The 144,179-nt window shown below is 38.4% G+C and overlaps 2 protein-coding genes, 1 long non-coding RNA gene and 1 pseudogene across 3 annotated transcripts in view; 1 reads left to right on the top strand and 3 right to left on the bottom strand.

Moving 5' to 3' along the window:
* Positions 1–27,745: 27,745 nt before the first annotated feature.
* On the bottom strand, positions 27,746–39,897 carry 9530052C20Rik (RIKEN cDNA 9530052C20 gene). The gene is made up of 2 exons (NR_152127.1): positions 39,406–39,897; positions 27,746–30,350 (listed from the first exon to the last, which is right to left on the bottom strand). It is a non-coding gene; the product is annotated as an RIKEN cDNA 9530052C20 gene (long non-coding RNA).
* A 490-nt stretch (positions 39,898–40,387) lies between these two features.
* Pkn2 (protein kinase N2) lies at positions 40,388–131,490 on the top strand. The gene is made up of 22 exons (NM_178654.4): positions 40,388–40,781; positions 68,678–68,978; positions 83,030–83,184; positions 91,778–91,895; positions 93,063–93,208; positions 93,298–93,511; positions 100,688–100,873; positions 101,746–101,855; positions 110,335–110,478; positions 110,790–110,865; positions 111,527–111,701; positions 111,905–112,031; positions 112,438–112,568; positions 112,675–112,750; positions 112,828–112,919; positions 118,662–118,838; positions 121,290–121,352; positions 122,511–122,587; positions 123,347–123,489; positions 127,897–128,004; positions 128,209–128,289; positions 128,378–131,490. The coding sequence occupies exons 1-22, from the start codon at positions 40,734–40,736 to the stop codon at positions 128,579–128,581; spliced, it is 2,952 nt and encodes a 983-aa protein (NP_848769.2). The 5' UTR covers positions 40,388–40,733; the 3' UTR covers positions 128,582–131,490.
* On the bottom strand, positions 127,198–127,290 carry Gm25965 (annotated as a pseudogene).
* A 7,295-nt stretch (positions 131,491–138,785) lies between the features above and the next one.
* The window catches only part of Gtf2b (general transcription factor IIB), an 18,360-nt gene continuing 12,966 nt past the window's right edge, over positions 138,786–144,179 (bottom strand). The window contains exons 3-7 of the mRNA NM_145546.1: positions 144,068–144,179; positions 142,554–142,700; positions 142,293–142,422; positions 140,771–141,052; positions 138,786–139,196 (exon numbers count right to left, since the gene is read on the bottom strand). The exon at positions 144,068–144,179 is cut by the window's right edge and continues 22 nt beyond it. Of these exons, the coding sequence (NP_663521.1) occupies positions 139,063–139,196; positions 140,771–141,052; positions 142,293–142,422; positions 142,554–142,700; positions 144,068–144,179 (805 nt within the window). The 3' untranslated portion in view covers positions 138,786–139,062. The remainder of the gene's footprint in view (positions 139,197–140,770; positions 141,053–142,292; positions 142,423–142,553; positions 142,701–144,067) is intronic.

Raw genomic sequence — 144,179 nt, 5'->3', positions numbered from 1 at the left:
TTAATTACATATTTTCCAGATTTTTTTCAGGATATTTCAGGTTTTGAGTATGTTTTTCTATTACCCTTGTTGAGATATAATTTTGCCCAATGTTTTTCCTAATTTCCAATCCATAAAATAAGGTTACCTTAATGGTAGAGCCCTGAGAGAACAGGCTGGCTGTGAGCAACTGAGTGTCTGCATAGAATGCACATTTGTCCTGCTGGGTAAGATCATAGGCTCCAAGACCCCAAGGGCCATTAGGGTTCCTAATATGAGAGAGCATCCTGGTGTCTACCAGTGGAAGTCTGGCATAGGAAACGTTCACTCGGGTGGTCTCAGCTAAGGAGCAGACATCATAAAAGCAGCAGAGCTGGTGTTCCACTCCACCAGCGTTAGAGTTCTGGACACATGTGTGCCCATGGCATATATGAGCTGGTTCTCGTAACCAAGAGTATCATGTAGACACTACTGCATGTTGCACATGAGAAAAGCAAAAGCTGTGATCATCTGGTCCTGCCTAGGAGCTAACATTGATGCTCTATCAGCTGGCACTACTGACGTCAGCATCCTGAGCTAAGAATTCATGCCGCCTCTCCTTAAAAGAATGAAAAAGAATGAGAAGGTTTTATTGGCTCTCGACAAACTTTTGCAGGGGGGCCCAACCTGTAGATGACATGAAGCCGAAAACAGTGATGAGGGTAGCCATCCACAAAATAGTCTACTTACTTAAAACCTTTATGAGATTTTTCCACTGAGTTTTCTCGCAACTCAAGTGGACGTTTCTTGAGCATCAACTTAATAGATGATAATTCCATGTCACACTCATGAGAGGAAGATGTAAACAGTTCAGTCTGAAAATGGTACGCAGGGAGCAGAGCTGGGACAAGCCTGGGTTCGGGTTTTTATGATACTTGAAGCTAATCAAATTTAGGGGTGTCATTTAAGAAAAATCAAATATTTGTGTACAAGGAATAAGATATCACAACAAATTATAAGCACTCAGGAGGCTGAGATGGGAGGATTGCTTAAGTTCAAAGCAAGCCTGGGCTGTACATAGCTGCATATCAAAATCAATTATAGTGACATACTATTTTACCATCCTGACATATTAGTCCTGCATTTTAGGACCGCAGTTAAATATGGAAAGTATAAAGTCTCTATAAAAACTAGGACATTTCCAGTTTTCTTTGACAGGAAGTAAAATAAAATATTTTCTCTTCCTTCCTCTTTTCCTTCCTTCCTTCAGTCCTTTTTAAAATGTATTCTGTGTGCATTCCTGTGTGCTTACAACTGCCTCTTGTGTGTGCTCATTGAAGTCAACATTTATATGTTCCTTTAGTACTTTCCACCTTTGTTTTTGAGAGTGAGTCTCTCAGAGAACCTGAAGCCCACTGTTTCCACTAGACTGGCTGACCAGACAACCCCAGGGATCCCCCTGTCTCTGCCATCCCTGCTCAGTACTGGAGTTACAGACACTGTGCCATGCTCAGCTTTGATGTAGGACTGGGGAATCCAAACTCATGTCCTTGTGCTTAAACAGCAACCACTGCAGTGAATTCAATTCAGTTGGTGAACAGCAATTCACCCAGTGAATCATCTCCCCAGACTCAAGCACTGTGAATCCACAGTATAACTGAAGCTGTGGAAGAAGCCCAGATAGATAAAGAGGGGGCCCAGAAATTCACCCCAAAATTACTTCATAACACCTCTCGTGAGTAGACAATTTCCAGTGCAGGTTGGGGAGCCAGGAGCAAGCTCATAAAGGGTAATTCTGTAAGGGTGATAAGGCAATCACCTACAGAGAATACTCCTGTAAGTGCCCAGTGGAGAGTGGACACCACCACCAGACTCAGAGAATTGAGCAACAGAGCACCAGTAGTGATTCGGAGCCTTTAGCTGTCTGTACCTGCAAAATAAAGGAGGAACTGCGTGAATCCGGATGCTTCCAGGAAGTAGTGAGAAAGGCCAGAGCTATGGTACTACCCACAGGGCAAGCCTGCTCTCAGATACAGCAGGCCAGAACGTCCTAACAGGCAGCTTTCAAACACCATTATCCCATGCAGAAAAAAACCCAGAACCCGTGTTGCCAATTTCGATGTTTGAGTGTCCCACCTGATCACATACAGTATGTCAGCTTTGGAATCAAAGTGACTTAAAATAGAATGTTGGCTCCTAGATTCAAAATGTCTTGGTTCTTGTGAATCTTATTTCCTCAAAACCCTAAAACTACACCCAATCCCTTTCACCTCCAGTTACCTCAGAAACAGATTTTAGGCAATATAACCCTTTGTTCATAAATAATCGAGAGTGTATCTCTGAAAGAGAAAGCTTTTAAGCCAGATGTGATGGTGCACATCTCTAACCACAGCCACTGGGATACTCATCAAATCCTGAGTTCAAGGTCATCCTGAACTATATCATGAAATTCTAACTAAATAACAAACCGTGACAAAACTAAAACAAAAATGACCTCCAAACTAAACAACAAAGGCCTTAAAAAAGCACTCATGACCATACTATCACGACCACACTCTTGAAGTGGATACTCTATGAATTTTAACAAATAGCTAGTCAGATACTCCTTTTATTGGTACCAATAACTAAAAAGCAGACAAACAAAAAGAAATCCAGATCCCCAAAAGGTAACAGAGAAAAGGCTGTGTCTGTCTGTCGGTCTCACACAGGCTGTGAACACAAGGCAGCAGATGGGGTTCGACCCTCTATACCTTGATTTTCTTTCTTTTTACAAAACGGCTGACTTGGTTCTCTTTTCATCATTGCTCATGTAGAGTAATTTATTTATGTTTTCTTAACTGTGCTGTCTCAGTGTGGAACTGGAATAATGACCAATACTACACTCTAACAATTGAACACTCTAACAATGCACAAGGTTATTATGAATATCAAAAGTGGTTAAATATTGCATGCACCCACGTGATGTGGAACCATCACTCAAGAATGTCACCTCTCTTTCTTGTTCAAATCACAAACTAATTTGGAGCCATGTTACTATTTTTAATAGTGTATAATCCAGGCTCTAATTTTTCTCCCTCGTGTCTTTCCAACAATCTGGCAGAGAGCATAGTTTAGGTTGAATGTAATCCAAGGCCCAGAGAGATTTATTATCTTGCCCAGAGTGCACAGCTGTTAAATGGCAGAGGCAGAGTTTGCATGGCGAGCTCCTGACTCCCCCTGTTCCTCTGAACCTGTGACATCAAATAAAAGTTTAAGTTGTGCTTTCAATGTTATGTTCAGGGAAAGGTTGATATATAACAGCCTCAAGAAAAAACTGTCAGCCGGAATAGCTACTTTCTACAATTTTTTGAACTAAGAGAGAAAAAAAAAAGAACTACTCGAAAAAACTTATTTTTGATTGTGCAGTGTACTTGGAGCTTCAGCTTCTCTGTCTCTTAAAAGGAGTAAAATGGTGGTAATACATGTTCTACAGTTAACCACAACAAAGCTCGTGTCCAGTTCCATACATAAAATTTAGATTTTAACAGTCAAAAATATTAGTACAGGCACACACACGCACACACACACACACACACACACACACACACGAAGAAGAAGCAGGAAGATTGCAGCAAGTACAAGGCCAGCCTGGGCTATGTAGACATTTCTAGTCTACGTGGAACTACAAAGTGAGACCCTATCAAAGCAGAAGAAGAAAAAATGGAAGACTGGGAGGGAGAGGAGGGGAGGTTGGAAGGAGGAAAGAAGGAAGGGGGGACAGAGGAGGGAAAGAGAAGGGGAAGGAGAAGAGGCTGGGCATGATAGGTCTTTAAAAGGAGCTATAGCAGGCTGATATCTGTGGTTTCAAGGCCAGTCTAGTCTACATAGAAATTGAGATATAGACTAGCCAAAGTTTTGATAATGAAACTCCATCTTAAAATAAAAATGAAAAGCACCCAATATTTATTGGCTTTAAATGAACAATCGCGTGTAAGATCACAATAGTTACACATTAGTGAACGAACATTTTTAATTTTCTCATAAATAAGACTAGGACCCACCCACCCACACCCATACCTACAAGAAACCCTGCTGCATGGCCAAATGCTCAGGGCAGAGTGTTCCTTTTGTAACTGATGTGATCTGAGTGTTTCAAAAGTCAGAAGTCACAAAGTGACTGTGGCTAGCAGCAGGTCCTCCCCTGGCACACAGCTCTGGCTGCCAGAGTTATTGATTAGCTCACACACTTTAACACCTTCTGGATGACTGCTAAGCCTCTCCAACAAAGCCATGGAAAGAGTTTCTCATTTGCATGGTTCTACCTTTCTTCTCAAGATGGTTTTCTTCAGGGGCTGGAGTTTGCAGTTTGCTTGTATGTGGGTGAAAAGTCCTCCCTTAGATTTTCTTTCAGATACCTGGTGGAGCAAAAGTAAATGATCTGAGCCTGGTGTGTAGTACTCCCTGGGACGACTTCGATGAGAAGATTAAAGTGGCATTCTCAAACCTGTCTGACCATGGGTAACTATTAACTGGCAAGCAGGAGAGGAGAGGAATTTCCCATGACCTCAGACTATCATAGAAACAGCAGCGAGGAGCAAGGAGGAGTGCTGCCTAGAGCCCTGACAGGAATGACTCCAAACAACAACAAAAGTTATCAAGAGGGAGCTATGGGAGGGATTGCAGCAACTCAGGCTGATGTCAGCTGGAGACTCTGAGGTCAACAAGAACAACTGGAGGCCAGGGAGGAGCCAGGAAGGAGCTCGGAGGGTTTTCTGGTCCAGAAACATTGAGAAGTAGGGTATAAAGACCATGAGGAGGGCTTCCCTATTTGTTTGTGTTAAAGACCCCGACCACAGCATCTTTGAAGTCTAAAAGCTACCACTTTAAGAGAAACATGGAGGATTCAAACCTAGGCAAAACAAGAATCATAAAGATGAAGATGGTGGTTTTGTTCTGTTTTGAAAAATGTCAGACGATGAAATTACAGAAGGGATGGTAATGGAGAAGTAGCCAACGGTACACAGGCCATCAGTCACAAAACAAGATGAATCCGACTTAACCTGTGCTGTGAAATTCTGCCACTGGCAGACATCAGGTTTATTAATCATTAAAATGAGTTGGCTGTGAGGATGTCCAATTTCCTGTTCTGAAAGTAGAATTTATTACTATTGGAATATGCTTCCAGGTTTTTATGAATATTGACAACACGCATCTCAGGTTATTTTTATTTTTTTATTTATTTTTATTTATCTGTGTGTGTGAGTTCTGCATGAGTGTATGCCACATGTGTTTTTCCAATGAAGGTTAGATTAGCACATCAGAACCCATGGTGCTGGAGTCACAGGTGCTAAGGGCCAAAACTCAGGTCCTCTGGGAGAGATATAAGCACCCTTAGCTACTGAGTCATCTCTCTAACCACTCAGATGGTTTAAGATGTTAGAGACTAAGTTATTCACAGCAGAGAAAATTAAGGAATGCACCTTACTCCAAAATGCAATGCACAGGACTTTGAGGTAGAGCCGAGGACTAGCCAGGCAAGATTAGAATGCTACCTTTCCGCGGTACACAATGCAAGAGGGATCCGCTATGTTTATAACTGGGAACTATCCACTGTGTTTATAATCATGTCTATGTGCTTATGGTGTCTTTTAAAGGGCAGGAACAATCTGGAAAGAAAGCCGAACTGTGTTGAATCAAAAACGAAGTTGTCTCTTAAAGAGCTCATGAAATGGGCACGAAGAAGCCCAACAGCTGAGAAAAGAGCCTCCAGAGTTTTCACACTGACGCTCACATAGAGGAGTAAGTTCACATAAAGACGTTTGAAATCAAGGTACGTTTATTTAAGATTAGCAAAGCAGATTAGCAGGGGGGAAAGGCACCAACAACGGATTAAGAGATCTAGAGAGGTGGCTCAGAGGTTAAAGCACTCTCTTAACCACGTCCAGAGGACCAAGCCAGCATTCACATAAGGTAGTTCACAACCACCTATCAGTCCAGCTCCAGGGGATACAGCAAGCACGTTCACGTGCTCACGGGAGCGTGCCTTAAAGAAAACGGATGGGGAGCTGGAGCACCAGCCCAGAGGTTAACAGTATGTGCTGCTCTTGCAAAGGGTTCTAACTTGGTTCCCATATTGGATGGCTTACATTGCCTGGAACTCCGGCTCCAGGGAATCTGACCCCTCTCATATTCATATTCACAAATATATATATACATATATATATATATATATATATATATATATATATATATATATATATTCCCATATACTTGCACACACATAAACATATACCTTAAAAAATTCATTCTAAAGAAAGAAAAAAGAATGATCTGGCTGTGGTGCTCTATGGCTGAGTGTTCCCAGAACTCAGGAGACAGAGACAGGAGGATCTCTGTGAGTTCAAGACTAGGGTGAACTACATAGTGAGCTCCTGGACAGCCAGGTAAAGAGACACTTCTCAAAAAATCAAAAAGAAGGAAAGGAGGAGGAGGAATGAGAGAGAGAGAGAGAGAGAGAGAGAGAGAATAGGACCAACAGTATCAAGGCATTTAAAACTTTATACTTTTTTTATAGTAAAACCAGAAAATAGCCCTTGGAACTTAAAAAGTTAAAATTCTGTGTCAAGGGAAGGAATTGTAATTTGACAGGTACTGAGGGCTGTTTGTGGAGCAGAACAATCTAATTTGCCTATTAGAAATATGCTTCCTTCCAGGATGGGATAGTTTGGATCATGCCTGCAGCCGTAAGGTCCTTAGACATAACTTTACCCAAGGCCAGAGCGTACCCTAGATGCCAGACATAGAGTTGTAAGATTTCATGTTTTTCCAGCTAGGTTTTGATCTTGCTTTCATTTGACTCTATTTTCTTTGCTTTTGGAGTAGGTTTGCTTGGATGTGTCTTGGATGTATGTAACTTCCTTTTAAGTTTTTGGGTGCTCATAACTAATAGTTTGCCTTGAGTATCAGAAGAGAATTTGGACTTGTTTTTTGTTTGTTTGTTCACTTTGTTTTTTTGTTTGTTTGTTTGTTTATTCGTTTGTTTTGAGCAATATTGGAACAGTTGAGACTTTCGATATGCTTAGGGAAAGACTTAATTCTTTTTGCATGGTAAGGCCAACAGGAAACCTTAGGTGCCTGAGATGGAATGCAGTGGTTTAGATTGGGAATGTTAGTCACAGCTTTTTGCATTAAAGACTCACTTTCATTCTTACCTTGGCCATATTGAAAGGTAGTAGAACCTTTGAGAGACAGGACATGTAGGGCATTATAACACTGGGGACATGTTCTTGGAGAGGACAATTGTTAGTCTCTTTTGGCTTGTAGCCAACAGGAAGTAAGCTCTTTCATATGTTCCCATTATGAGCCATTGTTTTTCCACAGGCCTAAAGAAATGAGGAGAAGCAAACACAGCCCTAAATGTTGGGGTAGTATGAACCCAAACAAGGCTTTCCTCTTTTGAACTTGATTGACAATAATAGAAAGACAAATATCACGAAGTGGCAGTGAGAGACAGGTCAACCTTTTACAAGATTGTATTAGTTAGTTTTTGTCAATTTGACACAAACTAGAATCTACTTCAGAAAGCGAACCTCAATTGAGGACTTGCTTCTAAGAGATTCGCTTGTGGGAATGTCTGTGAGACTTTTTCTTGACCAATGGTTGATGTGGGAGGACCCAGTCCATTCTGAGCAGTAGTACTCATGGGCAGGTAGTCCTAAGGTGCATTTAAAAATCTGGACAAGGGCTGGAGAGATGGCTCAGCAGTTAAGAGCACTGACTGCTCTTCCAGAGGTCCTGAATTCAATCCCCAGCAACCACATGGTGGCTCTCAACCATCTGTAATGGGATCTAATACCCTCTTCTGGTGTGTCTGAAGACAGCTACCATGTACTCACATAAATATAATAAATAAATAAATCTAAAAATAAAATAAAATAGAAATCTGAGTAACCAAGAAAAGCAAATCAGTGAGCAGGGGTTGCTCTAAACCAGGTTCCGATAGAAATCATGAAGGCCAACTGGTAATTATGGTATCCAGTGATTTTTTTTTAATTCAGAGGTTTAATCGAAGCTTACACATTCCACTATGGGGCTGACTGCCTGAGAGTGTCACCAGTGCTTAAACTTCTGTGTCTAAGGACACTCGATACGCTTACTAGGATGAAGAGACATGGCCCACTCCTGACGAGTCTGATTCAATGGATTGCCAGAGTGTTCAGGAATATGCATGTTTAGAAAGCAACTACAACCTGGCTGTGGTGGGTGTGTGATTGTGAGCCCAGTGCTAGGGAGGCTAGGGGGAGTTTTAAAGCCAGCAATCCAGACTTCACAGTAAAGTCCTGGTTCAAAAAGGAGATAGAGGAGAGAAAAGAAGAGAAGAGAAGAGAAGAGAAGAGAAGAGAGGAGAGGAGAGGAGAGGAGAGGAGAGGAGAGGAGAGGAGAGGAGAGGAGAGGAGAGGAGAGGAGAGGAGAGGAGAGGAGAGGAGAGGAGAGGAAAAAGAGAGAGGGGGGAAGGAGGGGAGGGAAGGGGAGGGGAGGGGGAGGGGAGGGGAGGGGAGGGGAGGGGAGGGGAGGGGAGGGGAGGGGAGGGGGAGGGGGAGGGGAGGGAAGGGAAGGGAAGGGAAGGGAAGGGAAGGGAAGGGAAGGGAAGGGAAGGGAAGGGAAGGGAAGGGAAGGGAAGAGAAGAGAAGAGAAGAGAAGAGAAGAGAAGAGAAGAGAAGAGAAGAGAAGAGAAGAGAAGAGAAGAGAAGAGAAAAGAAGCAACTCCAGATGCTTGTTATACACAATGGAGTCCATAAAGTTCTTTCTTGTGTGTGTGTGTGTGTGTGTGTGTGTGTGTGTGTGTGTGTGTCTGTTACCCACAGAGGTTAGAAGAGGGCATTGGATCCCCTGGAGCTGGAGTTTAAAGTGGTTCTAAGCTGATTAGAGCTCAGGTCCTCTGAAGAGCAGCAAGTGTTCTTATCTGCTAGGCCATCTCTCTGCCTCCAAGTTGTGTGGCATTCTTTTAGAAAACCTAATTCAAAGGAAGGACTAAAATAGAGTTAGAATGTTTCATTGTGAATCTTGCTGCCTCGATGACCATGTCAAACTTCTCCCAGAATAGTTTCTTTTAGTTTAAAATTTAAACCTAGAAATTATTTCTCCAGAATAGTTTGTAATATATTTGTCCCTAGGTTTAATAGGAAAAAACAAGAACAATGAAAGCTAGAGATAGAAGCATCAGTGGGAAACAACTGGGTACAAACTTTGAAAGTTATCAATTTTAAAATTTAGTCATTATGCATTTTAGAGACAATCCTAAATTGACCATCAGAAATCCTACACTGTATAACATTGGCATTGACATTGGACAAAGCCTTGTCCTTTCTGTACTGTTGATTAAACCCAACGCCTTTAATAAGTGAGCATTGCACCACTGACCTACACTGCCAGCCCTTCTAATGCTCTGACATCTCTAGGCTTCTGGTTTTCCATTTTTCTCAAGACAGGATTATGGTAAGAAAATCCCTAGAGTTTAGATAAGATTAATATGTGACCTCTTCATTTGTGTTGAGACAAGAGATGTCTAGCCATTTTACCCACCCGAAATGGCAATTTCCTGTGGTTCAACATCTCTAGAGTTAGGGATAGCCCATTAGCAATACTTGATCTATGAACATTCTTTCAGTTGGCTTCCTTCATTTTTTTTTCTCCTAGCTAAAGTCTCTCCATGGCCACAAGCAGACCCACCTGTGCATACTTCAAAGCTCTGTGGCTTCAAAGGTCAATTTCTTTTTTCTACCTCTAAGTTTAAAAGCATTATTGGCTAGAACGGCCTTACTATTCTTCCACAGTGACTAATGGGATAGAATTCTGTGTGTGTCCGTTCCTGAATTTAGTTTCTCTAAAGAGGCTTGGTATGCAGGACATGGTATTGAATGACTTTAATTCCAGCACTTGAGGAGGCACAGGCAGGCAGATTTCTGTGAGTCTGAGGCCAGCCTGGTCTACATAGTGAGACTCTTTCTCAAAATAATTAAATAAAATTTTTTAAAAGCATTTCATTCTGGGTATGATAGTGCATGTTTTTATTCTAGCACTCTGGGGGTTATTGCTGGAGGCCAGTCTGAGATAGAGAGTAGTATAGCCCTGTCTCAAACAAAAGAAAGAATGGTGGAGCTGGAAGGACAAACCTATAGCAAACTGATGGCTAACCCCACTGTGTGTATACTGCTGCATCTGCAATGATTTAAAATATATTCCACTACAGAGGGTGGGGGATGGCTTGGTGGATAAAGTGCTTGCCATGTGCAAGATTTGAATCAGACACTTCAGGACCTACATAGAAATTGAATTCATAGCATGAGCACCCATGATCCCCACACACCCCAATAGAGAAAGAGGAGGGACAAACAGAAGAATTCAGAGAAGCTCACCAGCCAGTTAATCTGGCCTAGACCACAGAAAGATGAGAGCCTGACTCAAATAAGGTAGACTATAAAGACTGATACTTAAGGTTGACATGTTGCCATCTGACCTCCATGTGGCCACTGTGGCACCCATATATCACATTCATTTATGGGAGTCACACACACATACACACATACACACACACAGACATGTCAAACATAAACGCACATACACACTTCATTATTGAGTTGAGACACTATCATTAGACTGAATTAAGCCACAAGGAAGATTTGGATTCAAAATGTTTGTGACATAGAAGCCATTTTCCCTTTTTTGAATCTATTTTTTTTTCATCTGATAAATGTATTATAACATCAAAGGGCTATTATGGGATTATATGAAACTGTGTCTAAAACTACTTTGAAAGTTGTAAAGATTCATAACTTAAGAGAGCTTTCACTCAGTGAGCACAGAGTCCCCGCTGTGGGTTGTGAACTCTCCTAGGTGCTAGCGATGCAGACATGACTACAATGGGATATTTTTTGCCCTCATATCTTACAGGTCCTTGTTAAAATCCAGTACATAAATAGGCCCAGTACATCTTAACTTGCTAAATCTTTAAAATAGATCAAGTAGTTGAGAATCGTGTCAGAGGTTATATCAGTTTAAGAAACATGGGGATAGACTATTATCTTATAGAGATGATAGTCAAAATTTGAGTGTAAAATGAGTCACTTGAAGAAAATCTTCCATTTTGCCACTATCATTTCATGGCATTGTTTTTTTATTCTCTTTACCTTTTAAACAAATCATTTCCTCTTCAGACAGGTAACAGTGGTGGCCTGTCTGGCATCTTTCTTTAAATGCGGTCCTGTGGCTTCTGAAGAGAATGCTTCTCATCTCTCTTTGCACAGATAAACTGGGGTGTGGTGGTTTTTACCACCTCCCTGCCTCCCCTGCAATCGCATCTCTTTTTTCCCTAAAAGTCGGTTTTGAACTTTAATCATGTCAGTTTTTAGCTTTATCTTTCCTTGGTAGAATTCTCTTCTGTTATCCTCTATGTTATCTCTATGTTATCCTTCTCAGGGCTCTGCTTTGAGAAGGAGGTGATAAAGCTGAGACCTAGGAAATTATTTTATGATTTTTTTATTTAGCCATTATACCTGAAACTATCCACCTTCATTTGTGTTAGTCTATCTCATTTCTCTGATGATGATTTGAATTTCTTTTTTTAAAATTTTTTATTAGGTATTTTCCTCATTTACATTTCCAGTGCTATCCCAAAATTCCCCCATACCCACCCCCCCACTCCCCTACCCACCCACTCCCCCTTTTTGGCACTGGCATTCCGATGTACTGGGGCATATAAAGTTTGCAAGTCCAATGGGCCTCTCTTTCCAGTGATGGCCGACTAGGCCATCTTTTGATACATATGCAGCTAGAGACAAGAGCTCCGGGGTACTGGTTAGTTCATATTGTTGTTCCACCTATAGGGTTGCAGTTCCCTTTAGCTCCTTGGGTACTTTCTCTAGCTCCTCCATTGGGGGCCCTGTGATCCATCCAATAGCTGACTGTGAGCATCCACTTTTGTGTTTGCTAGGCCCCGGCATAGTCTCACAAGAGACAGCTATATCAGGGTCCTTTCAGCAAAATCTTGCTAGTGTGTACAATGGTGTCAGCATTTGGAAGCTGATTATGGGATGGATCCCTGGATATGGCAATCACTAGATGGTCCATCCTTTCATCACAGCTCCAAATTTTGTCTCTGTAACACCTTCCATGGGTGTTTTGTTCCCATTTCTAAGAAGGGGCAAAGTGTCCACACTTTGGTCTTCGTTCTTCTTCAGTTTCATGCGTTTAGCAAATTGTATCTTATATCTTGGGTATCCTAATTTTATGGGCTAATATCCACTTATCAGTGAGTACATATTGTGTGAGTTCCTTTGTGATTGGGTTACCTCACTCAGGATGATGCCCTCCAGGTCCATCCATTTGATTGGAATTTCAAAAATCCATTCTTTTTAATAGCTGAGTAGTACTGCATTGTGTAAATGTACCACATTTTCTGTATCCATTCCTCTGTTGAGGGGCATCTGGGTTCTTTCCAGCTTCTGGCTATTATAAATAAGGCTGCTATAAACATAGTGGAGCATGTGTCCTTCTTACCAGTTGGGACATCTTCTGGATATATGCCCAGGAGAGGTATTGCGGGATCCTCCGGTAGTACTATGTCCAATTTTCTGAGGAACCGCCAGACTGATTTCCAGAGTGGTTGTACAAGCTTGCAATCCCACCAACAATGGAGGAGTGTTCCTCTTTCTCCACATCCTTGCCAACATCTACTGTCACCTGAATTTTTGATCTTAGACATTTTGACTGGTGTGAGGTGGAATCTCAGGGTTGTTTTGATTTGCATTTCCCTGATGATTAAGGATGTTGAACATATTTTTCAGGTGCTTCTCTGCCATTCGGTATTCCTCAGGTGAGAATTCTTTGTTCAGCTCTGAGCCCCGCTTTTTAATGGGGTTATTTGATTTTCTGGAGTCCACCTTCTTGAGTTCTTTATATATATTGGATATTAGTCCCCTGTCCGATTTGGGATAGGTAAAGATCCTTCCCCAATCTGTCGGTGGTCTTTTTGTCTTATTGACAGTGTCTTTTGCCTTGCAGAAGCTTTGCAATTTTATGAGGTCCCATTTATCGATTCTCAATCTTACAGCACAAGCCATTGCTGTTCTATTCAGGAATTTTTCACCTGTACCCGTATCTTCGAGACTTTTCCCTACTTTCTCCTCTATAAGTTTCAGTGTCTCTGGTTTTATGTGGAGTTCCTTAATCCACTTACATTTGACCTTAGTACAAGGAGATAGAAATGGATCAATTCGCATTCTTCTACATGATAACCTCCAGTTGTGCCAGCACCATTTATTGAAAATGCTGTCTTTTTTCCACTGATGGTTTTAGCTCCCTTGTCAAAGATCAAGTGACCATAGGTGTGTGGGTTCATCTCTGGGTCTTCAATTCTGTACCATTGGTCTACTTGTCTATCACTATAGCAGTACCATGCAGTTTTTATCACAAAACAGCTTTATGTCAGGCATAGTGATTCCAGCAGAGGTTCTTTTATCCTTGAGAAGAGTTTTTGCTATCCTTGGTTTTTTGTTATTCCAGATGAACCTGCCGATTGCTCTTTCTAATTCATTGAAGAATTGAGTTGGAATTTTGATGGGGATTGCATTGAATCTGTAGATTGCTTTTGGCAAGATAGCCATTTTTACTATATTGATCCTGCCAATCCATGAGCATGGGAGATCTCTCCATCTTCTGAGATCTTCTTTAATTTCTTTCTTCAGAGACTTGAAGTTCTTATCATACGGATCTTTAACTTCCTTAGTTAGAGTCTCGTCAAGGTATTTTATATTATTTGTGACTACTGAGAAGGGTGTTATTTCCCTAATTTCTTTCTCAGCCTGTTTATCCTTTGTGTAGAGAAAAGCCATTGACTTGTTTGAGTTAATTTTATATCCAGCTACTTCACTGAAGCTGTTTATCAGGCTTAGGAGTTCTCTGGTGGAATTTTTAGGGTCACTTATATATACTATCATATCATCTGCAAAAAGTGATATTTTGACTTCTTCCTTTCCGATTTGTATCCCCTTGATCTCCTTTTGTTGTCTAATTGCTCTGGCTAGGACTTCAAGTACAATGTTGAATAGGTAGGGAGAGAGTGGACAGCCTTGTCTAGTCCTTGATTTTAGTGGGACTGCTTCCAGCTTCTCACCATTTACTTTGATGTTGGCTACTGGTTTGCTGTAGATTGCTTTTATCATGTTTAGGTATGGGCCTTGAATTCCTGATCTTTCCAAGACTTTTATCATGAAAGGGTGTTGGATTTTGTCAAATGCTTTCTCAGCATTGAACGAGATGATCATGTGGTTTTTGTCTTTGAGTTTGTTTATATATTAGATTACATTGATGGATTTCCGTATATTAAACCATCCCTGCATCCCTAGGATGAAACCTACTTGGTCAGGATGGATGATTGTTTTGATGTGTTCTTGGATTCGGGTAGCGAGAACTTTATTGAGGATTTTTGCATCGATATTCATAAGGGACATTGGTCTGAAGTTCTTTATTTTTGTTGGGTCTCTTTGTGGTTTAGGTATCAGAGTAATTGTGGCTTCATAGAATGAATTGGGTAGAGTAGCTTCTGTTTCTATTTTGTGGAATAGTTTGTGAAGAACTGGAATTAGATCTTCTTTGAAGGTCTGATAGAACTCTGCACTAAACCCATCTGGGCTTTTTTTGGTTGGGAGACTATTAATGACTGCTTCTATTTCTTTAGGAGATATAGGACTGTTTAGATCATTAACCTGATCTTGATTTAACTTTGGTACCTGGTATCTGTCTAGAAACTTGTCCATTTCATACAGGTTCTCCAGTTTTGTTGAGTATAGCCTTTTGTAGAAGGATCTGATGGTGTTTTGGATTTCTTCAGGATCTGTTGTTATGTCTCCCTTTTCAGTTCTGATTTTGTTAATTAGGATGCTTTCCCTGTGCCCTCTAGTGAGTCTGGCTAAGGGTTTATCTATCTTGTTGATTTTCTCAAAGAACCAGCTCCTCATTTGGTTGATTCTTTGAATAGTTCTTCTTGTTTCCACTTGGTTGATTTGGCCCCTGAGTTTGATTATTTCCTGCCATCTACTCCTCTTGGGTGAATTTGCTTCCTTTTGATCTAGAGCTTTTAGATGTGTTGTCAAGCTGCTAATGTGTGCTCTCTCTAGTTTCTTTTGGGACGCACTCAGAGCTATGAGTTTTCTTCTTAGAAATGCTTTCATTGTGTCCCATAAGTTTGGGTATGTTGTGGCTTCATTTTCATTAAACTCCAAAAAGTCCTTAATTTCTTTCTTTATTCTTTCCTTGACCAAGGTATCATTGAGAAGAGTGTTGTTCAGTTTCCATGTGAATGTTGGCTTTCTATTATTTATTTTGTTATTGAAGATCAGCCTTAGTCCATGGTCATCTGATAGGATGCATGGGACAATTTCAATATTTTTGTATATGTTGGGGCTTGTTTTGTGACTAATTATGTGGTCAGTTTTGGAGAAAGTACCATGAGGTGCTGAGAAGAAGGTATATTCTTTTGTTTTAGGATAAAATGTTCTGTAGATATCTGTCAGATCCATGTTTCATAACTTCTGTTAGTTTCACTGTGTCCCTGTTTAGTTTCTGTTTCCACCATCTGTCCATTGGTGGAAGTGGTGTGTTGAAGTCTCCCACTATTATTGTGTGAGGTGCAATGTGTGCTTTGAGCTTTACTAAACTTTCTTTTAATGAATGTGGCTGCCCTTGTATTTGGAGCATAGATATTCAGAATTGATACTTCCTCTGGAGGATTTTACCTTTGATGAGTATGAAGTGCCCCTCTTTGTCTTTTTTGATGACTTTGGATTGGAAGTCGATTTTATTAGATATTAGAATGGCTACTTAAGCTTGTTTCTTCATACCATTTGCTTGGAAAATTGTTTTCCAGCCTTTCATTCTGAGGTAGTGTCTATCTTTTTCTCTGAGATGAATTTCCTGTAAGCAGCAAAATGTTGGGTCTTGTTTGTGTAGCCAGTTTGTTAGTCTATGTCTTTTTATTGGTGAGTTGAGTCCATTGATATTAAGAGATATTAAGGAAAAGTAATTGTGGCTTCCTGTTATTTTTGTTGTTAAAGTTGGCATTCTGTTCTTGTGGCTGTCTTCTTTTAGGTTTGTTGAGGGATTACCTTTTTGCTTTTTCTAGGGCGTGATTTCCATCCTTGTATTGGTTTTTTTTTCTGTTATTATCCTTTAAAGGGCTGGATTCGTGGAAAGATAATGTGTGAATTTGGTTTTGTCGTGGAATACTTTGGTTTCTCCATCTATGGTAATTGAGAGTTTGACTGGATATAGTAGCCTGGGCTGGAATTTGTTTTCTCTTAGTTTCTGTATAACATCTGTCCAGGCTCTTCTGGCTTTCAGTCTCTGGTGAAAAATCTGGTGTAATTTTGATAGGTTTGCCTTTATATGTTACTTGACCTTTTTCCCTTACTGCTTTTAGTATTCTATCTTTATTTAGTGCATTTGTTGTACTGATTATTATGTGTCGGGAGGAATTTCTTTTCTGGTCCAGTCTATTTGGACTTCTGTAGGCTTCTTGTATGTTCATGGGCATCTCTTTCTTTAGATTTGGGAAGTTTCCTTCTATAATTTTGTTGAAGATATTTGCAGGTCCTTTGAGTTGAAATTCTTCATTCTCATCCACTCCTATTATCCGTAGGTTTGGTCTTCTCATTGTGTCCTGGATTTCCTGGATGTTTTGAGTTAGGATCTTTTTGCATTTTCCATTTTCTTTGATTGTTGTGCCGATGTTCTCTATGGAATCTTCTGCACTTGAGATTCTCTCTTCCATCTCTAGTATTCTGTTGTTGATGCTTGCATCTATGGTTCCATATTTCTTTCCTAGGTTTTCTATCTCCAGCATTGCCTCACTTTGGGTTTTCTTTATTGTGTCTACTTCCCTTTTTAGGTCTTAGATGGTTTTATTCAACTCCATCACCTGTTTGGTTGTGTTTTCCTGCAATTCTTTAAGGGATTTTTGTGCTACCTCTTTAAGGTCTTCTACCTGTTTAGCAGTGTTCTCCTGTATTTCTTTAAGTGAGTTATTTAAGTCCTTCTTGATGTCCTCTACCATCATCATTAGATATGCTTTTAAATCCGGGTCTAGCTTTTCAGGTGTGTTGGGGTCCCTGGACTGGGCGAAGTGGGAGTGCTGGGTTCTGATGATGGTGAGTGGTCTTGGTTTCTGTTAGTAAGATTCTTACGTTTACTTTTCTCCATCTTGTAATCTCTGGAGTTTGTTGTTATAGTTGTCTCTATTTAGAGATTGTTCCTCTGGTGATTTTGTTACCCTCTATCAGCAGACCTGGGAGACTAGCTCTCTCCTCTGAGTTTCAGTGGTCAGAGCAGTCTCTGCAGGCAAGCTCTCCTCTTACAGGGAAGGTGCACAGTTTTCTGGCATTTGGACCTCCTCCTGGCTGAAGATGAAGGCCCAAAACAGGACCTTTCCCAGAAGGTGTGTTGCTTTGGCCTGTCCCAGAAGCTCTTGTTTCAGTAGTCCACACTCTCATCTGTGCAGACTACTTTCTGTGGAGTCCCGGAACCAAGATGGCTCCTGCGGATCCTGAGGCAAAAGCCTCCAGGGCCAGGCGGACTCTTGTCCCCTGCCCGGGAAGGTGGGCGGATGTCTGGAGCCTGAAAAAGGTGCTGCCTCAGAAACTCTGTGGCTCTCGCCTGTCCCGGAAGCTGTTAGCTTCTGTAGTCCACACTCTCAACTGTGCAGACTACTTTCTGTGGAGTCCCCGAACCAAGATCGATGATTTGAATTTCTACAAAGCATCTTGAACCACATTTTCAAATAAATCTTGCAGATTTAAAGATGATTAAACAGTAAACTACAATAGACTTCTTGAGAAATACCTGTCGAAAGTATTTGCTTGCCTATAGAACATATTTACATGGCAATTAAATATATTTGTAGCCCGAACTGAGCATATTGCATTAAGTTTCTGCCTACGCCAGAACTATGCAAACTTCCCAAACCTAGAGCTGCTTAGTGCTCATGATCTCCACTACTGTGATGGTGCCTGTCATCTGCCATTTACAGTCCTATCCTAGCTTCCCAACACACTTCTCTTGAAATTCATTGACAGGTTTTATGTGTTCATTTCTTTCCTCAACAAATACTTGATGAAGGCTGATTCTATGCCAAGCGATGTCCTTTATCCCTGTGTCACCCCCTATTATTAGATAGGTGAGAAAGAAAGATAGAGGAGAGAGATCTATGAATCTAAGTTCTTTCTTTTCATTTCTTCTTGAGCATGACTATTAACAAACTACAACCAATCTCCCCGAATGGCCCACAGTCACCCTCCCAACTTCTCCAAGGCCTAGCATTTATATACCCTCTGAAAGGTTTCCAGAATTCTAAACATTACACAATCACAGAAACCATCTGCAGCTGGCAAAATCATGCCTCTGCTAGAGCATGAGACAAATCATAGACAGCTGCTTTGGACCGTCCAAAGCAGCCCCACATCTCCACACCTAGGATTAAAATGAAAGAACATTCTTATATGATTTCTGTTATTTTTAAAGAAGCCAAAATTCCAGAATTGTCAATAGAAAAGGGGAAGTTAATAATATTGGTTCAGAAATGACCATATAATTGTTTCAGAGTAGGTAAAAGACTCCTAGAGAAAGTTTTTTGGGTGTTGTTGTTGTTTGAGACAGTTTCTCTGTGTAGCCCTAGCTGTCTAGGAACTTACTCTGTAGACCACACTGGCCTTGAACTCAGAAATCTGCCTGCCTCTGCCTCCCAAGTGCTGGGATCAAAGGTGTGTGCCACCACTGCCTGGCGAGAAAGTTTTTAAAAGGAGGTGTTATTATTTGTCCCACTTAAAGCTCATAAGTTAAAGGCTTGATCGCCAATCTGTGGTACTTATGGGAGATGGTGACACCTGAAGAGGTGGGACCCTAAAGTGGGCGTCTGTAAGTCCATGGGGTTCTGTGTGTGAAGAAGGTTTGGGAAACCTAGTTCCTGTTCTCCCTCTCTTGATCCCTGGTCATGAGGAGAGTGGGTCTCTCTCTCTCTCTCTCTCTCTCTCTCTCTCTCTCTCTCTCTCTCTCTCTCTCCCTCCCTCCCTCTCTCCCTTCTCTCTCGAAGAGAGTGGTGGACTTGCTGCTCTCACCATGATATATTGTTTTCATCACAGGTCTCATCATAAGCTCATGTGATCATGAACTACATCTTTCAAAACTGTGAGCCAAGGTCAGTTCTTTTAATGAATCCACCACCTTTCGTGCTTCCTGAGGATCACACGTAGAGCCACATACCTCATGCAAGTAGCACAACCCCTCTGCCAACTCATTTCCTCATATCCTGTGCCTTATTTTTAGCCTTAGAAAATCTGACTCGGGTAAGATGAAATCTCAAAGTAATTTCAGTTGCCATTTTCCTGGTGGCTAAGGATGCTGAACATTTAAAAAATTATTTCTTCCACTATACCTACAAGGACACTTGATCTACTCTGTTCATGAAACTGGCTACCTACATGCCCCTCAATTGAAAAATGGATGAAGAGAATGTGGTACATCTACACAATGGAATACTATTCAGCTATTAGAAACAAGGACATCATGAAATTTACAGGCAAATAAATTGAGCTAGAAAATGTCTTCCTGAGACAACCCAGACCAGAAAGGCACATACAATACGGGCTCACTTAAAAGTGGACATTAGCCATAATGTGCAGGATAACCATTCTACAACCCACAGACTCAAAGAAATAAGTAATAAGGAGGGTTCAAGGGAGGATGTGTGACTCTCACTCAGAAGGAAAAACAGTCAATGGAGGTGGATGGAGAGAGGGAACTGGGTGGGAGAGGGGATGAGGAAAGGAATGAAAATAGTCATCAAGTATGGTGAGGGATCCTGGAGAGGGCTGGGAGAGAGAATGGAAATTGGTGGGGCCATCTCTGGGACTAGCTGGAGACCTGGGATGGGGAAGGCTATGGGGAGTCTATGGGGGTGGCCCCAGCAGGGGATACAGAGACTGACTGAAGGTCCCTCCTGTAGGCCGGGACCAGGCAGAACTTCCAGCGGAGGGAAGGTGACATCAAATCATCCACAAAACCTTCAATCCAAAATTTGTCCTGCTTACAAAGATGTGCAGGGATAAAGACAGAGCAGAGATTGAGGGAAAGGCCAACCAATGAGACCCATCCCATGTGAGATAGCCAACCCCTGACACTATTAATAATAATCTGCTATGCCTGCAGACAGGAACCTAGCAGAGCTGTCTCCTGAGAGGCTGCAGATGGAAACTGATCCAAAGGCCCATAGCCAAACATCAAGTGGTACTCAGAAGTCTTGGGGATGAGTGGGGGACGGACTTGAGTGAGCCAGAGGGGTCAAGGACACCACAAGAAGACCTACAGAGTCAACTCTCCTAAGTAGGGGGAGTAATGAGGGATGGGGGATTTGTAAGGGCAGGCCTGGGAGGAGAGTAGGAAGGTGGGGTTGCAATAGGGATGCAAAGTGAATGAATGAATAAATAAATAAATAAAGAAAGAAAGAAAGAAAGAAAATAAAAATTACCCAGTCATTTGTATTTCTTACCACAGACCTTGAATAAATAAATAAGTAAAGTATGTAAGTTAAAAAAAAAATTCCCAGCCATTTCTATTTCTTACCGTAGACCTTGCTCACAGGTCCAGGTCTTTGTCTCTCAGATACTCTTGGATTAAATGCATATGTACATGCCCCAATTTAATTGGGTTGTCTTCTTAGTGTTCAGGTTGGTTGTTGTTTTAGCTCTTTTTATATTCTAACTATTAGGCTCGGTCAAATGTATAGATGGTAAAGACTTTTTTCTTTTCCATCTAGCAGTCTGTCCTTAAAGTAGAAGTCTTTTAAATGCTAGTGTTATTTGCGGTACAGAAGCTTGCTAACTTCATGAGGTCGCACTCGTCAATTGTTGCCTTTAGTAACTGTGTAACTTGGGTCCTGTTACAAAAGTCCTTTCCTGTCCTATGAGTTGAAGTATGTCTCCTGCTTTCACTTCTAATGTCTTACGTTGAGGTCCTTGATCCGTTTGAAGTAGAATTTTGTACAGATAAAAAACGCAGATCAGTCTTTATTCTACTATATGTGTTTTCATTCAGCTTGGCTAGCACCATTTGCAGGAGATGCTGTCTTTTCTCCAGTGCATATTTTTGGCTTGCCAAAAACAGATGGCTGTAAGAGTGTGGCTTCTTATATATGATACCTCAAGTCTATTACATGGATCAATGTGATTCTACTCAAGAACGTGCTGGCTTTATCACCACACCTCTGCGGTATAACTTGAAATCAGGGAATGATGGTACCTCCCAGTAGTGTTTTTATTGTTCAGGACAGCCTTGGCTATCTTGAATCATTGTGTTTCCATACAAACTTTAAATAAATATTTTTTCTGTGAAAAATGAGTTAGAATTTCGATGAGGATTGCATTGAAGCTGTAGAGTTTTTTGGTAGGATGGGCATTTTCATAATATTGATCCTACCTATTCATGATTACAGGCTGTCTTTTCATCTTCTAGTGTCTTCTTCAATTTCTTTCTTCAGTATCTTAAAAGGTTCTTTTGTGGGCTGGAGAAATGGCTCAGTGGTAATAGCACAGACTGCTCTTCCGAAGGTCCTGAGTTCAAATCCCACCAACCACATGGTGGCTCACAACCATCTGTACAGCTGCACTGTACTCATAGACATAAAATAAATAAATACATCTTTTAAAAAAGGTTCTTTTGTTTGTTTTGGTTTTTGTACAAGTCTTTCACTTCTTTAAATTCGTTATGGATATTTCTTCGGCCATTTTTAATGAAATTGTTTTTCTGGTTTCTTGGTATGTTTGTTCTTGGTATAGATGGGAAGGCTTCTGATTTTTTTTTAAACATTAAGTTTATATTTTACAGAATACAAAATATATAGGCATATTCTGGTGTAGTCTTTATGGTCTTTGCATAAATCATGCCATTTTCAAATGAGAGCATTTGGACTTCTTCCCTTCCTGTTTGTGTTTCCTTCATCTCTGTCTCTTTCTCTAGATAAGACTATAAGCACCGTGTTAAACAGAAATGGAGAGTAAATATTCTTGTCTTGTTCCTGACTCAGCAGAAATGCTGAGTTCTTCTCTACTTAGCATGCTGGCGGTGGACTTGCTTTATATTGCTTTTATTATGTTGGATATGTTGCCTACATCCCCAGCTTCTCAGGGACTTTGCCTGGAAGGATAAGGACTAGGATGCTGGATTAGGAGATAGACTCCATATCCCTCCTTGCAGACTGAGCTGCATCTCAGACTCACCCTTGCTGCAATCACTCCCCTTCTCCAGGCCGAACCCCTCTGCTCCAGGCCTGGGTCTCTTTGTCCCCCAACCCCTGAGTTGTCTACAGTGGGTACCTTGCTCCTTTGACTCAAGTGGGTGCACCATCCAGAGAGTTTCCAGCAGGCATACAGGTTGAGAAGTTATTGACAATGGGCAGCTGCTGGCAGAGGGAGAACAGTTAGTTGTCTTTGGGGTTGTAGCCCCTGCAAGGCTCCAGTAGGTGGATCCGTGCACATCCATGCACACACTAGCATCACTAAGTATACTCAGTGGGCTTAAAAAGGAGAGCCATGAAGTTGGGAGAGAAGCATAGAGGGAGTAGGTAAGGCAGGAGTGGAGAGGAAGTAGGATTTCATCAAAACATGCTGTGCATGCATGAGATCTCAAACAACTAAAAACATATGTAGGCGAGAAAGAAACAAAAAAGTCAGCTATATGCAGATAATACAGGATTGAGAGACTGCAGCAAGAAGGCATATGGAAAGCAAAATGACAAAGGGAACCCTCTTATTGTTAGCAATTATAGTACTCTACAGTACATATTCTCAAGGACAGAGACCGGCAGAATGTAGGAAAGGGATAGACCGTGTTTGGCTGTCTACGGGATTCATTTTGTATCAAAGGACACAAACTATGAAAAAGGAAAGTGAGGAACCAAATATGGCCCGTGCAAATTGTAACCACAGGAGAAGAGGTGGCTGCACACCGAGGCAGAGGCAGAGGGGAGTTGAAATTGATGTTGGGAAGCTGCATATCTGCAGCCATCTAAACCTGGAAGGAAGCAGCCTCTTTATCAAAGGAGCGCAGTTACATTTATGAGATGAAAAACAAAGAAACTGAGAACCGCGCCAGAGCCGCGGGGGTTTTGCTCATCTTTGAATGGGTGGCTCACCTCCAAGAGCAGTGAAATCGCTTGCATGCCTGAGCCAGGGCCTCAAGGTTGTGCTTCCTGCTTCCGGACTCTTAGTAGCAAATGGCTGGAGGACACAGCAGACATCAGGGACAAACTGCATTTGAGCTGGGAAAGTGACAGCTGAACCGTCTTATAGACAGGCTGGAGAGATGACTCAGCAGCTCCCAGAGCTGGCTGCTCTTCCAGAGGGCTCAGGCTTGGTTCCCAGCACCCACTGGCTGTATACAGCCATCTGCAACTCCAGCCCCACAGTATCTGACACCCTTTTCTGACCTGTGCAGGTACTGCATGCACACAGTACACAGACACGGGCAGCAAAACACCCATACACATAAAATGAAAGGTTTCTAGGAAGTCTCATAGGAGAATGATAGACTGAGTCTCAGCAAGAGTCAACTGAATGGATTCCATAAACTCTCCTATTAGACCAGGGGATACCAGACTCATTGATCTTTTTCAGTATGCCCAGACAGCATCAATGGTTTCATTAAAAAATTCCTAATTGATTTGAGATATTTTGTAGTAGTAAAAGTGATAGGGCTTCGTTTATTTATTTTAAATTTTATCTGCATCTATTCTACACTACACAGAATTTATCCCTGTGCAAAATGTTTAGTTTCTTCAGTTTCTTCTGGGATACTGGTTTTTTTTTTTTTTTTTTCTTTTCCTTTTCTCTGCAACCTCCTCTTCTGGCTTCGGGTCAATTTGTTCTTTTTCAGTGAAGATCACCTCAGTGTGACAGGGGACTTCATGTATGGACTAATCTAGCCATGAGCTTTGTTTTAAGTTCATGGGTGCATCGTAGTGACTTTGTTCACTGGCTATGGTTAATGGCAGAGAATCTACATTTAAACCCTTAACTTCAGGATTACTCTCTGCATTTTTAAGCATGTGTAGCAAACATGCAGCATTCTTTTTGGGTCCAGCCCCACCATTTGGCCTGGGTGCACCTACAGACTTCTCGACTCCACTGCCAGAAAGGCACACGTGGCTTCTTTAAAGTCACATCCTTCAGACACTTAGAAGGCTTTCTGGAAAGCCTTTTTTTTTTTTTTTCTTAAAATTAACACAAAGATTTGAACCTCTTGATTTACATGATTTGAAAGGGGTTTCTGGGTCAATGGAGTACAGGTCGCCTCCGGCACTTCTGGGAAGAGGGCAGAAGTAATAGGGTTCTAAAAGAAAGCACAAGAGCACAAAAGTGACAGTTGTTTGTATTGGCAATACATTTTTCTTTTTTAAATTAGTGTATAAGTGTACAAAATAACAGATTTTATTAGGCATTTTCTAGCATACGTCAGGTACCTCAACCGTGTTCACCGTTCATCATCCTCTTGGCCCGCTGAGCACTGGTACTCAAACCTCCCTCTTCTCAAACACTCCCTTCCACGTATGTGTGTTCAGTTTGTTTTCGTCTTCTAGTTGAGATTCCACACAAGAGAGAAGATGTGCTATTTATTTGTCTGTGTCTGGCTTGTTTTGCTTAACAGGATGCCCTCCAGTTCTATCCATTTTCCTGAAAAGACACAATACCGTCCTCCTTTATGTGTGTGCACATATTTCTTAATCCATTTCCCTATCAAGACTCACCTGCCTGGTTCCATAATTTGGCTATTATGTATAGTGCCACAGTAAACATGTGTTTTCTACCACTATTATACGCTGCCGTAGAGTACTTTGGAAGTTCACCCAGGAATGTTATGGTTATTGGGTCATTTGGTATTAAGTACAACTATTTTTGGTTTTTTTTTTTTTGTTGTTTTTTTTTTGAGCAACCTCTATTCCAATTGTCCATAGTGACTACACAGTTTGCATTGTTACCTTGAGTGTAAAAGGTCAATCTTTTCCCTGTAACCTCACCAGAATTTGTTCTTTTCTTGGTGCAGCCATTCTGGCTGAGGTAAGATGGAAACTCAAATCTTGGATAAGGATGTTGAGTGCTTGTTCAAATACTGATTTTTATTTATATTTCTTTTTTGAGAACTGTGCCTATTTGATTTATTAATCCGATTGCTGATTGGATAATTTGGGAGATTTGGTGTTTGGGGTTCTTCAAATATTCTAGATATTAATTTTTTGTTTCAGGTGTGTTTGGCAAAGATTTTTCTCATTCTGCAAGAGAGTCTTCATTTGGCCAATTATGTCCTTTACTATACAGAAGTTTTTAGTTTGTCATTATTCTGCCAACATGTGCTCTATTTCCTGACTTACTGAAGTCCTGTTCACAGAGCCACAACCTATGCCGAGTACGTGAAGCATTTCCTCCACTTCCCAGTAGTTGGCTCAAAGTTTCAGGTCTTGCATTAACCCGGAACCATTTTGAATCTACTGTAGCACAGGATGAGATGTGTGGGCTTGGATTTAGTATTCTACATGCAAATATTTTTTAATACTTGTTTTTATTTTACCTGCATTGGTGTTTCGCCTGCATGTATTTGTGTGTGATGGTGTTAGGTCTTGGAGTTACAGACACTTGTGAGCTGCCATGTTGGTGCTGGAAATTGAACCCAAATCTCCTGGAAGAGTAGTAAGTGCTCTTAACCACTGAACCATCTTTTCAGCTCCACAAACATTTTTTCATTTTTTTTTCATTTTTATTCTATTTTATGTGCACTGTGTTTTGCCTGCATGTATATGTGTGAGGATATCAGATGCCCTGGAACTGAAGTTACAGACAGTTGTGAGCTGCCATGTGGTTGCTGGGAATTGAACACCAGTCCTCTGAAAGAGCAGCCAGCACTCTTAACCACTGAGCCATCTTAACCACTGAGCCATCTCTCCAGATGCAACACCGCCCCCCCCCACAACATTTTTTAAAGCAGTATTTATTATAGAGGTTGTCTTTTCTCCAGCATAACACCTTTGCCACTTTTGTCAAAATTCAGAGAGCTCTACCTGGGAGCTCCTTTCTGAGCACGGCATTCTGTTCTGTTCATCTACTTGTCTGTTTTCTGTGCCAGGAGCACACTGTTGCATTACTATAGCTTTGTTGTATAATTGGAAACTGGCATTGTTAGACTCCTTACACTGCCTTTTCTGTTTAAGATTGCCTTGGCACTTTCGGGACTTTTTGTGCTTCCATAAAGATTTCTAAGTGCCTTTTCTCTAGTTGTGTGACAAAAATGTCATTGATATTTGGGGTGGTTTGAATATGCTTGGGCCAAGAGGTGCTACTATTTGGAGGTGTGGCCTTGTTGGAGGAAGTATGTCACTGTGGGGGTGGGTTTTGAGACCTTCTCCTAGCTGCCTGGATACCACAAATGCTGCCTTTACCCTGCATGTCTTCAATGAATTTCAGGTAATCTCTAATGATGCTGAATAGAGAACATGGAGAAGAGGTAAGGGCAGAAGGAAGACACAACCGTATACTGAGGAATACATCTTGCCACTTACATTAGAAACTGCTAGTTTGTCCACAACCCGTCGCCACCAGAGACCACATCAGTTTCACAGCAAATGCAGCAGGAAAAAAAATATTGAGAAAGCCCTGTCTAGCACACTTCAAATCTCTCCCAGGAATGTCTTATCTTTCATCTATTAACACAGCCTTAGGCCAAGGATGTTCTTTATGAACTGCGTGTGGATACGATATCAAGTCTTTAACACTTTGAATGAGCTTTGGTTTTCATAGGTCTTTATAGCTACTGGATTCATTTACCTTTCAAAGAAAAACAAGCTGACTGCATGCATCATGATAGTCAGGGAATTTAAATTCTTTTGGCACTAAAGTGATCGGGAAGGCAAAAATTGAGATCAACTTTTGGCAAGGTACCTAGGGCAAGTGAAACATGTCCTAATGAAAAACGATTCATTCCGAGACGTTAGACTACACCATGAATCAGTAGGAGAAAGAAAAACAGTGGGAGGTTAATGGGTTTAGAAATATGATTCAAAAGTGAAAAATAGAAGTTATGTAAAAACCTTAATAGGCTATAAGAAATCATTCAATTTATTATTCTATTACTATGGTCACATCATATCCAACCCAGGAGTTAAAATTGAGAATTTAACTAATTGGTGCTGTTTAAGCAAATATAACTGCATTTTAACATTTTGTAATTGTATGTAAATGGCATCTACGGCGTTTTAACATATTACAGACTATGTAAATGTAAATAACATCTTTACCAACAACCGTCTTAAAATGCATATTTTTATCATCATGATAGACGTTTTTAACATCTGTCCCCTTTTATTATTAAATATAGTGAAATTTAAAGTTGAGCATGATTTGATATCAGAGATCATAAGATAGTTTATTACCATAATGATTTTATTAACTCTTCAGTATTAGATACCGTGTTTTTTGTAGATCAAGTCAAGATGACATGAATGTTTAAGTAAATAGTCACTTCAAATACAGACTTTTTGTTAGCATGGGGAAATGATGAAAGGTAAGAAAGTAAGCTATATTTCTGAAGAATTTATAGTAAGACCAATATAACACAGAACAAAACCAAGAGCATGTCAAATTCTGTGTGAAATCCTTTAAAATATCCCTACTGCCAATGGAATAGTGTCTACAATACTACAGATTTAGTAAAAACTCAATTTGTCAGATTGATCATTTTTATTCTTTGTTTAAAAATAGCTCTTAGTTTTCCATTCTTAGCACATAAAAAATAGGAAGTGTCTTTAGCAAGTGAACTCAGAAGGAAAATCTTGAATCTCTTCTCTACAGCTCCAATTTCAAGTCAAGCGACTAGGTGTTCACATGGCTTGCAGCTAAGTCAAAGTTGTCTAAACTGCTTTGGAGGTCTTTAGCAGATTGTTTTCAGCACAGTCTAAAACACGGCCCGAGATCCATCTTGCTGGGATCTCATAAGCCTCCTTCTAGTGAAGAAGGACAGTGCTTGAACCCTCTGCATCGGTCTCTGAAGAAGACTTGGGGAGGATTTCCTATGAGGGGTAGCACAGCCACACAGCTGAGTCTGGATTTAAAACTGCTTGCATATGTGTGTAGTTAGATACCTTAAAAATAAGCAGCTTATAGTTAAACTGTTAAAGCAATACACAGATCATGTGAATTATCAGTATATAAAAATAAATATGCAAATGACTATAATACACTTTTCCAAAATAGCATCTTTAATGGGGCACCTTTCATAAAAATCTTTATAAAGCAATGTACTTTAGCTTGTTTTATATTTTAGAAGTGCTTATAACTAGTGGTTCTTATTTTTAAATAGAAAAATGTCTTTCTAGCCACACCTGAATTCATGATATATGTGCACACAAATAATGGGTACTTATAACCCCGCTTACTGTAAATTAAAAATATCAATTAAACAAGTTTTTGTAAGCATGTGATACTTATCAGCAGTCTCTGATATTGAATGCTCTGGGATACAATATGATGGTATTTATTTTTTTCACACAAAAAGCTGTAAGTCTATACAGAAACTCAACACTCAATACAATTGGCTTCTATAACTTAAAGCACCTGCACTAAAATATAGTATTCAGCAAATATCATAAAACGAGTGATTAAACTATAAACGTTCATTCTTAATTGGGTAGATAATTTAAATATTTTAGAAAATTCTATCCAGGGCACGTTTGAGAAGTGGGAGTATTTAAATATACAACTAAGGCTGTACTCCCTAAAGATTAATTGCACCCGATGTCCTTCACTCCCTTTAAAAATCAAATAAGAAAACCTTTGTATTACGCTGAAACCTGATGTGGTTTGGGGACTTGGTCAGGGTAGAGGAAGGATTGTCTCTTTCCTTGATGTCTATAGCCTCAAGCTGGAGGATTTAAACAACCCAGAGCCAGAGACGATGAGAACCGAGATATATTAATGACAGGGTTAACAGCTTGGCTCAGCTATCACGACTGACCACAGCATCAGTACATGGTCCCACCTTGGGGCTTCGTGTTCTTACAGAATGGTCTCTGGGTTCTAAGATGGTGCCAGCTAAGAGAACATGTTCCAAGTACTTAGAACACTTTTGAACTGCCACACTCAGTTTATTCTAGGTCCTAGCGGATCCTGTAGCTATTGATTTGGACTTACAAAGCTTGAAAAGTTGAACGCTTTGCTGATACCAAAATTCACGGAATATATAGTGGGTACTCTTAACTCTCCATGAAAACCTTGACTACTTGAGGAGGAGCTGTGGATAGGCCCATGACATTCGCTCAGAGACATTCCTCAGCTCCATCTGTAACTAGATATGATCAAGTGACTACCTTCTTACAATGAAATGTGACTGGGAATGTCTATTTTTGAGTCTTAGCCTCAAGACATAGAACATTATTACTCTCATGATTTTCTTCTCAGAAAGTAGGTCATGGAATTCCCTGTCCTGCTTTCAAATACGCAACTGCAAAGAATGCTGTAATGACTAGTGGAACAACAAGGAAGAGAAGACTAAAGTCCCTTACTGGCCTTCCAGGTCAGAGTCAGCCTGACCACTCCCACTGTTCTGTGCAGTCCAATGCACAAGCATTTCATTACAACAAAATTCTTTTAAATGGGTTATTTATGAAGAAAAGCACTTAATTAAACAAACAAAAAAATGAAGCTCACAGTTCTCAAGGCTTGAAGTTCAAATCACTTCACCTCTGTAATGAGGGTCACTCCTTGGCTGCACTGCTTCATGGTGGATAGTGATGGCAGCAAAGGGTGTCAGAGTAAGTGGTCACATGTGATACCAGTCTTGGTTGTCAGTTTAACCACAACTGGATTCACAAAACCCCAAGTAGCTGAGTACACCTGTGAAGTATTCTTAATTAAATCATTTGCAGTGGGAAGACCCACTGTAAATCCAAATCTTCTGAGGTAATGTGGCAGTTTGGATGAAAATGGCCCTGCTGGGTTATATATTTGCATGCTTAGTATCAAGTTGGTGAAGTGTGCCTCTGTTGGAGGTGTGTTGTTGTGGTTGGGCTTGGAGGTTTCAAAAGTCTACTCCAGGCTCATTGTCTCTTGATCTGCCTGTGAATCCGGATATAGGTTTCACCCACTTCTCCAGCACAGTACCTTCATGCTGCAATACACCCAGCCATGATGAAACTATAAGCAAGTCCTCCATTAAATGCTTTCCGTTCTAAGAGTTGCCTTGATTGTGATGTCCCTTCCCAGCACTAGAGCAGTGACTACGACAGATGGGAAGATTAATCTTAAATCTTGGTCACACCTTCTAGTGGCAGCCTAAAGAAAGGAAAAGAAGAGCCAACTTCAAAATTCCAATGTACACTGAAGGACAGCTGAGGCATCTAGCCTCCAGATGGAATAATTATTGGATTCTTGGATTCTCTGTTGGTAGACAGCCATTGTTGGACTAGCTAGGCCACAGCCTGTAAGAAGCCAATCTAATAATCTTCATATATATCACATATGTGAATAATATGTGTTATATATGTGCATTCATACACACATTAGTTCTGTTTCTCTAGAGCATATATAATACATATGTGAAGCTTGGAAGCAAAGGATGGTGAGTAGGGTTAGCCTTGTTTCTTCCAAAGCAGCCTCAAGCGAGAACGACCACAGGCTTACGTAAGGATTGCCTTTACTCTCAGGAAGTATCTCCATGACAGTAGGCGGATTCTTGAAAGGTTCCACAGCCGTTCCCAGCAATGCCATTTGAGGCAGGCTGCAAACACAGGGAGCGCTGAGAGGACATAGACACATCCAAAGTGCACTTGGAGGGAGGAGAGGAGGACATCCCTGTGTTCTCTCAGGCAGTGTTTGGGAGTCTGTTACCACAGTTTCATTATACACATAGGAGCCTGGTGCTGAGGAACCAACTGGAGGAAGTAAGTGTCCCAAGGGGTTCTTGGTCCTCAGCACTCTGGGTGTTGTGCATGGTGAGAAGTTTTTGCACCTATTCATCTGCACAGCCATTTCCAGTTGCTGTTTGCTCTAAAGTAAGCACTGGTATAATGGGCATGTTTTACATAGGCATTCTCCTGCTCATGTTCCCTTTTCATTCTGACAAAGACAACTCAAAATTTTCATGTATTAACAACTTCTCATGGGAAAAACCCATGGCACTTGCTCTGGTTTGAATATGGTATGGCCCCACTTAAGACTCATGTCGAAATTTGGTTCCTACTATATAACAGATGATTTGGACATTAAAAGAATGACTTCTGGGTGCGGTGACACATACCAATAACCCTAACTCCACTTTGGAGACTGAAGCAGGAAGATTGAGTTTAAAGCCAGAATGGGCTACGTAATAAGACCCTATCTCAATAAATTAATACCTGAATAGGGAGCAGAAGGGACTAGTGCCTTTCTCATGAGACTATAACCTAGTTAATTCTCATGGAACTGGATCAGATAGCCCTACAGCAGGCTATCCTAACTGAGGGTGTGCTGGATAGCTTTATGTCAACCTGACAGCACACTAAAGTCACCTGAGAGGAGGGAACCTCAATTTAAAAAATACTTAAGTCTTAGTTGGGGTTTCTATTGCCGCAACAAAAACACCACGACCAAAAAGCAAGTTGGGAATGAGTTTAGTAAACTTACACTTCTACATTGCTTCTACAAAGGCAGTCAGGACAGGAACTCAGGCAGAGAAGGAAGCTCCAGGCAGGAGCCGATGCAGAGGCCATGGGGAAGTGCTGCTTACTGGCTTGCTTCATAGGCTTGCTCAGCCTGCTTTCTTATGGAACTCAGAACCAACAGTCCAGGGATGGCACCACCCACAATGGGCTGAGCTCTCCACCTCTAATCACTAATTAAGAACATGCCTTACAGCTGTACCTTAGGGAGTAATTTTTCTCACTTGAGGCATCTTCCTCTCTGATGACTATAGCTTATGTCCAGTTGAGATAAAACCATCCAATAGAACTTCCATTTGGATTGAACTATAAGCCAGCATGTAGGGCATTCTCTTAAGTAGTGATTAATGGGGTAAGGCCCAGTCCATTGTGGGTGGTGGCATGCTTAGGCTGGTGGTTTTGAGTTCTCTAAGCAGGCTGAGCAAACCATAAGCCCAGTAAGCAACCATAAGCCCATAAGCCCTCATGGCCTCTGCATTAGATGCTGCCTCCAGATTCCTGCCTTGTTTGGGAGCCTGTCCTGACTTCCCTCAATGATGGACTACAATGTGGAAATGTAAGCTGAATAAACTCTCCTCCCCAACCTGCTCTTTGGTCACAATGCTTCATAGCAATAATAGAAACCCTAAGGCAGAGGGTGTCCCTTTTATGTTTTGTCTTTTTTATATAGGAATGTTTGACTTTCTGCTTTCTTCTTTGAGGTAAAGCAGCATGAGGTCTTCATTAGGTCCAGCCACTTGGATGTGGACTTTGCAATCTCCAGAACCTTAAGATACAAGATCTGCCTCTACTTTATACCTTACCCAGTCTCAATCGTTTCCTTATAGCAACAGAAAATGATTAAGACAGGGTAGAAAGTCAGAAGCTCTGAACGCATGGAGATCTCATTCACACAGGATATTGCAAGTCCGGTCATCAGAGGCAGCCCTACAGGTTAGCTAGTCTCCAACTGTGGTTTGGGGGACTGCAAAAGATACGCAAGTTCCAACCCACTTTTATAACAGTATTAAAACGGCAATTATCTTTTTCACCCTTAATGACATCTTTTAGGAGATGAGAGAGGGCATAAGACCATTATTTTAAAGGTTAGATGTAAGCCTGTATAGTTTTGTGTTTTCATACTGCATTAGGGGACTCAGTGGTTAAGAGCACTGACTGTTTTTCCAGAGGTCCTGAGTTTAATTCCCAGCAACTACATGGTGGCTCACAACCATCTGTAATGGGATCCCCAATGCCCTCTTCTGGTGTGTGAGAAGATAGCAACAGTGTATTCATATATAGAAAAAAAATAAATCTAGAAAAACAAACAAAAAACCACCCTTCCTTAGTTTTGACTTCAGAAGATGTAACTCATCAGGTCTTTGATAATATCTTAAGAATACAAGACATCCTCAATGTTTATATTATTTCCAGGTGCTAAAACAAAACACAGAATAGATGGCTTACCAAGATAGAAATTTTAGTTTCTCACAGTTCTGATGTCAGGAAGTCCCAGAGCATTCTGCCCTCAGGGTTGTGTTTCAATGAGGGCTGTTTTCCAGGTGAAGACTCCAGGATTCTTAGTGTACCCACACTGTACACAAGAACACAGGAGTTCTCTGGAGTCTCTTCTACGAGGACACTAATCTCATCCATGAAGTGTTAATGATATGAAATTTCTCCCATGGACTGACACGTTTGCATTGTTTATGGAGGTAGAACATTATGCATATGTAAGACACAGGGCAGTAAGTCTATGGCCACTAGTGGTTGCTACCCATTTCCAAGGCAATCTTACCTCATGCCAGAAGTCCCCAACGTCATGGACAAAGCCACAGCTGCTATAAAATCATGAGCTTGAAACGATCTTTCCTCCCTGTTTCTTGTCAGGTATTTGGTCAGTGTCGACAAAAATAATCTAGCCTTTCTTCTTACGGCCTAAGCACTGGCCAACCCACCTCCTGACATCACATCTGATGTTAGGATTCCAGGATATTAAAGTTAGGGTGGATTTTCAGTCCCCAAGACTGAGGAGGATTATATTAAACACTTTACATATAAATTATGGCTTCCAGTCGTGTGCTTTTATGGACTCCTGAGGGAGCCAGTAGGTCTCTGCATATGACCAATGACTTGGTAGTGTAGGTTTTTTTGTGCCGTTTCTTGGGCTCTTTTCCTTCTTTTTGTTTATTTTGTCAATTTGCAGTATGTTAGATAGTCTTATCTTTTATTTTATCATTACTCTCTAGAAGCATGTTTATTTTCTAATGACAGCAAGGGGTAGATCTGGATGAGAAGGAAGGTGGAGAGGAACTGGGGAGAGTCGGGGTAGGGGGAATCATAATCAGGATGTTATTACATGGTAAAAACAAAAAAAAAATTAAATAAGATTTTCAATAAAAGAAAAAATAAACTGTAAAAACCAAACTTTAATTTCCCAATTGTGGTTTAAATGCTTTTTCACTACTTTAGACTTCAGTGAGCATGTATCAAAGAAGGATGTGGAATTTTCTGATGGAGAACTTTTTATATACTTGGAAGCAATTTCCCAGTAATTTTATTTGGGATAACCACCGAGGCATCAGGATCTGAGAACGATCAAAGTCCAACAGGAAAAGGAAAGAGATTCACTTGTTTCTGCAGGGTAGGAACAGAGAGGTGGACTCAGCGTGGAAGTGAAAGGCATCAGAGAGTACAGCGTGACATTTGTACAAAGTCAGTGAGCTCTGGAGATGCTGGAGAAGCGGGTTGATGACTGGCCACGGATTGAGTTCCTGGTCCACAACAATGTCGGCACTATCAAGAAATACAGGCAATGTGGAAGCTGTGGAAATGTATGTGGCAAAGAAGAGTAGCAAGCATGTGAAGAGAGCCTGCCAGAGACCGATGAAGACTAGAGTGGAAGAAAGAGGCTCCAAACTTTAGAAGCTCTGACACTGAACACCCAAGGCAAGGATATTTCGTTCTCTGGCTAGTGAGTTCCTGGCTAACACTGTTATACATTCAGAAATATAGAGAAAAACAGTTATTTACTAGTTGTAAAAGACTATATTGGGCTATATAAAACATGCATGCCTTTCTAGTGATTAAAGCCTAAGAGAAGAGCTATATTATATGCACTGTAAGTGCCTATAAAGTGTGAAAACAAAGTACTGTGGCAAGGCTCCATCGGGCATAAGATGTAATTATTATTTATAATCTGTCCATGTGCTTGGGTTGGGATCTTTTGGGAACAAGTACCAGCCAGTGAAGGAGTCTTCAGAAGCCAAAGCTGCAGCAGATAAACTGTGCTGGTGTGCTTCTATGCTCGTGCAGCAGATAAACTGTGCTGGTGTGCTTCTATGCTTGTGCCCTCCAGTCAGAACTGTGCTCACTCTTTCACTGGTGGTTATGCCCTTGACAATCCAGTTAGGTCAGTATGGGAAAACACACACACACACACACACACACACACACACACACACACACACACACACACACACACACACACACGTAAACACATACATATGCACGCATGCTCACATTTAAACATCAAGGAACTCTCAAAGAACCCCCCAAATAAGCATCACAATAGGACTTCCTGGAAGACACAAGCAGCAAGCTTTGTGCTTCACCTCCCTTCTGGACAACACAGATTCTCATCTCTGCTTCCACTTCCACGTCATTTTATGCTATTTTTTGTTGTTGCTTGAGGCAAGGTCTCACTATGTAGTGCTGTCTGGCTTGAACTCCCAGTGCTCTGCCTGTAGTGTGCTGGGATTTTTAAAGGCATGTACCACTAAGCCAGGCCTTCTTACCTATCAATAAAATGGGTGTTTTTAAAAGCATTTTCACTGCCATGACACTATAAAATACAACTTTGGAGGTGGAAAACTGAATGGACCTAATTTTCTTCCTCAAACTTAATTCTCTTGCCTCCAACCTATTGTTTTCCTCACTGTGTTCCAGCGTGTCTATTAAAATGGGAAATTCCTGCCGCTGCTAGGATAAGCCTTAATGTGGCGTGGAATCCATTTGTTACTCACCTGCATTCAGCTCCTTGGTTGAGGTGTTCCACTATGTTTGAGGCTTATGTACCCTGACCCTTGCTAGTCAGCATACAAAAGTTTGGCTGCTCTGTTGGTCTGGGTTCAAACTGAAGATGACAAGGAACAGAGCCACGAGGGCATACAGCAGGAGACAACCTTAAGATAGCACAGCTTGTTCTGCCGGAGGTGCATAGTCTTTGAGCTCGCATACTGCCCCATCTCTTTGTTGTAGCTGGTTCTCCTTTCAGTAGTTAGAAACTTGGTTCTATTCTCTCTCCTTGGAGTTGGCTTTAACATTTCTTCTTTTGCCCACATTTATCCTACCTGCAGTGCTAAGAATCCAGAAAAGGATTGCTTGACCTTTGTGTAAAGTAACCTGAGCAAAAAGGCGCTGTGGCACAGGACTGTAACCCTAGAACTCAGGAGGCTGAGGCAAGACGACTGCAAGTTCAAGGCCAGCTTGGCAATTTAGCAAGATTGTCTCCAGTTAAAAGTTAAAGGGGGGCTGGAAGTGCACCTCAGTGGTACAGCACTTGCCTAATACTGGCAAGGCCCTGGGCCAACTAGGAACCACAAAAAGCAAAATAAAATAAGCCTGAATTTAACTTGTCATTACTATGTCTATTTCACAAAACAGCAAGTTCCATGAAGACAGAGCTTGGCTATGCTTTAGAACCACAGGGTAGAAAATGACACCCAGCCCTAGTACTTTCTCTCTAGTCTTGCATCTTCAAATTCCCATGCAGACTCAACTGTAAACGGATCTCAGTACTCCAGTTTACTGGAATATCTAAATTAAGCTCAGCCATCATGGCTTTAGAGATGTCTTCTGGGGGGGCAGGGGGGAGAAAATTTCCAGTGTAGTGAGTCCAATGAGGGCTGGACTGATAATTCTCAAACCTATCTGCCATAATCACCACAGCTGAGTTAACTCTTCTTTGCCCTGGACCTCATGCTTTCTCTCAGTTATCCGCAGAGGGTGTACAAAAGAATGATTTTGGTAAGGCCGATCTTAAGGAAGGAAAGGGGATGACAAGATATTCTTTTAAAATTTTCTTGTGTATTTGTGTGTACACACAATTGTGTAGGGGCACACACTCATGTGTGAAGGAAAGAGGTTAAAGGTTAATCTTTCTTCAGCTGCCAGGGTTTCTCACTCACCTGAAACTCAGCAAACTTGACAAAGCTTGGCTGGCCAACGAGCCCCAGAGATCTGCCTGTTTCCTCAGGCACCCCCAACCCAGCATTCCCATTATAAGTGTGCACCACTGTGCCTGGCTTTTTCACCTGGGATCTGGGGGATACAGGTTTCTCATGCCTGCAGAGCAAACACCCTCATGACTGTGCTATCTCCCTGACTGGCCAGGGACTCATTTTGTCTTCCTGAGATTTACTGTCATTACCATTTACTCTCTGGACACTGGACAGACAGTTCATCTGAATAGCTGTCTGTTTCAACAGGACTGAAAAAGCACAATGTTAATTCTACTACAATTTCCCTAAAAGAACTTTCCTAAAAAGTTCTGAAAGGGCATCAAAAAGAGGAAGACAGAGGCAATTGAAACTGTGTGTGTTTATCTCTATTTAAAGATCTTTAAAATATCTTTGAAAAATTTAAAAGATTCTGTATAATGAGTGACACAAACTAGGTATTTTAATGACGAAGAGAAATTTAAATTACCTTGTGTTTTTGTTCTTGTTAAATATAAACTAGACTACAATAAAGTGAACTGTACTTAGGCTTTTCTAAGAACACTTATAAGCAGGGCTGAAACACACCTGAACACAACACTTCTGGATCAAAGTGATAAGCATTTCCATTACAACTTTTTAAGCATGCACCCCTCTGATAAGTGTGATTCACTTTTGACTATCTTCCCCCATCCCCACCTACACACACACACACACACACACACACACACACAGAGAGACACAGAGAGAGAGAGACAGACAGACAGACAGAGACAGACAGAGAGAGAGAATGAATGAATGAGACTGACTGTGAGCTGAGTGGTAGCTTTTAGCCTAAGCTAATTTGCTTTCCAACTATGATCCTGCAGGTCTTCTGTCTTCCCTTTGGGTTGTACTAGTTTCCCCAACACAACTAATTTCAGAAAAATGTCCTATACTATTAAAGACCTGTGCACTTGTTTACACTTGCAGATGATTTGTAACATTAAACTTTTATACTGGTTTTAACACTAGGACTATGAAAGATTGAAGTCTTTTCCTATGGTACCTGTCTGAGGGTCATAAGGCTCTTTGAATTCAGTTTATGAAGATTCTATTTTAAAGCACAGTGCAGATTAAAACCAGCCCAGGCGGCAAATGGAATGCCAGTTCTAAGACTTAGTTCTTTTCCTACATCACTTAGTACAAGTACTATTTCCTTCCCAATTAGCTAAACTGGGGTTTATTATTTTGTACTTACTGTGAGAGCTAGGCTACATGTTTGTCTCCTAGGTTCAAAATTCCATGCTGCTGAAATGTGAACATTTTCTCTTTAGACCTTAATTTGTTTTTCTAAAGAACACTCGTTTTTCTCTTTATATCTAAATTTGTTTTTCTAAAGAAATCTTATTGTGTTTCTATTTGTCTAGCATCTATGTAACCCTTGCTGGTCTGGAACTCATTATGTAGAGCAGGCTGGCCACAAGCTCACAGACTTCTGCCAGCTGCTGCCTCCCAATTGCTGGGATTCAAGGAGTGTACCATCACACCTGGCATTGCACAAATACTTCTTAATAGTTAGCCACTTGTTATGTATATATGAAGTTTCTCATCTCTTTCCTGGAGAAAAGTAAATTATAAAAAAAGAAAAAGAAAAACATATCAATAGGAATCTAGTGACCCACTTTAAATGGTAAGTTTTGTTGTGTATACTTTACAGTAAAAATCATACTACCACTTTGTACCTACCATTTAAAATTGTAATAGTGTTTTTGGACACAACACTGCTTCCTCAAGAGGACTCCCCACTTACTTGTTATAGACTCTTTCTTAAGACTACTCATAACTCCAGGGCCTAACTCTCTCTGTTAGTTACTAGGGAAGGTAATCATATAACTTGGCTTCTCCCAATGTTGTTAGTTCCTTGTTGCTTCCTTGATTAATAAGCCTCCATTTTAATAGCAGGAGTTAAAAATGTTACTCACACTATAGTAAGTATGAAGACAAAGTAATGTGTCTCAGATTTACAGCTCTGCCATTCTTGAAGCAACGGTTAATTACAAGCCAATTCCAGCTCTAGCAAAGTATTTCACACTCTGCAGTATGATGAAACTGGATGCGTGTTTACAAATATTTCACTTAAGCTATAAGCAGTTTCTAGAGTGAAACAGTATTCCTAAGACGACACTTGGCGAAGTAACAGTGTTCATCCATTAAACGCATTCTAAAGTTGATTATGTAACTTAATAATTAAGGCACTTGTTGCTTTTATCATTTTCAGCCCAGGCAATTCATTAAACATATAAATAGTAAAACTTTTGAAGTACAGAACGGAAAAGTTTTGCCAGTATATTGTGAGCCGGAGTCACAGAACTCTAGATTTTCAATGATTTCTGACTTCAATGATTTCTGAGACTCTTGGAGAAAAATCTGCAGGAGCCTGCATCAATGTCCCATGAAAGGTAAAGTGCTTCTCAGACTTGTAGCTACCCACCTGAAACCTGCCATACTCACCTAAATAGCCATCACCACTTTGTCCACATTGCTTTGAACCAGCTATATTAGATGCACTTAATCTTCAGAACCCCAAGGGAAGCGTTTACCGAGAGTGTCCACTCATTGATTAGACAAAAAAAGTATCTGTTGATACTTGTGATACATAAGTGTTACTTGTAGAAGTCCATTTTCCCACAAGTTACACTATGTTACTAAGTAGACTGTGCTACTAAGTAGCTAATTCCGATAGGCTGCTAAGTAGCTAGTTAAGGCTCACTACTAAGTAGACTCTGCAACTAAGTAGTTAGTTCTCATTTATACCTCCCCAAGTAAAGTCGGCTTTGGCTCCTTCCCGACGCTGATTCTGCCTCATCTCTTTCCATTAAACTTACGTTGAAAAAAAAAAAATCAACAAATGAGCTAAGTCAGCTTTGAGCTCAGTAGTTTTCTAGTCCCAACCACAGAGTTCAGGGTAGCGCTCGAGGAAAAGGCAGCCCGTGGGGACTGCTCGGAGCAGAGGCTGGCGCCCTGACCACGCCCACTTCTCCCAAGGGCCTCTTCCGCCCGGGTTTGGCTCGCGGTGCACCTTACTGGTGGCGACGTCGCGCGAGCCAAAGGCGAGAGGTGGACACGCTTCGGCAGGTGGGGGAGGGAGGAAGCGACAGCTCGGGGTGGGCGGGCGGGAGGGCGCGGCTCCCCAGCAGGGAGGGCCGAAGCGAGGCTCAATCTGCGGCCGGCCGGAGGCCAGACCTAGCGTTCGCGCAGAGCCGTTAAGCGCAGCCGCGGTGGGTGTGGTCTGCTCGCTCGACTTCCCGCCTCCCGGCGACGCGAGCCCGGGGCCTTTCGCCTCCCTGTCATCCGGGCCCGCCCAGAGTCCGCCCCGCCCCGCGCGCCTGGCCCTGGGGTCCCCGCCAACCCTCCTTGGCTTCCCAGAGCCCGCCCAGCAGGGGGCGGGGCCCCGCGGCAGTCACGTGCGCCGGCAGCCGCCAAGCGCGGCCGCTTTTGCGACGCGGTGACAGCCAAATGGTGCGACAGGAGGAGCTGCCGCCGCGGCCGCTGCGCCCCGCACCGAGAGCTCCGAGTCGGCTCCCGGCGTCGCCCTGAGGGAGCGGCTGAGGGAACAGAGTCCGGCGGGCGGCGGCGGGCGGCGAGGGGAGCCGCGCCGCGAGGGCCCTCGCTCCCCGCCGCTCTCCATGAGCCGCGCCTGCAAGCCGGGCCGCGCCTCCATGACTCCCTAGCTGCCGCTTTCTCTCCGGTCCTCGCCCCCCGCCCGGCTCTCCCGTCCCGCCTTCTCCCTCGGCCGCGCCGCTGGGCGCCTTCAGGTGCGGAGGCCCGAGCGGAGCGCCATGGCGTCCAACCCCGACCGGGGGGAGATCCTCCTCACCGAGCTGCAGGTAAGGGCCGCGGCCCTGCGGGAGCGCCGCCCGGGGAACCCGGGAGGGGAAGGCGGCCGCGGGGTCGGGGTCGGGGACGCTGCGCGGCGCGGCGCGCCCCTGGCCCGCTAGGTGTGGAAACTCGCGGGGTGTCAGGCCGGAGCCGCCTCTCCGCCCCGGGACCCGGTCTCCCGCGCGCGCTCTCGGAGGCCACCGGGCGGCGGGACCCCGTCCCCGCGGGCGGGGCCGCTTACTCGCTCGGGTCCCCTCCGGGTGTCACCGCCCCGCCCTCCCCCCAGCCCCGCTCCCTAACTCCTTTGAATGACTCCCAGGCTGTGGGCGGTTCCCTCCCTTTCCCCTCCGACCGCACAAAGAGCGCCCCCCGAACTTGAGCCCCCGAGGGCTCGCTCCGAAGTGATGGCCTTGCGCTGCCAGCCGCCTTCAGGTGACCGCGAGCCCGTAGCGTGATCTGCGGGCCGCGTCTCTCTCCCAACTTTTCCTTTTGAACTCCGTGAGAGAGAGAGAGGTGGTCCCTCGGATGGCTCTCCCTGCTCACATCCGGAAGTTCAAATATTGATGCTTCCCCCCCCCCCCCACCGCCCCAGACTTTCATTTTCCCTCCGGTTTGGACACAAGAGAGAGAGAGAGAGAGAGAGAGAGAGAGAGAGAGCGCTACAGAAGTTGTTTACAAACCAGAGAACTGTTCATTAAGTGAAAACGTTAGGCAGCACATGTCCGCAGAAGATAACAAAATAGATGGCGTAATTAGTGTAGTCGGTGTCGAAGCAATATTATTCTTTCCTATTCCCAGCTAAATAAAGTAAGCCACGATTTTTGTTTTGAGATCTCTATGGAGTAGGAGACTTTAAGTTTATCCTGTTGGTTACTTTTTCATTACTTTGGAGTATTCAAGAGATGTTTACATCTGGATTAAAATTTTGTCTCTAAACTGGGTTTGTTTTGTTTTAATGTATTGATATTTTGGCTACTCAAAGATTAGAGGTGAGAACGGAGACACTTGCATTTCTTTTGAATGCATTAGAGGGTTGATTTTTTTTTTTTAATTACTAGTTGCTTCAATGTTTAAATTTCTTTTTGAAATGCATTTCTTTCTAAAGCTCATTATAAGCCTGGTATATTCAGGCAATCAGATGTAAGTTTAAACACATTGCTATGATATTTGCAATATCTTAAAAATTACAGACTTCAGCAGGGTACACTAGTGCACTACTGCACTTGTGGAATCCTTTGGAAAAGTAAAGTTGAATTTCCTGTCACTTGAAAATGCCACTATATAACCTTTTAACTACAGTTAGCTTTTAGTGAGCAGCTCTTCACAACACTCATTTGCTAACTGAATAGATCCTTTTTAAAAAATGTACATGCTTCTAAAAGTAAGCATGTACTTTTGGTCTTAAATTTTTTTTGAAATAGCATATAATGCCTTATTTTGAAATATGAAAAGCACACGTTGATTTTGATGAGAAAATGCCATTAAAATGGCAGCATTTTTTCCTTTTTTTTTTTTTTTTTAATCAATGGTGTTAGAATTATAAAGTGTATGGCATCCTTATATTTTCTGGGGGTTGGCATAAATGGCACTTATTTTGGCATTGTAACGGAAAGCATTTTATTGTTATATTTAGGACCTTTTTATTAGTAAGGTCAATTTTAGCAGTAATGAGCAGTTAAAGAATGATAAAAGCCTTTAAATATGACAATTTAAAAAGTGGAATCAAAGGAACACCCAATGCAGTTATGTTTTATAAAAAGTATAGCTTCCTCTAAAAACTAGTTTTACCAAGTGGTACTTTAATAATAACTTTTACATTGTCATTATCTATCAAGGACATTTTTCTTTGTTTATTGTATTCTCAGTTCTAATAAAAGTTATTGCATTTAAAGTTTATTATGTTTACTAAAATATTTATATTGTTTCCTATCATCACTTAAGATACATGGCCATAAATTTACACCTCTTAATAAATCTACACTTATTTCGTCTAGTCATGAAAATGTACGTTGACTTGCTATTTGCCAAAAGTTTACTCAAAGAGTCATTTTTTTAAATCTTCTAAATTGTTTGAATTTATTTAGATGGAAAATTAGCTCTTAATGATTTTCTGGCAAACACACTGTTTAGTAGGTAACCAGTTGTAAGATGTGTTTAGTGGCTGAACACTGTTACTTCACCATCTCTTGTCTTAATATTGTTTCCCTCTAGATACTGATTACAATGTCAATGACATATTTATTTATTTATTCAGTTTCATTTTTTAATCTTACTGCAGAATTTGAAATACTTTGCTAGAACTAGAATTGACTTGTTAATAACCTTTGCTTCTAGAAAGGCAACTTTGTAAATCTGAAACACATTATTTTGTTTTCATCCTTACTATAATGTGTCTGTGAGTATCATTTTTAACTCTCACTGATAAGGTGGAGGCTTATTAAACAAGAAAGCATTAATAGGGTGCACATTAACTTTGTTAGCCAGAGACTTGAAGCCTTAAGGAAGAATATTTGTTATAATAAAAACAAAAACAGGCTGTTAAAAATTTAAACAGTTTCTAGCTTGTATATAATAATATTCCTACTTTTTAAAATTTGAATCTTAGCAGGAAACTTATTTTTGTGAGACAAACAACAACAAAAAAAACCCTAAATTTTATTTCTAAGAAAACTGGGATTAATGAAAAGTATCAAGAATCTCCAGACGACTATATTACTTCAAGAAAACACAGAACCAAATATTGAGTAGAAGAAACTATTTAAAATAATTTTGTTGATACTGTTGATTCATCTCCTTTATCCGAGTTCCTAAAGTGTTTGTTTGGGTAAAGGAAGTTTACTCAAGAGAAAAGTTATGGTAGGTAGTTACCTTACATTACAGATGTCCATGTCCTTTGAATACCTGCAGGACTTTGAATATCTGCAGGACCTAAACATGACAGGGTGATTTTTACTTTCTAGAATAGCACAATCACATTTGTACTGGTAGAGAGTTTTATGAAAGTGCAAATAGCAGTATTTGCTACATACCAGACATTGCTCTTAGGTATCTTTTATACCTATTTGACATTCACAAAGATCTAGTAGGGTAAGATATGTTGCTTTTATTTTATGAATTAGGAAACTAAGCTCAAGAGAATTAAGTTGTCAGGCGTGGTGGCACATGTCATTAGTTCCAGCACTCAGAGGGAGAAGCATAGAGAGTGCTCTGAGTTCAAGGCCTGCTTGGTCTATATAGTTAGTTTCAGGATAGCCAGAGCTAAATAGTGAGATGCTGCCTCAAAAACAAAAAACAGGAAAACAATCAACAAACAAGAATGTTAAGTAAATTAACATTGGGTTGCTTTCTCAAGTGACTTCATAGTTTAAATTTTAAGTTTGTTTACAACCTAGTTCAATGTTGACATTAGAAGATGCTCGGAATATTAATAGGAAGGTTTCATTTGTTACCTTATAATGAGGACTGTCTTGATCATTTTATGAGAAATTTATTATAGTTATTGTCATACTCAATTACAGTTAACCTTTGTATCCTCAGGCTCTTCATTCATAGATTCAGCCAAATGCCACTGCCTACCAAGTGATGGGATCTCTGAGTTTAAGGTCAACATGGTCTATATAAAATTACAGGAAAGCCAGAGCTACATAGGAACTATTAGTCTCAAAGGGGTGTGAAGGAGTGGGGGAGGTAGTGGTGTATGTGTATCTGTGTGAGTCTTTGTGGAAAAATGGAGAGATGGCTCGCTGGTTAGGAGGACTGGCTGCTCTTCCAAGGGACCCAGGTTGAATTCCCAGCATCTACATGGCAGCTTACAGATACATCTAACGCCACCTCTAGGATTTTGACGCTCTCAGATATACATGCAGACAAAAACACCAATGCACATAAAGTTAAAATCAAAATAAATAAGTCATTTTTTAAAAGAATCAACTACTTCTGTACTGAGCATGCAGAAACCTTATTTTCTTGTCATTCCCCAAACAATAATAGCATTTGCATTTTACAAAAGGATGTGTATAGGTGATATTACAAATATAATTTTCCTTGAAGTGAATAGGGAATTTATTCTCTGCCACTTCTAAATCTCAGAATTCTTAGTGCTTAAATTTTGTATGTGAAATGGTATAATATCTGTTTATAACCTACAGTCTTCCCTTTTGCCTTCAGTTACCTGTAGATTGTTTGTAGTACCCAATATACATTTGCTAAACTACTGCATTATAAAGATGAACTGATACACAAGAATTATATAGAATTGATAGTAAACTATATCCATTTAAAAGATTTGCAACACCTACTTTATTTGCCTAATTAGTTAAAGGTTTACTGCCTGGGCACATAGGTATTTTAATTTATTGGAAAGTAATTATGATAGACTTTGGAATTTACTTTTTGTTCTAGAAGATTTGCCGCCTACATGCTAATGTGTGCTAAGTAGCATGTATTTTTATACATTAGCCTTTTTGTTTTTTCCTGCCCTCTAGTTACAAAAGGTTTGATTATTTTGGCTGTTTCAGAGTTTTCATTGAATAAATTACATGTAATTCATTTCTTTTATTAAACCTCAGGCATACACACTACTGAAGCACTAAGTGCCATACTAAGTACCACCACTTTGCCTCCTCCAATATCTATGCATTGTTTTCCTCTGTCCTGTCCATGATCCCCGACTTCACCTCCTATTAGACCCAGATAGTCATCACTGAGAATAATGTGGGTTAGTCTCTTACTTGGGCATATATAGATTGTATAATCCTAAAAGATGTGTCCTTTACCTTAGTTTTTATATAATTGTGTTGAATATAATCTTGGGTTTCCACCTATATTAGATAAATGTATTCATATTATTATTGTATATTACTGTAGTTGTTCAGTATAACTGCTATATATTTAGTTGAGTGGATATCTTCCATTGTTGAATATTTGCATATTTAACTCTTGTTAATATTTATTTTTTTGTTTCCATACTTGTGAGTGAAGATATTATGAACTGTCTGTACGTGCTCCCCATGTATGTTTATGAAAGACTAAAAGTGTATGTAGAGGCTCAGTTGCTGCTTTAGAGGGTAGGTGTGAAGGCTTTTGGCATTAAGAGGTGATGTTGAACTCCCAGTGGGGTTATATGAATTTATACTCATGCTAACAAATACATGTGACTAAAGGTCTTTCTCAATATTTGATATTGTTATTTTTAACTTTTACAAGTCAGAAGGCCATAATACATTGTCTCGATGATGTTTCTGATTCTCATGCTATAGATTATTTCCCTTGTAAAACTTACCTTTATTATTTTTAATCATGTGTAGGTGTGTGTGTGTTTGATGTGGGTATGTGCATTTGAATGTGCCCACAGAGACCAGAAAGAAGCATTTGGATCCCCTGGAGTTGGAGTTACAGATGGTTGTCAGCCTTCTGACGTGGATGTTAGGAACCAAACTCATACCTACCCTCTGGAAGAGCAGCAAGTGTTCTTAACCACTGAGCCATCTCTCCAGCACCCTTAGAAGATTTCTTTTTGTTTTGTAGACTTTTCTATTTTTCCTTCAGTTGAATTCCTTTTCTTTTCTTTCCCATCTTTCTTTCTTTCTTTCTTTCTTTCTTTCTTTCTTTCTTTCTTTCTTCCTTTCTTTCTTTGATTTGTAAGAGTTATTTGTTGTCTTTATGCTAAATAGCTATATATTGTAAATATCTTCTCAGTTTTTAAATTGTAACCTTTAGTTTAGGGGATTGTTTAGGAGGAACAGTTTTATCATTTTGGCAAATATTAAGAATCATTATGATCAACAAGCTTGTTATTATCTGTTGCAGATTTGGCATAAGAAGAGTAACAGTATAGTTTATGTCTGTGGATTTGTTAACTTTCCAAGTGAAAAGCCAGCCCTAACCAGTTGTATAAAATATTATACATGTCACACATGCTAGACACTTAAATGTTAGTTGACTTAGAGTAAACGTAGAAATAAATAAAATTATTTATGTGAGTAGTTTATCAACTCATTTCCCCATTCCATTTCTCTTACTTAATACTGTTATTTGTTGTCCTTAATACTTAATTCTTATGTTTAGTGGACAGTATACCTGAAGTATATAATTTTGAGTCAGTTATTCACATACTCACATAACTTAACAGTTTACTTCTGAGTTGGTCAGATTTAATATTGAATAAAACAAAAAATATGTTATTCATTATCACAATTTACTAATATTTGCAAACCTAGAATCCTAACTGCAATTTTTCTGATTGTTGTGGTGTCCTTTGATGGTAAAAATTATTAATTTTTAACAAAGTTAAATTTGTCCAATTTTCCTTTATTATAATTCTAAGAAATTCCTTCTTAAACCCAGTTCTTGGGTTTAAAAGACACTTACCGTGTTCTCTAGTAAGAAGTTATTTCTGAGACAGTCTCCCTAAGGAGCCTAGACTAGTGCATAAGAATTATGTCTGAAATTATCCTTACTTGTAGCTTACTTGCTGCTTGTAATAGTAGTTTGTGTTTTGTCATTTTATTCCCTAAAAACTTGTCTATTGAATTCCACAATATTCTCCATTTATAGCTTAAGCTTTACATTTTCCTTAAGTCTAACCTATTCTTTGTAATAAAGAAATGCCTTATCTTGTCATTGTCTCTATTGAGTGATGTGTGGTAAGCCACATTGCAAACCTACTCAACTTTTTCTCTTTAATCTCTGAGATTTTAATCCTTCTCTCCCTGTACTCCATCCCTACCACATCTTAACGAGAAATTGTTTTGCCTTACTGTTCTTTTTCATTCTCTATAGCCTTCACAAGTCTATGGCTAACTGGTGTGTGTGTGTGTGTGTGTGTGTGTGTGTGTGTGTGTGTGTGAGAGAGAGAGAGAGAGAGAGAGAGAGAGAGAGAGACAGACAGAGAGAGAATATATGAGCCATCAGGTCCTTTGAGTACTAAACAGGAAACTGAACACCTTCCTTCCCTACCCCTCTTCTTCTTTTTCTTGAGTCCATGTTCTTTTATCTTTTTAACCTTACAACTCAAATGTCCATTAAGCCATAGCTAACTGACCAGTTTATATTGTACACTGGTTTCCAATGCTTTGACTGAGAAAATCTGATTGGCTTTATTCACCTTCGTCCATTCAACTATGGTGCTTGGGGAATGGAATTATTTTAGAGATGGCAATTATTTTCTGAGAAGGGTGTATAAGCTAGAAAAAATTACATGTGTTTAAATTCAATAACTTTCTTTCGTTTATAGAACTAAGTGGATATTCCGTTTTCTGGCTCTTGTAAATCTTTTTAGACCTTTCTCTCTGTCTGTCTTAAGCTAGGATATATTAAGCTAGGACTATTGGCAGATGTGTGAATCAAGTTTTTTTTGTACTTTTGTGTCTGCTTATGATGCTTCTAATTTTGAGAATACTAATGTCTGTCTTCCTGAATAGTATTTGCTAAATTGGGCGATCTTCTAACTCTAATACAAAACAATTATATTTATGTAGAATCAAAAAGTTTATTCTTCCCACTTTCCCTCTCCCATTTTGTCTTTCTTTGACTGGGTCTTATTATGGAGTCCAGGTTCATGTACTTACCTCAACTACCCGAGTACTGAGATTACAGGAACGCATGACCATACTTTTATAAATTAGTAAATTTAGTGAATTAGCAATTTAGCTTTTGTAACCATTTGCAATTTGTAATTGCTTTTAGTCTTCTTACCAATCCACCATATTTCTCTAAAATTTTAAAATCTACTCTCCTTTTGACTATGCTAGAAATCTAGTCCTTTTTTATTAGTTACTATCTTAGCCTCTAACGTTGACTCTTGTACTAACAACTGTTTTGAAATCGTTTACTTCTTCACTACTGTCTTGATATTTTACTTTCATCCCTTTATTTTTTCAGCTGCTCATAAGGTACCTGATAGATGCAATTCTCCCCTCATCAAGTGTAAATTTTAAGATAGTTTCATTTTTCAGGGCATGATGGCACATTCTCTAATTAGAGGTATAGCCAAGGGTATTGGAATTTGAGGATCAGCTCAGGCTACATAGTGAGACTGTCTGTTACATGCTGGCCTAGTATCTAGATAATAGATCATACTTCATAGATTAACTTTATTCCCCCCTCTTTCTTTTGTCTTATAGAGGGAGAGGATAGTGAAAATAGCTATCTTAACATGGAGGTGGTTCCATGGCGGTCTTAACTTAAAATAACAGCAAGCTGAGTTTGTGTGCATGAATGTTTGAAATCTTACATTATGTAATGAATTTCTAGGATGGAGCATTTATTGAAAAATTTAACATGCTGACTTTATTTGTGCATTGCAAATACTGAACTGTACCACCACTTGCAGACTCCATGGATCTGCTTAAATAAACTCATAGCCTGCCTTTTTGATTTCCTAGAGACTTTGAGATATTTTATCAATTTGAAGTAAAATTGTATATAGCTACAAAGTACAAAAGGTTCTGTACATTTTTGTACTACAGAAAAAGGTTTGTGGCAGTATTCTAAATTACTAAATAATATGAACTCTGTAACTGGATATATTTGTTCTTTGTTGTATAAATTATACTAAGTGCCCAGTTTTTTTCTTGTTTCGCATAATTGAATTTCCATTTTGTTTCTACATAAACCCTATCTTTGTACTTCAACATCAAGAGAGAATGTTCATTTTACTATAAATTTTTGTTGTAGTTTGAGTTTTTACTGTGTTAAAACCTCATAGAAACTGTGCACAAAATTTCTATACTTAGGGTTGGTTTGCCCTTTTGAAATATTGTCTTATAGGGGCTGGAGAGATGGCTCAGCAGTTTAAAGAGCATTTGTTGTTACTACCCACATAATGGCTCATAATTCCAGTTTCAAGGTATCCATCACCTTCTTGTGATCTTCATGGTCACCAGATATGCAATTGGTGTACATACACACACATACACAAGCAAAATACTCATAAATAAATCTCTAGAGTAAACTAAACAAAGAATTGTCTTATATCTGACGGAGGATCTTAAATATTACATATCAAGCATGCGCTTTGCTTTATCAAGTTGCTATAAAGACAGATTCATTAAGGCTGGCACAGTAGTAGGTCTTTGTTTTATTATGTTAATTATACTAGAGTTATTATAAATAACCACTGAGATTGGTTATAAAGTTTATCTTATACAAAATGAAGAGAAAAAGGTGGAAAATATTAATAGTAATATGTTGTATTTATAATGACATATTTGAAGAATGTTTTTGAATTACAAAGTACTTAATGTGCATTTTTACACATGATCATTGTAGTTTTTTGGTGTCAGGTCTTTGTTTTGTGTGCCTTATGTTGGAATTCACTATGAAGCTCAGGTGGGTCTTGAACGTGTATCTGTCCTCTTGCCTCAGTCTTAAGTGTTTTGGTTTCAAGAGTGAGCCACTAGGTGCTCTCTTAAACTGCCCTTTGTTAGTGTTAAGAGTTAATTAGGCCCAATCTGCAGGGTTGTATATATCCAGTCAAGGTCACCTTTAACCTCAATCTCTATCTTCTGGCTCCTCTCTCTCATTACGGTTTTCTATATAATTCTATTATTGTCTACCACATTGTAGAGTTTTTATTTTTTGTTTTTAGTCAATCTGTAAAACCCCAGAATTTTCAAGGATATATATTTTTAGAGTTTTTTTTTTTTAATACCCAAGACATTTAAAAATTTCAAAGGTATTAAAACGATTGTGAAAAATTATCTTTTGTCAGGAGAAATGAAAATACATCTGTAAATTTGCCACCTAGTCTTTGTTAGTTACTACTAACATTAAAATTATCTTTATTTAGAGTTTATATAAAACTTAAAAATCATTTGAAGAAGCTATTACAAATGAAATTGGAAGATGTTTTCTATATTTATAAATTAAATTGTGTGCATTAAAAGAGGCTAGACCTGTTACAAAATATACACATTTGCAAAACAGTTTATTTTGCTCATGATTCTGGTAGCTGTTGCTTTGTACAGGACAATTCCAGTGTCCTAACAGGTGATCCACCAGGCTATGTCACAGATCAGTTGTATTGGTAAAGGGGACCTGGGAGCCTACAGAAGGGGGAACATATTTGGAGTGGACTACTTTTCTAACAACTATCATCTCATTAGTCAAAGGACACAGAAGACCCACTCTCCTGTAGGCCACCCCAACACTACCACTAGGCCTAGGTTTCTAGCACAAGAACCTTTGGAAGACAGGTCAAACTATAGCAGGGACAAATATCTTTCAGTGATAAACTGTTTTAAATTAAAAAATGATATTTTAAAACCAAAGAGTAATAAATTCATTTTCACTTGGTATCTTACAAGCTTTCCTAAACTATTTAAAAAATAATCTTGAGAATTTTATTTGAATGTGCAATGAAATATCATATCCACCCTCCATTTTCCCTACCAGCATCCCAAATATCTCCCAATTTACTCCTCTCCCAATTTGTAAGCCATTGTCTGTCTGTCTGTCTTTCTTTCTTTCTTTCTTTCTTTCTTTCTTTCTTTCTTTCCTTTCTTGGTAGTATCTTAACACTTGGTGATTCTAGCATTTCAGAATTAAATACAGAATAATAAGGAAAAGGGTGTTCTATGTTATTTTCTAGTCTATGATAATTTTATCCTGGAAGATGCAGTCTTTTTCCTGATGGTGTTATTTCCATCCTTACCCTCAACTTTTCCTCCCTTCTATCATCTTTAAACCTGAGAGCCATGCTTTTGTTGTACCTTTCCACTAAGAGTGTCTATTAAGGAAGGAAAACTATTGTATGCAATTTTATTTTTGTTTTTTGTTATCCTTGTTCATGTGACATGCTAAAAGTCAGCTCTATTGCTATTGCTTAAAAACCAACAAAGCAAAAAATAACCAAGCAGTAGGAACTCCTCTGAAATTCAGCTTTGATTTTTTTCCTACACTTGGACTCTTGAAAAACCCCACTATTCTGTCCCCTGAGCCTGGCACTTGCTGATGTGTAACCTGCTATATCATTAGACTTGTGTAACTGTGTGTTTGTATTTCTTTGAATATATCTGCATTTCTATCCATGAAAAGCACGTCATTTCCTTTAGTGACTTTAGATTTTTGTTACATATTCTGTCAGAAGTATTTTGTCACATTAGGAACCCAGGTGAGCCCCTGAGTGGGTAATGACTAAATGTGAAGGCTTGAGACATCAATGTGTACTGCTGAAGATTTTATAGATGCTGAATATAAACATCTTTAAATTGGTGCAATAATATACCTTTTAAACAATTAATGTGGCTTTTAGGAACTTTATACTTTATAAACATTTGAATTTTTAAAAAGCTTTTGTGTTGTGCTTTTAATCCCAGCACCCTGGAGGCAGAGGTAGGCAACTTGGTGAGTCTGTGGCCAACTTGGTCCATGTGAGGAGTTCCAGGCCAACCAGGGATGCAGTGTGAGACTGTTTCTTAAAAAACCAAACACCAGAAAACCCACTGTATATATTTGTACAAAGACACATATATTTATCCAATATGGTTCTCTTTCAAAACTAATTTACTTTTTATCTTTATACTTTAGTAACTTTTTTGTTAACTAGGACACTAACATAGCCTAGGGCTGCAGGATCAAAATTATCAATATAACTGTTTTCCACCTGTACATCTTGTCTTCAAGGGAGATAACACGTAGAGTTTTTTATCTCATATTCTGAGTGTCTGTGACCTGTCTGAGGCTGTTTGGCAGCTAACTTTTTATTTTTATTGTTAGGATATAACTAATGTGTAGCTATTAACATTTAAATGAGTGGAATTTAATAAAAGTGCTCAATAGCCACATTTGGCCAGTGGCTATTATATTGGATCGAATCAGTTTTGCTTATTGTACAATATTTTATCATAGAAATTTTATAGACTTGTTCTAGAAAAAAATTAATTGATTTATGTCAATTTAGATTGGACAAAAAGTCCCTTATAGATTATATTTCTGCTTACCCTTGAATTACTCAGTTTTAAATGCTTTCCTAAGCCAGGTGGTAGTACCACACACCTTTAATTCCAGTACTCAGGAGAAGAGACAGGCTGATCTATTTGAGTTTAAGGCCAGCCGGTCTACAGAGCTAGTCTCTTGACAGCCAGTGCTACACTGAAACCCTGTTAGAAAACAAAATAAACAAAACACAACAAACAAAATATGCTTTTCTAGCCGAGTCCTTATGTTTTATTTACAGTCCAGCTGAGAAGTGTCAATGTTAACAGTTAGTTTATTGTTTTGTTATTTTGGTGTCTCAAGATGGGATTTCTCTGTGTAGCCCTAGGTGTCCTGGAACTCACTCTATAGAGTCCAGGGTGACCTTGAACTCAGAGATCTGCCTGCCTCTGCCTCCTGAGCACTGGGACAAAAAAGGCATGCAAAGCTACCACCTTGCTGAGTATTATATAAATGCTAATGTAATACTTTCAGATGAGAAGTAAATTATAGATATATTTGAGGTTAGTATATTAAGATATAAACGCATGGATTTTTTGTTTCGAAAAATAGTATGGATAGTATAGAAAAATAGTATGAATCTGAAATCATTTTGTAGCCATTTTCTTGGTTAAGGGAATAGGTGCTAGATTCTTTGAGGAATACAGGAGTCATCTTAGGTATGGAAAACATGAGGTAATTAGTAATCATTTGTTTAATCTCCCACATTCCTCTCTTAAAACAAATTGTCTTAGAAAATGTGTATTTTGAGTATTTTTGCTGCCACAGAGATTAAAGTGAAGCATTTCTAGTAACAGTCTCAAATGAGGGAAGTGGAACAGGCATATTTGTATCAGCAGGAGTCTCTGAAATCATGGATTCGTTTGGTTTTTACTAATACTAGTTTGTTGACTTGTAAAATTATTTTTAGAAGATTTTTTAATTTGCTGGCTATAATTTTTTAATGCTTTTAAAAAGTCTTATTTCGGGGCTGGAGAGATGGCTCAATGTTTAAGAGATGCCAAGTGGTTGGTTCTTGCAGAGGACCTGGGTTTGGTTCCCAGCACCAACATGGTGGTTCACAACCATTTGTAACTCCACTTTTAGGGGATCCAAAGGCACCAGCCAGCAATGTGCTGTGCAGACATAGATGCAGGCAAAACACACACAAAATAAAATGAGTAAATTAAAAAAAAAACCCTCATAAACCAGAAGAATAAAATCCCTTATTTCTAAGGATGATAGTGATTGTGTGAATGTGTGTGATAACTACTTTGTTTTTGTTTTTTTTAATAGTTAATATGAGAAAATTGAACCAATCTCAGTTTTTGTCGCTCTGATGAGTTTTCCCGTATTTTAACCTGAGAGACTGACTTTGGATCCATATGAACATATGCCGACCTTCAGTGATTTGTTTGTTTTTAAGAGAGACTGAACCCAGTCCTACAAATACTGGAAATAATCTAATAGTGAGCTATTTCACCATCCCTTCTGAGAACAATTTTAAGAAGCAAAATACATGCTTTTATTCTGTCCTCAGTATCCCACATTGAAAAACTACATAATAAAGGGTTATTACTTTAAGGAAAATTTAAAGAGGGATGATAAAAATAGGAATAGAAGATTAAGCTTTTGTTTTCTTGTATACTTACCCTGATGGTGGTGGTGGTCCTCTATGAGTGTTTGCGTGTGCACACGCGCACGTGTGTACGCATGCACTTGTGTCTGTGTGTCTGTCTGTGATATACTTATTATAAGCGTCTCTGTAGGGGCCTCTTTGGCTAAGTGTAGTAGTTGAGCTAAGAAAGAGTACCAGTTTACAGACCAGTTCTTTATTTGAGTAAAAGCTTTGTGTTTTTAGTTTCTTAGAGTTTCTTAGTTCTTAACTACAACTAAAATTAATGAGCTAATATGAATACTAGTATAGAGAGATTGTAATTAGCTATTAGTAATACTAGTGTGTAGTAGAGGAAACATGATTTTTAAAATACAATATATATGGATATGTAGAAAAGTCCCTTCTATAATGAAGAAAGATATATTTAAATGAAAACTGTCCATTCTTTGTAGGTTTTTACTATAGATGCACCAGAAAATAAGCCTGTTGCTTTTGCATAAAAAAAGAAAGAAGAAAGAAAGAAAGAAAAGAAAAAAGAAATAATTGAAATAGCAAATTCTTTCATAGTTGGCTCTTTGAATATTAGCATTTTATCTCATTATACTTGCAGCAGCTTTTTCTATATAAGCAAGAATACAATTCACTTAGTAATTTAGAATACATACTGTCTACCTTTGCACTCAGATACAAAAAATGAAGTGTCATAAAATTAAAGTAGACCCATTATCATTTCAGTTGTCCCCAGAGAAACTGTTGCTATTATCCAAAGTTGTATTGATAGGATTTGTACATTTGAGTAACTCACTTCTTGCCCAGACAATGCCAACTGAACACCAAATGAAGTTTTTTATTCAGGACTTTTATTTAAATTAAAAGAGCAATTAAGGGCTTGCATTGTTAAAAGAAAATGCATATCTAAATGGAGCCATAAAGCACACCACTTATGGCCCAGAAAAGGAATCTAAATCAACCCTATTATTAACTAATGTGTAAATGCCCATACAGTATAGAGTTAAAGTCAGAATCCATAGGCAATTAATTCATCAGCTGAAGGTAAGATTGATGGACTGAGGAACTGGTTAAGTACGAAGAAAATCAGTGAGTTGCAGCCACTCTTGAGCTGTGGACATTTCTTTCCATGTTACTGCTTTTCAAGAATGTTAAGCAAACAACATGTGTTGGTAGAACTAATTTACCATTATAGTGATTAGTTGTTATCAAATCAAATATTTACTAGGCACAGACTCAACGCCTATAATTCATTTGGGAGGCTGAGGTAGGAAGGTTGCTTTGAGCTTCATGTCTGCCAAGGTACTATAGTGAAACCCTGTCTCAAAAGCAAACAACAACAACAACAAAAAACAAACAAACAAACAAACAATTCCAAATACTTTATAGTACTTAGCATTGCCAGGTATGCTATGTTAAGAACTATGATCTGTTGAAAGAAATGGACCTGGCCATTACCCATTAGAACTGCATTGCTCAGCAGAAAGCTTGTTGTGCTTGATAACCACTAAGCACACTTGTTAGCCACTTTAAATTTAAAGTTAAATTATATAGACAGACATGTGATTAACACTACTGACCTAGACAATGGCACTCTAGATTCTAAGTCCTCTTGCTGAGACAATCATGAAAAGCTACTGGTTAAGATTTAAACAACAGGTTGGAGGGATGACTTAAGGGGCTAAAAGAGCACTTGCTGCTCTTGCAGAGATTAAAATGTGGTCCTTAGCATCGCTCTCAGGTGGCTCATACTGCCTGCAACTCTAGTTCCGGAGGATCTGTTGCTGTTTTCGGCCCCCATGTACACTGCATGCACACACATACACATACTCATAAATTTAAAACCTTTAAGCTACATATCTGAGGAGCAGTAAGTCCAAGGGGAATGGAATAATGAGAACCAATATATGAAAGCAGGAAATGAAAAAAGGGAGTTGTATTTTTTTTTTTTTGAGGTAAAAAAACCAGCAACAAAGATATAAGGACTATAAATTTTTAAAAAAACAGCGGTGCTTTATTTTGTGTTCTTGCTTACTCTGCTTGGTAGACCACCACATCTTACCCCTACTCCTCACTGGGATGGCTACAAAGAAAGGCCATTGAAAACTCAGCAGCTTGGCTTTTATGAGTGGTTTTGTTTTTGTTTTTTTAGTTTCCACTGGATGGAGACCTATTCAGTAATTTTTTTGCTTTGTTCTTCAAATTATGTTTAATTCTTTAGCATTGTTTTTGCAATTTGAAATATTTTGTTCTTTTCTTAGGAATAAAAGCTATGTTCTTTTAAGGATCTGCATATCTTTTAAAAAGTAAGGTTAGGCATGGTGGTACACGCCTTTAATCCCAGCACTTGGGAGGTGGATTTCTGAGTTGCAGGCCAGTCTGGTCTACAGAGCAAGTTTCAGAACAGAACAGAGAAACCCTGTCCTGAGAAAAACAATCTAAGACAAAAAAAATCTTGAATTAGAAAGTCTGACTAATGATCTAGTGTTATTCTGTGTAAAAATTGATTTATTAAAGATAAATTTGTTATTAAACTGTCTGTGGGAGAGTATCTGATCATCTTATATAAAAATAAAATGACAGTTACTTTCATTTACTACTATAAAATCTATGGCATGTAAAAGTTTCATGATTTAAATTACTACTTAAATTTCTGTTACTGATTTTTTTATATGAGCTGGAGAGATTCCTCAGTTGTTAAAGGCTAGGCTCATGACCAAAAATGCAAAAATAATTGTATAACACTTCTGTCTTCCTTCTGTCTTGTTAGTTTACTGTAAGATTAAGTGAAATGTAGCATTTATTTTATGTAATTGATCTTAATGAACACTCGCACTATTGTTGCTGTCTTACTTTTTTATTGCTGTGTTAAGACACCATGACCAAGACTACTGTTAGAAGAAAAAGAGTTTATTAGGGGCTTACAGTTTCAGAGGGGGAGGTCATGACCATTGCAGTGAGAGGGGGCACATTTGCAGGCAGTCATGGCATTGTAGTGGTAACTGAGGGCTTATATTCTGACCCACAAGCATAGGCAGAGCTAACTGGCAATTGCATGGACTTTTGAAACCACAGAGTCCACCCCAAGGTGACACCACCTTCAACAAGGCCATACCTCCCAGCCTTTCCCAAACAGTTCCACTAACTGTGAACCAAGCATTCAAATATATGATCCTATGGGGAGTATTCTCATTCAAACCACCACACTTGACCAATAGTCCTCATCCATACAGAACTGCTGAATAATTCTTTTTAAAATCAGTATATATATTTGAAAAAAGATTTAGTCATTTCCTATATGTAAGTACACTGTAGCTGTCTTCAGACACCCCAGAAGAGGGCATCAGATCTCATTATTGGTAGATTTGGAATATTAATACAAGCTTTTTAAAAAATATTTACTTAGTATCTATTTCATGTATATGAGTACACTGTAGCTGTCTTCAGACACACCAGAAGGGGGCATCGGATTCCATTTCAGCTGTTTGTGAGCCACCATGTGATTGCTGGGAATTGAACTAAGGACCTCTGGAAGAGCAGTCAGTGCTCTTAACTGCTGAGCCATCTCTCCAGCCCTAATACAAGCTTTTTATGTGTAGCTTATTGATTTATTGTGATAAAATCGAAGTGACACTGTTTTTGGTATTTATCTAGGAAATGTGTATTTATCTAAAGCACTAGCAGCAGTATATTTCTTATCTCATTTATACCCTTATTGTAAATCTTCATTTTTATGTTATGGCTATATAAATTGATTATAGTATTTTTTCCTGCTACAAATTATGGCATGATCAAAACTTTTTTGTTTTACATATAGTATCCCTCTTTCCCCCCACCCCCACATGCACATGCATGTGCACGCACACACACACACACACACACACACACACACACACACACGCATGCACACGCACTGAACTCAGTTCCTTTATGTTTGTGATAGGCAAGTGCTGTACTACTGAGCCAACTTCTCAGTCCTATATGTTTTCATTTTCAGTTTATTATCTAGATGGAATTGCAGGTTCTACAAAGGTAAATACTGTCAAGTTAATCTCATAATTACTGCCAAACTGTTCTCTATACTATAGTTTCTTTTTTATAAGATTATATTTTAAAAGTTTCCAATTATTTGGACGAAAGGATGTAATATTAATTGTATCTCCTCGATTACTACAGAGATTTGTTTTTTATTCACTTATTGCCTATTCTGAATTAATTTTGTATGAGTTACATGATTATATTTTCCTAGCCAAAATATTAAGGGAAGACACTTTTTGGTCTTACATTATGTCAGAACAGTAGATAATGACAAAAGCAGCCTGTGTAATTCAAAGTGTGAATGTTATTGCAGGGGTGGGAGCTGCTCATTGCTGCTGCACGTCTCTTTTGTGTTTGAAAGAAACCTTACTAATGTTCAGTAGCTTATTGGATACAATATTTATTATTCTGCCCTCTTCCCAAGTATGTTGTGTGTGCATGTTTTCTTATGTGTGCTGGAGACTGAATCAAACATTGTGTTCATGCTAGGCAAACAGTCTACCACAGAGCTACATTAGCCCTGGTTTTTGTTTCCCACCCCACACTTAAGGTCTACTTATATTCTGTACATACACAGTGGTGGCCTACCGGTTATTCTCTAATTCGGTGTGTGTGGTTGAACCTGTTAAACCTGTACTTCCTGTATTATATGAATAAGAATAAGGAAATGAGTTGTGGGTATTAGCAGGCTCTCTATAGGTTTTTCTTGTTCAGCTTCACCTACAATGGAATGTGCCACATTTGAAACTTTACTCTGTTTAATGATACAGTATATTATACCTCATGTGTGACTTTTCTTTTGAGTATTGCTTATAGAAAAGTTGATAGGCTAGTGTGATTCTTTTTCTTTATTGTTACTTGTATGTTAATTTTGTATGACCATTTCTTTATTCATTTAAGCAATCCCTATAAACATCTGCTGTATTCAAAGTATTGTTCTGAGTCTTGATCATATAATAATTAGCAACATATCTAATAGTATTGAGTATATTTTCTTTTCTTGCGAAGATTAAAATATGACAGATAGTTGTTGAATAATTAAATAATTAGACTAGGATAATGGGACTTGAAGGCAACCGTGGATGACACTTTGAAGAGCTGCTTGAAGTAAGATAGTGAAGGGGAAAAAAGTAAGCATGCAGACCAAATTTCCACTAAAGAAGAAAACCATTGATTCTGGTTTCAAAACACCAGAATGTAAGTTTTTTAACAAAATGAAAGTTAATATTGGGAATATACATACTATTTTAAATACCACTGAGAGGAAAGATTATATAGGAGTATATAAACATTTGACTGAGTACAAACATTATGTTGAGACTTAAATTTATGATTTATTAGACTATGTAGTTTTTTCTTTAAGAGGACGTAAAAAAAATTAACCAAGGTCTTAAATTGAGCAACGACAAATCTTAGAAAACATTTTCTTTGTACATTACTCCTTTGGCTATAAGAACGTATAAAGGTTTCTTGCAGAGGGAATGAAAAGTGGATAATATAGAATCTGGCTATTGATTGGATATTGAAGCAGAAAGGAAAGAAAGTATTAAAAGCCAATTCTAAAGGATTGACAATGGATAACTAAGGATTTCGTCCTCATTAACAGAAATAAGGAGATCTGGAAAGACTGTTGAGGTGTTTGAGGCGTGCTGGGTTAAAAAATCCATAAAACGCTTACATAGTGAGGAGTATGGAGGCAGCTAGAAATGAAAAACTGCTTCTAGGAATCAGGATGGTGTAATGTACTCTATGAAGTCATTGGATAGTATTGAACCATGCTGTTGATAAGTTAGCCAGAGTGTATAAATGTCAAATAATTAGGAACAGTTTGCCTGAAGATGAGCTAATGAAAGAAGGCTTCCTAGAAGTGGCCTGAGATTTAAGTTCTCAAAATTCTTACAATCCTAAAATGTTAGAAGAAAGTTTTTTCTGGAACTCTCTTCATGTTTTCTTCTCTTTGTTGTTTTTGTTTTTGAGACACGGTCTGTCTTTTTAGCCATGGTCTGGTCTGGAACTCAGTATGTAGGCTGGCCTTGAAACAAACCTCAAAGATCCATGCCTCTACTGCCCAAGTACTGGGATTAAGAGACATATGCCACCAGGCTCAGCCTTACTTCATATTTTATACAAAATTTATTAAGGATGAAGTTCTTATAATATTACCCTGTATTCAATGACAGTCATTCTTTTCACGTTATCGTGTTCAAATTCTTAATCATTTGAAATTGATGTAGCTCAACTAGCACTATCTTACAAAAGAAACAATTGAAGTATTTGAAAAATCCTACAATAAATCAATGATAGACTATGACTATAATTTAGGTTTTCTTATTCAGAAACCCTTGTCTTAGTGTTCTATTGCTTTGAAGAGATACAGTGACCAAGGCAACTTTTATAAAAGAAAGCATTTAATGGGAGGCTTACCTACAGTTTCAGATACGTACTCTATTGTCATCATGGTAAGGGTGTGGAGACATTTATGGCATTGAAGCAGTAGCTGAGAGCTACATCCTAATCTATCGGCAAAGAGAGACTAGGCTTGGCTTGGGCTTTTGAAACCCCAAAGTTCACCTCCAGTGACACAACAAGGTCAAACATCCTAATCCTTCTAATCCTATCAAAGAGTTCTACTTCCTGGTGACTATAAACACTCTATATATGATGCTGTGGGGGCCATTGTTATTCAAACTAACACACTTCTTCATTTAATAAATACTTAGTAAATTCATTTAGTAAATACTTAGTATATATATGAGTGTTTTCAGTGCGTGTGTCTATGTACACAGTGTGTGCCTGGTGTGTGCAGAGAATGGTAGGCATTGGAACTAAAGTTACAGAGTCACCATATGGGTACTGGGACCCAAGCCCTGGGTTGTCTATAAGAACAACAAGTATTCCTAACTACTGAGTCAGCTCTCCAGCCACCTCCTACTCTCTTTATCTACGTTTAGGAGGATTATATGACTACTAATAATGTTGTCAAAAACAAAGTAAGCTATATTCTAAATTATCCAGAATATAATAATATGTGTGATTTTTAAATGATTATTAAATCTAGGTATATTATAAATTATTAATGATAGTAACATGAAAAAAAATAAGTTAAGCATTATAAGTCAGAATCTACTTAAGACTGTAGTTTCTGTTGACTATTTCTGATATATTTACTATTTTTAAAGCTTGTTTTCTTTGCATGCCTTTAATCCCAGCACTCAGGAGGCAGAGGCAGGCGGATTTCTGAGTTTGCGGCCAGCCTGGTCTACAGAATGAGTTCCAGGACAGCCAGGACTACACAGAGAAACCCTGTCTCAAAAAACCATTAAAAAAAATTAATTAGTAGATTAGTGGTGCCAAAAACTTTCTCTTCATTTTCATTTCTCTGGCCAAAGAGCTGGGACTTCTGGTGTTCTTTGGTCATTTGTCTCTTTTATTTGTCTGTTTCCATTTAATTTTTCCTTCCTTTGGCTTTAAAGGGAAAATCTACAATAAGGAGAATATGTAGAGAATTGACTATCTGGTCGGTTTATTCCCTTTCATCTCTCAATGGTCTTAGAGTTATATGTTGTTTGGCTGGACTAACTAGATAGGCTCAAAGATAACAATTCCATCTTTTCAAGAACCAATGATATAATAATTCTGGCTTTTATTTTAGTTCAAGCAGGGACAGCTCTTCTGTCTCTTCTTTTAGATTAACTCCTAATCATTGCTAAAGTCTTAAAATAAATATTACTTCTATAGAGTCTTATATCTTTCTTCAACATCTTAACCTAAAATTTGCGAGTGTTTTTGACAAAACCCTTTTCTCTGCCTTGGTCCTTTCCTTTATTGTATACACATGGTTTCCTTTATTGTGTACACATGGTTTCCTTTATTGTGTACACATGGTTTCCTTTATTGTATACACATGGTTTCCTTTATTGTATACACATGGTTTTGTAGTTGTGGCTTGTCTTTTCATTGGCAATATTTAAGTATAAAGGTTATGGTTTTCTAAATAGATTTTTATTGGATTAATTTGCAGAAAAATGGATAGCTGTCTAACCACTATGCTCTTACTGAGTTCAATAGTTTGTACTTCTATATATTAAAGGTGTGGTGGACAGTAGGAGTCAGATTTCTCACTGAATAAGAATTTACATATTAGCAAAGGGAGACAATTAAAATAATTAATATTGCCATACACATGATCTACATAACCATAGATTATAGTTGTGTATATCACTGTGAACTTGTGCTTAGCTTATAATGTAGATTCTTTTCACCATTCTATGTCAAGTATCCAGGAATAATATCTATTATATGTATTTTAGTCAATATTTGTATATATTTTTATATCAAGTATGTATCTTTTATTTGGGGGGAGAATTGTAGAGTTTGTATTTTCATAGAGATGGTATGTGGGAAGATGTTAAGAAAACTAGTAATGCATTGCTTGTTAACTTTTCTGTTATAGTAGTATTAACATTCCTTTTATCAAATGGTGATACTTCCATTGAGGTTCCATGAAAAGTAATTAGTTACAACTAATGAGACTACTTAGAACTTGGATCAACCATAGCTTCACTCTCATAGTTCTTTTTTCTGCATACAAATATCCTGTGATTCTGACAGATCATTAGGTGTTCTGCTGGCCTGAGCTGAGTTCACTGATGCAGCTGTAGTCAGCTGGTGGCAAGCTGGAATTACCACTATGGGTTCAATGTCTGGCATCTCAGTTATAATAGCTGGGGCAAATGGGGTACTTTGTTCTTTTTTAAGTGAACTCTGTCCATGTGGCACCTCTCACTTTCCAGGGCTCCCTGCTCTTGCTAGCAGAAGAGCCTAGGATTTTTGTAACATTTAATAATCACAATTTTGATGATAAATAGCTTTGAGTCTTCTTAAGGCCAACCTTGAAATTTCCCTGAATGTCATATTGCTGTTGCTTTTACCGCATAGCTTTAGAAAGAGCAAGTCAAAGGCTACCCCAGAGACAGAATGAAAGGAAGGAGGGTAACTCAGTGCCATTTGTATTAGTGTACTGTCCCTTCAACATGGCTTCCCTGCATTTTTCTTAACACAGCTCTATCATTTTTGTTGCCAAATTCTTCCCTGAATTTTCATTTAATCATAGTAATAGCTAAAGAATTAAATTGTTAGAAGAGGTCCTCATGTGTGTTTTCCTATAGTCAAATTAGTATTTATAATGCTGGAGAAAAGAAACCATCATAAATTATTTGTGTGGAGGGATGTAAATTAATGCATTTGCTGTGCCAATCAATATGAATATTGAAAGTAGAATAGCCATATGATGATGTGCCTCTCTGAGTACATATAGCCGAAGGACTTAGGTCGACATATAGCAGAGAATTTGGGCATCGTAAAGACGTCTTCACAAAAGTCAATGTATAGTCAGCATAGATGTTTGTAAGTAGATAAATGGACAAAGAAAATGCAGAATATATACATAGTAGAGTTTTACTCAAGCTGCAAAGAAGAATTAAATTATGTTATTTGCAAGAAAGTGGATAGAAGAGTGTTATTTTACTTTCTCATGTTAAGTGAAATAAGCCACATTTCAAAAAGACAAATCTCGTATTTTCTCTCATAATACCAAATCTAGATAAAATAAGCACACATGCACACATACACACCAAACATATAAGACATGAAACAAGAGGAGGGACTATTTAGAAGAGGAAGGGGATTGAGGCCAAGGGTAGACAGTGTAGGAGGTGTAACTTTTGGTTCCTTCTAAATAATATTCTTATTAGGCAGGCTAGAAGAATAGAAAAAATTATTTCCAAGGCAGAGAGAATATATACAATTTGGATGAACAGACTAAAAATACCTGTTAATACTTTGATCCAGAGATAGTTGTGACTATTTCAATATCTTTTTCTCTTCTTATATTAAACATAACATTTGAAATAAAGCTATGTATACTTAGCAATATGCCAAGTCAGATATACTGTTGTGAGTTGGTTAATGAAAGCCATAAATAAGAGAAATGTGTTTATTCTGTAAGCTTTTGTAATGACACTTAAGTAGCATCCTGATTGTTTTTTACTGATAAAGATAAATTCTTTTATAGTTGTGGTGTTTTTAGCTAGCAATAATTACTATTTATTTTCTTTTGTCATATTTCTACGATTAGAATTACTACATCAAAAGAAATTGTAGGTTTCTACTTATATTAGTAACTTTCTATTAAGGCTATTAGTCTTAGAGCTGTGTATAGTCAGCAGTATAATTTTTAAAAATCTTTGTCCAATGGACAAAAAAATGGTGTAATCATCTTTGTCACATGGGCAAAAAGGTGTAGTCTTTTTTGTCAGCAGCAATTTTCTTTAATGAAAATAATTCAGGTACACTTTTATTTCTGTGTGAGGAATTTTGCTTCCTTTGACATCCTTGTAACTTTTACTTTGTCTATTATTCATTTAGTTGTTTTTATTCTACCAATTAAAACCTCTTTACTTAAACTACATCATTTCAGCTTCAATATTAGTCAGTGAGATTGATAATGAAAACCTTATTAAAACAATTTTGGTCAATCAGTTGGTATATGTTGACTTAGATTAGTAGTTTTTTTTGTTCTTTGGTTTTTTTTTTTGGTTTTGTTTTTGTTTGTTTTTTTTTTTTTAACACTTGAGTCTTAGCAAAGCAAAATAAAATTAGAATGTATGTAAGCAGCAAGATTTAGATGATTTTGACTAGCAGGAAATGGCTAAACATGCATTTCCAGTGATAAGGTGGGAAGTATGGGTCTTCTTTATGTGCACTCAGTGATGGTGGATGAGCTGCACAGCTGAGACTTTAGCGGAATCTTTACAATTAGCTCATGGACTCCTTGTTTTTCTCGTCCTGTCATACTTTCAGAGCATATTAATGAATATAAAAAGGGGCTTTGCAATTAGGAATTGGATCCAACTTTGGTTTTGTTATTTACAGTGTGGTGGTAGGAATCAAATCCAGGATCTAGAACGAGCCAGACAACTCCTTGCCACTTTGTTTTTCCAGATAAGGTCTCACCATGTAGCTCAGGCAGGCCTTGAACTGCTGCCAGGCCAGTTAGTCTCAGTTTTTCTGTCTTTGCGTCCCAGGTCCTGGGATAATAGGCATACTACACTGTACTTTCTGCAGAAACATGAAACAAGTATCAACTTTGTGAGGCAGCATGACATTTATGGAGTTAAAAATAGTTCTGAACTAGTGAATAAAAACATGAAGCTGGTAATTAAGGTAGGTACAGTCAGTCAGTTCTCCCTGAACAGAAAATACTAAGGCAGAAGTTACACTAAGGATTTTCTACTGCTTATCTACATTTTTTGGTAGCTAATTTAGTTTATTCAGATTAAGAGTATTATTGCCTAGTAATGGTGCCTGGCATTATGATTGATGTTTTGGGGATAGTATCACAGTTTAGCTGATTAAACACCTCATTTTGGTTATTGGAAATGCAAGCGTGTGTGAGTGGGAATAAAACTATGGTAACTAAAAAGTCAGCTCTATGGAAAGCAGAGAGAGCCAACCTGCTATCAGTCACAGCTCATACCTGACTTTCCAGTGCTGGAATCCTAGGTTCCCTCTGAACTTCGGGAGTATACTTTTGTCAGAAAGACAGAAGCATGCATTCTTTGGAGGGAGAGAGAAGAGAGAAGAGAGAGAAAGAGAATGGAGAGAATGTGTGTGTGCGTGCACACTTGCAGATTAAGTGACATCTTTTTTACTTTCTCTTTTAAAAAAAAAAAAGTTTTATCTGGAAAAAAAAAAGCTCTGCCCTCAAACCTCTCTTAGTCTTTGGAGTGATCAGATAACAAAAGGGATAATTATTTAAACAAGATCCCTAGTACAACACATAGGAGAGTCATTTAACTCCCAGGGGAGAACATTGGCAGGAAATTCTTTCTTTGTCATGAACTTTGAAACAAAAAGTTACCCAGGCCAATAAGGAACTTGGAAGAAATAGTTGGAGGCAGAGAGGTGGTATATCCCAAAGGTATAACGTGCGTGGTGATGGAGCCAAGAGAAATGGTCTCTCAGAGGAATTTCCCATAGCTTGTTAATGTTGGAGTTTGGAGAATAATTTGAAAAGAAATAAGAGTTGAAGTGTAATAATAAGCAAGGGTCTTCAAAGAATCAAAATCAAATATGTGAGGTGTTTTTAATCTTTAACAGCTTTTAAAATTGTTATATAAATGTTAAATTTTTGTTTCAATTTATATTGTTACTGTATACCATGACTAAGTTGTTAAAACACAAATATTAGGATAATTGGGCCTTAGAATTTACTAAATAGAACTATTGGGTGGTTGTTTTTGTTTTTGTTTTTTGTTTTTTTTTTTGCCTGCAAAGAGGAAAAAAACATTACTGAAATGATAAGGATACCACGAACCAAGAAATTTTAAGGGACTTGTGACTTATTGCATAATGTTAATTTAAGAACAAAAAGTTAAAAAGGAATTTCTGCGATATTATCTAGTGAGCTTAAAAGAACTGAAATAAAAATACCTAATGGAGTGGGATTCAAGTCTTTTTTTGTCTAAAGTATTTTTTGCCTCATTCTACTTTACATAAGACTCTACAGTAGGAATTTCTTATTTGTTGGCAGTTGTCATATTTTGGTGATTTCAATACCTAACCTAAGGTGAATTGAAAGATAAAATGACGAGACTCACATTGGATGATAGTTGTTGACGGAACTGGAGAAGTGGGGAAGCGGTAGAGAGCTTGGCTAGCATGTGAAGCACCTTGAGTTTTATTACCAGCACTCATTATGTGAGTGAATTAATGATTGAATGAGTGAACAGACAAATGAGTGAATGAATGAATACTGAAAAACTTCAACAGTATTTTAGACCGGGACGAAGATCATCCTAAATACACTTAGATAAAAATAAGAAACTTAAAGCCAATATGCATATTTCAGGAATTAGCTTAGGTGAGATGCATGGAGTATAGAATAGATATTATATAGACATGCGTGTTAAGGTTTTCTGTTTTGCTTTTTGTTTGTTTTTGATAGCATGTTTTGTCTGTCAGAATGTCAAGGAGATATTTAAGAATGTTAGAAACAAATTAATAGAAGTCAGTTCCTTCATCTTTTATATAAGATGCTACCATTAGCCCATCTTTCCCCCAACTTTAGATGCTACATATTTTTATTATAAGTTAAAGATTGGATGTAAAATATAATATGCCAAAAATTTAAGTAGGATGTACTTATCTATAAGTGTAATATGTACTTTCAGAGGTATGTAAACATGCTACACAGTGAAATAACTTCTTTTCCATCTCAGCCACAACCCAACTCTTCTCAGAGGAAACCAGTATATTGATTGCCCTCAGACTTTAAAAATATTCAAAGCAGTGCTGTTAAACTAATATCCATTATCATTTGTGTAGTTAGATGAATAAAAAGTAGCTAAACTAACTTTGGCTTATCTACATGTAGTTTGAGTCTGCTTAACTGATGTTCCATTTTACAAAGAATAATTGTATGGGTTCTATTTTAGCTTTTAAGACAATTTAAAGATTTTTTTCTGCTAATAATGTTTTTGTATTGGCAAGTAAATTTATCTGATAAGTTAGCCATGAAATATATAGAATTCTGATTATCATCTTCAAAAGACTAATACATATGGTAATTCGATAAAAAGTGGCCAGAAAGATTTTGCTAGTTTATTTTCATGTGATTTTTTATAGAGGAGAATATTATTCACCTTTAGAATCTAGTAATGTTTTTATTAAGCGATTAGTGAGTCAAAATTGTACTCGAAATTTCTCTTAGAATGTCTTGAATTTCCAAATATTTCTGAAAGGCCATGATAGTGTTATTTTGATTTTTATCGATAAATAAATTGACTTTTAAAAGATTGCATAACTTGCCCAGAGTTTGTGAGTGACAATTTAACCATCTTTACACAACCCTGTGATGCCTTTATATGTAAATGTATTGTAATTTATGTATGTAGCTAGATTTTTTTTTTTTAAGATAGAGTCTTGCTGTATATCCCAAACTGTCCCTGAACCTTGCAGTCCTTCTGCCTTGGCTTCCCTTTGGAATTAAAGATACGAGGCATCATGCCTAGCTCACTTTAAGTGTATTTGTCAAATAATATTACTTAGTAAATGGATAGAATATTTGAACTTATGCTTCCATATGGTTTTAATACAGGGAAATAAGTAGTGTTTCCTATTAAGGAGAAAGTTATATGTAACTCAGTTAATAAATAGTTTCTTCAAGATACAAACACTTATCCTTAATGTTGCACATTTGCTTTTCCAGACTCCATTATTGTATACTTGTTTACTTAGTTTTCATTTACTTGTCTATTATAGGGAGATTCCCGGACTCTTCCATTTTCTGAGAATGTGAGTGCTGTTCAGAAATTAGACTTTTCAGATACAATGGTGCAACAGAAATTGGACGACATCAAGGATCGAATAAAGAGAGAAATAAGGAAAGAACTGAAAATCAAAGAAGGAGCTGAAAACCTGAGGAAAGTTACAACAGATAAGAAAAATTTGGCTTATGTAGACAACATTTTGAAAAAATCAAATAAAAAATTAGAAGAATTACATCACAAGCTACAAGAATTAAATGCACACATCGTTGTATCGGATCCAGAGGACTCCACAGGTATTGTGCTCTGTTGGCTGTTTCTGTGATATATTAGCAGGACAGATATCCTTCCAGAGAATTTTGTTTTATGCTGGTAGCTTTTAGCTGTTGGAAAAGTAGAGACTGTTTTCTGTTGTGGTTAGGGTCTTGTTTCTGTATTGTTCAGGTTAGTGAGTTTATGGCTGTGAAAACTGAAGCATTTACTTAGAGATAAATAACTGTTGTATTTATCTTTAGTGAGTAGGACAGGACTTGGGAGTTATTTTCTAGTATTCTTTTGTACTGAGTCAACCACATACTCTTAGCAAAGTGGACCCGATGATTCAAAAGTGAAAAATTCATTCCATGGGGCCAACAAGATGGCCTAGAGAGGAACGGTGTTTGTTCCTCGGCCTGAGTTTTGGAGCCTGAAGACTTGAGACCTTTTAATTCCCAGTACCCACATAATGGAAGGACTGATTTTCTTCTGACTTCATTTACTCCCTCCCAAATAAATAAATAAATCAATAAGTAAATGTGAAAGAAAGATGCGTTCTATAAAAATCTATACTAAAGATTTTTCGGTCATTAATCAAACTTATTACCTTGGTCTTTGTGCACTATGAACCTGAGTTAAGCACCTAAGCTCACAGGCACATTGCTTAATAAGAATTTCTCTCTGTAACCCTAGCTGTCCTAGAACTCACTCTGTATCCAAGCTGGTATCAAAATCACAGTCTATGCCTCCAGAATGCTAAAATTACAGACCTGTGCCCCCCCCCCCCCGCCCCAGCTCCCTCCCTCCCTCCCTCCCTCCCTCCCTCCCTCCCTCCCTCCCTCTCTTCCTTCCTTCCTATCTCCCTCCCTTCCTCCCTCTCTTTCTTTCTTCCTTTCTTTCTTTCTTTCTTTCTTTCTTTCTTTCTTTCTTTCTTTCTTTCTTTCTTTCTTTCTTTCTTTCTCTTAGAAAAAAACAACAGATATTAGACATTTTTTCAGTAGTTCGAGAAGTGAAGATAGGAAAACTGCCTGCCTCCTTCAGACTAAAGCTAAAGGCAGCATTGCTTTTTTATTATATAGCTTTTCAAGAAAAATGTAAGCTTTTCAAGAAAAAAAAAAGTATAATCCTTTCATTTGCAGAAAGAAAATAAACAAAGGAAAAATCACTTATAAAAAGTAAAACACTAGCATCAGAGATTTTAGACAAACGTCTTTAGGTAGTAAGATACAATAGATGTAAAATTAACAGTCTAAAAAGGGTCAGAAAATACAGTATTTAGTGTTTTTCATTTACTTAATTGGTGTCTACATGTAGGACTCATAACTCTTATTTGGAGTTTCTGTATATAGATTTTCAACCACGTGCAAGAACTTAATCTTTAAAATAAAATAAGTAATAGGAAACGAGTCTTTGTTTCACAACTGAAACAGTCCCAAAGGTGTGAATTAATTTGCTCAAAATAGTCAAACTAGTTATACAACACTTTCTATTTCTACTCCTCAGCTGGTAGTCTCTTACCCATAAATTTAGTAATTACATTATAAATGGAAACGTGTATTATGAAAATTCCGTTTTTAGTAGTACTATTTTATAAACTAAGATAGTCTGTTGTGTTTGGATCTCTGCCAAGTCTTACATGTCTTGCCTGTTGCATCTTTAGAATTCCAAAATAAGAAACTGCTAGAGCTTTAAACTTTATTTAGAGAAAGCATTTTTTTCTTCATAGAATGCTGAGAGCAGTCTTGTGATTCATTCAAATATGAATGTTTTAGTAACACAAAATGTAGCCCATTCGGTTAGTCCCCTTTAAAAATTTAATTTTAGTGGAATAAAAAAACCCATATGATAAATGTGTGAGTGATTTACATATATGTTGAAATATACAATTTGATGATTTTTTAACAAATGTATACAATGTATCTAGAGAGATGTCATTAGGTCTACTCAGAAGGCTCCATTACTTCAGTGATTACATTTCTTTCTGTCCCAGTCAGTTCCCACTCAGTCCTCAGCCCTAGAAGCCACTATTATACTTTTCTTAGGGTATTGACTATTTCTTCAGACATTTATTTAAAAAAAGACCTTCTTTAAGCCCTACTGTCAAATTCATGGGCTCCCTAAGAAGCCAAGTTGATAACATTGTGAAAGCTTCTCTGACTGTCCTTTTCCTCTCTGTGCTGCTTTGTTCATTTATTGTTCTATTTCCATCCATGTTTATTACTCACTAATTGTGTGCCCAGTGAAGGTTCACACATTTCCTCATGTTCTCCAGGTTTTTTTTTGTTTTGTTTTTTCCAGACAGTGTTTCCCTGTGTAGCCCTGGCTGTCCTAGAACTCACTTTGTAGACCAGGCTGGCCTCAAACTCAAAAATCCACCTGCCTCTGCCTCCCCAGTGCTGGGATTAAAGGCATGCGCCACCAAGCCCAGCTATTCTCCAGGATTTTAGAAACTGAGACATAGCAGCATATAATTGTGACTATTATAAATGTATAAACCCTAGCAAATTGAAATTGTACCTTTATTTTTTGTAATTGTTATGAAAGCATACTTTGTCATTTCACTTTAAATATTAAGACAGAGGATAAGCCTAAAATTAAGTTTTAGGATAATACCAAAATTATGTTCTACTGATAATGGTTTGGTTGGTTGGTTGGCTTTTTTTAAAGATAACATTTAATATTTACTTTCTAGATAATTGGAAAACAGATGTATACAATGTCAGTTTGTACTTTGATTGCTTAATACTTTAGTGTGTTGGAACAAAATTTCTTAATTTTGTTAAAATCAGCACTTTGTGTGTGTGTGTGTGTGTGTGTGTGTGTGTGTGTTCAGCACAGGCATACACAAACATGCCATGATACATACATGGAGGCCGGAAGAGACAGCTTTGTGTGTCAGTCCTTGCCTTTTACCTTGCTTGGTATAGGATCTTGTATTGTTTACTGCTGTGTATGTACACCAGGCTAGCTGGCCAGCAAATTTCTGAGGTTTCTCTTATCTATGTCTCCTATTTCCCTATAGGAAGGAACACTAGGATTACAGATGTTTATATTACCATGTCTGACTTTTATGTGGTCCTGGGGATCTGAACTCTAATTGTCAGACTTGCACACTGAGCTTTCTCCTTAGCCTAGAGGCTTGCTCATAATTTACCCCTGAAATAGGTCTTAAGTCATTTGCTACATACATGCCATGGCACATAGATGGAGGCTGGAAGGGACAGCTTTGTGTGACAGTCCTTGCCTTTTATCTTGCTTAGTACAGACCCTTAGTACAGGGTCTTTTATTGTTTACTGCTGTGTACAGTAAACAGTTTTACCTATTTATAAAGTAAGGATTTTTATCAGGTGGACTTCTTAATTATATAATGCTGAAATGTTGTTTATTATAAAGGCCTGGACATTTGGGGCTGGTATTAAAAATTAAGGAGCCGGGTGTGGTGGCCCACACCTTTAATCCCAGCACTTGGGAGGCAGAGGCAGGTGGATTTCTGAGTTCGAGGCCAGCCTGGTCTACAGAGTGAGTTCCAGGACAGCCAGGAGTACACAGAGAAACCCTATCTCGAAAAACCAAAAAAAAAAAAAAAAATTAAGTGTTCATTTGCTATTCCAAGGCACATGAAATGAATATTTGCTATTTATGCCCAGAATTTCTTAGTCTTCCATTCATTTTCCATATACTTTAAAATACAAGGGGAAATCTATCTCAGCAGTTCCATAAAGGCAAATGATAAAATTGAACGTTTTCGTGATAAAAATTCAACAAATTAGAAGTAGTAGGAATTGTATTCAACACACACACACACACACACACACACATACACACACACACACACACACATATATGAGAGATAGTCTCACAGTTCCTATCACATTAATGGTAAATAGTTGAAAGTTTTTCCTAGGATGTCAGAAGCACGACCGGATAGCCACTCTTAGGGTTCTGATCAGTAAAGTACTAGGAGTCCTAGCCAGAGCAATTAAGGAGGAAAGGAACTAAAATGCATTAAGAAGAAATGAATTATCTGTCTCTGCTTGCTAACAACATTATTTCGTACCTAGAGACTTCCATCTAACTCACCAAAATTCTCCCCCCAAAATAACCTGTTAGAACTAATAATGAAATTTAGTAAAGTTTTAGATTACAAAATTGGTAGCATTTCCTTATTAACAGTATGATAAATGAAACGAAAATTTTTTTTTAACTTCTGGAAACAATTTTTTTAAATTAGGTATTTTCCTCATTTACATTTCCAATGCTATCCCAAAAGTCCCCCATACCCTCCCCACCACTCCCCTACCCACTCACTCCCACTTTTTGACCCTGGCGTTCCCCTGTACTGGGGCATATAAAGTTTGCAAGTCCAATGGGCCTCTCTTTCCATTGATGGCCGACTAGGCCATCTTTTAATACATATGCAGCTAGAGTCAAGAGCTCCAGGGTACTGGTTAGTTCATATTGTTGCACCTACAGGGTTGCAGATCTCTTTAGCACCTTGGTTACTTTGTCTAGCTCCTCCATTGGGGGCCCTGTGATCCATCCAATACCTGACTGTGAGCATCCACTTCTCTGTTTGTTAGGCCCCAGCCTAGTCTCACAAGAGACAGCTATATCAGGGTCCTTGCAGCAAATGCTTGTTAGTGTATGCAATGGTGTCATCGTTTGGAGGCTAATTATGGGATGGATCCCTGGATATGGCAGTCTCTAGATGGTCCATCCTTTTGTCTCAGCTCCAAACTGTCTCTGTAACTCCTTCCATGGGTGATTGTTTCCAATTCTTTTTTTTTTTTTAATAATTTACATATTTATTACATGTAAGTACACTGTAGCTGTCTTCAGACACACCAGAGGAGGGCGCCAGATCTCATTACGGATGGTTGTGAGCCACCATGTGGTTGCTGGGATTTGAACTCAGGACCTTCGGAAGAGCAGTCAGTGCTCTTAACTGCTGAGCCATCTCTCCAGCCCTTGTTTCCAATTCTAAGAAGGGGCAAAGTGTCCACACTTTGGTCTTCGTTCCTCTTCAGTTTCATGTGTTTTGCAAATTGTACCTTATATCTCGCTATACTAAGTTTCTAGGCTAATATCCTCTTATCAGTGAGTACATATCATTTGAGTTCTTTTGTGATTGTGTTACCTCACTCAGGATGATGCTCTCCGGGTCCATCCATTTGCCTAGGAATTTCATAAATTCATTCTTTTTAATAGCTGAGTAGTACTCCACTGTGTAGATGTACCACATTTTTTGTATCCATTCCTCTGTTGAGGGGCATCTGGGTTCTTTCCAGCTTCTGGCTATTACAAATAAGGCTGCTATGAACATAGTGGAGCATGTGTCCTTCTTACCCGTTGGGACATCTTTTGGATATATGCCCAGGAGAGGTATTGCTGGATCCTCCGGTAGTACTATGTCCAATTTTCTGAGGAACCGCCAGACTGATTTCCAGAGTGGTTGTACAAGCTTGTAATCCCACCAACAATGGAGGAGTCCATCCTCACCAGCATCTGCTGTCACCTGAATTTTTGATCTTAGCCATTCTGACTGGTGTGAGATGGAATCTCAGGGTTGTTTTGATTTGCATTTCTCTGATGATTAAGGATGTTGAACATTTTTTCAGGTGCTTCTCAGCCATTCAGTATTCCTCGGGTGAGAATTCTTTGTTTAGCTCTGAGCCCCATCTTTCAAGGGGGTTATTTGATTTTCTGGAGTCCACCCTCTTGAGTTCTTTATATATATTGGATATTACTCCCCTATCTGATTTAACATAGGTAAAGATCCTTTCCCAGTCTGTTTGTGGCCTTTTTGTCTTATTGACGGTGTCTTTTGCCTTGCAGAAACTTTGCAGTTTCATGAGGTCCCATTTGTCAATTCTCGATATTATAGCACAAGCCATTGCTGTTCTATTCAGGAATTTTTCCCCTGTGCCCATATCTTCGAGGCTTTTCCCCGCTTTCTCCTCTATAAGTTTCAGTGTCTCTGGTTTTATGTGAAGTTCCTTGATCCTCTTAGATTTGACCTTAGTACAAGGAGATAGGAATGGATCGATTCACATTCTTCTACATGTTAACAACCAGTTGTGCCAGCACCATTTGTTGAAAATGCTGTCTTTCTTCCACATGATGGTTTTAGCTCCCTTGTTGAAGATCAAGTGACCATAGGTGTGTGGGTTCATTTTGGGTCTTCAATTCTATTCCATTGGTCTACTTGTCTGTCACTATACCAGTACCATGCAATTTATATCACAATTGCTCTGTAGTACAGCTTTAGGTCAGGCATGGTGATTCCACCAGAGGTACTTTTATCCTTGAGAAGAGTTTTTGCTATCCTAGGATTTTTGTTATTCCAGATGAATTTGCAGATTGCTCTTTCTAATTCGTTGAAGAATTGAGTTGGAATTTTGAAGGGGATTGCATTGAATCTGTAGATTGCTTTTGGCAAGATAGCCATTTTTACATGTTGATCCTGCCAATCCATGAGCATGGGAGATCTTTCCATCTTCTGAGATCTTCTTTAATTTCTTTCTTCAGAGACTTGAAATTCTTATCATACAGATCTTTCACTTCCTTAGGTAGAATCACGACAAAGTATTTTATGTTATTTGTGACTATTGAGAAGGGTGTTGTTTCCCTAATTTCATTCTCAGTCTGTTTATTCTTTGTGTAGAGAAAGGCCATTGACTTGTTTGAGTTAATCTTATATCCAGCTACTTCACCGAAGCTGTTTATCAAATTTAGGAGTTCTCTGGTGGAATTTTTAGGGTCACTTATATATACTATCATATCATCTGCAAAAAGTGATATTTTGACTTCTTCTTTTCCAATTTGTATCCCCTTGATCTCCTTTTGTTGTCAAATTGCTCTGGCTAGGACTTCAAGTACAATGTTGAATAGGTAGGGAGAAAGTGGGCAGCCTTGTCTAGTCCCTGATTTTAGTGGGATTGCTTCCAGCTTCTCACCATTTACTTTGATGTTGGCTACTGGTTTGTTGTAGATTGCTTTTTTTCATGTTTAGATATGGGCCTTGAATTCCTGATCTTTCCAAAACTTTTATCATGAATGGGTGTTGGATCTTATCGAATGCTTTCTCTGCATCTAACGAGATAATCATGTAGTTTTTGTCTTTGAGTTTGTTTATATAATGGATTACATTGATGGATTTTCGTATATTAAACCATCCCTGCATCTCTGGAATAAAACCTACTTGGTCAGAATGGATGATTGCTTTAATGTGTTCTTGGATTCGGTTAGCGAGAATTTTATTGAGTATTTTTGCATCGATATTCATAAGGGAAATTGGTCTGAAGTTATCTATCTTTGTTGGATCTTTCTGTGGTTTAGGTATCAGAGTAATTGTGGCTGCATAGAATGAGTTGGGTAGAGTTCCCTCTACTTCTATTTTGTGGAATAGTTTGTGCAGAACTAGAATTAGATCTTCTTTGAAGGTCTGGTAGAACTCTGCACTAAACCCATCTGGTCCTGGGCTTTTTTTGGCTGCCGTCTATTAATGACTGCTCCTATTTCTTTAGGGGATATGGGACTGTTTAGATCGTTAACTTGATCTTGATTTAACTTTGGTACCTGGTATCTGTCTAGAAATTTGTCCATTTCATCCAGGTTTTCCAGTTTTGTTGAGTATAGCCTTTTGTAGAAGGAGCTGATGGTGTTTTGGATTTCTTCAGGATCTGTTGTTATGTCTCCCTTTTCATTTCTGATTTTGTTAATTAGGATGTTGTCCCTGTGCCCTCTAGTGAGTCTAGCTAAGGGTTTATCTATCTTGTTGATTTTCTCAAAGAACCAACTCCTCGTTTGGTTAATTCTTTCAATAGTTCTTGTTTCCACTTGGTTGATTTCACCCCTGAGTTTGATTATTTCCTGACTTCTACTCCTCTTGGGTGAATTTTCTTCCTTTTTTTCTAGAGCTTTTAGATGTGTTGTCAAGCTGCTAGTTCGTGCTCTCTCCAGTTTCTTCTTGGAGGCACTCAGAGCTATGAGATTCCCTCTTAGAAATGCTTTCATTGTGTCCCATAGGTTTGGGTATGTTGTGGCTTCATTTTCATTAAACTCTAAAAAGTCTTTAATTTCTTTCTTTATTCCTTCCCTGAGCAAGGTATCATTGAGAAGAGTGTTGTTCAATTTCCACTTGAATGTTGGCTTTCCCTTATTTTGTTATTGAAGATCAGCCTTAGGCCATGGTGGTCTGATAGGATGCATGGGACAATTTCAATATTTTTGTATCTTTTGAGGCCTGTTTTGTGACCAATTATATGGTCAATTTTGGAGAAGGTCCCGTGAGGTGCTGAGAAGAAGGTATATCCTTTTGTTTTAGGATAATATGTTCTGTAGATATCTGTCAGATCCATTTGTTTCATAACTTCTGTTAGTTTCACTGTGTCCCTTTTTAGTTTCTGTTTCCATGATCTGTCCATTGATGAAAGTGGTGTGTTGAAGTCTCCCATTATTATTGTGTGAGGTGCAATGTGTGCTTTGAGCTTTACTAAAGTGTCTTTAATGAATGTGGCTGCCCTTGCATTTGGAGCATAGATATTCAGAATTGAGAGTTCCTCTTGGAGGATTTTACCTTTAATGAGTATGAAGTGTCCCTCCTTGTCTTTTTTGATAACTTTGGGTTGGAAGTCGATTTTATCCGATATTAGAATGGCTACTCCAGCTTGTTTCTTCAGACCATTTGCTTGGAAAATTGTTTTCCAGCCTTTCACTCTGAGGTAGTGTCTGTCTTTTTCCCTGAGATGGGTTTCCTGTAAGCAGCAAAATATAGGGTCCTGTTTGTGTAGCCAGTCTGTTAGTCTATGTCTTTTTATTGGGGAATTGAGTCCATTGATATTAAGAGATATTAAGGAAAAGTATTTGTTGCTTTCTTTTATTTTTGTTGTTAGAGTTGGCATTCTGTTCTTGTGGCTGTCTTCTTTTTGGTTTGTTGAGGGATTACTTTCTTGCCTTTTCTCGGGCATGATTTCCGTCCTTGTATTGTTTTTTTTTTTGTTTTTTTTTTTTTCTTTTTTCTGTTATTATCCTTTGAAGGGCTGGATTCATGGAAAGATAATGTGTGAATTTGGTTTTGTCGTGGAATACTTTGGTTTCTCCATCTATGGTAATTGAGAGTTTGGCCCGGTATAGTAGCCTGGGCTGGCATTTGTGTTCTCTTAGTGTCTGTATAACATCTGTCCAGGCTCTTCTGGCTTTCATAGTCTCTGGTGAAAAGTCTGGTTTAATTCTGATAGGCCTTCCTTTATATGTTACTTGACCTTTCTCCCTTACTGCTTTTAATATTCTCTCTTTATTTAGTGCATTTGTTGTTCTGATTATTATGTGTCGGGAGGAATTTCTTTTCTGGTCCAGTCTATTTGGAGTTCTGTAGGCTTCTTGTATGTTCATGGGCATGTCATTCTTTAGGTTTGGGAAGTTTTCTTCTATAATTTTGTTGAAGATATTTGCCGGCCCTTTAAGTTGAAAATCTTCATTCTCATCAATTCCTATTATCCGTAGGTTTGGTCTTCTCATTGTGTCCTGGATTTCCTGGATGCTTTGAGTTAGGATCTTTTTGCGTTTTGTATTATCTTTGATTGTTGTGCCGATGTTCTCTATGGAATCTTCTGCACCTGAGATTCTCTCTTCCATCTCTTGTATTCCATTGCTGATGCTTGCGTCTAAGGTTCCAGATTTCTTTCCTAGGGTTTTTATCTCCAACGTTTTCTCACTTTGGGTTTTCTTTATTGTGTCTACTTCCCTTTTTAGGTCTAGTATGGTTTTGTTCATTTCCATCACCTGTTTGGATGTGTTTTCCTGTTTTTCTATAAGGACTTCTACCTATTTGGTTGTGTTTTCCTGTTTTTCTTTAAGGACTTGTAACTCTTTAGCAGTATTCTCCTGTATTTCTTTAAGTGAGTTATTAAAGTCCTTCTTGATGTCCTCTACCATCATCATGATATATGCTCTTAAATCCGGGTCTAGCTTTTTGGTTGTGTTGGGGTGCTCAGGACTAGGTGGGGTGGGATTGCTGCGTTCTGATGATGGTGAGTGGTCTTGATTTCTCTTAGTAGGATTCTTACGTTTGCCTTTCGCCATCTGGTATTCTCTGGAGCTAGTTGTTATAGTTGTCTCTGGTTAGAGCTTGTTCCTCAGGTGATTATGTTAGTGTCTATCAGCAGACCAGGGAGACTAGCTCTATCCTTAGTTTCAGTTGTCAGAGTACTCTCTGCAGGCAAGCTCTCCTCTTACAGGGAAGGTGTCCAGATATCTGGTGTTTGAACCTGCCTCCTGGCAGACGTTGTGTTCCACTCACCAGAGGTCTTAGGATCCCGTGGCGGATCCTGTGTGGGTCCTTGCCAGTGTCCGGAGAATCCCCGGGCCAGGGACCCCCGTGCTGCATTGGGCCGGAAGGGACTTGAGCCCTGGATCAGGCCGGGTTATCTCGCCAAAGTATTTTTTAGAGAGGCCATACTCTGTTTCCTTCTCACCAACAATGCATGGGAATTCTGTAATACCACATGTTCTCCAGCACTTGGTATCATGGGTCTGTTTTTACCCAGTCTGTTGTGTGTAATGGTTGACAGTGTACCTTATTGTACTTACAGACTTGATGCAGGATAAAGACAAGTTTAAGGACAATTTAGAAAGCAGCTACGTGTGCCTTAGGCACAGAGAATATTCAGAATAAAGTCTCATTTCCTAGTAGATGCTGTGCACCACTTTTACACAATAAAGCACAAAACAGGACCAATTCTGAACAAATATTACTACCAATGTTGTTTCACCTTAATAAAAAGCTGTAACACCCAACAATCTTACCCATGTCAGTTGCTTGTAATGCATTAAGAAACCTAACCTGAGTTGACATTGGTTTATTAAATATTTAAGCAACATTTCTTCAATTGATAGCATTTGAGAAAGGTTACCTTGAATATACAAAATAAGAAAGCTCCATTATATTTTGAGTAGGTTTCAGGTGACTATAGAAGATAAGTCTTCCTGTAGATAGGAAAGAGGAACTTTAGGAAAATATAAGCAGGTAGCTAAGGTGGCAGGATTCTGAAGCACTTTTGTTTATAAGCCATCAGTTTATGAATACCAAATGAAAACCAAAATGTTGGTCACTGAATAGTACTTAGTGCCTTGTAGACTTGTAGATAGAAGCTTAAGCAAATGGGTAAGTGACTAGTGCATCTGTGTAATATACTTTTATTAAGTTAGATTTGCTTAGGCTTGCTTCAACTGACTTTCCCCCAGCTGTTTTAAATGAAGTAAATAGCTTTGTCCCATTAAGCAGACACTCTGGCTGTACAAATGTACCTTTATGGATTTTGAATATAGAGTCAGCTAGCTATAAATGAACACCAAAGGTAATCTATGATCTGAGTAGTCATCCAGCTAGATCATTATATTGCTATATGGTTGCACACCACTTGGATGACCTTCAGACCTTGTTTTTATTATTTATTGCAAAGAAAAAGAACCTAGGCAGTATGTTCCTCCCTGGGGTATTTTGTGAACAACATGTTTTAATAGAGTATAGGTCAAGCATGAGGCACTGAAGCTCACATGATCAGAATGTAAAACCTCTGTAGATGTAGGTAAAAATCTTAAACATTTCCCTACACAGGAAGAAAAGACTCAATGTCAACCACATTTCTAATCTCAAAAACATCAAGGTGGTCTGGGAAGATTCCTGAGAGCATTTGATGCTCTGCCGAGGGCCTGAGTTTCGTTCCTAGCACACACTTAGCCACTTGTAACTGCAGTTCTAGGGGGTCCAGTGCCCACTTCTGGCCTCAACAGATAAAGTCACTGCATGCTTGTGGTAGACTTACATACATGCAGACAAAAACACATTCCACAAGAAATAAAAATAGATATTTATAAGAGTACAGTTAGGGAAACGGTTGGTCTAAAATTAACGCTAATTTCCATGCTCTAAACCTATAAAATATCTTTGAAACATTTATTCAGTTGTGGTTTTATCAAAAATATTAAAAGTTCCAGCAACTAGTCAGCAACATGGCTCAGTGGGGTAAAGGCTTTTTCCACTTCACCTAAAGACGTGGCTATCCCCAGGACCCTATGGTAGAAGGAGAAAATTGACTTCTCTGAGTCGTCCTCTAATGTCTGCATCCCCACAGCGGTACCTGTGCATGGGTTGCATCTGCATTACAAATGTGATTTCAAAAGAGAAGGCACCGGAAGCAACATATCTGATGTACTGTATGTGGTGAAGAAGGCTGATAGGAAATCCGTATTTGTTCTGACCTTTGGACTTTTCATCTTTAGGGCTCTTTTAACCATGTTGTATTTTCTGGTAACTTCCAAGGTTACCATATATGTTAGCCAGGCTATGTTCTCATAGCTATACTGATGGTCTGTGGACAGGAGGGTGTCCTGTTGCCTTTCCCTATATCTTGTCTACAGTTGAAAAGTCCTTGTCTGTGCTGTCTATCTTGTTAGTGACATTACCCCAGTGGCTCATAATTAAACCTTGGCTTTTAGGATGAAAATCATCCTGGCCACTTTCACTTTCCTATTCAGGACACAAAGGCCTAGTTATTATATTTTATAACAGCTATTATCTGTATCTTTTCTTCTTGACAGCAAGATTTTCTTCATTCTCACTTACATTGCTGGGAGCTTTATTTTTAACCTGGTCTCATTGGGGAGTTGGGTCTTTGTGGATTGGGTTCGTATGGCTTGTTTGCTTGCATCCCTGTATTTTTGTTTTTTCTTTTTGTTTTTCTTTTGGGGGGGGGCAGGATCTTGTAGTCCAGGCTGGCCTCAAACTTGCTGATAGATAACAGTGCTGAGATTATAAGTTCATCCTGTTGTTTGTTTCCTTATTTCATGTTTTCAGTGGGTCTCCATCCTCTCTGTACTCATTTATATACAGGTACAAATTTATAACAAGTCCAAGATTTCCTTTATAATGGCGTCTACATGTTACTTCAGTTTCTGCTGTTAATCCCAAATCCAATTTTTCCTGTAATAGTTATGTTTGCCTTGTCTTTTTTATCTTCCTATTCTACACAGTAAATATTTTAGTGCTGTAATCGACTTGCAGTAATAGAAAAGGATTTAATATACAGCATCTTTAACAAAACATAATAAAGTTTGTATACATGTTTCTAAAGACAAAGAACTTTATTGCATCATCAGGCAAACCATGCTGTTATAGGCAGCCCTAACAACCAGGATTCATCTCGTGATACAACTTAGGTCCCCATCACCTTTCATCCGCTGGTTCTTTCTCAGACCCATTTCATTTCATTTAAAGGCAGATGTTTAGACAGGGATCTTTTCTCCCTTCGTCCCAGGCTAAACACCACCCGCTGTCTTACAAACAATACATTCCTGATCTCTCTCCAGCAGAGGGCTTGGTACTTTCTATATACTTCAGTTCTTTTTAACTCATACTAAGTTCTGTTTGTAGAGAATTACCAGGGTAGAATTTATGTAATATTTAGATATTTTATTCTCATATCAATAATGTGACAAAGGGTGTGTGATATCTGCATATTTTATTCTCATCAATAATGTGACAAAGGGAGAATTTAGTTATTGAATAGAATAGTCAGATTGTGTTTAAATGTATATAGTTTAAATGTAGTATTTGAAAACCTTGTAGGCATAACTCATCTTACCACAGACTGGTTTCAAATTCACCAAATAGCCCACACTGGCCTTAATCATGTAATGATCCTTTGATCTTAGCCTCCTATGTGTAGGGATTATACTGTGCCAGGCGCCAAATGGTCACTTCTGTGGGGAGTAAGCTGAATTAAGGTAGTTCTGCAACTCAAGTAGTTCCTTTGTTTGAGTTGGTTGAATTCTTTATTATCTGTAAGCACAAGGAGATTTCATTTAAGTGACTTGAAACTTATTTCAAACTCTTGTTTTTTGAATACATTAACTTACACATTATGTTTTCAATGATAATTTTTATTACTATATATCAATTGTATGATATCATGGGTTTTATTGTGCCATTTTCACACATTCAGATAACATATTTTGGTCAGATTCACCCTGACATCCCAGTTTTAAGCAACAGTTGATTCTAGTAACAATCATGTGATATTTTGTACACAGATTGTCCGAGGACTCCAGATACTCCAAATAGTGACTCTCGTAGTTCTACTAGCAACAATAGACTGATGGCCTTACAGAAACAACTGGATATAGAACTTAAAGTAAAGCAGGGTGCAGAGAACATGATACAGATGTACTCAAATGGCTCTTCAAAGGTAAGGAAATCCCTAGTATTTATATGTTCCGTATATATGAGTTTGCCTACCCCCTAAAATTTCATTTGTCATCCCAGGATCCGAAATAGGAGTAATTTGACTGTCATTGTTAGCCTTTCAGGGTGCTGGACTTGGTTTGTCTGGCAATCCGAGCTCTCTGCTAATGTCAGCAGGTGATTGGTGCCTTCCAAAGCTCTCCTGGTGTAAATGGGAGTCGTTTTCATTCCATGTAGTGCTCCATTTTTCACATGTTTATGGTTTCAGTTGGTAAGTTTAGAGTTCTAGTGACCCTGAGACAATTTTAGCTGCACAATTGGAAAATATAGACAAAAAATAGAAATGTTTTTAAAACAATAGTATAAAAATTGCATAGTCTCTCAAAACCTAATTAATGGATAAGGAACATGGAGTTCTCTGTAACTTTTCTATAATCCTAAAATTATACCAAAACAAAAGTTATTTACAAAAAAAAGTCTAGGCTAAAATGGGTTTTCCGACCAAGCAGGCTCTGGGAAAGGGCAAATGAAAGCTGACATCCTAGCATCACTTGCGCTACTGGCTTACTGTTGTACATTCTTCAGACTGTTACTGTAACTACCATTTGCAATCAGTGTTGAGGGAGCAGTTCATAATGAGAACATGTGCTTGCAGATATACAGTGGCAGGACAACAAAATGTTAGGGACCACTGAACCATATTCCAACATAAGGTTCCATAGATTTTATGGTTCTGAAAATCTGAGGTGCATTTATTATAAGCTCTACCTACCTAATCTCAAGTTATACTAAACATTCTTATCTATGAATATCAGTGTTTCTTCATTTTTCAAAACTTAGGTGTGTGTGTATTATTTTTGTGTATGGTGTGTTTGTGTTCAGGCATGCATGCCACAGCATGATTGTGGAGGTCACAAGACTACTGTAGGAGTTAGCTCTTACCCTCTACCATGTGAGTTACAGGGATCCAACTCAGATCACCAGATTTTGGCAGCAGGTATCCTTACACATCAAAACCTCTCTCTGCCCCAGTATTTTTATTTGCATGTGTTTATATATATCCATTCATACATGTATATAATATATACACATACACACACATATATATATGTGTATATATATATATATGCATACATATATAGGCATCCATATATTAGATATTAAAACTTCAAAATAAAAGCTCTTTGGTGTTTATTTTTGTTCCAGTTTGGAAAGAATGTGAAGCAAAAGGGAAAAGGATGATTTCCTAATGTCTTCCTGCCCTCTCTTCCAATAAACAAAGAATATGTGCATAAGTAAGGTTTTAACGTTAATTATGAAAATTAGCTAGATTAACAACATTTTAAAAACTTAGTGGAGTATGCTTCTAATGTTCAATAGATAGCTCATCAGGGAGAAGACCATGAGCATTTTAGCCTCGCCTGTCTATTGACAGGCCTATCTATTAGAGCCACCAAAGTGTATATGGATTTATGTTTACAGAGGCAGTGTCTTGCCTCACAGATGACAATTCATGTCTGTCTTCTTGTTATTACATTTCGGTACACCCCACCTTCCACAGTGCTCCCCTGTTATATAGATGTCTTGGTTAGCAATAAGCACTCAACTGCCACTGGCTCTTAGCATTTTTAGGAACCACAAATCTCTGCATTCACCAAGTCTTCTCTGATTAATGCTTTATTGATACAGTGTCTCACTATTTAGCATACACTGGCCTCAGATCCACAATCCTCCTACCCAAGTACTAGGGTTATAGTCATTTGCTAATGTATCTAGCTTGGTTTTATTCTTGTACTTTATTATAGGAAAGTTTTTTATTTTTATCAAAGGTTGTTGTGAGTGTTCCGCTACATGATGGCAAGCATTTTAATATTGAATTAAGCCAGTTAGTGCTATCTGTCATAAGATATTTTTAAAGTCTCGAGTTGATAGGTTAATTTAAGGGGTTTAGGACCCCTTTAACGTCGAAGTGTGGATAAAAGGGCCATCAGTTCCATTGTATTCTACTAGTTGTCTTTGAGACCTGTAAGACTAAGGATGAACTGATAAATTTAACTGTTATGAACACACTAAAATCAAAGAAGTACATGGATAAATTACAAAAACCATGGGTCCAAACTAAACACATCTGTGAACATAGTGCTAAGACAGATATTTAATATTCCAGTAGCTTTTGAATTTTAATTAGGAAATCACATAATTGATGGTACTTAATTAGAAGACCAAAGCCTATTAGCAACTGCTGTAGTCTCCAAGACAGTCTTAACATGTTTCTTCTGTCTAGACATGATATTAACTGTTAACTTCTTAAAGAATCAAAGTACATTTTTATGAGATTAGAGATAAAATTGAGTTGAAATTATGTGGAGTATTGAGAGGAATTAGTTTAATACTCATGATAGGTTCTGGGATATAAGCTCTCAGAAAACCTGTCTTAAAAAAGCAATAGCATGCATAAAGAATTGGAAATAATAATAGTGGCTTGTGCAAGTGACTGCAAACCTGAAGAAGAATCACTGAAGTGCCATAACAAATCCTTTATGTCTTTACATAGGAATTTGAAAAGCAATTGATACTTAAAAACTAAATTCAGCAAAGCTTGGTAGCCCATGCCTGTAATTCCAACACTTAGGACACTGAGATAGGAAGATCATTACTATACTGACAGCATGGGCTGTGAAATGAAAGTCTCTCTACAAACAAAGGGTGACTACTTTGTCTGATGGTGGTATGAGCAGCCTGGTTAAGGAACTGTGGCCGTCAGTAGAGGTGTAACACAAGTGTAACACAAGTCAGTAACATGTTTTTTAACCTAATTTATTTAAGAGTGAATAGAGTTCACTTTTTGTGTGTATGGTGTACATATGTACATATGCACATTCAAGTGTATATGCAAGTGGGTGTGTGTATGTGAAGAGGTCAGAGGTTTAAATATTCTGCTTTTATAGGAGTCAGGTTAAATGACTCCTTATGTCTTGAAGTAGTAGTAAAAATAAAGGAGATAGAATCAAGCTATTGGTATCTGGACGGGGAAGAACACAGTCAATGATGACCCTTAAATTGTTATGAAGACAGATTGAATTGAATGTGATATTCACGTTGATAAGAAATTCACAAGAGAGGGAATAAGCAATTTGGGGGCAGGGATGATTAATTTCAGATTCACAGTCCAATCCTCTTCAGCAGTTTAGTTCCTGGTTCCTGTGTAATAAAATCCCCTATTCCTAAATGTGGTAATATCTAGACTTGCCCTTTCAAAATTTAGGTCAGATATTTTCAACCTCCTGGTCAAACCCCAGAATGACGTTCCATCATACTTTAGACAAAAAATCCAAAGTCCTTATTCTGATTCTGTAATCCCATAAAATTTGCCCCTGTGTAATCTTCTAGAAACAGTTTTGTCCTCCTATCCTGTACCTTCACTGACCTTTCCCTGCCCTTTGTGTATAGCTAGCACACTCTACTCAGGAATTTTGTGTAGGTATTTTCTTCTCTGAAATAGTTTTATGCCTTTTCCTCACTTCGTTAACCCCCCCCCCCTCCTTTTTCCTCCTCTGGTGCTATCATGTCACACAAAGCTCTTTATTACTGTCCCAAATGAAATAGCAACTCTTGTCTCCTTTAGTGCATTACCACTGACCTGAATTAGTTTATGTGTGATATGGATAGCTTTTTCTTTCCCCAGATCCCCATTCCTTCATCCTTCACAATGTTGTTCTTTTAGATCCCTGTCTGCTCAGGCTATCTTTGAACTTACTATGTAGTTAGGCTGGCTCCAAGCTTGCGTGTGATGCTATTCCCTTCTGCTTTTTATGTGTTGTTTCCTCCAGGCTTGTGCACCCATGCATGCCACACGATCAGTTTCTTTATTGTGTGTTTAACATTAGAATGTAAATGTTATGTAGGGCAAGAGCATTGCTTTGCTTTTCACTGCTCTTATGTCTTAGTAGAGCTTCCACCTGGTGCACTGACATACTCTGTTACAAAGCTCATTACTTATTTACAAGACTAAATGCTGCTCGACCACTCATTCGTTACTACTTATCTTCCATTGACTGCTATTGAACACTGTTCTTTCCTGACTTCCTACCTGTGTGTACTATAGTTATTTCTACTTTATCATTTATATGACTAAGATGTTTTTATTATTAATACAAAGACCCAGGGAATGAGATACACTTAATCGTATGTTATCATGTAAGGAGTAGTACTTCTTATCATTTTCTAATTGAGCACGTGTGGCTCCGTGTAGCATCACTGACTCTTTGAAGGTTTAGATAAGGCTTGTTAAGGAGAAGTGCCCAGTCCTTATATTCAGATGTACACACACCCATTTATTCAAATCTACGGTTCTTTATAATGATTTCCTCCCTCTGTTGTATTCCCAAGCCTTAGCATACTTTTTGCTAATTGGGAAATAGCCCTTTGCCTCCCTTTCAAACTGAAAGCTTCATGGGTTAGGATTCGTACAGACCTTATTTTAAATTTTAACAGTATATGGTGCTAATTAACATATGAAAAGTAAGCTACAAATATGATAGAAAAGTTGAGATAGTAATGGGCTCAATTATTGCATAGTTGTATATTTGTATGACATGTGTTATCCCAGCCTGGCTTCCTCAAAACTATTTTTAAATTTCATTTATTAATTCATCTATCCATCCATCCACCCATCTATCTGTTTGAGGCAGTTTCTCACTATGTAGGTATGAGTGGCTGGAACTTAATGTGTTGTCCAGGCCTTGAACTCAGAGATCTGTTTGTCTCACTTCCTAAGTGTTGGGATTAAAGGCATGCACTACTATGCCTAAGTAAAGAACAATAAATACTTGTCCAGCTTTGATATGAGGGATTTTGCCTTGTCTTATTGTATCTTGTTTTGTTGTATTTGGTTGTTGAGTTGTTCTCTTGGAGGTGTCTGTCCTCTTTTCTGAATGGAAACTGAGAGAGAGTGTACCGGGAGGTAACCTTGGGGAGCTAAGAGGAGTGTAAGGAGGGGAAACTGTGGTCAGGAAGTATTGTGTAGGAGAAGAATCTGCTCGCTCGCTCTCGCTCTCTCTCTCTCTCTCTCTCTCTCTTTCTCTCTCTCTCTCTCTCTCTCTCTCTCTGTGTGTGTGTGTGTGTGTGTGTGTGTGGTATGTGTGTAAACATTTTATTATTTATTTATTTGTTTATTTTTTACTTATTCACTTTACATCCCACTCACTGCCCCTCTCGTGCTTTTCCTCCCCACTTGTCATTCCCCAGCCCCAGCATAGCAAGTCTCTGTGAAGCTAGGCACATCCTCTCCCACTGAGGCCAAACAAGACAGCCCAGCTAGAAGAACATATCCACGTACAGGCAACAGCTTTTGGGATAGCCCCTGCTTCAGTTGTTTGGGACCCACATGAAGACCAAACTGCACATCTGCTACATAAGTGCAGGGAGGCCTAGTTTCACCCCGTGTATGTTCTTTGGTTGGTGGTTCAGTGTCCTGAAGTCTTGAGGCTTCAAGGCCTCTCAAGTTAGTTGATGTGGTTGGTCCTCCTGTGGAGACTGCAATCCTTCGTCCTGTTGGGAAGTATCTATTTTCAATAAAAGAAAAAAAGAACAATGTGAAAGTTGAAAATATAAAATGCATTGTTATTTTTGCTTATAATTATGAAATATGCATTCAAAATAATTATCGAGCATTGTAAAGTGCTTATTGTTAGTGTTCACTTTAACTAGTCAATATTAGGTCGACCATAAGAAGTTTTTTTTTTCAGTTCAAAATGTTCAAAATAACTTAAATATTGGCATTTTCTATGGCTAACCCTAATAAATAATGAAAATCTCCCAAAGGCATTATCACCATAAAAGTCAGCAGTTCTCAAGTATGTAAACTAGCCTGTATACCTTGAGCCAGCTTTATCCATTGCTTTCTACATAATAAAAATCCATTGAATGTCTAAAAGCACAAAACCGACAACAAAAATTTATTAAATACTGGAAAGCCTAAAACTGATATGTAGTTAACTATACTCTCCTAAAGATGGTAGGTGATGTCCAAAGTCAGTTTTAAAAGGCTCTGTACACTGTGACATTTGTGTAGGTCTTTTAAAACCAATCTGGGTGAGAAGTCCATTTGGTTTTAAAATGAAGTCTAAGTGTTTTCCTTGTGTATTATATTAAAATAGTTTACAGAGCCTCTGGGCTGAGAACGTAGTTTGGTTGGTACAGTGCTTGCCCGGCATGCACACAATCCTCTTTCAGTCCCTAGCTCTGCATAAACCAGGCATGTTGGAGACAAGATTAGAGACTCAAGGCTATCCTCAGTTACATAATAAGTCTGATGTCAACCTTGGATACATAAGAAGCTGTCTCATATGAGGTGAGAAGGAGAAGGGAGATAGAGAGAAAACTATTATCATTGTGATAGAATAATGAACGTAATGGCTTTATTGAAAAGCATAGTATTACATAGTTTTCTTACTAGTGATAATTTTACATTTTAAAGTTGAGATACTGAACCATTCTTTTGTTGCTCTAAAATATTTTTAACTATAATTATATAGTAGGCGGTATAATTTTAGTATTATCTAATGCTGAAGCTCTGTATTCAGAGAGCAGCATCTCCATTTACAGTCTGGAAGAAACTAATAGCTTTCAGAAAGTAGTTATTTTCACATATGAGACAGTTTGATTCATGTCAGATTAAATTATGAGTTTCTGAGCAAACATGTTCTTAACACTCAAGCAAAAGAAAAGGAAAAATGTTTTTCCTGTTTCATGTTCTTTTGTCTAATTTAAGGGAATACAAATATTATGTCTGATTGATATTTGCCCATGTATTTGAATACTCTCTGAACTTGTAACTCAAATGTAAAGATGTACATGTATTGTTTTAATTATATGGATATGTATGTGGGTGTATGCATGAGAGTGCAGGAGCCCACAGAGGCAAGAGGGAGGCAATGGGTGCCCTGGAACAGGTGTGATAGATGGTTATGAGCTGCTCAGCATGTATGCCCTGCATTGAACTCTGGTTCTCAGTGAAAGTAGCAGTCTCTCCAGTCATTTACCAAAATTTAGTAAGACAGGAAGAATTTTTAAAATTTGTTTGGCGTTTCATTAGTAAGGTAAACATTGGATATTGTGGTTCTGATTATTATTGATCATATTAAAGGAACATGTATCCTCTTTAGGTTAAACCAATGATGAGAAAAATAGCAATTTTGAATTTTTAAAAATATTACTAATATTCAAAGAGTATCTACTACCTGATGAATGGATAAATTGTATGATATACATACAACTGCAATGAAATACTATGCTACCTTTCAAAAGAAGAGCGGCTGGGGACTCTGCAGGCGAAAGTGCTTGCAGTGCAACCATGATCTGATGCAGGCTTAGGAGCCCATGCTAGCAAGAGATCCAGTGTCCAAAAGTTGTCCTCAGACCACTACATTCATGCCTACACACACACACACACACCACCAACACCACCAACGACAAAAATATATTTTAATTTTTCACTTGGGATGGTGATATATGCTTTTAATCCTAGCACTTGGGAGGCAGGGACAGGCAGATATCTGAATTTGAAGCCACCCTGATTTACAGGGCAAGTACCAGGGCAGCTAGGCCTACACAGAGAAACTCTATCTCAAGAACAAACTAAATAAATAATTTTTAATTTTAAGTTGTAACATTTTTATATTTGTAATAATATACCTAAACCCAGAGGGCTTCACAACAAGTGAAATTTACCAGGCTTAGAGAGAAAAATGCTGTATGATTTCATTTGTATGTGGACCCTTGAAAAGAAAGTTGAATAAATAGAACCCTTGTACTAGGACAAGGTGAGAGGAGAAATGGGAATAATTGGGTCCCGGGCTACAAGTGTTTAGTGCAGATGAGTAAGTCTATAAAGATTTAAAATATAGCTTGAAAACTAGTTAATATTATCACTGTGAGACTGGGTTTAGCTCAGTGCCGAATGAGGCTCAGCATCACAGAATTAATAATAGTGTGTATTGAAAAATATGTTAAAGGTGAGCTTTTAGGTTCATTTATGACTCATATATACTAAAAGCATACATAGAAGATTATGGATATACCACAACTGCTTATAGTGGTCATTTTGATATATTTATATATGAATCAAACATTTTGAACCTCTAGCTAAGTGAATGGTAGAATACTTACTATTATGGATAAGGTCCTGGATTCAATCCCCAGTAATGTGATCAGTCAGTCAATCAATCAGTATGATTCATTTATTTTCCCTCAAGTTATCTGAACCAGAAAGTTGTTTTTCTGTAATACTTTAAAGTCTTGGTGAGGGGTGTGTGTGTGTGTGTGTGTGTGTGTGTGTGTGTGTTTAAGATTATTCATTAGAAGCTGGCCATGGTGGCACATATCTTTAATTCCACCACTGCAGGAGGCAGAGGCAGGTGAGTCTCTGTTCCAGGCCAACAAAGGTTCCATAGTAAGTCTTTGTCTCACAAAACAAACATTATTCTTAGATTGTGCATAGTTCTTTTAACCGTTTCAATTGCTGGGTTATCGGTTGATCTTTTCAGAATAGAAGAAAGAGTGATCCTTTTCTCTGCTTACCTTTTCATTTTTGATAGGATCGGAAACTCCATGGTACAGCGCAGCAACTGCTACAGGATAGCAAGACAAAAATAGAAGTCATCCGGATGCAGATTCTTCAGGCCGTCCAGACCAATGAGCTGGCTTTTGATAATGGTGATGCAGTACACTTAAATTTTGTTGTCTTTTACAAGCATAGGGTGCTAAATAAATGTCATTAAAAAAGAGGCAGTTGGGGCAAGAGAATCAGCTTAGCAGTTAAAAGCACTTGTTTCTCTTGCAGAGAACCTGGGTTTGATTCCCAGCATATACAACAGTTCACAACCATCTCTAACTCCAGTCCCAGGGATTCGAGACCCGTTCTGCCCTCTGTGGACACCATTCATGCATGTGATGCACATACATAAATGCAAGCAAAAAAAAAAAAAATCCACACACATAAAATGGAAAAATAAATCTTTAAAAAAAAAAAAACTTTTAAAAAGGAAACGAGGCAATCACGCAGGGTTAAAGGGGAAGAAAAGTTTCGGTTTGGGAGGTTTTGTTTACTTTTACTTGGGATGGTTGCTTTCAGCTATTTGCCCTTTGTCTTTCATATGTAGAACATATTTCTATATTTCAATAAGCAGTCAGATATTTTTACCTAATGCTTTAAGAAGTGGGTGGCTATTTAAAAGTATTTTTTTGTTTAGCATTTTTCTTTTTCTTTCTTTTTTTTTTTTATTTTTATTCCAATGAGACTTTTGAGCTAGTTGTTAAAAGTAGAGCCAGAAACTACAATTGTCTTTCAGTATCTTCAGATGGGGTTCAGGTCCCTAGTGGATCCCCAGTTCTATGGATGCTCAAGTCGTAATTGGAATAAATTATAATATCTGCAGAGAATATTTGTGTATCCTCTCATATACTTTTAAGTCATTGGGGGTTGGTTATCATAACTAGTGCAATGAAAACATGATATAAATTGTTATACTGTTTAGGAAATATTGACAAGAACAAAAGTCTTACATTATCAGTACAGACTCGGTGTTTCCTTCAAACACTTTGTTCCAGGGGTGGTTGTGTCCCTATTTGCTAGTGTGGATATCCACTATGTTTCTATCTCATTAAGTTATATATAGCAGTATCCTCAGATCTAAAGCCTTTTGACAGATGTGTGATTTAGATGTGTAATGGCTGGCTAAAACAACATTCTATATTTTAACCTTTTATTTCTTATTACTATTGTGGTTATATCAATATTTCATTTCTTTCTCCTGATTTTTTTAACCAGTACATTAAATTATGATTCAATTAATAGTAAATTTTCTTTCTTTTTTCTCCTAGCAAAACCTGTGATAAGCCCTCTTGAGCTTCGGATGGAAGAATTAAGACATCATTTTAAGATAGAATTTGCAGTAGCCGAAGGTGCAAAGAATGTCATGAAGTTACTTGGCTCAGGAAAAGTAACAGACAGAAAAGCGCTTTCAGAAGTAATTTTAAAAACAATTTTTAGCCGTTTATTATGTTATTTGAAGAATATCCTGGCTTAAATGACAACAATATCTCTTTTCCTAACAAGGCACAAGCGAGATTTAATGAATCAAGTCAGAAGTTGGACCTTTTAAAGTATTCACTAGAGCAAAGGTTAAATGAGCTCCCCAGGAATCACCCCAAAAGCAGTGTCGTCATTGAGGAGCTTTCACTGGTTGCGTCACCAACCCTGAGTCCACGGCAGAGCATGCTGTCCACGCAGAACCAGTATAGCACACTGTCCAAGCCAGCGGCGCTAACCGGTGCGTAGAATGTAACTGTCTTGGTTTTGATTATATAAGAGTATGGATTAATAGTTGGAGTCAGAGGCATATGTACAGGACCTTCCTTCAATTATATTTTAGGTTCATATAGTAAACTTTACTATTTGCTGGGGCTGATGGCACAGCATGTAAACTTAGCTACGTGGGACACTGAAGCAGGAGGTTGCAGGTTCAAGGCTTGCCTGGACAGCTTAGTAAAACCCTGTCTAAAAATAAGGATTAATTGGTGGGAACGTAACTTGGTAGAACAGTGCTTGCTTAGCACACACAAGGGCTCAGCTCTGAAAGAAAGCTTTCTAAGAGGCTTGTAATATAATACACAAGCATTATTATCACTGTCAAGTTCTAGAACATTTTCAGCATCCCTAAAGAAAACCAGTGTCCATTCAATGCACTCTTTTTCCTAGGCCCCAGCACCACTACTTAGGTTCTTGTCTTATCTAGCGGTTTCATGGAAATGGGCCTTCCTTACATATCTGGCTCATTTCACAGAGCACACTTATTCATCGTTTGACTGAATGATGTCCATGTTATAGTTTTATAGCACGTTCTGTTTTGGTACTTAGGTTCTTTTTTACCAGCAGGATATTGTGAATAATACCTCTCGAAGCTTTTTTTTGAACACCTGTTTTCATTGTAGAAGGACACATCTAGCAATGTGCTTGCTCGGTCATATGATTCTTTTGTATTTAAAATTTGAACAGTCATCAAACTTTGACATGTGTTATGTAACTTAACATTCTCCAAAACAATGCATGTAGAGGTTCTTTGCATCCTCACAAGGACTTGTTATTTCCTTTGCTGTTGTTGTTTTTCAAATTATTATAGCTATGCTAGTAGGGCCGTTATTGAAAGTGGGGTAGAGATTCCTGGCTGGTTTTCTGGAGCTGTCTCTATTTCTTCTTTTACTTCTGTATGTGTTTCAGTTTTTGGCTCTGTTTTATCTATGCATATAATTGTTATATCTTTCTCATGAATTGACTTCTTTGTCTTTTTATAAAAAAAAACAAACAAACTGATGACAAGTCTGACTTGTCTGATATTAAATAGGACATCTCCAGACTCTCCTGTGTTTACTATGTGAAGCAAATATCCTTTTCTGTATTAATGAAATTTATATTTGGATATAATATGAATCTTGTTGTTAAGGTGGAATTGGATCATTTTAATATCTTATGTCAGTGTCTTATAACTATATAGTTTTATCCATTTATATTTATAATAGCTGCCAAAATATATAATAATTCTAATGATAATTACTGGAAATTATGTTAAACTTTATAAGCTTATTCTATACGCTTGCCTTTACTTCAGACATATATATATATACAACAGATTCTAGGTCATCTGCACTTCTGAGAGATTCATTAGCCTCCATTCTCTGAGACAATTTAACAAACTCATGTAGGACTATACTTTCCATTACAGCTTTATTATAAAGAATACAAATTAGACTCAGACAAATACCACATGTTTTATCTTACATGGCGAACAGTATGTTGTATGTGCATAAGAGATGAAACCAGAAAAAGGATCATGAGAATGGATAAAGAGCTCTTAAGAGGGTAGAAGAAGAGAAGAATGAAAGATATGTAATAAAGCAGAAGAGGGTGAAATGAAGGGAACCAATCAGGGGGCCAGGAAGCACTGGGAGGGAAGTGAGCAAGCATGAGGTACAGTCACACACGTGTTTGAAAAGGCTGGAACAAAGCTCATTAGTATGCTAACCTACAAAAATAATTTAAAGGTGGGGGGAGGGGAGTGGGATGAGCCAAAGGCAAAATGCAAGCCCTCGGAGGTCCTTAAACAGGGCGCTCTGGTTCTTAGGTCAGTAAGTATCTTTCACCACCCTGGCAGTTCTCTTGAGCTTTAGATGTCCTCATGTTATTGGGACTTTAGTATGTGGGTGTGACTGAATGAATCATTACCATGTGAGGGAAATTGCCCTGCATAGGAGGTCAGGACATCAGTTTTAGATGACTCAAAGTCCCAACCCCTAATATTATGATTAGTCTTTCTAGGAATGTCTTCCTCCCTTATGAAGCTGTCTAGAGACCTACTGTGTGACACCTTGTTAGCATAAATTCCAGTGTGGTCTGAGGCACCGCTTTGAGTAACAGAAATTTCTATACTGACAATGGTTCAAAAGGTTTAGATTTCCCTCCCATAAACTAAGGGTAAAAACCTTTTGAATAAAGCAAAGGCGCTTACTAGAGAGTGAAGCCAGCCTGTGCAAATATGAGACCCCTGTCTCAGAGCATAATTGAGAGCCTGTGAGATGATTTTACAAGATGTCCTATGGTATACAAACACATGCATGCATACTTACATGAATACACAAACAGTCCATCAGTTAATGTAATTTAAAATTTTTTTAAACAAAACATTTGCCTCTGCCATTTTTCTATATGGTCTACAAATGATATTTTTTTCTATGATATGACCTCTTTGTAGATTTTTCTAATCTTATTCTCTCATTTGTCTTTTACTTATTAATTAGTTTTAATTAATAACCTGATTTTCTTAGAGACATTATAATAGGCACATACAGAATTTGTACAAGTAATAGATCCTTCATAAGCCCAAGTTCTATGTGTTCATCACTTCCCCTGCTACTAACATCTCAAACTAAACTGGCACAGATGTATTTAGGTGTACAGTTTTTTCCCGTCTTTTTCTCATTTGCATTTTAGGGGTGTAATTTTTGGATGCAGTCACTCAGTATACCAAGATGGCACTGGACTTATGGTAATACTTTTGAGTAGTAGGGTTATGGCATGCATCACAGATTTTTTTTTTTAGTTGGTGAGTCTGCACTGGCACGTCATTATGATCTGAGGTCCATAGTATATAATAGTTCACTCTCTGTGCACATTTTCCAGGTATAGATAACGATGGTTATCTGCTATTATATTTCCCTTCTGTACCTGTCAGTCCCTACCTTGTCTCCAATCTACAAGCCTGCCTGGCAGCCCCTCACATTTTTGTTTGTTTGTTTGTTTAAATGATTTTGTTCCTCTCCCTTCCCCCAGGTTCTGGGACTATAGATATTTACCACCACTCCCAGCTCTACACCTTGCCTTTTTCCGGGATGTCATACTTTGAGTTATAAAATGTGTAGCCTTTTTAGAGGTGCATTGCTGTGTGTGCATGAGTATTTGTGTGTATGTGCATACAGTCCTGTGTATGAGTGTGAGTGCATGCATGCTCACATGTCTATAATACCTACAAAAACTGCTCTAAACAGGTGCAACTTCCCCTTTCTGATATTTTAAATTACATTTTTGTACATGATTTGCTTATTAAGAGGTTACGGTGGTTTTAGGTATTTGTCTTAAATCATAAGTGAAGTTTCAGAAGGAATTATAAACCAGAAACTCCTGGTATTCATCTTAGTATGTGCTGTGTATGTCATTTGTGTCACCTGTTCACTGCTGTCGTCTTTGGTCTTTCTAGCTTGTGTCTTTTCACAGAAATGTAAACAATTTTCCTTAACTTCCCTTCTCAGCAGCTTTCATGGTGAAGACTGTTTTGGATTTTGTTTTTATGGGGGAATCCCATTTTTTGCTTTTGTACCATAGTTTTGTTTTCTATAGAATTTATTGACATTTTCTCTCAGCATAGTGGTGCATGCTAGTAATCCCAACCCTGGAGGCTGAGAAAGGAGGATCAAGGGTTCCAGGTCAGGCTGCGTCACATAGAAGACCTCATTTTCAAACAGCAATACCTGTTGCAATACTGAATTGGGAAAAAAGTATTTACTTGTTCTAATAGAATTCATGGCTACTGCTTATGAATACATTTAGTTCTTAGATTCACTTGTGTTACATTTTTGTATTATGGTTTATGAAGGTGAAGATTATGCAGTTTTACCCTATTTCTAATGTGGTTATAAGCAATTGTAATTATGCCATCTCATAAAATAATAAAACCTCTAGATATTTTAATAAAGATCTTAACTCCCTCTGGAATTTTTTGCCCTAAATGAAAGCAGGTGGTAAGCATTGTCATGTCCTGATAGATGGAAATTAATGAAATATTTAATAAGCCACCAGGATTTGAAGGAGTAACCAGATGTTTTCAGTTTCCCCAGGAAACTTTTACAGCTGAGTATTTACTGGAAATAAGGAGAGTTTGCTATTACAACAGCAGTATAAATAAAACACAAGCACAACAAGTTGTTTCTTTAAAACTAACAGAGAAAGCGTAGCCACTCTGCTTAAGCTTCTCTCGTTGCTCCACAACCTAACACACTGGGAACAGAGATGGAGACTGTTCTTCTTCCCACCTAACAAGTCTGCTACTGCTAATTAGTCTGTGGCTCACCCGTCCTAAGTACACAGGTTAATGGCTTTCTTAGGAAATACATTTCTTTGTACCATTGTGATCAGTACTCACTTTTTAGGACAGTATTACAGGAGGGTTTTAGGCATCAGATATACATATTGAATGTGGTTTTGCTCTTGTTTCCGATGAGAAAGCTCCTGTTATCCTCGTCGCTGTTCTCCTGTATGTGGTGTTATTTTCTTGCTGCCTGCAGTGTTTTCTGTTTATCACATTTTGAAAAATTAAAACATAAACTTTACAATTCTTTGACTTGGTATTCATGAGCTTCATAAAATTTTGAGAGCTTTAAGCCAACTTTTAAAAATACCTATTTGTTTCCTTTTTTGTTTGCTTTTTATCAAAAGTGTCAGTTGAACTTACATGGTTCTAAGTCAAATCATAATTCACATATGGGTAGTGCTTTTCCCTGGTGTCTTAATCCTTTCTGATGCTATTGTCTTTAAGTCAGGCAACCTTTTCTTTTGCAGTGCTCAAACAGCCACCAAGTCCGTCAAGTGCATAATTGTTAAATTTTAGACAAATGTCCTTTCTGTCTCTAGAAATTTTGTACTTTGGAACTTTTTCATTTCTTCGATGTCTCTTTTCAACCTTTGAACAGATGGAATATAGATGTAACTATTTTGATGTCCTTGTCTGCTAACTGTGACATCTACTTCAAGTCTCTTATTAAGTCATTATGTGTTAATATTTAATGTAGTGATACAAAACAAACTCACCTGATAATCTTTGATTGGCTGGCAGGCATTGCAGAGTTTGCCTTGCCAAGTAAGTATTCTTAGCTTTGTTCTAGGGTGCAGCTACATAGGAAGAGTTTGATGTTGTATGTATAATTTTTAGGGTCTCTGTGTACAAGATTGTCATGTGGGAGTAATTAACTTTTACTATTGTAACACAAATCTTTCTGAATACTCCCTGTAGTGTGCTGTGAATTAGAGGTTTTTTCAGTTGTGGTTGGTGGGATCACTGTTCCTACATGTATATAGAGAGTGTTGTTCTTTCTAGTCTTTTCTTAAGGTCTCCTTCCCTGCCTCTAGTATTTCATTCTCAGACGGGCTGGCTAGTACCTGAGTGAATGTGACAGAAAGGAACATGGAGATCTAAGGATATCTCTAGCTGTCTTGGCCTCCTTAAGATTTGGATTCCGCTGAAGGCAGCATGTTCTAGAAAGTCTTGGGACCATCATAGGATCAGCCTAAGTTAGGACTTGTTTCTCATCCTTCAGGGACCACTGACCCTCACTGCCTGTGACCTGGTGTCTTTCAACACTTCCATGGCTTGCTTTGATTGCTTGGTGTGGGTTTGTTTTGTTTTGGTTTGGTTTGGTTTTCGCTAATTGTTTGAATTGGGGAGCTTTGCTCCTACTTCTTATTTAGAAATGCAAGTTTTACAGTTTCTTTTTAGTAACTAAAACCTGTAAATATTAAATTTAATCATTTAAACGTATAACGACAGTTTTACTAAATAGTCTTCTTGAAGTGTTTGTACTGTTTAAAATGTGAACAGCAAGGCAACATTTTTTAAGTATTATTTCAAATTTTATTTATAAAATAAAAGTATCTATTGTCTTTTTTGATTCTACTATGATTATGTTTATCTAAGGGAGTTGTTAGCTTTGATTCAAGTTGTAAAAATATATAAAATTAATAATTATGTTATATATTCACAAGTTATAGCACAGCCCAGATTTATTCTGTGCTTCACTAGATGCATCACACTAGTGTAGTTTATTAAGCATTTATTCAAAAATAGACATTTTCCTCATCTCTTTTTTCAAAGATATTAAATGCTTTTAAAATCTTTTTTTACAGTTCAGTCGTTAACCCCCTCCAGGTCTGCCCTCCAACAGTTCCTCATCCTGTTCCTCTCCCCTCCCCCAAGAAGATGTCCCCATCCCTCCTCTTACCCCACCTCACCCCACCTTGCCAGGCTTCCCCACTCCCTGGGGCCTCAAGATACTTAGTCTCTCAAGGGTTAGGTGCATCTTCTCTCACTGAGGCCAGACCCGGCAGTCCTCTGCTGTATGTGTGTCATTGGCCTCACATCAGCTGCTGGGTGCTGCCTGGTTGGTGGCTCAGTGTCTGAGAGATCTTTGGGGTCCAGGTCAGTTGAGACTGCTGGTCTTCTCATGGGGCCACTCAGAATTCTTTATATCTATTCCCAATGCTGGTGTTCTCTAGCCATGTAATTGCATAATCTTTGATTATAAAAGGAATGTTCTTTTTTCTAAAAGATTTACTTACTATTATATGTAAGTACACTGAAGCTGACTTTAGACACACCAGAAGGAGGGCATCAGATCTCATTACAGATGGCTGTGAGCTACCATGTGGTTGCTGGGAGTTGAACCCAGGGCCTCTGGAAAAGCAGTCAGTTCTCTTAACCCATGAGCCATCTCTGCAGCCCCCAAAAGGAATATTCTTATATGTGTTTTTATTTAACTTAATTTGTGCCCTAGAGTTAGCTTTGGTAAGAATTGTTCTTCTGTTGTTGTTTTAATCTCCTATGATACCCAGGCTGGACTAGAAGGCTCTGTGAATCATAGGCTATCCCCACAGTTCTAGAGTAGCAAGTATATCCTACCAATCAGACTGGTGCTGGTTTTTCTTATATAGAAATTGTTGCTGTTGACATAATTAAGGGTTTTCAGTTGTTTAGCTTAAGAAGGGTCATACTTTCCTCACAGATTCTCTGTACAAAGAGTTTTTGTCACATTAGCAAATCATCCTCTTTTTCCTTTTCTGAACAGATAACAGACACGACTTTGTATATCACGATTGTTTTTCTTATTGTATATTTGTTTATTAACAGGTACTTTGGAAGTTCGTCTTATGGGGTGCCAAGATATCCTAGAGAATGTACCTGGACGGTCAAAAGCAACGTCGGTAGCACTACCTGGGTGGAGTCCAAGTGACAACAGATCGTCTTTTATGAGCAGAACCAGCAAGAGTAAAAGTGGGAGTAGTCGCAACCTCCTGAAAACGGATGACTTGTCCAGTTCAGTAACCATACTTTTAAAGTCTTGCCACACATTCGAAGGGCCTTCTCATGGGAACAGGCAAAATGGGAAGTGTCCACACAGGACCAAAGAGCTCAATTGCCATTATTTTACATTTTTAAAATTTATAGTAGGAAAAAAACAAACAAAACGTATTTTACTTTATTAAAAATGAATGAAACTACATGATAAATAAAAACATTTGAAAGAATGAAACCCTGAATATCACTCTTTTTACCAAAATGAAGAGCTGTAGACACTGAGATTTTTCCTCCTGGTAGATTCCATCTTGGTTGTTTTAATGGTTTGGTGACCAGTAAAAACTGAACTTGTTAGTGAATGAGATATGTGCTGGGATAGACAGCATTTGAGATGGGCTGCAGTCGGTGTTGGGAAAAGCAAGAGTAAGGCTTAGGAGCATGCTGAGGATGTCACCGTATATATTGATAAATAAAGCACACCTAAACATACAACTAGGAGGGAAGGCAGGGGACAGGGCAGCATTCTGGAGGAGCTCTCTTGTGTTTAGAGGGAAAATGGGAGAGGAATAAAAGTGAGAATCATTTGAGGCAGTAAGTTCTCTATCTAACAAACTCAGTAGAGGACAATAGATGACTAATGTAGATACAGGAATAAGCAGGATGGGTGATACATTCTTAAATATGCAAAATAGCACTTAGTGTTTGTTTTTATCAAAACCAATAGATAATTTCATTGATACTAAAGAAAGCCAATTAAAATACAAACAGTTCAATATTGATTATAAAAACATCCTTTTCAAAGTGTCTTCAGTTTCTTCATGCTATAAATTAGTGATAATTGTCTTTTAACAGTTTAAAGTTTTTAACCCAACTTAAAATTGTAATTACAGATGATGTTTGTGCTGTTTTGAAGCTAGATAATACTGTGGTTGGTCAAACTAGCTGGAAACCCATTTCAAATCAGTCGTGGGACCAGAAGTTTACACTGGAACTAGACAGGGTAAGATCAGGACTTCTTACTTGAAATTAGTGTTATTTTTATTTATTGGAAGTCTTTTAGAAGTTTTGTTTTGTTGTTATTTTGTGATGAGACAGGGTCTCACTAAATGCTCAGACAAGCATGGACCTCCCTGTATAGGTCAGGCTGGCCTCTACCTCAGAGATCCTGCAGTATTATATTCATATGCCAGAAGTTTATAAAGTTAGAAGTGTGTACATATTTTTTATGTTTCTCATCTGAGGGATTGTACATAAATTTGTCTTTAATACATAGGTATATATCTGATTGTTTAGCAAATAGCTATAATGTGCAATAATTTGAAAATGTGTAGTTTATATCAACTAGAAATGTTGCAGTGGTGAAGTCACATACTACAATATATGTGTGTGCTTTTGCCTTGTTCTGTATTCCTTTTTCTGTATCGCCTCAGTTGGCTCAATCTCCAGTGTTCCTTCCTCATCCTGTATTTGGAATTCAGTGCCCAGCCACTGCTGTGCTCAGCTATTGAGTAATATACAGTCTATTTGTATATTGTGTAGTGAATTGTATGTTGAGTAATATTCAATCTATTTACTGAAGTGATTCTTCTGTCCCAAGATTTGTATACTTGATTTTGAACAGAGCTCTTACACTTCATTTTCCTAGCTGCCATTCTGTCAAAATGTCTCTCATGAATGATGTAAATAACTAGAATTTAGGCTGTGTCTGTATAACGGAAGGCAGCACACTACATTTAAATCTGCAAAGAACTTTATTTTAGATTTAAATCTATCCATTGATCTAGGAGAAAAATACTCAGCCTTTATTGTATTGTGAGCTAAAATAAAGTAGTAGATTTTACTATTTAACATGGAGATCAATGTTATCTATCATATTTTAAAGTTATAGATACCAGTGAAAACATGTATATGGTAGCTGTGGAAGTGCTGCCAGTTACCTCTAGCTTCTGTCTGTAAGGTGCTTCTAATTTATCTGATTATCTTCAAAGTAAACATCCTGGTTTGGGCTTTTATTGTCTCAAAATTATGTCTGCCAGTTAACTTTTACAGATATACATTTTCACTATTTTACTAATCTAACTAATCTCTGTATCTGAGCACCAGTCTGATTTTCAGCAAATGTTTTCATCCTAGAATTTATTCTCAGTTCAGAATCATTCAGTCATTATAATTTACTATTTAATCAAATATTTATTGATTACTTTTGCATCCCGGGACTTCCAGGTACAGACTGACAAAAAACAACATAAACTAGTCTCTCAAGTTCTCTTAAGAAATTTATACTTCATTGGCTTTTCAGTATCTATCTCATTAGTTGCAGGCTTTACTATTACAACAGAGCTATCTGTAATAGTCTACTATCTCATTTCTAAAACATATCTTTAGCCCAGTGATTCCATCTTTTAAAAGATAACTTTGCTAGACTAAGGTATATGTGCTTCATGGTAGCATGCATGGAAAATTCATATAAAGAAACCTGACCTGATTTATGTAAAGAATAAATGTGATGGAGAAGAGATGAAGGGCATGTACATTGTTAGGTATCTCTTCAAGAGATAGAACCGTAAGGTAGGGAGAGAGGTGAAGCAAATTATGGGAGTAGGAATAAAAGAAAATGTATGTGGAAAATGAAAGGCAAAGTGGATGTGAATCCACAGCAAGGAAATAAAAAAGAAAATATTATCACAAGAGCTTGAAAATAATTTTTTTTGGAGAAGGATAAATTCTAGAGTTCCTCTGGTTAGAGATCAGAAGTCAATCCCATCCATCTGTAAGACCATTCTTTGTATTTATACTGATCAGCTTATATATGCCAGGCATTTTATAGAAATACAGTTTACGGAGATACATAGCTACAGTATAACTCACAGGCTTATTAATATTCACTGATTTTATATTCTGTGCCAAGCATCATCCTTGATGCTGGAAGTAATTGGTCAAAACAGAGTCCTATAGAGAAAGAAGATAAATAGTAAATAGAGTTTAAAATCTGCACAGAAGTGAGGGAATAGAACTATATTATAGGGGATCAGAAGTGACTAAAAAGAGCTATATAACAAGGGATCAGAAGTGAGCTGTATAACAGGATCATCTGTATTACAGGATCAGAAGGGAGAGACTATTTTACACAGAGGAAATCACACTTAACCTGAGACCTGGTGTGGGGAAAAGTAAACATATTGCTAAGATCCAAAGAGTATGCTCAAAAAAGGAAACAGATAACTCCCTAACACAGATAGGAGCTTGATGTGTTGCCAGCAAAACAAACCCCTGTGAGCTAGAGGTATGATGTGAAGTAAAACAGCAGAGGCAGAGAGGTGCCACATTACCAGTTAGTTACAGGCTATGAAGTCGAGGAAAGTAAGAGATCATTTTGTTGTTGCTGTTTCTTTGTTTTGTCTTGTTGGGTGTTTTGTTTTGTTTTGTTTGGTCAGGGTCTCACTTTTAGCTCAATTTGATCTTAAACATGTAGTATTCTTGCCTCAGATTTTCAAGCAGTGTAATTTCTCCCAACCAGAATAATGTTTCTTTAGCCTTAGCAAGGCTTTGAGATAAGGCTGTTGATTTGAATCTAATGGAAAATATTATTTGAGTGATGGGAAACTAAATAGTTGAATGTTCAGTTCCTCTCCCTCTCTCAGACAAGTTTCTCTTGTAGTCTTGGCGTACTGCTTCTGCCTACCACCGCGTCCAGCCAAATCTCATCTTTTATTTCAAAGTCTACTTAACATAAACAAAATTCTATTGTAGAAATTTCATGCTTTGTGGAATGATCATAAGAGAGAGGCTAGGGATATGGGTAAGTTGCCAAACATTTGTCTAGCATGAGTCTTTAAGAATATTAAAGGCTGGAGAGATGACTCAACTGTTAAGAGTGCATCCTACTCTTCTAGACCACACAAGTTTGGTTTCCAGCACCAAGTGAGGCAGCACACAAATGTTTGTGGTCTCCAACTTCAGATCCCAGATTTCTCATTCCTCTTACCATCTACTAAATTTTCTATATCTTGGTTTTAGGTAAAGAAGTCTCTTTTTCCTGATAGTGTCTATAATGAAGCTACCCTCAGTTCCATTCCTTATTGTCTTGAAATCTTATTCCATTTCTTATCCTTCCTGTCACCTATATTAACCTCATTTATTGTCACCTCTGATTTTTATTGCATGTGTTCACATTCTTCCCATTGTTTAAAAAACAAAAATTGGTTGTTTTTTTTTTTCCCTCTTCCTAGTTCTTTGGTTTCTTTCACAAAGATTTGAAAGAGATATTTATGCCCATGCACTAAACTGAAGTGTCTATTACTGCTCTAAGTTCATAAAAGACATGTGTAGTGTCCCATATAATCCTCAGTAATCTTATAAGATCTGTACAGTTATTCTAATTGTTTTAGAGATGATTGTGATTTTGAGACTTGAAGTAACTTTTCAAAGACCCACAGCAAAAAAGTGTCAGAATTTATACAAACTTTTGCACAGAGGCAAGTCTTTCTGAGGGAAGGCCTTTGTTCTTTTTCACTATAATTAGCTGTCTTGTTCTACATCTGCCCATCATTTTGCTAGAGTAGATTTATTTAATTGCACATTATAGTAATAATAATAAAAATTAATGTGTTTTGAGGTTAAGTTGGGTGCTATGCCTGCATTTCTATAGTTTTCCCCAAATGGTTGATACTATTGAGTATGCTTTATAAATGAGCAAACCAAATCTGAGAGTAGCTACAGTGACCTGTCCAAGTTTCCAAAAATGTATAGTGTGGAGCTAAAATGGAGCCTACTTACTATCCAAACGCCTACTGAGTTTGCATCCACAGGATAATTAGTTCTGGTGTCCGCGTTTTTAACTGACTGTACTTGCCTAATATAACTTAGCTCATGTACTCCCCTCCTATATATCGGACTTTTAGTGCTAGCCTATAGCTTTCAGAATGAAGATGTAATTTCTTTTCGGATCAAGCAAAACCCTCATGGCCTGTGTCTGCCCTTTTATCCTTATTTTCCCTATAACAGTATAAACTATTTGAAAACTTGACAATTAATTAGATTTCTCATCTTTTTCTCCATCGCATAAGTTATTTTATGTTGGTATTCACAAGTATTAATAGGGTAAATATGAATAATTTATGCAAAAGCAATAATTAAAACTGAAATAAAATAGTTACTGGAAAGGAAAGCTGGCTCAGTGGCTAAGAATGCTTCCTACTCTCTAAGGCACATGAGTTTGGTTCCCAGTACCACACTTGGCTGCTCACAACCACCCACCACTTCAGGTCCAGGGGATCCTCCAACATTTGTCTCTGAGGGCACCTATATACATATGTTTACATAAACACATACACACACACCCCACACACCCACACACCCACACACACACACACTCATGAATAAAAATAAAGGTTAAGATTTTTTTATTTAAACACCTAAAAGCAGTTTCTCTCAGCCTTTATGATTTTTATTTCAACTCATCATAGCTTGAGGATACGACACTATTGATATCATAGATTCCTGATAAGCACATAGCAACTCTGGGAAAGAGGGGCAAACTTGATTTGAAATGTATTGTTTCTTACATATTTCATCACAGCTCATACAGCTAACTCTAATTCTCCATGTCACATATGTTATTAGAAAATCATTGCTCTAAATCATTGTTAAGGCATTTTGAAATGTCTTTTCTATCTCTCTGGTCTTTAAATTTATACTCAGCACTGCTCTTCATTACTATAAGAGAAAAAAATTAGAAGTGTTTCTTGCATTAAAGGTCCTAAGATTGATAGGTTAAAAAAATAAATCATTTTCAGCAAAATAAAAAGCTTCAAATTGTTTTGTGGAATCATAAAGCTGAATTCTACTCAACATGAGCTTGAATCTAAAATCTGAAAATAGGCGAGGATATAATCATGCTGGATGAGCAGAATAGATATGGGATTCTGAGCTAGAGCATACAGTTGATATTAAATACTTAAAGAAGTAATAATAAAAGTGTTTGAAAGCTTGAGTGCTACTGGATGATAAACCAGATAGGTGGACTTTTAAATGAGTAAAAGCATGGCTAGCCAGCGGAGGCAGAGAATAAAGTGATTGGTCGTTAGTTGATGCTCAGGCACTTGGGGAAGAGAACTAATAGAACTTCCTAAGAATAGAGAATGCAATGTTTAAAATTGAGGATGAGTTAAAGAAATTATATGGAGTATAACACAAAAAGAGTTTTTAAAGAATTATGACAGTCAAGACACATGGACAGAACAAGAAGGGCAGCACACTAAGTTTAGAATAAAGGAATGTAGGGAAGCCATTGTTTGAATTTTCCAGAGTCAGTAACTAAGAACTTCAGATTATAGAATTCAAGTTTCTAGCAGAATGAGTAAGATACCTACCTCTAAAATGCAGAGAGAAGGCTGGAGTCGGTTGCAGCAGGGTTATGACAAATGAATGTTAAATCTGGCTTTGATGGAGCGAGTTGGACGACCATGAGGGAAGAACCAGGAGGAAAGTCTGCCCACTGGTTCTGTTTGGGAAATAGATTCAGATTTAGATGTGGGAGCAAAAAGTGTCTAGTCAGACGACAGAAGAATGAACCCTTTTTTGTTATTGTTGAAAAGGAAGCTTGGTAAAGATTTCATTGCAGCAGGATGGAGATGCGGTGCTAGTAGTAAAACTGCATAAAGTGGGTCTGGAAGCTCTCATGAGTTCCCTCAAAAGCAAAGGGGTTCCCAAGCACACCAGTCTTCTCAGCAAGTTACTCCTCAAGCCATTACACTTCTACCTCAGCTACACAGACAGCTGACTCAGTGCCTCTTGTCTTTTTCTAATTCCTTACTCAGACTCTGCAGTTTTCTTTGATTCTAAATTCAAATTCACAATAAAGCAAAGTGAAGCAGGAGCTGCTATAGTTATCCCGTATTGCCAGTTCGTATGTAACTCAGATCCTATTTCCCAGACCTTTTGAATTGTACTTTTACTCTATCCAGATGACATTTTTCCTGTCATTTCAAGTTTCCTGTAAGCCTTTGCTCTACAGAACTCACCTGTGGGTTACACTCTAGACAGTGGTGGCATCTCTGTCTAGAAGCCGTCGTTCTCGATGGTGCTTTGCAACTACCATTCTATCTCTAGCCAACTTTCCTAAATGACACTGGATGTTAGGGGTGACAGAATCCTGAAAGTTCATGACATAAATTATACTGAGAGTGTATCTGGGTCATAGATAACCTCTCAGTTTTGGGAAGAGTATCCACAGGGAACAGTACAAAGTAACAAAAAGTAAAGGTTCTTGTCTCTGAAGCCTTGTAGAACTCCAAGAGACTTATCTTAGCTCCGTGATTTCACATTTCATACCAGATCTTAGATTTCTATTTTGTTTTTTCAATTTGACATACAGACTAGACATAGGGGGAAAGAAATCAGTTCACACGTTAGTTTTCATAGAGTTGCTAGAATGGATAACTGAAAATGAAGTGGCAGGGTCTGCCTTCCACACAGTCCCACCACTTCATCCATGTGAAGAGCAGACAGTAGTGGCTGCATCACTGGCATTTGTGTCCCTTCGTCAGGCTGCTTCATCTGTAACCCTCTGTCTCAGACATCTTGATCCTTAACAAGTCTTCATGCTCAAAATAGTGGGGGAAGAGAGAAGGCCGTACACCTCTAGTCCCCTGATTTTGGAAAAAAAAAAAATCTACCAATCCTCAGCATGTTCCTCCAGTTTATTTCTAGAAAGTACTTCAAGATATTGCAACTTTGTGTATGTGTGTGCATGCATGGGTGCGGGTGCTCTCAGGTATGTGAACCTGCATAACATGCAGGCACCAGAAGGGAAGGTCAGGGTTACTGCTCTGTCCCGTTCCACCTCTTCTTTAGAGACAGGTCTTGTCACTAAACGTGGAGCTCATCATATTTTAACTAGACTTGCTGGCAAGAGAAGCCCATCAATCTTCCTGTTAGCCCTTCCCAACATTAGCACTGCAATTACTGGCTCCCATAGCCACCCTTGACAGCTCGGCTCTTTGTGCTGCCAGGCATGGATGGGCTCTTAAGCACTGAGCCATTTCTCCAGCCCCTAAAATACTTGCACTTCTAATGAATAGAATATAAATAGTATTAGTAATCAATTATGAATATACCACTGGTAATCTTAAAATACTTATATTCTCATGGTTTTAGTTTCAAGGTATTTTTGCCATACTGATTATGAGTCAGAAATGAGGCAAAGTCCTGGAATCATATCAGAAGTTTTATTTTCTGATTTTTTTCCTCTGCTTGCAGTGAGTCTGTATTAGCCAGACATTGTCACTATGACAAAAACACATGAGAACAACCATCTCAAAGGAGGAAAAGTTTTACTTTAACTTATAGTTTCAGAGTTTGGAATTCACAGTCATTTGTCCCAGTGTTTTTAGACTCAGCATGAGACACACATTATAGTGGAAGCACATGAAAGAAGATAGCTGCTCACCTCTCAACAGCCAGCCAGAAGCCAAGAAAGACAGGATGGGATGCCAATATACCTTTCAGCTGTACACCCTCAGTGGCCTCCCTTCCCACTAAAGCCCTACCTCTTCAAGTTTCATCCACTTCCCAGAAGCTCTGCTGTCCCCTGGGATAAACCTCAGCATCCTGAGCAGGGACGCTCAAAACCATGTAATAATAGGACTTCTGCAGATTCTGTTTTGCCTTATGTTTATTTCATGTTGCAGTTTTATAAATGTTTTCATTTTTGTCAACTAGTTTTATCATTTAAAGTAAAAATCTATTATGTATACTAGGGACTTACATAATAAGATGCTTATTTTCACAAACTGAAAATCTTTATATAAAAGAAATAATTTATTGTAGAACCTAAAGGCAAATCATTTATATCGCATTGTGGGTAATCTGCATAATTCCTAGAAACAAAACAGTAGAAGAGTGCTGTTTTCTAATTAAAATGTACATAAATTATAACATTGCAGAAATCAGTTCATGACTTGATTCCAACTTATAAACTGTTGTCTAAGGTATATTTAGTAGTAAGTTGTTAAAACTTTAAGTATGTTTTTTCATGTTTTCTCATTTCTGATGAGCACAATATATTCTCTTGTGTGGCCCAAGAGTGGGTCAAAGACATGGGTTTTCAGAGGCACCCAGTAAGACATCTTAGCATTAGGCCACCAGGCAATGGCATGTGAAAAGGAAAAAGCTGAAAGGTTGAGATTCTAAATGGAAGAGGAGTTTCTGTAATTACTGATTGTTCTCACTGTGGGTTCTGGCCTTGAAACTTTAGAAATGCATTAGCAGAAATTATCTGAATATAAGTTTAAGTTAAAACTGGAAAAAGTAATATATAGTTTAAAAACATTACAAAGTTTTGTTTTAAATAGTGTGACTTTGGTGTGTAATTTGTTTATTGTATTTGTAGTTCATATATTTTGTGATAATTTATTCAAGTGTGTGTCCAATGATGTCTTTTCTGTTTGTTTGTTTTTGTTTTTTTTTAATTACCTTAGTCACGTGAACTGGAAATTTCAGTTTATTGGCGTGATTGGCGATCTCTGTGTGCTGTAAAATTTCTGAGGTTAGAAGATTTTTTAGACAACCAGCGGCATGGCATGTGTCTCTATTTGGAACCACAGGGTACTTTGTTTGCAGAGGTAATACATGTATTTTATTAATGTGCATAACCACAGTAGAAATTGTATGTGTTATCAGCATGATGTAGAAATGGCAAGAGTGTTAGGCTGAGAGACAGATATGTTGAGCTCTTGGCTGCACTGCTGCATAAGGACGTGACCTTGAGGAAACTCATGTCTCCTCTAGGTCTGTGTTCTCATCTGGAAAAGGAAGGGGTTGGACTGATTGTAGCTAAGGTGCCTTCACGTTCTCCAGCTTAGGAATCTAGTAGATTTTAGTGAATCATAGTCCATTACAGTGTTGATAGCAACTTGTATTTTCTTTATTGCAGGTTACTTTTTTTAATCCAGTTATTGAAAGACGACCAAAACTCCAAAGACAAAAGAAAATTTTTTCAAAACAACAAGGTAATTACTAAGGATTAAGCATAGTACTTTATGTATAGAAAAAATCCAGCTCATAATTTGAAAGTAATTGTGCTTTCTTTCTTCTTAGTTGTTCATTTCTAGCCATTTTTAAATGAGGACTGAAACACGTCCTTAAGTGGAATAACAGAACACCGTGCTTTTGTTTTATTTTCAGTCAGTAGCCTATGTGACCTCAAAGGGTGCTGTCTTTAAGGACGTCCTTAAAATGATTCCCCTGCCTCCGTTTCCCAAGTACTTGGACTATGGGCACATACCGCCATGCCTGACTTTTTACTGAATTTGAGTAATAATCAACTCACGACTCTTACCATCTCCCATCCACTCTGCTTTGTGAGCTTATTTGAAGCATACTCATATATCACTAAGACTTGTTGTTCGTCATAACAGATGACTTAAACTTTAACCACATGTAATACTAGAGTTAAAAAAGAAATCAAACTCTCGATCTATTTTTAAAAACTGTTTGTGCTATTTATACGTGCTTGTAATAGAAAACAAAATAGTTAAAAACTAGGTTTTAAGTTACAAATTTGTTCTTCATAAATTCTAAACTGATGAATTATGAATTTCCCTAATTATGGTTTTCAGTAATGTATAAAGAAACTACTTATCCTACTTTCGTTATTCACTATGTCTACAGGCAAAACATTTCTCAGAGCTCCTCAGATGAATATTAATATTGCCACTTGGGGAAGACTAGTGAGACGAGCTATTCCCACAGTAAATCATTCTGGCACATTCAGCCCTCAGACTCCTGTGCCTGCAACAGTGCCAGTCGTTGACGCACGCATTCCTGATCTAGCACCTCCGGCCAGGTACTTGTCTTAGAAGGCTTGAGTGTATCTTCCATAGCCATTGCTAGGATGTCTAACGTGCTGTGTTCAGTCTCAGTCTTTCCAAGTGGAATTGCAGAACTGTTGCTCCTTATTTAAAAGAAGTTAGTTTGCTTTTATTTTGCAGCTACATAAAAATAAAGACTTTGATTGCAGCTTTGGTAAATTGCTTTGTCTTCTATAAGTGACTCTACAGTAACCAAATTGGACTTTGATCTTGAACCTGAACCTCCTCCAGCCCCACCTCGTGCTTCTTCCCTTGGAGAGACAGATGAATCTTCTGAATTGAGAGTTTTGGATATACCTGGACAGGCAAGGCATTCTAAACATTCCTTGTATAAGTTCTTCTTAAAATAAAACCATTATAGTGGCTAACATGTACATTGCAATTAAAATTATCAGTATGAAGTATGAATTTATGGTTTTCTGGTTCCTTTATGTTTGTGTTTTATAAGTGACTTTTCTCAGGTAGATGAAATTGATAGGAGATAGCCGTTCTTCCTGTTGGAGGACTGTTATCATTTGCCTCTGTATTCAAGAGTCCAAAAGGAATGCAATGTTTTGCAGACATTAGAAGAAGATAATATGCTTGAGGGAAGGAGAGCTGTTTGTTTAACAATAAGAACAAATGAGCCAATCTGAAACTTTTTCTCATACTTTTGGAATTCTCTGACTTTTATCTAACAGTTTGTTTTAATGAGCATTTGATATTTTACAGGGTTCAGAAACTGTTTTCAATATTGAGAATGACAGAAATAACCTGCGTCCAAAATCCAAATCTGAATATGAGCTGAGCATTCCTGACTCAGGTCGAAGCTGCTGGGGTGTTGGAGAGCTTGATGACAAGAGGTAAGGGATGAGCAGGCACGCTGCTTCGCCGTCTGTCCGTCTGTCCGTCAGCCGGCTGGTGGCTGGAGTGGAGTTGATGGCCTCATCTTTAATCGTTATGTTTCAGAGCTCAGCAGAGGTTTCAGTTCAGTCTACAGGACTTCAGGTGCTGTGCTGTCTTGGGGAGAGGACACTTTGGAAAGGTAATCTGTCAGCACTGTAGAAATAGCGTATAGGATGAGAAATTCAAATAGAACTCAGTTATTTATTCTTATTTCAGGTGCTGTTGGCGGAATATAAACACACAAATGAAATGTTTGCAATAAAAGCCTTAAAGAAAGGAGACATTGTGGCACGAGATGAAGTAGACAGGTCAGTTTTTTAAAATGAAGTTTTTCCTTGTGGCTAGAGATTGAGAGAGTAGACAGCAATGGATCTGAGTTCCTAGAAATATTTGATAATGCTAAATTTATCTTCTATGGCAAAACTAGACATTAATTAAATGCTGTTTTTCTTTTCAGTCACCTCTTTCCCTTAAGCCAGGTTTGGTGATACCAAGTAAAGACAGGGAAATGTTTAAAATAATTCTGTTAAATTTTAATAAGTTACAGTATTGATAAAGTATTAAAATGTAACTATTACTGATTTGTGACTTACTTAGTAAAACTAATCACATTTTCACCCGTGACGCAGATAAAATGTCATTTCCTGATAATATATAAGTAACTCAATGGTTAATATAGTCTGTGTTTTGAAATATACCTTTATGAATTTTCCTTTATGTATTAAAAATTATAGTTATTGGGGAAAGGATTGTTGGAGGGGGTGACTAGCAGGGGGCCAGTGAGCAGGATGTCAAGTGACTAAGTAAAAATTTAAATTCTTAAAAAATATAGTTATTTACTGTATATATGTGCACACATGCAGAGGCATATGTCAGTCATGTTGAGACCAAAACCAGCGTCTCTCCGTGTGAGTCTGGAGATCAGATTCAGGTCTTCTCAGCAAGACCCTTCTCCTGCTGAGCCATCCTGCTAGACCTCCTTTTGTGGTTTTTCTTCTCAAAAAATCCATTCTTTTTCTTTTTCCTTTTCTTTTTTTTCCTAGCCAGGGTCTCTCTACATAGTCTCTTCTGGAACTCACCGTATTACACCAGACTGGTCTCGAACTCACAGAGATCCACCTGCCTCTGTCACACTAGTTCTGGATTCAAAAGTGTACACCCTAATGTCCAGTTTAAATGCCATCATCATTACTATTATTATCATTGTGTCTGAGTGTTTTTTCTGTCCCCTGTGCTTGCAGTGCATATTAAGTAGAGGGTGTTGGGTCCCTTGGGACATGAGTTACAGACAATTGAGCTGCCATGGGTAACAACAATTGAACCTGAGTCCTTTAGGAAAAATCCAGTGCTCTTAATGACTGAGCCATTTCTTTGAGTTTTCCACTTAGTGTTTTTTTAAATCATATTTATTTTTAGTATAGGGCCTTACCTTTCAAAGAGTCTAATAATGGGAATTATCATGGACACATCTTTATATGGCTATTAAAACACAGGGACTTTAGGAGTAAAACAATCGAATTCAAGAATATATTTTAATATTCATATACACACACATATATGTGGAATTATTTTATAAAAATGACATGTTTATCAGAAAGGGTTTCTTGTGATATTTAGTAGTATTTTTTTTTTAGACCACTAAGTATCTTCATAGAAAGTAGTCCTGCAGAGACTGGACAGATGGCTCAGCTGTGAAGAACACGTTGTTTGTCTTCCAGAGGATCTACATTTGATTCCCAAATCCCCTATCAAGCAGCCCTGACAGAAACTTGAGTTTCAAGAGTCTGACATTCTTAACTTCCACAAGCCACTGGATACCCATAGTGCATATAAACTCAGGAAGTACACACCTACACCTGAAAAAATAGTAACTGCATCTTCTTTTTTTTTTTTTTTTTCCATTTTTTATTAGGTATTTAGCTCATTTACATTTCCAATGCTATACCAAAAGTCCCCCATACCCACCCACCCCCACTCCCCTACCCACCCACTCCCCCTTTTTGGCCCTGGCGTTCCCCTGTACTGGGGCATATAAAGTTTGCGTGTCCAATGGGCCTCTCTTTCCAGTGATGGCCGACTAGGCCATCTTTTGATACATATGCAGATAGAGTCAAGAGCTCCGGGGTACTGGTTAGTTCATAATGTTGTTCCACCTATAGATACACTTAAAGCATAAATGAATTTTATATCAAGATCTGGGACCCATTGCTATGCTATCTCATTACTTGTGATCAGAAGCAGCTCTGGCCTCAAGCACTTCAAAGTGTATTTAATCTATACTACTTTTTGCTACATTGTTACTACTTTGAACCAGATCCTTGTAAAAAAGATGCTTTCTAATCAACTCAAGAGGAATAATCCTAATGCCGCAAATCCAGGAGTATAGGTCAGAGGCTAGAACAAGAGCCAGATTCTAGGCCATTGCCCCTGGTAAAATTGAACCTAGCTTTAAATAAAAATTGACAAGTGACCCAAATAATTTCAGTTTTAAACTTTTCTAATTTGGGGTAATATGGAAACAGATCTCACATATAAAAACCAAAAAGGGGATTCAGAAATGCTAAATAAAAGCACACTCTTGGGGAAATTTAGGGAAAGTAGTACAAAAACAGGTAATTTTAAAATGTTATCATGTCTGGAAGAACTCATGAAAAAGAATCCATTCAAAAAATATAGACCAGTTGGAGCTGGGGGGATGATTCAGTGATTAAGAGCTGCTCTTCACAGGAGCTGGGTTTAACCACAGGACACAGATGGTAGCTCACAACTGTCTGTAAGTTCAGTTCCAGGGGATCCAACACCCTTGCACAGGCATACATATGCGCAAAACACCAATGCCCATAAAATAAATAAATAAATCCGGGGGTGGGGGCAGTATATATTTTAAATGATATATAACTTGAAAGTATGGCTAGAAAATAACTCAAACTAGTTATAACTAAGCAGAATCCTTTACATTTACTTCTTAGTTTTTTCTTGTAATAATTCCATCAAGTTCTTTGTTACTCCATGTTACTCTCTCTTTGTTGTCATTGTTCCTGTTTTGGGGGGGACAAAGTCCATGTGGCCTAGGCTGGCCTGCAGCTTGCAATTGTCCTGCCTTCATGTGCAGAGGCTACAGGAAGGGAGTGTACCAGGTATTCAGTTGTGTTCCTCAACCCCCTTTCCATTGATCTTGGGTCTCTAAATTTGTTCTGTTACCTTGGTAATATTATTTTTATATTATTTTACTTTGAAATGTGCCACTTTAAGAGCACTGACTGCTCTTCTGGAGGTCCTGAGTTCAAATCTCAGCAACCACATGTAATGAGATCTGATACCCTCTTCTGGTGTGTCACAGCTACAGTGTACTTACATATAATAAATAAATAAATAAACCTTTGGACTGGAGCAAGCCAGGCTGGAGCGAGAAAGGGAAAAAAATTAAAAAAAAAAAAAGATAAAAAAATTTAATTAAAAAAAATGTGCCACTTTGCATAGATTACAATAAAATGTAAGTTAGTTTCTTTAACATATATTTAGATGAAAGCATCATGTGCAGCCTAATCACTGTTTTCCTAGCACTGCTCTGGGACTTACTCACCATGGGCAGGGTTGGAACTGTTACTCCTACTCATATCAAGTGATAGAGTGTAAAAACAGCGGTGGAGCCAGAAATTGCTTTGGGTGTTTTGGGTTTGGTTTGGTTTGGTTTTGTTTTGTTTTATAACAACTTTGTGACAAAGCTTACAACAAGTTGTAGGTTTTGTAAAAACTTTGTAACAAAGCTTTTCAGGTTATATGATATTAAATTCTAAAACTTTAGTTTCATTAATAGTTTGATTTTCTACGAAGATTTGTTTATTTCTTTTATATATTCTAAAAATTGATATAAACATTCTTTCATATCTTTTTAGTGACTGAACTCTGAACAAAACTGGTCACTTAGGGAAATAAGACATAAGAAAGCATTTTTAGTAAAGGAGACTAGATAAGTTTAATCTAAAAATAAACATTATAGACAATAGCAGTTTATTAGAAGAATATCATTATATGCTGATAGATCTAGGGCTTGGCTTTTGTGTGTGTGTGTGTGTGTGTGTGTGTGTGTGTTTTAAGGAGAAATTGGATTTATACTGTTTTATAGCAATTGAAGGATACAGGGTTTCAAGTTTGAGGAGCTGATTAGGTGGCTCAGCGGGTAAAAGTGCACACCAGCACACCTGGCAACTAACAACCTGAGTTGATTCTTGGGACATGGCAGAAGGAGATAACCAGCTTTCCCAAGTTGCCCTCTGATGACTACATACATGTATGCAGTAGAGCATGTACTAGCACACACACTCAAATACATGAGTGTAATTAGAAATATTCAAGTTTGAATAAGGTTGAATTGTTATGTATTTTAAGTTTTCAAGTCATTAATAATGTAATGATACTCAGAGAAAAGACTATCTTTTCTGAAGGGCAGGTTGGGGTTTTTTTGGTTGGTTGATCTGTTGGTTGATCTGTTGGTTGGTTGGTTGGTTGGTTGGTTGGTTGGTTGGTTGGTTTTTTTGAGACAGGTCTCTCTACATACCTCTGGCTGTCATGGAATAACTCATTATACAAACCAAGGTGTCTTCCAGCGTACAGAGATATGGCTAGCTCTGTGTCCCAAGTGCTGTGATTAAAGACATATGCCACACCTGGCAACTTTATCATATTTTAAAAATGCCCAAAAGGAAATATTAGTACTATATGTTTCTAATATCAGTAGTTTACCTTGACATTTGGAATGCCACAGTGTTGTATGGAAAACAAAAATCAAAGTGTAAGCATTTAAAAATATTTTAAGATGATGATGGCCATAATCATGTGTGGGTGTACCCATGGAGGTCACAGAAGTTCATGGTATTAGTTTTACCCTCTAACCTTAAATTCTTATGTTCCAGGCATTGGACTACTCACCCACTGAGACATCACACTGGCTTTGATTTCTTAATGTTAAAATAAAAGTATTAAAGCTTTTTTAAAAAGAATATCAATTTTTTTCTTTTAATTTATTTTTCACACTCCGTATTCCATTCCCCACCCCAGCCCATCTACCCTCCAACTGTTCCACATCCCACACCTCCACCCCACCCCCTACCCCTGTCTCCACATGGATGCCCCCACTCCACACCCCACCTGACCTCTAAACTCCCTGGGGCCTCCAGTCTCTTGAGTTTCAACAGAAATGAAGCTTACTTTAAATATTAGAAATCTATATCATTTCTTAGCAAGGTTTATCTATTGGCCCTTACTTTGATTGGGTACTAAATAAAGTTAATAAGCTAACTCAGGATTCATTTGAATAATACTTGACAGTTTTCTTTTACTTTGAGTTTTAAATAAAATTAATTTATTAAATACTTTTCAGGAGAAGGAAAAATCTTTTTGCTTTTGCTGTTTAGGCAACATAAATGTTCCACATTCAGGGAGTTTTGCCATGTTCCTTTTAAGAATTCCTCCTGTTATAGGGCTTGCTACAGACATTTCTATGATAGCACAGAAAATTGTGTGGTTCTCAAAGGGTTTCTTTTTGAAACATATAGAATTCTGTTTTGCAGTAAGTCTTCTAGATTAAATTTTCATAAGGATATCAGTGTCTCTCAGCATCCCATTTTATGAGATAAAAATTTGAATATTCTAGCTGATGAATTATAAATGCTGTCCTTGAAATTACTATGGTCACGAACTTTATTTACTAATTGGGTTTCAATAAGTGAATAACTATAATAACTAGTTAAAATGAGTTATAACTATAACTAGTAATTATAGTTAATATAAATTTTCATTTATAGTATGTAATGTAACTTACATTAATTATAATTATTAGCCCCATTTGTGCTAGGAGTTTATATTCATGTCATTTGTATAATCTTTAAGTTTTGCTATGCATATTTTAATTTTTATTAATGTATTTTCAGTGAACATTATATATTAAATAAAACATTTCTTATAGTATTTTAAAAGACATTTTTATAATTTTTAAATTCATAAAAGTTTGAAATTTTATGTCAAGTTTTGTTAATTGTTTTTTCTTACAGCCTGATGTGTGAAAAAAGAATTTTTGAGACTGTGAATAGTGTCAGGCACCCGTTTCTAGTGAACCTTTTTGCATGTTTCCAAACAAAAGAACATGTTTGCTTCGTGATGGAGTATGCTGCAGGTGGTGACCTGATGATGCACATCCATACTGATGTCTTCTCTGAACCCAGAGCTGTGTGAGTATTAGGCATCTAACTCACTCTTCCCAACTTCTCTTCCCTAATGGAATATAAACCCTATAAGAAGTATTAGAATTTTGGGGGGTTTTGCTGAATACATTTTTTTAATGTTTATATTCTATATTGTCCTTGTTGAAAATTTTGTGAGTTACCATTATTTCATACTTGATAATTTAGATACAACTGAGGTTACGTTTAGGTTATGGTATCTTAGAATACTAACTTTAAAGGTATATTATACTCTGGGGAGATGGCTCAGCAGTGAAGAGCACTGACTGCTCTTCCTAGAGGTCCTGAGTTCAATTCTCAGCAACCACATGGTGGCTCACAACTGTCTGTAATGAGGATCCAATGCCCTCTTCTGGTGTGCCTGAAGACAGTGACAGTGTACTCACATACATTAAATAAATAAATCTTCACACACACACACACACACACACACACAAAGGAAAAGAAAAAGAAAAAGAAAAAAAAGGTAAATTATACTCAAAGTACAATGAATTTTTAAAATATAGAAAACTTGGTATCTCCTATTTATTTAAAATACTTACATGTATATTTTTAAAGGTAAGTCTGTGCTTACCATATTTCTCAAAGAATGTTAAAAAAAAAATAGTATAGGTTAAATGTCCATTGCACAAAATGCTTGAAGCCAGAAGTGTTTTACACTTTTGGTTCTTCAGATTTTAAAATTTGGCCAAATATCTCAAATTCCCAGTCACGAAATTCTCCAAATTCTGTATCTTTTTCCCCTCTAAGGTCTCCCTATGCTATGCAAGCCATCCTTAAATTTGGTGTGTATCCTAGGCTGGCCTCAAAAATCATTACTGTCATCCTCCCAAATTTTAGGATTGTAGGTGTGTGCGCCATCTTTCTGAATGCTGTGTTAGAACCTTTCTGATTTCAGATTTCAGGGTTAGGGATGCTCACCCTATATTCTTAGTGCCTCTAAGGAAAGAGATGGAGACTTCTCCATAAACCATTTCTGTAGTTAAGCTAAACTTTATATTAAAGTTAGCTTATTCAAGCACTTTAAACTATTGTTCTCATTTTATACCTTTTACATAGAGGAAACCTAGGAAAGTTCTCCCATACATCCTGGATGCTAAGACTTACCAAGAATACATCTTTACCCCAATCTCTTCCCTAGTCACCCAGCTATTGATAGTATCCAGCTTGGGACCAATTTTTCCATTTGTAAGGCTCATAAAATTCCCAACTGGCATCTCAAGTTGCTTTTCCTCTCTGTATTTCTACTATTTCCCGGAGCTGTTCCTCTTCCAGCCCTCCTCATCTTAGTTAGTAGCAAGCTTATCTTCTCTAATGTTCAAGCCAGACAACAGAGTGCCATTCTCAGTTCTCATTCCCTCACCTATAGCATACATACGTCTAGGAAATCCAGTCAGCGCTCTCCACAATAGCCCCACATCATTAAAATAGAAAACCCAAGAGGAGCTTGATTGATTTTTACTTTTGAATTATTATCTTGTTTGTTATATCAACTGACATTCCTAAGGCAGCTTCACCTTCACACATCGGGTTTTCCATGTAAGCGTTAGAGGTGTGTGTAGACGGTGATAGTGTCAGAGCTTTTGGTTTTCAGATAAGAAAGCAGGAATTAATTCTAATGCATAGTAAGGTATTTTAAAAGTAAGCCAAGTAGTAGTAGGTCACTAATAATTTATTTTTTAAAAATTTAATACTGGAAAGGTTTTCCTTTATTTTATGTGTGAGTGCCTACATGTATGTCTGTGCACTACATGTATGCAGTGCCCATAGAAAGCAAAAGATGGAGTAGGATCTCTTTAGGTACTTTAAAAGTTTTAAGGTGGAAGGCACAGTCAGACCCTTGATTCAGGAAATGGTCACAGGAGAATCCTGACTTTAGGCCAGCCTGAACTACATATATAGTACCTTTATTGAAAAAAAGCATATAAAAATATATTAAGTAGATATTTACCTATATGGAAATTACTTTTTATTTTGTATATTTGGTTTTGATTTTTAAAAAGCTCTTTAGCTTGCTATCTGCTCTGCTTCCCAGACTCTCATCCTGTGTATTAGCTACAGTGGATTGCACTGGTTGTCAAACTAGCAGCATCCAACAGTGCCGCTGTTGGTTTTCTCTCAGAGATCTGAGTGGCCTGTACTTGCTAACAACACTGCTGCTTTGCTGCCCTTTCTCTCCATCCCTTATCTATCACACACTGCCATTCCTCCCACAGAGCCAAACCTAAAGGCCTCTCGGTACCTCAGTGAATCTACCAGGCCAAAAGAATCCCATTCATCGATATAATTTTCTCAATTTCAAAATTCGTCTCTAATAGCACAATATATTATAGATAGTTGGAATAAATAAATATTTGAGAACTTAACCACAAAATTATGCATTGAAGTATAAAAGGGTTCAAGAGCAGAGTTTATTAAACATTTGATTTCTTTCAACAGATTTTATGCAGCATGTGTAGTTCTTGGGTTGCAATACTTACATGAACACAAAATTGTTTATAGGTAAGTATACTTTTCTTGTTTATAATAGCTTATCTACATGTGACTCGAATTCAAGATAACAATGATATTTTGTACTTAACCAACTTTTTAGTTTTCTCCTACATGTGATGAGTGAATCCTACCCAACATACAGATTGTGTGATGGAGTTCTTGGTTTTGGCCCTCTACTCATTTCCTAATTAAAATAGTGAGCGTAAGAGTTGGCCTGTGGTGACACGTTCACCGATAGTATTCATCTAGTAATTACATTTAACTGTCTACTGCACAAAGGTCTATAAACCAGTTTACCACATAGAGAAAAACAGATTGTGCCAGCATGTAAAGTACCAGGCTGCTCCTTCATTACAGTATCTTGGGTAGCATGGACTATGATGTGTGAAGCCTGAGTTTGATATCCAGCACAATAAGATATAAGTACATAAGAAAAGGTTGCCATCACCTTAACTAAAAAGGGAATTAGTGGTATGACCCATTTCTATCTGGGCCCTGGCTCCTTACACCGCAGAGCAGGTCGTGCCAGCCTCTGGTCCTGCACACACTGAGAGGTGCTGCTCTGAAAACAACCTCATTATGAGGAAGCTGATCAGAAAAAGGCATCTGCAAGTAGTGGTTTATTGTAGTGTCTGACAATGTTTTTAAAGTAAAGATTCCCTCATGGTTCTGTTTACTTAATAAAAACTATTGTAAACTAGCTTCATTTGTAATTGAATAGCTTTCTGTTCATTTTAAATTATAGTCTTAATCCCAGCACTTGGGAGACAAAGGAAGGTGAGTCTCTGAGTTTGAGGCCAGCCAGGGCTACATAGAGAAACCGTGCCTCGAAAAATAAACATTAGCTTAAATTCTTTCATGTGTGTAGAAAAACTTCAAATTGTGATTAAGTCTGATTAACCTAAATAAAAATTTAAACTTGAATAAAAGGTATTGAACCTGATTCTACATTTACAGAAATACAATATTCTCATCTATATAACAAGAAAAAATTACTTGAAAATTATACTACTATACAAAGAGAAGAAAAATGAGAGCATCTCCAGCCATACCTTGGAAAAAACCATTTCTTAGAAGACAAAATTGGGCTCCTCTTGAAAATAAAAAAAAAAATTATGTTCTGTACTATGGTTTACTGATTTATTTTCATGTTTCCATCTTGAACAGAGATTTGAAGTTGGATAACTTGTTGCTAGATACAGAAGGCTTTGTGAAAATTGCTGACTTTGGTCTTTGCAAAGAAGGTAATTGGGCTTTGTAAATTCCTTTTCTAATAGATTATTGTTCATTTGTTCTTTGGTCATTTTCAAATTTATATGTGCAAACAATGTACTTTTTAATTTTAATTTATTCCACTGTAACATTTGGATTGCTTATATATACCAGTAACCACATTAAGACTTTGTCTTGTGGGTATAAATACTTCCTGCCTCCAGAATCTACAGTATGAGCTTCAGCTTCTCTTTGTGTGGCTGACAGTCTGCCTGGGCTGTAAGAAGCCACTAAGCACGAGCTTGTTGATGCGATGTGCAGGATGAAGCACACGTGCCCAGTGACTCACAGGCTTAGAACTGTTAACATTTTAAATTGGAAAAAATAGATGTAACTATCTCAAGATTATTTTCTATATATTCAGAATTAAATATGACAGTTCAAATCAAAGATCACAGGAGAATGTATAAAGATCAATGTTATCAATATGATAGTTTTCTCTTTATACTTAATGTTAATTAAGTATATGCTTCCTCCTCTGTACACTAGTAGCTTTATTTTATTGCTGTTATTAACTCTGTTTCCTTAGTACATAAACTCAGTTCTTAGATATGTTAGTACTAGTGGATGTTTAGTGAATCAGTAGTTTGATGGGTGAAACAGATTGGCTAAGTCTTGATATGCTCAAGTTAGACCATCAATTCAGCAATGTCAATGTTTTTCCTAAGCACACCTTCTAATTTTCATGCCTAGTTGTTTTCTTTGCTAACACTTGAATTTATCTTCTTTAGGAATGGGGTATGGAGATAGGACAAGCACATTTTGTGGTACTCCTGAGTTTCTTGCCCCAGAAGTCCTAACAGAAACATCGTACACAAGGGCTGTAGATTGGTGGGGCCTTGGTGTACTTATATATGAGATGCTCGTCGGCGAGGTAAGCAGCAGGGAGGAGGAGAGTGGCAAGATGGAGGATGATTGGAAGGATCGAGCACATACTTTTTATAAAGACATGTACATGTATGTCATGCATGAGACGGGACTCAGTTTGATAAATATTCATAGAGTGCTAATGATTGGCTATGTTTCTACAATATCTTTGCTAGCCTAGTTTAGATTTTTATATGATGGGTGGACTGCATTGTGAATGTCCTCAAATAGCTTCTTATATTTAAGTGTTGTAAAATGGTTATGTTTGTGATTTTACCAGAACTGATATTTTATAGGGTAGAACAATAGAAGACTAATAAAGATATACCCTATAGGCAGGTATGGTGGTACACATCTTTATTCCTACCATGTTTGGAGGCTGAGACAGGAGGAATATGGATTTGAGACCAATCTGGCAAAAACACCTTGTCATTAAATTAATGTACAATCAATCAGTCAATCAATAAATTATCTGAATAAAAATATATATAAATGAATATAAAGTTCACTGTACATATATCAGAAATAATTGTGATCTTCAAAAACAACAGCAGTGTTGGAGAGATGGCCCAGCAGTTAAGAGTATATATAATGTCTGCAGAGGACCCCAATTTAATTCCTAGCACCCTATTATAAGAGCTCACAACCACCTGTAACTCCACAGGCATCTGTACTCAAGGGCACTTATCCCAGACAGACACAATATAAACATAACTAAAAATACTTTTACAAACCAGGCATGCTAGCATATACCTTTAATCCCAGCATTTGAAAGGCAGAGGCAAGCAAATATTTGAGTTTGAGACCCTGGTCTACAAAGTGAATTCCAGGTCATTCATGTCTTACACAGAGAAACACTATCTTTAAAGACAAACAAAAATCCCTTTTACAACCCACTTTTTAAACAATAGAGCAGAACTGGCCATCAACACATTCCCCATTTTCTATATATTAACAAAATTAATTTTTGAGTATAACTGAATTATATATAGAAGTTTTTTCAATTTGTGAAACAGGAAGTAAATGAAAATAAGGGGCCTAATATTTTTTATGAATTGCTAAGAATAAGGAATGGAATTTAGAATGAGTATATTTTTTAACAAGGCAGTTGAAACCTTTGAGAGGGATCCAGCCACCTTCCTTGTATATCCAACTCATGAATCATTTAGCGGCTGGATAAGGGAACAGACATCTTTTTTAGTGTCAAATGGTTCTGAAGTTTTAGCCTGTGTGTTGCTTACTGGCATTTAACCATAATGAACAGTTCCATCCAATGGACAGTCCTTTCAGTGTGTCACATTGGACTAGAGTCTCTAGAAAAGGAGGGAAGGAATGACTCGTTAAAGAGCTATGTGTTTTGTACATGTTAGCTCCCCCCCCCCCCCCCCCACCGCATCTATTTTATTAGATACAAAGTGGTTAATAATGTGTCGCCGGAGCACTTGTGAGGTAGGATTGGGATTATTTTGTTCTTGACATTTTTAGAATCTGTTTGTGCTTTGGAATCAGACATGAAATCCATCCGACCTCATTTATTTTCCTAAGACACGAGATCCAGATTGAATTTTCACCTCTGTTTAAAAAAGCTGCTGTGGGTATTGGGAATGGGAAAAATTGACTTAGCCTTAATATATACATTGGTCTTATTTTCTAAGGTGTCAGAAGACTCATGATTCTGTTTCTGGAGGCTGTAGCATACTTAAACTCTGTCTCTATTCTAGTTTTGAAAAGAAATGATCCTGTTGCTATATTTTTAAATGTTACATTTAAGTAAGATTTAATTCTGATCCAAAACTCTGCACTTTGTTATAATTCATTTTTTTGCCTAGAGTCGTGGTACACACCTTGATTCCCACCACTCAGGAAGCAGAGGCAGGGGGATCTCTGTGAATTTGAGGCCAGCCTGGTTTACAGAGTGATCAGGACAGCAAGAACTATATAGACCCTGTTTCTAACCCCACCTCACGCTCTAAAAGAGATTTCTATGTTAGAAATAATATGCAAAAAGTACTGTGGTAGATCTTGTTGAACTAATAGGCTATTGATTTTTTTACTTCTTCTGTTCAAGCCACTGGCTTAACAAACAAGCGAGGAAGTTCCTGCTTCATAGTTTTTAAAAGGGCTTCTAATTGGTTGAGTTTTAAACATACCCAGGAGGTATTGCTAGTCCATTATAGTTGCCTTTTAATTCCATTTATCTTTAGTGCCTCCACAGGAAGGTAACTAGGAAAGGAATTAAACCCATTGGTCTGCATTATGGTTCTATAGTATTATTGAAGCTTCAATGATAATGTTTATTTTTTAACATATTAGTTCTTTGAGAATTTCACATTATGCACCCCAGTCCAACACATCTCCTCTCCTCATACCCTCCCTCCACCCTTACAACATCCCCTGCAACAGAGAAAAAAATGTTATGGAAGCTGTGTAGCATGTCACAGTGTGTCCCACAGTATACCCTTTTGTACACACTTCTTTGCTGGCAAATGTTCATTGAAATGACTCTTGTCTGAAACAAGGCCTCTGGCTTCTGCTAATCTATCAATACTAGAACCCCACTCGGACTTCTCTATGATATCCTGTTATTGCCCTATATGATATCCTGTGTCATGGAGCTCCTATAGTTTTGGAGCTACAGGACCAGCCCCTTCATGCACTCCAGCAGTTCATCGGTGGGGTAGATGTTAGCTTGGACCAATTCAAAGCCCTAGATCTGGGCCTGAGAGGTATCTGGGTTGGTCAGCCCTCTGGGTCTCCCACTCTCTTGCTGGCTCTCCTGCTGTCACATTCTCCAGGCGTGTGCACTCTCTCTCTCTCTCTCTCTCTCTCTCTCTCTCACACACACACACACACACACACACACACACACACACACACACACACACTCTTCCAGCAGCCCTACCCTGCTGTCCAAGTAAGGTGCAGGGCCTGATTTTCTGAGTGTTGCAGCTGGTGAAGGACATGGCCAATTCTCCCACTCATGACTCGGGGACAGCTCTCCTCCCTGCTATAGATGGAAGGGGAGGAAGGCATGAGACAAAGCCAGCTCTCCCACAGTCACGCCTTTTAGACAGCACAGCTCACCTGTAACTGTCACATTCAGAGCCAGCTCTCCAGCTGTCCTGCTCTGATGACATCTGGGCCGGCTCTTCTGCCTGCCATTGGTGGCATGTGGTAAGAAGTGGAGGACATTTCTCCTCACCCATGCCACCCCATGTCTAACAAGTTACAGGGCTAACCTATGTACAAGGCCAGGTCCACATCATGGTCACAGGTGGCATCACCAGCAGCTAACATCAGGGTGTTCCTCACTAGCCTCAAGTTCCAGTTCTGTCTCTCTATTTAGGTCTCTGAATGTCTGGGGTCATCTCATGAGTCCTGTGAAACTGTGACACTCCACCCCTACCCCCATCATGCATTATGGCCTCTGGCAAGGGTCATCTTGGACATAGTCTGCCTACTGCCCTCCCCCCACCCCCCTTGCACCTCATTCCTGTCCAGGCACCATGGCACCAGTGTCATCTAGAGCTCGTTCCTCACCCAGTCCATACAAGTGACCACATTCGAGGGTCATCTTTCTCCGGCTCCTTCCTGCAGCAGGCAGGGTTCTTCTTGTCTCCTGCTTGCTCCCAGTCTGTTGGGGCCGGCGCAGCGCAGGGCTTATGGTCTTCAGCTCACTTCTTTCAGAAAACGTAAGGCTGCTGCTAATCATTCAGATGTTCGTGCGTCAGAACTCTCCTGTCTGCCACCTTCTGATGCACATGTGAGCAGCAGATGTGCCCGCACCTGCACTGCTTCTAGGGGCAGAGTTTGCTTGTTTGTGTTTCTGGTTGTTGTTTGTTTTCCTGTTGAAAATATGGATTGGCTAAACTCTTATTTAGTTTTCATTTTTTTGTTTTTGTCCCATTGGGACATCCTCTCCATTTCTTGTGGGGAGGGTTGAAATAGGGCCTCACAATATAGTCCATGTTGACCAGGATTCACCTGTGGTCCTCCTACTTCAGTCTCCCAAGTATTTTCCTGATAAGTATGAACCACCATGCTCAGCTTGAAATCAGAACTTCTTACAGTGTTTGCTTGCTTGTTTGTCTGTTTGAAACATGGTCTCATGTAGCCCAGAGATAGCACAAGCTACTTACACTATGTAGCAGGGGCTATCTTGAACTTCTCATCATCCTGCCTTTAACTTTCAAGTGTTGGGATGGCAGGCTTGTACCACAGTTCCTGGAAGATTGAACCCAGCTTCACACTTTGGGCTGGCACTAACAGCTCATCTCCAGGTCCCATTTTATTTCATTTCATTGTCATTGCCTGAATCCTGGGTCTTCTTTGAATATATGATGTTTTATTATCTTAGGACTTTCACGTTTAGTTTTTATTTCTTAATTCTTTCTTATTATCTTATTTTGTCTAGTCTCCCTTTCCTGGTGATGATGAAGAAGAGGTTTTTGACAGTATTGTAAATGACGAAGTAAGGTATCCAAGGTTCTTATCTACAGAAGCCATTTCCATAATGAGAAGGGTAAGAAATTAGGATCAAGATTTTTTTTATTTAAACTTAGGTTTTTTGTTGAAAAGAATTTCCCAGTTGAGTTTTTGAAGTTGTTTTTAATTCATAGATATTGCATGCTTTAGACAAATCTAAACAAAACATTCTAAGTCTTTGAAAGTAGTGAGAGTCACTGTTGGTGAAACACATTATGTTGGTTTTATCTTAACTTCCTAGCTGCTAAGGAGAAATCCTGAGCGGCGCCTGGGAGCTGGTGAGAAGGATGCAGAGGATGTCAAGAAGCACCCGTTTTTCCGGGTAAGTGTAAAAGCTCAGAGTTCTTTTATGAAACTTGAGTGACTGGGAACACAAAACTAAACCGGCTGATTTATATTTTGTGATCTAGCTAACCGACTGGAGTGCTCTAATGGACAAAAAAGTAAAGCCACCATTTGTACCTACCATTAGAGGACGGGAAGATGTTAGTAACTTTGATGATGAATTTACCTCAGAAGCACCTATTCTGACTCCACCTCGAGAACCAAGGATACTCTTGGAAGAGGAGCAGGAGATGTTCCACGATTTTGACTACGTTGCTGATTGGTGTTAAGTTTCTAGACCCTGAGACCAAGCAGACTGACCAACAAGAAGACCTCTTGAAAACAGCAGCCCTGCATTTCCTTTCCGTGCCACCAGGAGCTTCTGAGATTATATAAAGCACATGAAGATGTGGTTACAGTACTGTTTTATACCTTAATGTTTTCAACGTAAATCTGAACACTGGAAGCAGTTTCATGGAGTTTAGGCTGAGTGAACATTGGCCATGGAAATCCATTACAAATAAATACTTTTACATCAATACTCTTATTTTTAAAAAGAAGAAGAACCACTTTTTTATAGTCCCCATGTTTGCCCTAGGCCTGCCTTAAGTGGAAGGAAGATTAATCACTTAACTATATTTTACAAAAGAAAAAATAGGGCTTTGGATGCTATTACTCGTAATATAAAAAGTGTGATTCTATTTCACTAAGGCAATTATTTTTTTAAGAAATCACTATAATATGAAAAAATGTGGCAGTTTGTACACCTTTGGTGGCTTGATTTAAAGAAAAGAATGAGAATGTATTGATGTCTATTTGATGAATTTTCTATATTTATCAGGAGAACACTTTATTGCCTTAAGTTTACCAACCATGTAGCAGAGCCTCCTAGCTTTCCAGCAGAGCTACCTGCCAAATGAGTTTGTGTATTAAACAATGCTGCAAAAAGATAGGGACATCAGCATTCACTTAACAGTAACAATGAGGACTTCTAAGCAGCTGGAACCAAGATACCATGCTAACTCTATGCATTCCCAAAGTCAAGGCACCGTGGAGGATGTTCAGTCAGGTCTTCCAAAGTCAGTGAACCTGATTAACCCTTTATTGATATGCATTCTACACGTATTTCAACCTAGACATCTTGTTCTTGTGTCTGCTGTAGAAGGAAACTCTATCTTTGTTAAACCATAGAGATTATCATGGTATACATGCTGTGAACATGTATATGTACAAGTTGTAATGTATTCTGTGTTGTAGGCATATTATTTAATTTCACCACGTCATCACTTTTGTACAGTGGCCAAGCAGACACCTCCAACTCCAGCATTTCCATTAAGTGCATTTGTACATTTTAGGCCGCTGGATCCAGATTTTATATTGGCAGTTACTGAGGGCTAAAGCAATATATTGTAACAGAATGTATAAATATTTTTGATAAAACAGTCTATATTTTATAAAAAGTTATTATAACACTAAAGCTGTACCTCAAAAGTCTCACAAATAATTTGATCAAATGCTCTACGCATCCTCAGAGGATCCGTTCCTGGCTTTGTATCGCTCTTACCATATGCCTGTTTGCAAATCATGATCTTCACTGGGCTGGAATTTTATTAGATTTTTGTTTTGTTTTTCCCTTTTTTCTCCTAGGCTGTCACTCTGTTGTTCTCCCTCAGTTCAGTAATATCAATAACTCTTTGCTTAGCATGTTAGGGCCATGATACCTCAGGAACAGCAGAATGGTAACAACCACACTCGAATTAACCATGTAATCACAGTGAGCTCATCTCTTACAATTTTCCAAATCTGCGTTATTGAGAAGCAGGAAAGTACACAAATAATGAAGAGTTGAGCTTGAAACAGCTTTGCTGACATACATTGGCCTGTTGTTATTGTACTCTGAGAATGATTACAATTGTCCAGAGATTCTTTATATTACCTTCCAAATTCATTATTATTTTTCACTTAAGATCCTTTGGAAGAAAATTTTCTAAAAAGAGAAGCAATATGTTGCTGTAAATTGCTTTAAAATGCCAGTTAGTTGCCTTGGAAGAGAACAATAGAAAAAAAAAAAATAGCGTAATTGTCTAGCTTTAATTGACCAGTGTTAACTCAGTCTGAAAATAAAACACTAACTACTTTTGAGGTACAGTCTGCATACCTTTGTTGGTTCTGAAATATGCATAGAAAGCAACTTTTCAAATGGGCTTTTAGCATTAAAAACTGACATAGAGTTATATACACAGTGTACAAAAATTTTTTTAATTGAAGTCAATCATTAAAAAATTTAGAGGTCAGGGCATAGTCACACAATTATGCTGAAAAAAAAAGCACTCATTTTTCTGTAGTTTAAATATATATATATATTTTAGCCAGATTTTAAATTTTCAGAGTGTAAATAGATTTTGCTATTACTGTATGTGTATTGACTGCTCAAGCACTTTGTAAGGAAAGTGGATACTTTAGAATGGTACCCTATGCATCCAAATGAAATGTGCCTTTACATCATTCTAAGAAAAAGGGGGTTTTGCAGTCATAAATTACCACAAATGCACAAATTAAAGTTTAAAATAGATTGAAATTTGTAATTTTGGTTTTAAGTTTTCATTCCTTTTAGAATTGTCCTTGTGTTAAAATAGTTGGCTAAAAACGTTAGCTCTACTTGGAGGTCTCAAGAAAATTATTTTTAGTTAGCTTTCTTTTCATCCTGGAGAAGGCACATTGTCCACTTTACTTGGAATAATGGGGAGATTTCATCTAGGTCTGTATTCTACAGCTTCTTTCATCCATGCACAGAATGGCCACTGTCACTAGACACCAAGACCAGGAAAGTTGCCAGGAGGAGAGAAGCAATGATGTTTCCAAGACTAAAAAGCAAATATGCTAATGTAAAGTGTAACATGGGAGCTTCCTCGTGTTAGAGCAGTGGCTCTCATCCTAGGGGGTATGAGAGGGGTTAGAATGGCCACTTCATAGGAGCTGCATATCAGATGCTTATATTGCAATTTATAATAGTAGCAAAATTACAGATATGAAGTAGCAACAAGATACCGTTAAGGTTAAGGGTCACCACAACATGAGGAACTGTATTAAAGGGCCGAAACATTAGGAACTTTGAGAACCACTGTGTTAGAGGGTAACATTTTAGTATTGGATCTAACATTTGAGAAAATTGTCTAATTAATAAAGCAGAATGCTAGCCATTTTGTAGTGATTACATTTTAAAAGGTATAATCTATTAGAAATCTATCTTTGGGACATAATGAACATTGCTATTATATGCTGGCCTGATGAAAACTAACTTCTACCTTCAAATCTGACAATATTGTGTAAGTACTGCCCATCTTCCCAGAGCAGCTAAGTGAGTGGTAAGGAAAACCCAAAGAGGAAGAAAACAATTTCATATGGTCATGTACAGGATTAGAGGCAAGTACCTAGATAAGGTGGAAGTCTAAAGTCAGAATGGCTGCCTGATGCCATGCTATTCAGAGCCTGACTAGGTGGAATCCCCACGACACTGGAAACACTCCAGCATTATTGGTCTCATTAAAGGTAAGAGTGACTTTGGCAGCCCTTCATCCCTAAACGTGGAGACAGTCTTGAGCTGTAGTCTAGATGTGCAAAGGCTTTGGCACCCACAGTTGAGGGTGTGTGTGCATATAGCTCCTAGTACTAAGGCATGATCGTCGGATGGACGGGAGTGAAGACTGCTGCAGGTAGCAGGCAACTTTGGGGCCTGTGCCAGCCATCACTAACTACATCATGTCATTCAGCCTCCTAAAATAAACACTGATATGACATTGCATTAAATATAAATAAATTCAGTCTAGGGGGAGATTTGAACCTCAGAGTTTTAATAATGAAAAAAGTCACTTTGTGCTATGAAATTGACATAACCTAAATAAAATAGGGGAGGATACCTATTTTATTACCTATTACTAGTAAATGTACTGGATCAAATATGACCAAGTCAGAGCCAGCAGCATCTGAAATAGACACTGCTTCGTTAGCAAATTGGGCTCATTCTAGGATTGCAAGTGTGGTTTATTACTAGGAAGTCCATAAGGCTACTTGCCATATTAATAGATTAAATTAAAAAAAAAGATAAATTAGAGATCTCAGTTCTGATTTTTTTTTTAAGCAAAGGAAGTAGTTTCTTAAACTGACAGATATTGTCTATTAAACACATTAAGAAATATAACCAATTACATCATCCTCTACGTCAACAGTTCTCAGCCTGTAGGCCGAGACCCCCTTTAGGGGGCCAAACAACTATTTCACAGGGGCTACATATCAGATATTTATATTGCAATTTATAACAGCAAAATTACACTTAGGAAATAACAAAAATGGGGGTCACTACATCATGGCCTGTATTAAAGGGTCACAGGGTTAGGAAGGTTGAGAGCCACTGGTTTATATCCTCTGTGGAAACATTTTAAGTTGGGGATTAAAGCTAGGACACCTGTCATCATTACTGTGTTGTTTATCAAAAAGAGAACGAACTAGCCATTATTCCAGATGGATGTGATTGTCTACTTGGCAAACTCCAGGGGTCTGTAACAGCTAAAGCATTTGTCTAGAATGCTCAGTCCCCCTCATCTAGGACACACATGTAATCCTAGCAAGTGGGACTTGGAAACTGGCAGGAGGACAGCCCATGTATAGACCTGAACGCCAGCACAAGACACTTGAGGACCAGGAAGAGGCTAAGGGAGAGGCTAGGCAAGAGAAAACTCTCAGGATCACAACTTGCTAACAGTAGTGATTTATTCAAGCTGTCATGAGTCAGCATAACATCAAGGTAAGAACCTAGAAACAACTAGAACAGCAGCAAAAGCAGCTGCCTAGAAGTTAGAAAAATCCTTTATTGGGAGACATTAAAAAAATCTAAATACATACTCACTTATAGTATGATGTTTCTCTCAAATTAGTCTATACATTTTGGGCACAACTCCAGGCGGAATTCCAGTAGATTTTTGTGGATCTTTACAAGACCATGTTACCTGGAAGAGTGAACGATATGCAGCAGACATCCCACATATGTGATGTGATGTCTCTTGAAACTCCCCAATCATACTGGAAATTAACAAGAAAAATGGTCCTGATTCTGCTACTGAACCACTAATGTGAGCTTGGGCGGTGTTGGGGTTTGGATAGAAAATGGCCCTGTGGATTCATGTATTTGGGTCACCGGCTGATATGATGGTGCAGCTTTGAGAAGTTGTAGGTCATCATTCTGAAGATTGGACCTTGTGGGGTGAAGTGGGTCACTGTCTCAGGTATAAGATTTATTGCCCCTCCCCAGTCAGCCTCCATGTTTCCTGGCTACCCCCTGCTACCTTGGCCTCTTATTTTCATGATTACAAACTGCTTCCCGCCATGACTGACTCATGTAAATGACCTTTTACTGAGTATTTTGTCACAGTGACGACTCCAAAGGTTTCAGCTTGCTAGGAGTATGTGAACATTCATCCTCGGGTTTTCATCTATCAACCTTTTAACATTTTTAGTCCTCAGTGTTGAGCCTAGCCTAGCCACTTGGTCTGTCCCTTTCTAGAGTTAGTCTTGAGATCCTCTAACGATAGACAAAGCCTTCATAGCTTAACCATGTGACCTTTAAAATCTTTTAGAGGCATCATTGATTATCTCTAGGACACAATCTGGCATCCACAGAAAACAGTAGAATCAAAGTCAAAGCTAAAATGCTGGTGTCATGGCCAAAACTCCAGTCCCATTGCATAGTGAAATGTAGATGGGTGTGCAAAAAGAAAACAGAAGCTGCATGTAGAGGTTTTACTTGCTGGGTTAATAAATATTAGAAGGCTTGAAGTCCATTGTTGAGTCTTCCAGTATCTCTTAGGTGTTAAGGGGACTCTGAGGACTCAGACCAACTAACTAATCTGGCTTGACACCTTCAGTGAGGGGTTTAACATAATTGGCATATGTTCACGTGAGAACTCCATTAATTTTACTCCCTAGACTTTTCAGAGTAAAAACTGAGTTTTCAAACTGAGTTCACTAAGAGAACTAGACTGGTTTTGGTTTGAGTGGCTTTAATTCTGTCGTCTTTGTTGCTTTAAAACCATGTTTTGGCATGAACATGAAGTTTAGCACATTATCCAGAAGTATTTTGTATGCATAGCAGCAGTCTTTCTCAAATGCTTTAAATAAGCATCCCATCAATAAGGCCTGAGAGAAGCAGGCTGGTACAAACCAAGGAAGGCATAAGAATTGTTCTGCCAGAGAAAAGCTGTTTTGCAGTGGGCCTTTGTGACACTGTTGTGTCTGACATTGTTCTTATACTTGTCTTACATATGCCCCCTACACATTGTTCTTACTTTGTGTCTTACATTACCCCCTAAAACTACGGGGATGTTTTTGTGGCAGCTCCTAAGATATGTGTAATTTCCTGAGTGAGTATTCTGAGATGATGCTTGCCATGGGCAACCAACCATATGATTAGACAGTAGACCTCCAGCCTAAGACCTGGGAGCCCTGACACCTGCAAAGGGAGACGAGCTGAGGGATATGGATACCAATGTAATCATCAATTAGCTGACATAAGAATGCTGCCATAAAACCTAAGGGCCTGCTGATTCGTTTCTATCATCTCACCACATAGAAGGCTGAGGTAGGAGAGTTTCAAGTTCCAGGTTCCATAGAGAGAACCTGTTCAGAAAACCCGAGTCACACAACTCAAAGAGCAGTTAAAATGTGATAGCTGATACCCAAGGTTCCTGGGAAAAAAGTGCCCAAAGAGGGTCTGCAGTTCTGCCCTTCCACAAGCCTTGACCAGCAGACTGTTCACCTCTGTCCCTTCATTATTAAAAAAGAAAAATAAACATGCTTCCCTGAGCTCTGCTATAACAAATTAATGAAATTAAAGTGAGAGCTTCATTTTTCAGCCATCTGGGTAGCAAACCTGCATCTGAAGAGTGGCTCAGTTTTGAACTTATATTCCATACTACCTCCTATATTCTAGACACTACCTCTAGGTAGATAGGGTTGAAATGTTTTCCCTAAGCAATTTCTATTTAGGTATTTTACTTGGTATGTAGGGAAACAGGCACACATACAGGGAGTCAAAGTGATTGGTATGTGAGGGAAAACAGTTATCTTAAAATCTGTCAAAAGCCTCTAGAAGCTACTTTAAAGGCCACTCCTCCCCTCCCACAGACCCTGAATGGGCACTGAGGGAATTATATGAAAGACACAGGGGTCTCTCTCTGACCTGGAGATCTACTGATAATGTCCATATTGTGATGCCACTTAGTCCTGATATCCTGAGGCATATGTGTAGGGATCTGGGGTGGGGAGAGCATAAGGATGCCTTGAGGGGGTCAGGAAGTCTTTCCGAAGCTCCACAAATGGTAGATGAGATTAAAATCCAGCATCAGGAAAAGTCAGGGCCACTGACAATTGGAAATATTAGCCTGGGGCATAGAAGCCTTTTGCCTGGATTAGGACCAGATGGGTACACGGCTGACCCCTTTAGTAGTTCATTATGATAATTAAAGTAAATCTCACACCTGTGATAGAAAATTAGCACAGGCCCCAAAGACAGCCATGGAGAATATATTTACTGCTATGAACACAAAGGCATACTATCAAGAGGCATTGAGATGCAGGAGTTTTTAGTTTGCAAGAATAACTAAAGGGAAATTTCTAGCTATTAACTCCTTGTCACCCAGCTGATAAAAGTTCACCTTTTTTGCATGTACATAGTGTGCTACACACACATTTGTGCTCCTATGTGCGTGGACATGCGCGTGGAGGATCAAGGCTGACCCCAGGTGACTCTTGACCACTCTCCACCTTATATATTGAGGCACGGTCTCTTGGCTGAATCCAGAGTTCATCTGTTTCTGCTTGCCTGCCTAGCCAACTCTTGGGGATTCAGGGTGGCCTCTCATATCCCCCCAACTTGCATGTGTGTTCTGTAGAGCAATACTGTCACACTTGTAATGACAAGGGCTTTACTCCTTTTCTCCAATCCCCAAAAGAATGTATTGCTATTTGTTTTGTTTTGAAGACAGGACTTCCATGTAGCCACATGCCTCTGCACTTTGAGTGCTGGGCTTAAAGGCGTGCACCACCACCACCTGGCTAGAATTCACTTTTTCTAAGAACTTGTATGTAAGGTTTGCTTTTAAATATTCTCTGTAATTTACAGAGTTCTACTTGAAATATCTGGCTGACCTCAGCACTGAGGCAAACTTCTTGTGAAATTATCCCTTGTGGTCTGGATGCATAGAAAGAGCACACTGTTTCTATCAAGAGACCTCAGTCCCATTTCAGCTACTAGAATATGGGCAGATCTTTTAATTTCTAGACGCTTCTCTGACATTAAATGTGGAGAGAGGGCCAGTGTGACAGGGCAGGTCAGGAGAGAGGTTCCTCTATCTTGTATTCTGGCTGAGGCCATTTCAAGTTTAACTAAAATTTGACCTCCTTGATGGAGAAGCCCATGGAAAATTACCCAACTCTATTCTAGGAACTCTTGTTCAAGATGCCTCAGCTGACTTAGCTTTTATTAAATTGCCTGCTTGTCTAGAACCCCCTCCAGCTAACCTTTCATCTTCGCTTCTGTAAAATTGCTTACTCGAAGCCACCCCCTACTCCTCTCAGTGGCCTAGTGGGATACCAGGACATGGTTTCTGTCTTCAAAACCCTTATGCTCTGGACACTGGGGAAGACCCCTGGGCCCCTGAATACCTGAGTGTCATCTCAGCCAACTACAATAAAGACCGAATTGGCTATAAACTGAGTCTGAGTAGAAGAGTCCCTAAAACACCCGTACTGAAGGCATACGAAACTGACAGCCAACTACCTGAACTCAGTAATAACAAACCAGCAATGAAGGTAGTAACATCCAGTGCTTTAAGACAGGTGCAGTGTGTTCACATTAGGTAAAACTTTAAAATGCTGACATATACAGAATAGATTTGCTTTACCTATGCAGAAAGTGTCCCATGCTAAGTTCGCTAATTAACAACTTGCTAAAATGTAACTAAACAGACTGAATCCAGGTTTTAAGGATGATCATCTTAGAGTTAAGAGTCCACACAGAAATAATTTTTCAAACCCTTTCCTGAGCCTGCAGTAATAGTTTTGATCTTGCCACACTGAATGTGAACAGGCCTGTGCACATTCTCAAGCCTGAGTAATTCTGGGATCAAACTCAGCCTGCCCTTACCCTCAGAATGGACTTTTCCTTCTTAATTTGGTATCCAGACCTCAACCACACATAGAATTTTGTTTTACTTCAACCTCAAAAAAACCCCAAAACCTATATTCCTGATTTTTAACTACACTTTTCTAATTAACATTCCACCCCTGGAAAAAGCCCAGAATGTCCTATTACTACAGCTGATTAGCTGGTAGGTAGGGTGGAAACTAGGGGTTACAAGCACATGCGCTACAGCATGGAGCTGCTCCCCTAGCCTTGAGAAAGCCAACACAGCAAAACAGCAGAAGGAAATGAAATTCTAGGCAACTTCTGGGGGTTCAATTTTCCAGCTCTCCTGAGGACCGATCTTAATAATTGCCAAAGCCACACTTCTAAACCCTAGTTGTGGTTGCAGGTTACAGTTTTCTCTCAATTGGGACCCATGTGATCCTCACTAAAGCCCAGGGAAGACAAGGGAGCTAGCTGTGTAAGAAACTACACATGGGTCTTACTCTAGGGTAGGAAATGGTCTTGAGCTACTTGGAGTATAATAAACTGCATCACCAGTGTGCAGTCCTACACTTGGACTGTAGACTTCCAGCATCTGTCTCTCCATGTTTAACCTAGCTTTGTGCAATACCATGTAAGCACCCCATGTTTCACCTAAGGAAGAAATATTAGTCTTCATGGTCCCATGCCCATGGTCCTACCATGAACAGCAGACTGACAGTAGGAAGAGAAGTCTTCTATGGACCAAGATCTGAACCTGCCTCGAAGACCTAGTGTCTGTGTACTGTTACCTCCGGTCTACTTTATTGATGTCTAAGAGGCAAGTTACCTATTCCAACTTAAACAGCAAAATTTCATTAGTTTTCTCTTCTAGTGCCTACATAAGAGACCTTTTTACACTGACATGTAAAATACTTTGAATATTATCAATGACATGGACTAAATAATTTCTAAACACTCTGAGGACCCAGTAATCGTCATACAAATCCCAATAACATAACTAAGAACCAGAGACAAACTGGTTCTGTGAAATGACTTATAAACATTCCAAATTTACTACCATCCCTTCTGACTGAGTTTAGTGAAAACAGCTTTCAGTAGTTCACATACTGATGCTTCTAACTTCCCATGGCCTCTTCTGTGTCCTCTCGATGCTCTTTCTCACACTGTGTGTGTGTTGGAGACGTTAACGATGGTTCTCAAGCTGAGATAAAAATGATGAGAAGCAAGGCTCTCTCAGCTACATTCATTACCTGTAATGATGTACAGGATTTATAATTATATGTTATAAATTTCATTAATACTATAACAAAAACTTTGGTTTTAAATTTTTATTTGAGAATTACATTATTTTAATACCTTCCAAAATACTGTTTCCTAGATCACTAAAAAAGAAAGCAGATTCAGTAAGAAATTTAAGTCATTAAATATGTTGCACTAGTATATACATACAGAAGACTAAGCAATAATATTTAGCTCTGGAATGGGTACCATCTCCTTTTTCCTCATTAAAGGCTCAACCAGCACTGTGTGGCTATGTACAAAGTTCCATATTCCATGTACATTAAGAGTGTGACACTTAGTTGCCTCAGCTTATAGCTGGGGTAATTTGTCCACTGGGGTGTCAAACTTGAAGTCTGAAGGGAAGAGATCCGGAGCCCGAGGGTAGATCAGTCTGTAGGACTGTCGGATTGTAACATCAGCAACACCAGCAATATCCCCGATTTCTAACAGACAAAAAACAAGACATTCAATTGATCTGCTCCACCACTTTGCTATACCAAGAGGAAAAATAACACTCCAATTTCACTATTTAAATTGATAAGGGAAATACAATATAACAGGTATACGCAGGAGTCAAAGTCAATATAAACAGTAAGAGTGATTGGCTCTTTAAAGGTATATTAGAACTACTAAAAGACATATGTTGCAGGATATTTAATTCCACTGTGAACGCAGACTGTGATCCATTTCTAACTGTTCTGTCTCAGCCTTTGACCCTAGAGCTTTGTTTCCTGTAAACACCACCTGTGGTGTGGCTCAGGGCTACCTAAATTCAGTCAATCCTGCAAGTAAGCAACTAGCAGGGAGTGCACAGGAATAAATGGAAAGGTATTTAAGACAAGTGTGTGTGGAGAAGGAGCCTTTTCCTTCTGGGACATCAGTGAAGTAGGAAGGTCAGCTGGGTGCTTTCTCTACCTCCCTGAACTAGCAGGCTTTCAGCACAGCATCTGACTCCTGAGTCTCTTGGTAAAATTGAACAGCAGGGATTTTTGTTGTTAAGAGAACAGCTCTATGTGGAGCAACCCAAGGCGTGTCCCTGTGGTGGCAGACACTTACTTTTGTCAGGTCCTCTGTTTCAGGGCCAAGACAATATGCCACCATGTACAAAAAGCCTGTGTTTATCCCAAGCACAGCATAAAATCATCCTCAGCTACATGGCAAGTTTGAGGCCAGCTTGGGATAGATGAGGCCTTGCCTCAAAACAAACAAAAACCAACCACACAAATGGGGGAAGGGTTATGAGGCCCCATCCCTGCCTGACAGATGACTGACAATTAACAGTGGCTGGGAAAGGGGTGACGTGACTCTTAGGTAGGGAGCCCTGCTCAAGGTAGGAAAACCTATCCTTCCTCCTTCCCCAAACACTTCCACACGGAAAAAACTCTGAGCTAACATGTCATTGATTTCCACTCAAGAGTGCCCGCCTAGGGACTCGGTTTTTGACCATGTATGACCACAATCCCAGATCCTAGCTGAGATGTCATCACTCTGCCTAAACATAAACCCCCTCTTTAGCCTGGAAGTGTAACTTCACTGACCTCCACCTGTGAGATGGATGAACCCACTTGAGAGGTGCTTCCTAATAAACTTGCCTTTATCTACTTTAATCTGGTGGAATCTGGCCTATATCTGCATCACCCAGGGAGAGTAACCACTGAGAAGCTGTGCATGTTCCAGTAAATCCCTTCACAAAAGACACATATGAAAATTAAACAATTTAATTTGGAAAAGGAGCCTTGCACACAGGCTGTATACCTCTAAATAACCACTATAAGCAAGCTACTGTACTTTCTTGAGGTATTGTTTTGTTGTGAGGCTAGGAATGAAAACCAGGCTCTCAAGCACACTAAGCAAATAATCTCTTGGTGAAGAGGACTCTGTCCAATCCTTCCTCCTTATGAGTTAATGCTTCTTCAAGGATCTGAATAGTTAACCCTTTCCATGGGAGATTATGAGTAAGACCACTACACTCCCAGCCTTGCCATCTCATTGGCTGATGTCCTGATGAAGCTCCTACCTTTCTGTGTTCGCTTCTCAGCTGAAGCCTGGGAAGCCATGTAAATAGCTGCTGCCGCCACAGAGATCGGGCTCCTGCCAGGAACCAAGTCCAGCTCCACTGCCTTGCGGGCTATGTGTGTAGCTGCCATCTGCACTTGCTTGGGGAGGCAAAGGTTGGAGCAGAACCTGGACATGAAGTCCCCAGTTGTGATCAGATCCACGCTGGTTTCCAGAGCTTTCAAAATCAGTTTAAAACAGCGGCCAATTTCTTTCTTAGAGATTCGAGACACAGCACATATTTCTAAAAGAGAAAGTATTTTTAAAGAATTTGTAAGACAATTCATTTTATAAACTTTATTATAAAATTAAGTAATAAATAATTATTATTTATTATTAATAAATTATTAAAATATTCTGGTTGTAAAAAATTCAATCAAGGCTTAAAGATGAGCCCTAAATCCTCTCGGAAGTACTTCCTATGGAGCTTATTTATTCAAAACATATTGGTTTATATTTTCACCACACTTTGGACTGTTTTCTTTCAAAACACAAACTTATCTAGTTCAATTTATACAATAAGTTTCTCCAAGGAATCAACTTCTCTGACAGCCTGGTAAGAAATGTTCTAAGGAGAAGAAAGAAAACACTCAAGCTGGAGAATGCGAGTGCACATGTATGACCTGCAACTGTCTGCATGCTGTCGCTATATAAGCTAAACTCTTACCCCTGTTTGAGCTGTTACAGCAAAAGAGCTGTGCTAGTCATCCCTCTACCCGTGACTTAGGAAAGCTTATGAAAATGCTCATTGGATATGGTGACTATAGTCCCGACCTGGACCTGGTCAGTGATGGGCAGTGTAGGTATCACCACAACACTGGAGGAGTTTGTCCTGAGGAAACACAAGCTCGACAAAAGCCAGCACTTAAATCAGAAGTCCTTAGTTTGCATAAAACTGCAAACAATAAGCCTCAAAAAACAAAACAAAAATGAAACAACAACCTAATTACATTGACCCCTTCCAAGACCTGACCCCTCAAATGTGAAACCTATGCTGGCTGTGGTTTCCATCACCAGCTATATATGTAACTTCAAAAGCCTCTCCAGCAGATGATGTCAGGGCTCCTATAAAGCAGTCAGCTGTGGGGTTGGAGAGATGGCTCAGCAATTAAGAGCACTGGCTGTTCTTCCAGAGGTCCTGAGTTCAACTCCCAGCAACCACGTGGTGGCTCACAGCCATCTGTAATAGGATCAGATGCCCTCTTCTGGTGCCTCTCAAGACAGCTACAATGCACTCACATACATAAATAATTAAAACAAAAACAAAAAAAAAACCAGTCAGCTATACTGTTGACTTACAGGGATTAAAATGCTACCTGCATAAGCAGCTTGCAAAGAACATGGCAAAGAAGCCTGTCTTGTACATTTTTCTGTCAAAGAACATACAGAGCCACTGGCAAACGGTGTGTACATGGATCACTGTGCAGTGTCATTAAGCATTGACGCTGCCTGTCTGAGCTCTACTTGGTACAACTGAAGCCTACCTTTAAATGTCCTGGGAACGCCTTCTTGTCTACAGGCGATGTACAGACAAGCAGAGGCTATCGCGTCATTAGCTCTGCCCTTCAGGCTCTTCTGCTCATACACTTGCTTGAATAAATTATTTGTTCGATCCTTCAAAGCAGAGAAACTTAGTTTAATTAAGTCTAGGCCATTTAATCACTTACAGTATCAAAATTGTATGTATTCATTAAATTATGCAGAGTAAAGTCAGAATGGCTTGGAGGAGGCGGATAAGAACTTACAACTATATTGCGAGGGAGGTTGATTCTGTCCGCCATGGTCGTGATTTCCTTGAATGCGTTCATCATTGCTCGATCAGAGCTACTCATTGTTCTCCGGTTCTGATACTTAGAATTGCCAAACTCATCAAAACTTGCAGCTCCTGTACCCTATAAAACAAAGATTTAACCTTGGTCAACATTTTTGGAAAATGTGAACAGTGTCTATGAAAATGTAATGTACACACTCTGACTCCATATGCCCCGGGAGTCTGTCCAGTGGAGCCTGTGACTCAAACAGAAACTTCCATTAGAACATGCTTTAAAGAGGTTGGTTTCAGGAATACTTAAATCTTGGCAATTGCTCAACAATACAGAAAATGGAACTATATGCCATGTTAGAGCTTTCCTACTGCACAATCTTGCTTTGTTTATTTTTTGAGACAGGTTCTTACTATATAGGCCTTAACTGGCTACGTAGCCTGGAGAGATTCTCCAGCTTGACCTGCTGCCTGAAGACAGCTCTAGGATTGAAGTTTGTGACTATGGTGGGGTGTGTATGTATGTATGGCCTTTGGTAGAATCATTACTTGGGTCCATCACTGGTTCCCCATCTGGGGTAAACAGATGTTCATGTTGGATCTCCTCATAAAAAGTCTTACACAACTGATACCAAAGATGGTAACGTTGTTTGTAAAAATATGTAATAGGTATCTGCCTGTGTGTGTGTGTGTGTGTGTGTCTGTGTACCAGTGCATTACTGATGCCAAGGGAAATCAGAGGAATCCCTTAGGATTGCAGTTACAGTTTGTGAGCCAGGAATTTCACCCAAGTCTTCCAGAAAAGCAGCCAAATGCTCTTAATCCCAGCCCAAGTTTCTAATGTTGATTACAAGACTGTAATTTTTTCTTCTGTAGACAGTCAGCCTCTCTCCCCAGCCATCCCTGTCATTGCTCAATGGACACATGAACAAAGTGGCCATGGTGGTCGAGATGGAGGTTATGCTTGGGCTCAGCAACACGGACTTCCACTCACCAAGGCCGACCTGGCTACAGCTCCTGCAGAATGCCAGATCTGCCAACAACAGAAACCAACACTGAGCCCCAGATATGGCACCATTCCTCGAGGTGACCAGCCAGCAACCTGATGGCAGGTTGACTACATTGGACCACTTCCTTCGTGGAAAGGACAGCGTTTTGTTCTTACTGGAGTAGATACTTATTCTGGTTATGGATTTGCCTTTCCTGCACGTAGTGCCTCTGCTAAAACCACCATTCACGGACTGACAGAATGCCTTATCTATCGTCATGGTATTCCACACAGTATTGCTTCTGACCAAGGAACTCATTTCACAGCCAGAGAAGTACGACAATGGGGAAAAAAGTTGGCAGACTTTCACAATACTAACACTGGTGACTCTTATTCCCAAGTCAAGGGTCTCCTCTGTGTGACACTTAGTGACACTTTTGCAAAAATCCTAACTTTCTAGATCTTTAGCTAGTCTCCCCTTGACATTTCCTGCTAAGTGGAATTATTACCTTGCCAATCATGGTGGACAAATCTCCATCACTCAGAAGAGGATTCTGAGAGTCTCCAACTCTAGATGGGTCTTTTGTTGCTTTGTCATTGCTGAAAGTTCTCCATTCAGAT

This window comes from Mus musculus, chromosome 3 (genome assembly GCF_000001635.26).
Source record: "Mus musculus strain C57BL/6J chromosome 3, GRCm38.p6 C57BL/6J".
Classification (NCBI taxonomy): Eukaryota; Metazoa; Chordata; class Mammalia; order Rodentia; family Muridae; genus Mus; species Mus musculus.
Note: the sequence above shows the minus strand (reverse complement) of the source record. Positions and strands in the feature narration are given on the sequence as shown.

Excerpts from the sequence above, each read along its gene's own strand:
- Pkn2 (NM_178654.4), top strand. The coding sequence starts at position 40,734 with ATGGCGTCCAACCCCGACCGGGGGGAGATCCTCCTCACCGAGCTGCAG. Across the intron at positions 93,209-93,297 it reads ACAGAAAAGCGCTTTCAGAA|GCACAAGCGAGATTTAATGA; the intron begins GTAATTTTAAAA and ends TTTCCTAACAAG. Across the intron at positions 112,569-112,674 it reads GGAGAGCTTGATGACAAGAG|AGCTCAGCAGAGGTTTCAGT; the intron begins GTAAGGGATGAG and ends GTTATGTTTCAG.